The 121,896-nt window shown below is 41.5% G+C and overlaps 6 protein-coding genes across 12 annotated transcripts in view; 4 read left to right on the top strand and 2 right to left on the bottom strand.

Moving 5' to 3' along the window:
- Positions 1-982: 982 nt before the first annotated feature.
- slc25a22a (solute carrier family 25 member 22a) lies at positions 983-14,321 on the top strand. The gene is made up of 11 exons (XM_079346064.1): positions 983-1,271; positions 6,307-6,513; positions 6,598-6,723; positions 6,860-6,915; positions 7,696-7,786; positions 8,388-8,442; positions 9,115-9,175; positions 9,567-9,711; positions 9,794-9,948; positions 10,037-10,112; positions 10,376-14,321. Exons 2-11 carry the CDS (start codon positions 6,494-6,496, stop codon positions 10,527-10,529), a joined length of 939 nt encoding a protein of 312 aa, XP_079202190.1. The 5' UTR covers positions 983-1,271; positions 6,307-6,493; the 3' UTR covers positions 10,530-14,321.
- Positions 14,322-17,595: 3,274 nt separating this feature from the next.
- On the top strand, positions 17,596-88,469 carry syt7a (synaptotagmin VIIa). Of its 5 annotated transcripts, XM_079346453.1 has the most exons (13): positions 17,596-17,904; positions 51,426-51,529; positions 60,747-60,826; positions 62,215-62,349; positions 65,764-65,931; positions 68,032-68,442; positions 72,243-72,374; positions 81,449-81,551; positions 83,365-83,632; positions 85,328-85,497; positions 85,842-85,956; positions 86,553-86,752; positions 87,554-88,469. In XM_079346453.1, exons 1-13 carry the CDS (start codon positions 17,871-17,873, stop codon positions 87,656-87,658), a joined length of 2,025 nt encoding a protein of 674 aa, XP_079202579.1. In that variant the 5' UTR covers positions 17,596-17,870; the 3' UTR covers positions 87,659-88,469. The 5 variants fall into 5 exon arrangements, with proteins under 5 accessions (XP_079202579.1, XP_079202580.1, XP_079202581.1 ...); XM_079346454.1 differs by lacking the exon at positions 62,215-62,349 and having other exon boundaries at positions 17,605-17,904; XM_079346455.1 differs by lacking the exon at positions 65,764-65,931 and having other exon boundaries at positions 17,605-17,904.
- A 12,955-nt stretch (positions 88,470-101,424) lies between these two features.
- Positions 101,425-104,986, top strand: saxo4 (stabilizer of axonemal microtubules 4). 2 transcript variants are annotated; one of them, XR_013779313.1, is made up of 11 exons: positions 101,425-101,512; positions 101,758-101,926; positions 102,040-102,163; positions 103,033-103,335; positions 103,443-103,528; positions 103,961-104,026; positions 104,137-104,226; positions 104,310-104,375; positions 104,476-104,570; positions 104,660-104,764; positions 104,850-104,986. XR_013779313.1 is itself a non-coding variant. In XM_079346832.1 (8 exons), exons 2-8 carry the CDS (start codon positions 103,526-103,528, stop codon positions 104,866-104,868), a joined length of 444 nt encoding a protein of 147 aa, XP_079202958.1. In that variant the 5' UTR covers positions 103,234-103,335; positions 103,443-103,525; the 3' UTR covers positions 104,869-104,986. The 2 variants fall into 2 exon arrangements, 1 of the variants encoding a protein (XP_079202958.1); XM_079346832.1 differs by lacking the exons at positions 101,425-101,512; positions 101,758-101,926; positions 102,040-102,163 and having other exon boundaries at positions 103,234-103,335.
- Positions 104,987-107,346: 2,360 nt separating this feature from the next.
- lrrc10b (leucine rich repeat containing 10B) lies at positions 107,347-111,112 on the bottom strand. Its single transcript, XM_079346551.1, has one exon. It carries the CDS (start codon positions 110,239-110,241, stop codon positions 109,078-109,080), a length of 1,164 nt encoding a protein of 387 aa, XP_079202677.1. The 5' UTR covers positions 110,242-111,112; the 3' UTR covers positions 107,347-109,077.
- A 3,698-nt stretch (positions 111,113-114,810) lies between these two features.
- On the top strand, positions 114,811-120,674 carry fads2 (fatty acid desaturase 2). The gene is made up of 13 exons (XM_079346681.1): positions 114,811-115,046; positions 115,628-115,868; positions 117,101-117,211; positions 117,513-117,710; positions 117,787-117,888; positions 117,963-118,088; positions 118,176-118,236; positions 118,317-118,393; positions 118,475-118,572; positions 119,231-119,327; positions 119,423-119,502; positions 119,884-120,009; positions 120,206-120,674. Exons 2-13 carry the CDS (start codon positions 115,668-115,670, stop codon positions 120,255-120,257), a joined length of 1,329 nt encoding a protein of 442 aa, XP_079202807.1. The 5' UTR covers positions 114,811-115,046; positions 115,628-115,667; the 3' UTR covers positions 120,258-120,674.
- Positions 120,675-120,821: 147 nt separating this feature from the next.
- Positions 120,822-121,896, bottom strand: part of eps8l2 (EPS8 signaling adaptor L2) — a 19,643-nt gene continuing 18,568 nt past the window's right edge. For both annotated transcript variants that reach the window (XM_079346678.1, XM_079346679.1), the window contains one exon: positions 120,822-121,556. In XM_079346678.1, coding sequence (XP_079202804.1) covers positions 121,479-121,556 — 78 coding nt within the window. In that variant the 3' untranslated portion in view covers positions 120,822-121,478. The remainder of the gene's footprint in view (positions 121,557-121,896) is intronic.

Raw genomic sequence — 121,896 nt, 5'->3', positions numbered from 1 at the left:
ACTTACAGTTGAGTAACCTGTTTGTTTACAGTGTGGCCCCATCACGGTTAACTCTGCGTTCTCAACAACTGTCCTCAGACACACAAAAAATGACTGCAGAAACAGGAGCATCTTTGTTCTAAAGAAGACTGTGCATAGAACCACCAACTAGTTCAAAATCTCATGGTGTGCAGGAATACACTCTGGAAGTTTGTTTTGATAAATGGATGAAACGTTCTATTTAATATGAACATGTTTTAAATCAACAATTTCAATACAAAGGCACATTTGTTTCAATGTTTGTAATGTTGAGCAGAACTGAAATGTTTGGATCATTTCTGTATCATTTCAGTGACTTTCCAGCAAAGATGTAAAATCTTTGCTTGTTCCATTATCAAAGGATTCTCTGCTTTTCTTTTTTTTTTAAGCCAGTAATTGAAGAAGCTAAAAGGATTTGAGCTGGTGTTTTAAAGAAGAATTTTCATACTTATTTGATAAATTAATAATAATCATGAAAACAATTGTAAAGCAGCTGTACTTTAAAATAATTATTTTAAGATTTTGTCTGAGTAAGTTGAGTTGGAACTTGTACTAATGTTTTGGGGTTGGATGATACTTCCACTCTTTCAGCTGCCCGGGCGAGTGTTAAGAGGCAGAGCAAACACAGGGAGCTGATGGACTGTTAGGACCTGCATCACTAAATGTACAAGAGGCCTTTTTCTTCATGGTTCATTTCACGTGTGCCTTTGGTCACCTAGAAACGTGTTCTCAGTCACATGCTACATCAGGGACATTTTATAAATTTTGACTTGTTCTAGTAAAACTGTGATGTAAAGAAATGTGTCAGCTGTTTTCACAGCCCTCTGCTCAGGGTCGTGTAGTGACTCACTCCAGATATTTCTAACAGAGCCTTTTTTTTTTTCTATTTATTGTTCAAGGTCATTGGGTTGAGATGATACGTCACGATGACGTTGTCCCCCATCCTTCATCCCTACACTACTGCAAATAAAAAAATAAATCTGTACTTCTTCTATATACCACTAGAGGACCCTTTAAAATCCCCTTCTGTATTTTCTCCCCCCTCTTCCTCCCCCCCCCCCCCTCCTCCCTCCTTCCCTGCCTGCTTCCACTCCCACCTTCTCTACCTCCCTCCTCCTCTGGACTCTCAAACGCTAGTAACACCGGTAGGTTAGCTGCTGTCGGTCTGTCAGTCAAAGATACACAGTGTAAAGACTTTGATTTTTACAGCACATCATCCACACCGGGAAAGATAAAGGAGACGACCACATGTGGTATGTAGATAAACGGGATGGAGCCACCGTCTTGCCATAGAAATTTGCGGATGTGTTATTCTGAAAAAATGCCTGTAATACCGTTATAATCTCACCTGTGCAGAACACGGGGGGCGACATACTATGCAGATTTTTTTTATATATAAAAAAATGAGGATGATCATAGAATATTTAAGGATGGTTAAGTATTTCGCAATGTGTGCAGCGGGTTTGTCGGCAGCAGATCATTTTTCCGTTATGTGGCAAACCTGCCGTAGCTTTTCTCAACATATGGCTGCTTTTAAATATGTCACGATTATGCACATTAAAGCTGCTAACATGTTGACAAAAACATCAATGAATCACGTATCAGAAAATGTTCTCACACAGTCGTTTTAACATGCCTGTTAATAATATGGCATGTCATATTTTTAACCCTTTAAATTCGACTATTCTTCTGTGCTCAGGCGTAACGGTCTTACAAACGGTTATTTTTTTACAAAGAATAATAACTAAAGTGTGATGGTTTGTATGGACTGGTTTTGGTTTTGGGCTGTTACCGGACAAGAAACCGTGTTTCCTTCTGAACTGTGATACGAGGTGATGCGCCCCCTGTCGTTTCCTCTGTGTAGTGCGGGTGTAGTTACACTCGTGGGATGCTGACAGTGGAGAGTAAAAACCCAGTTAAACTGAACCCACCTCCTCTTCTCATTGGTAGAGAGAGCGCTCAACTCTGACGAGCTTTATAATCATTAACATAGTGTAACTTCTTAGTACTGGGTGAAGGGAAGGCAAGATGGAGTCTCTTAATAATCCTTATTAATGATTAATATTGTCCATACTACACTCAAAGCATGCCCTATTTGTAGCCTACACAGCGTACATCATAGCATACTTTTTTACCGTGTCATCTCTTTGCATATCCCACTACAAGGGAACAATTTGCAGCTGAGCAAGTTTTCAAGTGTTCGTGCGAACTTACAGAAAGTTTCCAGAGTATTGGTAAGGTAAGGTTGTACAAAGGTCAGACGGTGACATAAAGCTTTCCTGCAGCCTTGAAATAATTGATGAGGGCAGCCATTCTTGGGTGTAGGGTGACTTTGCTGGCACTGCTTTTCTTCTTTAGCTTTGCTGAAGAAAACATACCGATCATTAAGTGGAAAAAAAGACACAATTTAATGAACATACGGGGCTACAGCCATATAACATTCATAACGTGTGCTGAAATCCCAGAGGCTTGGACGAGCAAATGTCACGGATATGTGTGCACTGAATTATAATGATGTACAGCCGTGCTGGTGGGAAGATGATGTGATGCTTTGTGAAAGTTAAACTCCATCTGGCCCTTCATGGCTCGACTATAATCTGTAAACTGTAACCAGATGCTCAAATGCTGTATTTGGCTTTTTTTTGCTTCAAGCAGGGGTTTATTTATTTTTTTCTATCAAGGATGTTGGAAAGCTGAGAGGGAGAAAAAAAAAACAAAGAGATGCAAGAAATACCCCAGGTGACTTTAGAAACTAGGGCACTATCAATACCTGTAGTGTCTGAGGGATCAAACACTACACCGCCTCTCTGCACTGAAAGCACATTTTGGCTGCCTGTTCGTTGAACTCGGCTTGTTATTTCTGATCTACAGCAGGTGATAAATGCAACAATGCACGACTGTGCAGGCATTAATGGCTGTAATGTGAACTCAGTGTGCAGGACCTGTGGTGTAAATGCATCGCTGTGTCCTGATGGTAGCTCTCTGGCCACGGGTTGTAAATGGAGATGGTGAACAAGCTTTCATAAGTAGGCATTAGGTTTATAATCCTGAAGCTGTGGGGAAGAGGAAATAGTAATCAGATTTATCTGTGACACCAAAAAAAAAAAAAAAAAAAAAAAATCATCCCTTGTTTCCGCAGTGCTCTAGATGTCCTAAAATAGAACGCATCTCATAAAACCGACATTTGCGAAAAAAGCAGGATAACCCCACCAGATCTGCTGCCAGTGCAGAGAACTATTGAGAAACCCGACCCTTTTAGAAGATTGATCACACAAACAAATGTGAAGCTCAACGTCAACGGTTTTACTCTCGCTCGTGCTGGCTTTGCTCTACATGTATACGTATTTTCCAACATGTCTCTGTGATCTTGCAGCTCAGAGGAGTACTCGGCGTGTGATAGAGATTTGCAGGAAACACACATGCGCCTGAAACGGTGGTCAGTGCAGGCCCTCTCTCATTGGCTAAAGAGCTTTGCAGTGAATATAACCAGTTCATGTGAGACAGATGGACTGGTTTATACAGCGTGTTCCAAACTAATGAGAAATGGCCCGTGTGATTTCTCATTACTGTCTTCTTCTTTTTTTCTCTACGGCCACAGTCACATGAGCGGAGTGCTGACTACAACAGTGCTTTGTCTCTACTTTAGCCACACACTTCCTCCTGTCAATCACCAAACTCCCTGTCATTTAGCTAGCGAGACCTTTAACCTGTTTACCACAACAAGAGAGGTATAGTTGGGGTGGATGAACTATTTTCTCCTCTGGGTGATTTGAATGAAGGAATATAGTTTGCATGTTTTGCATAGGAAATACATTAAAATCTTTTCAGATTTTCAGGTTCTGCAGGGTTGTATTTGTGTTTAAACATATGAATTTCTGCGCCCCAGTCACGACTGTATGAAATTACTATGGTTGTACCGCCTTGGGTTTCCATTCACATCAGCCCATAGCTGCGAGCACGTGCAGGTAAAAACTGTTCATCATGTTTGGAAATCTCTAAAATGTTTCTTCGGGAAGCTTGGATTGTGATGTCACAACTTCCAGCAGGACATTTTTTTTTGTGTCTCAGCTTTCAGAATCCAACACAACTTATCAGGGTCCTTGTCAGTAAAGCAGCGTTTATTGCCTCTTTCTTCAAGGTTAAATGATGAGCAAGGGTCAGAAACAGCGCGGTTATCTGTCTGATAAAGCAGTTAAAGGCTCCGCCTTGCCGCCAAGTTTCACAATCGCGCTGTCTTTTGTTTACTAATCAGTGCTTATCTCGGTGCAAACTGGAAAAATGACCTTTGTGTGAGTCTGCACAAGAGATGTTTCACCTTCTCACTCACTTTGAAGCTCTTCTCCTCCACCTGTTTCCCACTTTAATAGCTTTTTGTTTCATCGTATTCTTCTTGTGCTGTGAGAATAAAACAGGACCGTCTTGGAGATTCGGCTGACGAGTGGTGCTGCCACTGTGCAGTGGACACTGCAGACACTGAATCACTTGATTCAACAGACTCTCTTTTGTCATGTCAAGACAGCAGACAGCCAGGGCGTGTCTGTGGGTCAAATAAAAGTCCTGGTGCAGATGTAGATGTGCGCTGTTGATGAACTGAAGTGAACTGCCCATGCTGGGAGCTCTGGTGGTGAAGGAGTGAAATGGCAGTTTTAGAGGGGAATGCATTCAAGCCATTCATTTCCTCCTCACACAGAACATACCGTTTTCTAAATAGTGAATGTAATCAGAGAAAGTCAGTGACAGTGAATAGGAAACAAGACGCATGCAGGAAAGTGAGGTTGGTTTGTTCTCACTGCTGTGGGGTGAGAAAATGTTCAGGATCAGTTTGAGGGAGACAAATGATGGAGGAGGGCTGTGAAGTCGGCCGTGTGAAGCTCCAGGGAAGAGAGAGAACAGTCCAGGCAACACGGACCAGAGAGGTCCTTTCCTCCTCCTCCTCCTCCTCCTCTTCCTCCCTCCACCTCTGGAGCAGCCAGCGTGGGCTTCAAGTCTCCATCCAAACCAAACACGCCGCACAGCAGCTGTAGTCATCAGAAACCTGAACATCCCCGCTCACACTGCACGATCTCTTTGAACGTGAATGTTGGGAGATGAGTTGTACGAGTGTTGTAAAAAAAAACAAAAAAAAAAACCTTCAAGTCAGCAGAGATCTGAGACGGAAAAGCTGTGTTTTGAGAGTCGTGACTCGTGACTGAGGGAGATGATGAGGGGTGGGGGCGGGGGTGGGGAGGGGAGCGCTGCTGTGTGGAGTAGAGAGGAGGAGGCGGGTTGCACACGCAGAAGCAGGGCTGTGATTGGTGGATGGAAGGGGTGGAGATAGTGCAAGGGGAAATGGAAATTGTCTTTTCATATTGAGGACATTATGGACCAGAAATAGGAAGCATCTTGGCCCCATCCGGCGTATTTATTCTATTGACACCAGAAATGACTGGCAAGCCTGCAGATGACGAATCTTACCCTGCATGTTAAACAGTATATGATTCCAGTTACACAATGAAAGCGCTTCTGAATAAACCATGAGTGTTCAAGGACACACGACGCACAGATGTGTAGTGGATTAGTTTGAACACAGCGATGGCATCGACTCTGTGTGAAAGATGCTGCACAGTGGTTTGTGTTTTTAGGACTTTCCATTTCCCAATACTTGGCAGAACTCAAAGCATGTTGTTATTCAGTCATACTAGGCTGCTGTTGACCTGCCACCACACCTGCATCTTAGGGTTTGGTTTGAACACACCTCGGCTCACCAAATGTTTAAGGAGAGGCAGAAATGTTCTTTTTCTTTCAGCCCTACAGTCCCCTGATCCTCACTGGGGAGGCTTACTTAATCGTTCTGCAAAAACCTTCAGTAAATACCAACAGCTATTTCCTACCAACGGTTAAATACCAGACGAGTTCTGTAGGACTTTAAGACTGTAGAATTTCATTTATTATTGTCGAAGGTGGGAGGGGGGGGGGTGTTAGTCGTACTTCCACATGCATTTTCAAATGAAAGAACTCTCTGTTCAGGTTAGCAGAGTCACTGAGTGGACAGCCCATCCCCGCTCCCTGACAGCTCTGTGTCACTTCTCATGTCTCCAACAAGTCTGACACGGCAGCCCTCTCAAATCTCTCTCATCGCTTTATTTAGGAGGATCACGCTTCAATGTTCGGATGAATTCTACAGTAGCTGTTTTTTCTTTGTTGCATTAATATGAAGCTCTCCTTTTTTTTTTTTTTTTTTTTTTTTTTTTGGTAACATATTTCTGGTAAGTTTGTAATCTGATCGTGTCCTTTTGTGTTCCTTTACAGTTATCCCCTCACTGAAACTAAAAGCCACTGCACAGAAAAGAGAGCCAACGAAGAATAATCAGACTACAGTAATCCCACTGTGAGAGCAACACACGCCATTGTTCCAAAACGACGGGAGCCAAGGACGACCACCGAGTGATTAGCTTACAGACGTATTGACTCTTTGACCAGCCAGGGCTTAACATAAATGGCTGACAAGCAAATCAGGTAAAGGTTTGATGAGGCGGCACTCGTCACCTGTTGCCCTCTCACATGGCACATCTTGGTTTGAATCATTTCTCTTTCTCACAGTTTGCCTGCCAAATTGATCAATGGGGGGATCGCTGGCCTGATTGGAGTGACCTGTGTGTTTCCCATTGACCTGGCCAAGACTCGCTTGCAGAACCAGCAAAATGGAGCTCGCCTTTACACCAGCATGTATGACACTCATGTATTTCACGGTTACATTTGAAATGTCTCATAATCATTGTTTTCTACTTTAATCTTAATAAGACTTCTGGAGTTTTTAATCCGATTGTTTGATAGCACAAACTTGGCTGTGTTTGCGTTACAGGTCAGATTGCCTTATTAAGACCATCCGATCAGAAGGGTATTTTGGGATGTACAGAGGTGAGTTCTGAACCTTTACTCGAGTCATTTCAATACTTTGTTAGCTCACAGAAGCTCATTTTGACTTTGTTTGTAAGACTCAGTATCAGCTTCATAGTCCTGGTATATAACATCTTTACACTGGAGTGTTGTGTCTCAAATAGATTATAGATTAAAGCAATTTTTTTTTTTTTTACTGAAAGATTTAAATTTAGCTTTAGATTTCAGAACAAATCTGAATGATTCAAAGAAAGTTAAATGTTCAGAATCCTGAAGAACCCCTCGTTCGACCCCTCACAAGCTCCCTCAGGCAGAGGCTAACATTTCCTACAGGAGTTGGATTTAAATCTTTTTATATATGTTATAAGAAACCTTTATGAACACATGTGTCAAGAAATTTATTGGTAAGGAATGTATTCCCAGATTTGCCAAATACCTGAAAAAAAATTCCCTCACTATAAAGGAAGTTTGATAAATAAATCAGGCTGGTCCCACTGTTAGAAAAAGGATGTTTGAAGTTTTTTCATTTTAAATCTGATTTATTTTTTATGTGGGTGATGTTTAACAACATCAGCTTAAGAAAGATCACACTAGAATGATATTCTTACTGCATCACAAACTATAACAATACAGATATCGATTTAAACGCCCCATGCCGTCATGCGTATTGTATCACCAGCGTCTTGCCCTTATATACCCCGAGCACAGATATCCAAAACTGAGCTTCCACAGCCTCATTGTCTGTGCTTCTTCTCTATTTCTTCTTCGCCTCTCTCTTTCCCGTCCTTTTGTCCCTTTCAGGAGCGGCAGTGAACTTAACACTCGTCACACCAGAGAAAGCCATCAAGTTGGCCGCTAATGACTTCTTCAGGCAGCACCTCTCAAAGGATGGGTGAGCCATGGAACTGCTGATAAAGTGCATGTTGTTGTCACACACACACACACACACACTCGCCTCATTCACACCGTGATTAACTGTCGTGTTTACTAACATGTAACCTGACACATTAGCTCGCTGTGTTTTCACCGAGCCTGTTGTTGATCCTCCACCGTTGTGTCGCCCCCCTCTCAACCACAGAGTGTTTCAACTGTCTGCTTTAAAAATATGGCGCTTGCTTGTGTACCGATCAGCTTCTGTCCTGCATGAAATCACGTGACCAGCTACTTAAAGCCATCACCCATTATTGTCCCACATGTGCACTGCTTGCACACATAAACCCAAAAGTTTCTAGGGCATTTCTCTCCATCACTATGGTGACTCACACGCATGCTGATGAATGATTGACTTCTCTTGCCTGGCCACTCACTTTGTGAATTATTAATCTGCCCTTGTGCCTGGCAATGTTGATATGGAAGACACAGATTAGCATCACCAGTCCAGGTGGTGACAACTCCTTTTTTTGATAGTTGAGATAAAATGATCCCTCTCTCTCACGCTGTCAGCCTTACTTCATGCATCATCTGATCTTTCTGTTATGTCTTTATTGTTTCAGAAAGCTCACTCTGGTCAAAGAGATGCTGGCCGGATGCGGGGCGGGAACATGTCAGGTGAGTGAGTGAGATGCTGTTTTAATTGCATCCTCCTGTTCTCCGTCTGGAGCTGCTAACGTTAGCGCTGCCTGTGTCTGCTCACGCACCGCCCGCCACTGTCTCCAGCTGGAATAAACCACAGCCAGATATGCACGAGAGGTTGCAGCAGAAAAAAAACGTGCACATTATCCCCGCAGAAGATCCCTTTTAACTTGTGATCAAATGTTCAATACCAGGAGTGATTTTTCATGAACGTAATATTGTCCTTTTAGCAGGACATAGTTACACTGGCAACTTGATTTGATAAGACGCTGTGATATGAGCTGCAGTGTGAGCCATAGGGAAAGACCTTTTGTCAATAGGGGCAAAGGCTTCAAGGCTGAGGAACGTGATTAGATTAAGTGTAGCAGACCTTGGATTAAGATTGTGGCTGAGAACACAGCCATCTCACCCTTAATCCTGTTAACTTGTTACTACAGCGTGGATCACTGAGGCAAACAAGAGGTGACGGATAGCTTATGGATGCTAGTAGATTTACAGTGGACACACGTTTTGCCTGCCATGCTCAGTGTTAATCAGTCCTTAACTCTTAAATTGCATTCACATGGGAAATACTCCGATGCTTTTGTGCACAGTGTGGATTTGTTGTCCTCGCGCCTGAAACATTTGATTTGTTTTGTTTTGTCGTAGGTTATCGTCACAACTCCTATGGAGATGTTGAAAATCCAGCTCCAAGATGCTGGACGCATTGGTAAGAGAGAAAATTAAATCCAGATGGTGTTTAAACAAAGAGTGAAGCTTGAGAGGGGAATGTAAGAGCTACACTGGAGTGAGAGTGGCCTCTTGTGGTCATACCAGAGATTACATCTTTATTTTTTCTGGACTAGAATTCAAAATATGTGTGGCTTTGTGTTATAATTGTTAGTTTTATATGAAAGGGTTTCGCTCTGTTTTTGGGATATTTTTATTTCTTTGTTGGACAGGACAGCTGAAGAGGGACAGGGAAAGTTGGGAGGAGAGAATGGGGGATGACGTGCAGCAAAAGGTCGAGCTCTGATTTGAAACTACGTGTGCTGCGACGAGGACTATAGCCTGCCTATAGCTTTTAGCATTCTTCATGTTTTCTTTGTAATGCTCCACAGCGGCTCAGAGGAAGCTGATGCCAGAGACGGTGGCACCAGGTACAGTGGAGACCAAGTCCCCAACAGCCATGCAGATAACCAGAGAATTACTGAAGGAGAAAGGCATTGCTGGGCTCTATAAAGGCCTTGGAGCCACATTGCTCAGGTAAAATTGATGTTGTCACAAAGGTGAGAGTTTTCCCAACCATCTGTAAAGAATCAAACACAACTTTCTCTTTTCCTCGTAGGGATGTTCCATTCTCCATCATCTATTTCCCTCTCTTTGCCAACCTGAATAACCTGGGCAAAAGAGGCTCTGAAGGGCCTGCTCCTTTCTATGTGTCGTTCTTATCCGGCTGCGTTGCTGGAAGCACAGCGGCCGTTGCTGTCAACCCTGTCGATGGTAAGCAGTGGGACTTTGAACATTGTAAAGTCCATGTTTGAAACCGTTAGTCTTTGTTTAATAACCACATGAGCTCTGTGTGTTTCAGTGATAAAGACTAGACTGCAGTCTCTGAACCGAGGAAGCACAGAAGACACGTATAGTGGAGTGACTGACTGTATCAGGTGACCTCATTATGTCTTTACTGCTGCAGCATGTGTGATACTGCATGTGCAGTTAAGTCCGAATGAAAGGATCTGTCTTGTTGTGTGTCATGGCTCCACACATTTTACAAGAAAAAATTAGTTTAATAACTCACTTAAAAATACAATGATATATTTTGATCCTATGAAGTGAAAAACACTAATGACAACAAGAGCACCATATTTAACTAGTGCTTGTTGCATCCTTCACCTTTTACAATGAGATCTTTTTTTATGGTTTACAGGAAAATCTTGCGTAATGAGGGTCCATCAGCCTTCCTGAAGGGAGCCTACTGTCGAGCCTTGGTCATTGCACCTCTGTTTGGCATCGCTCAGGTTATCTACTTCCTGGGTGTCGGTGAATTTATCCTCAGCTTCTTGCCTAAAAAAGACAAATAAAAGGCACCTCCTCTCTGCCTTTCCCTCCCATATCGCATCACAAACAACTGCGTGAAGATTCATCTCATTTTGAAAAAAGTGGACGGGTCGAAGCACGACTCAATCAGTACATTTCATTTTAAATTTGTTATGTTGAATGTTGAAATAGTTTAGGAACGAGCCTTCTTTTTTTTTTTTTTTTTTGCCAAGCTGCCTATGGTGGCACAACAACTTCCAGTAGGCACGCTTAGCTAGCACTCTGGAAATGAAGCCACAAATATCAAGTGAAGTCTTAAAGAAATACTGCTTTACGATTGCAACTTTTTTTTCTTTGTTTTTGTGCAATTTTTGAAATATGATTGTGAGATTGATGAAGAACATGAACTGCCCTTGGTTGCTGCAGTTCTGCAAGCCCTACAGTACCCAGTTACCCAACATTAGCCTCTGGAAGACCATAGTTAGCTGGCTCAACAACATGCACATTCTTTACTTAGAAAGATCATAAGACACAGTAGAAGGGGTGTAATTAAATAGTATTTAAAGAATCTCCCCAAATGTCTTAAAACATAGTATTGGATTATATTGGAGAAAACTATATGCCTGTGTTTCAGACAAAGACCCCAGGAATGTGTTGATTTGCTTCCAGCACTTTTCCTCTGATCTTTCCTGTGAAACCACATCCCTTCCTGTAAGTGGATGTAATGAACTTCGATTGCCTTGGCTTTTAAAGTAGATCAGGTTCCATCTGATATTTTACACTACCACAATGGTTTGGTTGTTCTGCCTGGTATCAGTTATCCCATGTTTCTAGTGAACAAACAGAGCACCACTTTGGGGCATTATGCAACAGGAAAACTAAATGTATGCATTGTTTTCCTTGACACAGAATCCTACAAACGCTGCTTGGCCCCCTGCTTGTGAAGGGGTCATTAAACGATCGTCATTATAAGTTGTACATGGGGCCACACTCCCAATCAGGGATGTCACAGCAGTGGTTTGGACTTTTCATTGTGTGTTAATTATTGACGAATGAGGGAACGCCCTGATATGACATCACTGATTGGTTTGTGGTCAGGTGTGCAGGGCATTTTAACATTTTAGTGCAAACATAGAGAGCAGTGTGGCAGCAGTTTTCTGCCCTGTGTGAATTATTGTTTGTCCAGGTGAAAGCATTAGCTGTGAACACTAAATGGCTTGAAATGATTTTCAGTTTATCACAAGGTATTTAGTGATTTGGCTGACAAATCCTATGACTACAGTCCACCATTGTGGCAACACCTAACTGGAGTAGATGATAACCCTTGGAGCCAGACATCATTATAATTGTTTACAGATGATCACGCCCACTTTCAAATTCTATTTTGAACTTGAAGTCAGTGGCAAGACCCCAAAGAGGTAATGAAAAAGACCTTTTTCTTTATCAGAAATGAAACCAATGTGGTTTCAGTATTTTATGAGTTTTACCAAACATCTCAAACTGTTTGCTTTAGAAGGTTTTGTTTGCTTTAAGCCGCTGTGGAGAGCAGCTCCCTGTCGTATCTTGTTTGTGCATCACAACACTGAAGCCCTGCCATTGGTTTATCTCGCCGGAGATCAAGGTGACTTTGATGTGTATTGTCCAATCACATTCCTTCTTTGCTCCCACTGTCCAAGCAGCTCTTCATTTGTACTGTTGCACTGTAGATAGGCAATGCAACTTTTTAATGTGTTATCATTTGTGGGAGTGAGATCTATTTATCAATATTCCTTCCCATAGACAATATAGTACTATATATTTGTATGTGTTGTTTTTTTCTGTTAAAAGTGTCCACCTTATCTATATTGTACATATGCAGATCTAATGTTTCTGTTGTAGGATTTATTGTTTGTTTTGTACATGATGGCTTATTTGCACACCTACCTCTCCAGCTCCCCCTTCAACCCATGTTGTGAAATTATGTTAAGGTGATGAAGACATATCAATAGAATGAACCTGTTTTAATGCAGCAAGCATCATTTCAACTTGATGCAGCATATCAATGGGTTTTTTTTATGTATGCAAAGGGGAACAGTATAGTAGATCTAGATTCTTCTCCCCTGGGCTATGGGTCAAAATTCAGTATGTATGCTACAGTTTTATCCACCAGGACCATATAAGGTGTCATAGAATGATACTAACATGAAGCTGGTTGGAAGTTGATGACCTGTGGCTCCACTTAATGGTCTCTGGAAATGAAATAAACCCTGGAGAAGGCTAATAGGGACCTGCTGACATCGGCCTGTAACTCATTTTGAATGGTGCTTCTTTCATGAGGTAGCTGCAATATGAAGGCGGCGGCACTAACGACCAAGGCTGTGCCGACAGAATTGCATGCTAGTGAATCTCTCAGCGTTATCAAAGTCTTAACTGAAAGCCATAGGTCAGGGAGGAACATCAGAGCTGCCAGACGTCCACTGGCCCCCCCCCCCCCAGCCATGTAAGCGGATGACAGCCGAGCCACAGGAAAAACGGCACACAAAAAAAACCTGCCAGCTTCTGTGTGCTCGTCTAGATAAATCACTGTTTTTGGGGTTTTTTTGGACATTCTGATTTCCTGTTCATCTCATCAACAATGTTATTGTGATCAGTATGCCAATTTTTTGTGTCAACGAGATTATTGACTTGATTTTGATCCAGCCCCACCCTCACTCCTCCCTTGTTGTTTTCAGATGTTGTTGTCTTTTTCTTTCTGTTGAATCTTGAAAATTTTGTGGAAGTCATTATGTCTTACTCAGCTGTGAATTTCATTGACCTTGTGCATTTGGTTACGTATGTGTGTGTGTGTGTGTGTGTGTGTGTGTGTGTGTGTGTGCGTGCGTGTCTGACTGTGTAGTGCTGTAGTTGATGTGTAGTTGTTAGTGTGACACTGCGGTATTTTTCCCCCTTTGATTGTCAGACCAATGCTCTCCCCCCTCTCTCCTTCTACCTGCCACCTCCTCTCCCCTTACAACCGGGGAGTGTGGGTGAACGGAGAGGAGCTTTGAAACACCAAATCTAGGACCAAGAGTGTATACAATCAAGAAAGCACAAAGGATTATTTGGCACAAGAGGCACACTTTGAATATACTTGCAGTCCTGGAAAGACAGTGGATTTGGGTCAGATTTATTTCAGTGGAGATGTTGATTGAGATTTTAAGTTCATCTGTCTGTTAAACTTGATTCATAGGGCTGAGACGACAAGATGAGGGTGTCCCCTATGTTACCCACGAAATGTATATCGCCTACATATTCTAACTGAATCAGATATGAGAATGTAACTTAGATATTATGAGATTTTATTATAGTTATAGTGAAGAGTTTATTACATTTTAATCTAAAGATTTCTGCTTTACTCCTAAACCGGAAAAAAAAAAAGAGACACAAACCAGCTCACTAATATGCAATAAGTAGAAGTCACACACAGACACACACACACAGACACACACACACACACACACACACACACAGGATAGATAAAGAAGAAAACACATCACGTCACAACCTGTCAGTCACTCAATGTGTGACGCAGCCGGGGACCCTGGAAGCCTTCAGGGGTCTGAGTTCTCCTCACGGCCTCTGTTGTTCCTCCAAGAGGAACTGTGCATTACATGAAAGCACTTTAACAACGAGCACCCACACCCCACTGTCCATCGAAGAAGTCTCTCTCTGCGACAAAGAGGGTGTTTAGGAATATGTGTGGTGATTGACACAGTTGTCACAGAAATGATTTACAATGAAATGGAAAAAAAAAAGAAAAAAAAAGAAATGTGTTTCCTGTCACAATTTTGCTGTTCAATAAACTGACTGTCCTCAAATCTCCTGTTGTGGTCTCTTCTGAAGGTTACTCTTTTTTTCCCTTTTTTTTTTTTAAACACTCGTGCTTTCAAACGCCAACAATCAAGCTGTGTTTAAAAATCCTTTTTAGCACTGCTGTGAAAAACCAAACAGCAGGGTGATGCTTTGAAGAGTGTGAGGATGACATTGTAGCTCCTCGGGGGGCGCAGAGGAGCAGCTGAGACTGTCGAGTTGTGACCATTTGCTCGCCTCGTGGAGCCACCAGGTGTCAGTGTGGGGTTGCAGGAGAGCCGCAGTCCCTGTCTGTTGTGGAAGTGGGAATATTTTGCTGCTACATACTACAGGTGTACACTAAGCTTGGGCGGTGTGACAGTGAATCACGCGCTCCGATCTCACTCTGCCCTGCTATCTTATTCGAAGTGAAGCTACTTCATATCTCTTGCAGCCTGTGCACGGGTTGTTTGAGTCAGCTGTGATCTGTGTGGCTTCACTCGATAAACAAGGTGTTCAGATGTAGCACAATAACAACATGGAAATGTGCTTTCTTGTGGATTTCACTGACTGGTCCGGGTTTATAAATTCCCTTGTGATACCTCCACATTTCAGCTGAACTGATGTTATGACAGGGTTTTATTCATTATTAATCCCCTGCTGTTTGCCATGTATTCACCATTATAGCATTACTTTCCAGGCACTATTTTGCAGCTCCCTGCAGTATAATTTCATCATCGCGCCTTCCTGTAAATCTGCACACACACACACACACACAAAATGACACACTGCTTGCTTCTGACATGTTTGTGTGTTGCAGGTCTTCTTTCAGCCAGAGTCAGGTTTCTTATTGAATTTTTGCGCCTCTTTGAGCGACTCCTTTCATCAGACTATCTACTCCTGTGTTTACACACACAGGAGATTAGCCAAAGGCTCAGTTTACCACAATGACAAGACTTTGAAATACAGAAATGAGCAGCCACCACTGTTCTTCTGCTCCTTCAAATCCCTTTCATGTGTCATGACTTAAGCTGCCACCGTGAACTATTATTAGTCTCTCACGCTTTATAGCCAGAAGAGGAGGTGGAAAAGGTGCAGGGAGAGGTAGTCTAAGTTGAGCGTAAAGGAAAAAGAAGGATCCAGGGGAAAGAGGGGGCAAAGAAGAGGTGGAGACAGTAAAGGACCATGGATAGAAGGAGCAGAGAGCCAGGGGAAGAAGAAGATGGTGTTGATGCGTATATAGGTCACTAAATCAATGGGAATCAGGTTTTTGAAGGGGAGAGAAGGGGGTATTTATAGATAGCAGTGGAGACAGATGCATCAGTGACAGGCACAATGATGCTGGGGGCATAGGACAAAGGGGGGGGGATCTGCAGAAAGTCAGTGGTTAAATGGGTCTGCTGAGAATACTCTAACAAATAGCAAAAGATTCTCAATAAATAGCGTGCGCTGCAAAACAAAATATAATCAAATGGAAATCACTGCAGGATCCTCTGAGCAAATGACCTTCTCAGCGCTATTGACAAAACAGGCAAACTGTTAAATGCGATATTGCAAATTCTCACAGCATTTGCATCCACAGTACAGCTCTGCTCATTTCCTATTGAAGTGTAATCTTTGATATCAGAGAGCCACATGATTGAATGGAATATTAGCTTTCTATTTTGCAGGCTTGTAAGGAAAAACCTGCATATTTATAACCAAGAGCCGTTGAAAGGCTGCGATAGTACAATAAAAACATTACTGCCTGCACTGTGAAGATTTCACTTCTGAGTCCACTGGTTGATTCACTGTGAGGATTTTCATTTAAATATCAAACTGTAATCACATGACTTCTATTTAAATCGTGCCATTTTAACCAACCACACCATAACTCTGCTACTGTAAGACAAAGTACTGATGCTGACTGTACTGCAGTTTTAATGACTGTCATGCTTTATCCCATTGATTGTTAAAATGTCCCATCCCTCAGTCTGCCCACGTCGTGTGACAAGAAGTTCCAGCACGAAATGGAAAAAATTTCTCTGAGAACAAAAAGAGAAAATAATTGAAGAAAGTGTTTTAAATTGCCTTCTGAGAGGATTTTTTTTTTCTAGGACTAAGTCAAGGTCATGGACAAATTGTTCCATCAACATTTACTTACAGGGACTGCCTACGTGCGGTGTAAGTTAGCCTGAAAACTCAGGGTTATCTTCATCCCATTTATGCATCTAATCTGGAGACTATTTGCACAGCAGTCACATCACCTTGCATCAAACACTAACCGAGGACGCACACAATTACTCCTTAAGAGCTTTTAATCTCTGCCCTGTACCTGGTAATGCGCTCCATAAACTTGCACAGGACAGTGTGCTGAATACAAGACCATCTAACCCCCATTTGTAGAAGGGCTACGGATGTGCGGCAGGTGTGGTATGGTTGAAGTCACAGGTCCAGATGGGTTCTTCTTTTCCTGGCCTTACATCAGTGTTTACTGACACAAAGGCAGAGTTTTCATGATTCTGCTGCTCTAATAAATCATGTGTCATTGTGCTGGAAGGTAGCTGAACACATGCAAGCAAGAACTTTGTTTTCATTTACATAGAGATGTCCGTTTTCGACAGTCAAAAAACAAAACCTTTATGTTACAACAACACAAACCCTCTTGGAGATGTCGGGTTTGGCTTTGTTTCTTGATCAATGACTTGAAATGATTCACATGAAGCTAAAATAATTCTTATTTTGAAGACATAATTCTAAATATATGATCATCTCATAAACCCCCCCATCCTTTTCTTAGCACAAAATAGAGGACAATTACAAAACACCTACCCATTAACTAGTCCTATATATTAAAGACTTTTAAGGGTATTTTGCTGATTCAATTGTTTCATTGTGGGTGGTTAATCTTTTCACCATTATCATTGGACCTTTGGGGAAATAGGATAAATAAGTAATAACATAAATTATTAAGATGTAGGCCATTGTATATTAATAAAGCATAACATTTGTAAAGGGCAACCATTAAAATGTTTAATGGATTAATGACTTGATAAGGCGACCCAGTGAAAAGGTAAATGGTGGACTAAGTTTACTCCACCTCTTTCCTCCACTAATGAACCTGTGGTACTGGGTTCGGTCTCAATCCCCAAGGTGGGCTATTAGTACACTCAGCATTACATTTACTCCGCAGCTGAGCAAACAGGCGGTAAGGAGGACTTCTTGTCACAGCGGCGAAAGTCACTTTTTCCCATCATTGTCCTCTGAGCCGCACAGTGAACCAGTGGTTATTACAGAGAGAGAGAGAGAGAGAGAGAGAGAGAGAGAGAGAGAGAGAGAGAGAGAGAGAGAGAGAGAGAGAGAGAGAGAGAGAGAGAGAGAGAGAGAGAGAGAGAGAGAGAGAGAGAGAGAGAGAGAGAGAGAGAGAGAGTCTCTATCCGCTTGGAGGAGAGGAGAGGCTGTTGAGGAGCAGCAAAACAATAAACAGCCACTACTACGAAGCCCATCAGCGGAGTTCACGATACACGCCAGCCTGAGGAAGTACCCACACAATAATTGAGACAACGCCGTCGCGTTCGCCTCGGAGTGAAGTAACAGCCATGTATCTGAACAGGGAAGAGGACAATAGCAAAGGTAAGATCCTGTCAAGAGATGACACTCTTTGCGGAGATCATCCTGACAGTTTCAAGGTGTTTCATTACTGACCCGCTAATTCTCTCCTCATGTCTGTCTGACATGAAACAAGGTGGGGATGTGCTGTTACATCTCCATTTTAAACGTATGTTTTTGAATTCTTTAGTAAAAAAAGTGTGGGCTGTCATTATGTAATATCAGTGCAGTTGATTGCCTCCTAGGAGGATGCTTATCATTAGCCCAATCCTGCTTTTATTTAAGTGCACCGTGAAACGTGAATTGTTAACCTGTTGTCTGACAGAGCAATTTAACAAACGCGTAATTTTATTTATTTTTTTTGTTGCCAGTTTTGCCTTTCCTCGTGTTGGCGCTTCTTCTGGACATCTGCTACTTAAGGGCAACAAAACACAAGGTCAAAGCCTTTCGCTGCAATGAAACTCAAGTGTATATAGGTTGTTACCTTGATCGACAGCTTCTGAGATCCTGTAGAAATATTAAGGGGATATGGGCTGCAGCGTATTGTTTAACGGGGGGGGGAGATAAGCGTGCAGCAGCGGAGGGGTAAAGAGGGTACAAAGGAGGCATATTTGAGTAATCTCTCCCACGTGTTTTTGAGGCGTGATTTCTTCTCTCGTCGGGCGCACAGAAACACTCCCGACTCATGTCCCCTGCTGTTGCCACGAAGCAGAAATGACTCTCTGGGGCTAAGAGTTATGCTAATTACCACACAAATCTTCAGGTTATACGAGAATAACACCTGCTGCTACCGAGGAGTGAGGGGAGGATGGAGGGAGCGAGGGAGGGAGGGAGGGAGGGAGGGATGGAGGGAGTAGCTATAAGAGCAAAAGGCAGAGTGGGAGGAGCATTTTTTTGTTCATTTCCCTGTGATGTGAGATAATGTGATCTCACCACACAGGCAACAACACGATACTGTAAGGGGGATGTGTGTGTGTGAACAGCAGCAGCAGCAGTTGCAGCAGCTATGCAGAGGACACACAGGAGTGTCCCCTTTCATGTGTTGTGTGTCAGATTTCTTTTTTTTTTTAATCATGAATGGTCTAACATCTAGCCTGTTGAAAAAAGGTGCAACAATTAATCAATCAAAAGTCATGTGCGGAGAAGTTCCTTAAAAGGGCTTGACAATAAACGGCTGTGAGGTCACTTTAAACTGACCTCCACAGGAGTCTAAAGAGGAAAATTCAGGTAGCCTAAAAAAACTATCATTTTACCTCTAGGGACATGCTTCTCTCTCTCTCTCTCTCTCTCTCACACACACACACACACACACACACACACACACACACACATGCACAGGGGAAGCAGAAACTGTGGACATGCATTAATGGAGAAATGTCAGAGTGCAGAGGGTTCGGTGCCCTGCTCAAGACGTATTTTGGTCAGTATCGGGACTTGAACCGGCGACCCTCCGGTTCCCAACCCAAGTACCTACACACTGCCGCTCCACTTTTGTGTGCGTTAAAGTAAATTCTCCTGAGAATTTATCCTCATTGTGGCCACATGATGGCATGACCTTGTTGGTTAGCGTGGTAAACATATAGCCACTTTTAGCAGTTGTTAGCCGGAGTCAGGGGGGTTACTGCGCCACCATTGAACTCCATTTGTCACCTTTAAACTAAAGAACACAAAACTAATTGAAGCTTATGTAAATACACAAAGTTATGACCACAAGCAACTCAAAAAAACCCTTTACCATCAATATGAACTGCCTAATATGTAAAGTGTAGAAATGCTAGCATGCCAGCACACAAAACTAAGCTGGGTTGTCATGGCAAACATCAGCACGGCATTGTCATTGTGAGTAGGGATGTAAAGATTAATTGTGAGGCAATTTGAAATCAATTCAAAGCTGTCAAGGTTCGAATCGGTACTCATGAGCATCAGCAGCTGAAGAGCAGAGGTGGTTATCATGGCGAAGCATTTTTGCTTCCCAAGACAGAAAAGTAATGCGTTAAAAAGATAACCGATGGAACAAAAATTGTATATGCAAATATATAGCAACAAGACAAAGAACTTCACAAAAAGCACAACCAACATGGTGCAGCATTTAATCAACAGCACAAAGAGCAGCTCCATCACCTCCAGATTCTCTTCAAATAAATCGTGACAGAATCGTATCGTGAACTCATGATCGTGAATCCTATCATATGGTGAGTTGAGTGAATCGTTTCATCCCTAATTGTGAGCGTTCAGTAAACTGGCATTCAGTGAGCACCTTTGTGCCTTAATACAGTCTCTCAAAGCTGCTGTCTTTAGCTTTTTACTTTTGAAGGTCAAAGAGGGAAGCAAAGGGGATCATTTGGAGGATAACAGACATAATGGGTTGTACAACGTGATCAAAGAGGTCATGCTGGTTAGCTCATGGGAGGAAATTGTGAGTCTTAGCATGAGGCACTAAAGTAATAGATATCGATAAGTCAGTGAATAGATTTGCCTAAAAACCTGTTTTTTAGATAAGTGTTTATTAGGCCTAGGCTAAAATTAAAGGCTGTGTCCAGGGATTCATTGACTGCAAGGAAAGTTAAGTTATGAGTTGGTCGACCACTAATGAGTCGGGGCTACTCTTTTAAGTAAAGAGGTCAATACTTGATCGACACCCCTTTAATTGATTTATGTGAGCGGGTGTTCCTTTCTGGCAGGTGTTTCCCTCGCCGCACTGCTGTGGTCTTTAAATTCACACGGTGTCTCAAGGTGGAGTGGCAGGGAGCAGGAGAAAACGTCTACCAGGGCTGTATTGATTATAGCCCGAAAGGATTATAGGGGGGTGAGGACAAACAGGTTGATCACATATGAGCCTGACAATCACACAAACTGCAGGCAAACAGTCAAAAACACATCTGGAGAAAGACTGGATGTTAACTAAGATCAATACCGAACTTAAGAGTGAAGTAAAGCGTAAAAAGGCATCAAGGCTGTATAGGTGATAAATGGCTGCTTGTCACTGTCTCTTGAGTCTGATGGTTAAATGGTTTGTTATACTAGCTGGATCACATTCAAGCTATCATGAGCTTAAAGCTTAACTTTAACTACAAATCTTTTCTGTATGTGTATGTGACGGGTATTTCGAGACTTTACTGTGCTGGAGGCTTAATACTTGAGGGTCCAGTTGGGGATTTACAGTGTAATATTCATAATTATGCTAACTGACAAAGTCATATCTTAGTTAATTACGTTCTTGGTTGCAAAATTACAACTCTGTGCAAACCCAGTGGATTGTGTTTGCGTGTGACTTTGCACATGATGATAGTGTGTTTTTTCTCCTTTTTTGAACCATCACCCGCAAGTGTGAAAAATCTGTCAGGCAGGCGGCATCGTCACCTCATGCACAAGACCGTCCCTACTTGTGAAATGTCTGTGCTACACGGAGCGGAGAGAATTGTTTCTATATTCCCACTTAAGCAGGAATTTTCAGCTGAGACCAGAAACTGAAACACGTCGCAGTTTTCAGCTTGTCAGAAAGCAGACGAGCAGTAAATGAAGAGCTTTACAGTCTGCTATGTTGCAGATTGTTTAGATGAAATGATCGAAATAGATCTGTTGGACAGGAGATGATGCATTTTATTGATCCATTGTACTGATGTAGGATGATTCAGGAGGCGCAGGTCAGGTTTTGGGAGGCATGTCCTGATAGAGGACCTGTAGTTTACTGTCTTCATGCATTATGCATGTAATTACCCTTCTCCTTATGACTGAAACAAGTGGATCATCATCAATACAGCTTTATGGCCTCTCCAGGTGGAGCAATGTCACCTTAGGATTATTTCATATAGTCAATTCAGTCTAATGCAGGACAGCAGCCAGTACAGTAATAATAATGTCTCCCAAAATGATGAAGAAATCATTGCAGACCTACAATTGTTTGCTCAGCTGCATAAAGAATTACCCTTCTGTGAGACGTTCTATCTCCCTCCTTTTTGTGGCGCTAAGTCAAGAGATGAAGTTTGTGCATCTGGGACAAATTGCCCTATATCTATTTGATGTGTGATCCTGTGCTCTATCTCACATCCCGCACTATCTAGCACTTCTATATGATGTATAGTAATCCTGTCATGTTCAGTATTGATTAAGGACGATGCTGGCCTTGGATTTGGGCTGCAGTTCAATTCTCCGGCCAGGGCTACAAATCTAAGTGACTAAAGTTTGGCAGGCTGAAGCTGCACTTAAAGGGCTCTTCAGGTAGAGTTTATATTTTTAGGCATCTCTGCTGATGAATGTGCGACCTACAAAGGTTTAATGCAATTTAAGGAGGAGGAGGAGGGATAACATGTCCAGAAGTATACCACTTTTCAAGCCGACTAATCTCGTTTTGGACCCTTAAAGGAGAATTACCTTATCCATGCTATGTGCAGCTCTGGAGAAGGCAACAATGGTCTCTCAGTTTGGACCTGACTAAATGCACTTTTCAAACTCTATACAACTATAACATGTTTAAAGATTGATGTTCTCTTCAGATGCATTGTAAAAATGCTGGTATTTTTAGCTACAACTGTTAGCATGCTGTCAAGCTGTACTAGTGATGACAAAGTTCCTAAAGCTGACTTAACATTAGGGAAGTGGAGTACTGTGAGCATGCTGACAATTGTGTAGCCATACAACCTATTGCATTGCTCTAGTTGACACTCCAATTGTCAGTCTGGCAACTCAGGCGGTTCAGTCTGCTGAGTGTGCTGCATGGTAGCCACCTGCAATGTATGAAAAAGGTTGAGGAAATAAACACTGGGGCCACTGCTCACATCATATTATAAATTGTGTAATGTTTAACAGCGGATGTAAGATGTCAGCGCCCAAAATTTGACAACAGACTTCCTATACTCCAAGGCAGGTGCAGCGAGTAGGTCACCTTCCCTCATCATTTCAAGTGGAACTGTCCATGTAATGTCAGAGGTTGAGAGTAAAGCGTCAAATTAAATCAAGAAAGTAAGAGAGGAGTTGGGATCTTAAATATGAATGAAACAGATAAAGGAGTGGAAAAGTTAAAAGGTGGATTGGATAACGTCAGAGAGAAAAGAAAAGAAAAATCTCAGAAAAGGGGAAAACTATTGGGATCAAATTTAATTCCTGATCCAACCCTGAAGTATTTTCTTGAAGAAATTAAACAGCTGGAGCTGCAGCTGGACTTCCTGGGTCCCTCTTCACACTGATATTGTTTCTACCTTTCACAACAAGGGAAATAGCTTCACATATGCTCTACTATAAGTTGTGTTTCATGCATTTTTGGTTACCATATATTATGCCCTAAGGTTTCGACATTTCATAGTATACTACCTTGGTGGTGTATGACCATCCTTGGTATGCAATAAAAGATTTAGCCCTTGGCACACTTAAATGAAAAATGGAGGAAATGTACACAGTGTGAGATGTAGGTGTCAGAAGAAAACATTGTGCACTCCTAACCTATTTGTTATTATTGCCCTGTAGAATTGCCGTTGCAGTCGTATATTGTCCATGCCTCTTACAGAATAGTGAATTAAAAAGTAGCTGGATGCTTGGAGAAAAGCTGGGACTTGGTGAACAACTGAATTCCACAAGTCCATATTACTTTGATCAAACTTAAAGATAACTGGAGATATTCATTCATGATGCTCTTTATTTTCTCTCCTAATGTTGTTTAAAGCATAAAGCTGCCGCAGGCTGTTCTGTTGTCCTGTCAGCGCTCTGTTTTTATATCAGATGTGAAGTAAATGGAAATGTCATACTCGAGCCTGAATTTAAGGCGCTGGATTCAGTCTGTGAGCATCAGATTGGTGAACACAATAACAGACAGAAGACCTTTGGGAAATGCGAGGTACGTAAACTAGCAGAGGAATAATGTAATTGTATGGAGCGCTTAATCAGCTTGTTTGACATTTAATAGATCCCTCAATCACTTAAGCTTCGGTTTATTTAGCTCTGAATGGATAGTCAAATGGTTAACAGCTCCTATTTATTATACAGATGAATGTTGTGCGCAAAGTCTTTGGGAAAATGTGAAGGATCATTGAAGTCAGAGGAACAGGCTACAATGCTACAATGTGCTGCTTTTGTGGGAACACCTGCAATGAGATGTGGATCATCCATCCTGGGAAGACAGGAAGCTTCATCAGCTGATTGAAGCAAAGTCAAATCTCACTATGCAATATGCAAAAAAATGAAATATAATTTGCAAAAAAAAACAAAGTAAAAAAAAACAAAAACGGTCTTATTGCAGCCTGGTTGAAATACCACGCTTGCCAGCTCAATTATTTAAAGATTATTGTTTATTTAATCTTATGTTTAATAAAACACACCATTTTTGTTTTCATTTAGATAAGATCTATATAAGACATGTTGATATATTCCCATAGAGCCAGAGTTATTTTTACAGTGGACTCTCTCAGCTGGCTGCATTGGCAGAGGAGGGGGAGCTCTTTCACTTCTTCTCTCTCTGCCATCTTCTGTCCCTTTCTCCTCTGTGTTTTAGGCAAGAGAAGAAAATCAGCTGGTTCACATCAGCTGGCTGTGGGAAGAATGATAGAAAGCAAGAAGTAAGGAGGCAGACAATAGAGTGGAGGCGAGCGTGTAAAGATGGAGGGAGCAAGAGAGATAGAGACAGGAGGAGAAGCATAGAACAGGCCCTAGAGTGCTAGCCAGTCAAGGTCATACAGAGGAGAGGAGGCCCTGAATGTATTTGTCTCTGTGTGTGTGTGTGCGCTCGTGTGTGTGTTTAAAAAGGGAAAACATACAGTAGTAAAGTATGAAGAGTTTTGACAGAAGAATGATTTAGTCTAGGAAGGGGGATTTTCTGGTGAAGAGATGAAGAGAGGAAGCTGCAGAGGGATACCAGAGATGAAAAGACCTTGTAATGTGGCTTCAAAGCACCTTTTTATACTCTGTATTATCTAAGGCAGTGCATTTATGACAGGAATGGCTTAATAGAATTGCAGCCAAACTGTTATCATGTTTGTTTCAGAAGCAGTGATATAGCCTACCGTAGGCTATATGATGATTGTGATAGTGATCAGGATTTTATGACTGTTCTGTATTTGCAGCGAGCAGGGTCTATAAGATATATTCAATTTACTTAATATGATACACCGCTGATAATGGCCGCTTACCTGTGCTGCTCCTAACGCAGTTTTATTTTTAAAGCAAATCACAGGTAGTCTGAGCTCATTGGGCTTAACATTGTGGGTTAAAACGTTATAATAGTGTGATACAAAAGAGAAGGTGAAAGACCTTACTCAGTGTTGTATTATCTAGATCCAACACAGTCAGACAGTCAACACGAGGAGTTCTCATGATAGTCTTCATAAAGAAAGGACACATTTCACATTAAAACGTAGTTCATCATAGAAATGAATGTGCCCTTTATTAAAATCAATACAACATGAAAACTAATGTGTCCAAGGTTAAAGCAAAGATGTTGATTTAAATTAAGCCTGGGGGGTTCTGGGGGTCCTCCCAATGGACATCTTGAGCATCATGCTGTGATTCTTAAAAATCTTGTATATTTTTGTACAACCAAAATATATCTTTTATCCTTCTATTTTTTGTAAAAAGGCAAATCATTCAATGTAAGTAATAGCTATGTGTTACTTCCTGGATAGCTGTGTAGCAGATTAAAAGTGTTCTCGTTCTGATGGAGTCTGATGATAAACATTTAAGACACAAAAGAGAAGTTTACCTCTACACCTAAGCCTAATTCTTACCTTTAAAGAATTATTAAATTGGCCACATTTAGACACAATTCACTTTCAATATTAATACTGCGGTTGAAATATACATTTTAAAATGTCAAGCTAATTCTGTATAATGTTGACCCTGACAGTGTAATTATAAAGTTTGTCTCCCTTTATGCCTGACTGTGAAGTGATGTTCGTGACAATAATGAATTTTAACTTGATTTTATCTCTTTCCTCTAATGGTACTTCTGTGGTACAATTCGTCAGCATGTTGAAGCTTTTAATACATGCCTCCACATTGTAACCAAGACGTGACAGTGCTGAACATTAAATAAATAATATTTACACGTCTTACGCTTTGACGGTGGCAGAAAAAGCGAGACAGCGAACGTACGCGCGTGGACAGCATGTGCAGACAGCTACGAAACGAGAATGGGTCATTTAATCCCAAAGCCTTGTGTTACACTGTTTGATGAAGGTTATGAAGTCTGCTGCAGCTGTCTCTAAGAAAGACCCCTCCATGGGCTAAACACACATTCAGAGATTCTCTAAGTGTTTATCAGTTTAGGACAGAATCATTGATCGGGACAATTCATTTGTCGTCAGATATTTGTGCATGGCAGTGCAGTGACAAAACAATGCAAAGGCTCTTCTTTAAAGCTTCCAAGTCCTTTTCTCCTGTCGCACTTCTTTCTTTTGTGTTTTCTGGAGCACTGGATTGGTTACGACACAGTGTCACCACCAAATCTGAGTACAGTCGTAATTGCATTTAGAAATGACACATTCACCAGGGGCCTCGTGTGTAAAAGACGGCGCGGAAAGGAAAATTGGAAAGGAATAGCGCACAGAAATGTCCACATGTATAAAACTGTGCGTACTCCTGTTCCTGTGCAGCTCTCCTTTATGTATCAAAATAAACTGTGAAATTGAATTGTGAATTAGACGCTAGATCCAAGACCAGCGTCTCCAAAGCAACTGACCAGGCGCTCCCGGAGGTGCATGGGTTTGCTTTGCCCTGGGGCCTCGTTGCTTTAACTTACTGTGTTGTTTTATATTCTGTGTATCACACCCAAACAGCGCTGTATAGCTGCTGCTATTGGCTCATTCTTAGGTGCAGGGCCAGTTTCTGGTTCATCCATCTGTAGCTCTGAGGCACAGACAGGCACATCACGAGGGTTTGCCACATATAGTGAAGCACGCTCGCACGAGCCTGGCTTCCTTTGCGTCAGTGATACGTGTGCATCGGCAACAGCACAGACCCTGATTTGAATCTCCATGGCTCATAAATAGAAATCACTTTCCAGTTTACTTGTGATTTTGGTTTTGGCACAGAGTTGTAGGTATGTCATGTGTTAGTTTGGATGTGTTTTTCTTCCCTTTTCTGATATCAAACGTTGTCGAGATTAAAGCTCAAACTAGTGAGAATTCTGTTTGTATTTATTCCACTTCATATACATACTCCAGGTAGTTTTCTCCAAATAGACTTTTTAAGATTTTGGTTGAAATTGCCTTCAGGTCCTGACATTAATGATTCATGTGCTCTGAAAAAGAAACAACAAATAATCTATTATCTGTAGCAGCTGTAAACATGTGAAAACTTCGACCAATGTCGGCCCTCAACCAGGTTTCATTAAACCAATCAATAAACCAATAAACCAAGTTTGCGGCAGTGTCAGACGCAGCTCACATGTGGCCCCATGTGTTGTACTTGCAAAACTGTGTTCTGCCTGGAAACACCTGTCAGACTTGACGAGGGCTGGTGGTGGTACCAATTAAGGCCGAGGCGCCCCCCAACACCCCCCAAGTTTAGAATGCGTTAAAAAACCCTGATCTGCTGAAACATATAGATTCTGTAATCATACTTCCCTGGCGCGGCTGCTGTGTGTGTGTGTGTGTGTGTATGAAATGTTTTCATGTATGGTGTTGCGTAACAATCTCCTCCCGTTGTGTCGATCCATGTTCTCTTGGCAGCCTTACTCTCTCTGTTTGTTCTTTTTCCCTCACCACTTGATGCCCTCTGCTGTCATTGCAGCTCCAGCTTACACTGAAAACCATGATGTGTTCTGTAAAGAGTGTGTCTTTGAAAGATTACACGCAACAACTCTACAGGGACATCCTTTTACCTCCTCCGGAGAACTCACTATAGTTTAGATTAGTTGTTGTGAATAAGGGAGACCATTGCATAATGGGCCCACTTTGCTTGTCATTTTCGGATGAAGTGTTTTAGAAGTGAGATTATTGTTTGCTGAGAACATTCTTTACTCTGTTTCAGGGGTGGCCAACCAGCCAGAGACTAAGAGCCACATTGTTTAGTGTGTTACTTTGAAGAGCCACATCATACACAAAGGCACACAAGAACATCCTCCTGTCCCTTCCCCTTTCTTGTTTCGCTCTCTGCCTTTCTCTGTCCCTCCCGCACCCTCGTCCTCCTCCACCTTCCTCTCTATTTCTATCACACACAGATTTTAAATCTAAAAATTAACAATAGCCCTTGACACTCAGACACATGCAAACTTTGATATGAACTGAGGAACCACATGCGACTGGGCAAAGAGCCTCGGGTTGGCCGCCCCTGCTCTATTTGCTTAGCAGAATACAGGTGGTCTCTTGGAAATGTGATCACTGCTGTCTACTCAAACATTTAGACCCAGTATGCATCTGGCACCCTGGAGAGATTACGCGTGAGCTGTTGCCATAGTGTCATTGAGCACCAACGAGCTGATGTAAAAGATCTGAGGTGGCTCGGGTGCTTTGTGACATTATCTCTGCAGAGCAATGGTGTGTGGACCTGTGATAACGTATGATGACTTTGTTTGTAGGAGGTCACGAGTTCACCCTGTGGGTGGCCCCCTGAGGTCACTGCACTCTCTCACTGTCAGCCTTTGAGACGGACTCTGTCTCGATGGATTCACACTCCATTGATGTCATTTCATTCTCGTTTTAAGAGAAAAAAGATGTCCTTTTCCGCTCAGTCATCCTTAAACGCAATCAGCACAGCTAATCCTCACATTAAACCTCCAGTGGTCACACAATCGCATTCTGTTAAAGACTTCCAATGAATTCTTGTCAAATTATCCTGTTGACAGACATCATTACCATTCTGAAAGAGTCATTAATCTTACCACTTGATGATTTTACACATATGAAGAGTAAACGCCTCTGTAATAATGGGTTCAAAGCCTTCTGCCAGCTCTGTGCTGTAATTTCACTCATCTCAAATGCACCCTGTGGAGCTGACCTGCACTATGTGCTTCTCTACAAACGGCCATGTTGTACCGGACAGCCGACTGAAAAGACACCTTAATTGAGGAGAGGAAGAAGTGTAAGAAAAAAAAAAAGTCCCTTGCTGCAATCAAATCAGTGATGATGCTGCTTTATTGTGTGTTTTAATCTCAATCCATCCTCAGGAGTGTCCTGAGCCTCAGCTTGAATAAAAAGGTGACGACCCAGTCCAGATCCTCCTCACAGAAATACATCTGGATGGGTAATCTGCACACTTAAAACTCCCCTTTACGTTTTAGTAGATTGGGATTATAGTGGACAATATTGTAATTGTGATAAAGTAGAAGGTATTATGAGTGTACTTTTTTATCCCTCTGTTTGAGAGACAGGACAGGGGACTGAGTCAAAAGTCGGGGTGCCTGATGGAGAGATTTGGGGGGTGACTCCGGGGAATCGAGACACCAGCCAGATTTTGAACCTGGGCAGCTCACTTTGCGGACAGCAGCCTCTCTATATGTGGCGCACAAACTAACCACTTGTTCACCAGTGCCCCTTTATGATTCTACTTGGCAAGTTATGCAAAGCACTTCTTTCTAAATCTAAAATATGTCCAGACAGCACATGTTGCGCTTTTTTTTTCTTTGTGCCATTTCATTCTGTGTGCATACACACGTCTCACACAAAAATACACACACTCACACACACACACACACACATAAACGGTCGAGCTATAGTTGCTCTCTCCTTGGGAGGTTGAGCAGCAGCAGTATGTCTCGTGCCCAGCTAGTCTTTGGAAGAGTACATCGGGCGTAGGTCAGGAATCAGCTCATCTGCTGCTCTGACTCTTGGCTATGGGTGGACCCTAGTTTGAGTCTCGGCCGACATAATGGATTGCTAATACTACCCAGCATGCCTTATGGTGTTCCTGGCCCATCTGGGATATGGGCACACTTGACTGACAGTGTGGCTACCTCATGGGCCTTGTGCTTAGGAGCTATGCTTTATATAGCGTGATACTGTTGACCCATTCAACATATTCAGTGTTATTTGTATGAACACACAAACAAATCTAAATGTGATTTGACAGTATTCTCAACTTCTTGAATTTTAATCTTGAAGATTTGGACGTGAAGCCAGGCCACTGACTCCTCCCTGTTCTAGTTTATGCTATGCTAAGCTAAATGGTTGCATATTCAGCGTACAGACGTACAAGTTGAATTGCTCCTCTCATCTAATCTCCTCAGGAAAGCAAATTAGATTTCTCCCCCCAAAAAGATTTCTGTAACTGCAGAAAGAGCTCCAGTATGTGGTTAATGAGGAAAGAAAACAGAAAACAAAAACAAAGAATTAAAGTAAGGAACATGGCCCTCAAGCAAAGCTAACACATGAGCTAAGTCTGACGAAAATTCCCCAGAGTTGAAAGTTTGTAGGTTATAAATAAGATGAAAGAAGTGCAGGTATTGATTCGGACAATGTGAATATTTATTTTGTGGATGTATCATGCTGTTTGCTTGAGTACAGCCTGTTCCACAAGTTGGCGTGTGTGCATGAAAATTCGTCTCCTTGTTTGTGTGTTTAGCTCCACTGTCTCTTGGTATTTAGCAAAAAAAGTGTGCGATTTCTGAGTGAGCCACCCTGTATCTGGCAAGGTAGTCAGACTAACAGATTGGGCTGTACGAGTGCCATCTCCTCAGCTTGGCTGCCTGAGCATCTCTCCCTGCTTCCTGCCTCCTCTTTCCTTCCTTCCTCCTTCCTTCGTCTCATCTCCCTGTTTTCCTGCTTCAGTTGGGACCAGCGGGGCAAGGGAAAATATTTCCTTCATTTGCCTTATCTAGCTGGCGGTAAAGGTGGGCCCTCTCCCTGGATTAGGTCCACTCAGTGTTCCATAACTGTGGCTACAATACGGATCAGCTGTCCAGGTCTGTTTCACCCTGTGCTCGGGACTAGGAGATAGTCTTTGACTGTGTGTGTCCTTGCATAACTCTCCTCTGTTAGAGCTGTTCTAACAACATGGCTGCATCTAAACTAGGCAGGAAATACACACAACTGAGAAGGGGCTATAGGTAGGTCATGAAGAGGATTCAATTGTGTGCAATAATATATGTGACCGTTTGAGTGGAGAGTTCTAAGAAGCTGTTTCACATTTGTACATTTACTTCTAGAATTACGCCAGCCATAATAGAAAGATGTTCAGCAACAGCCGTCACTCTCTCCTCATTCTGTAAGAGTTGAAAACGAAGACATTTCATTGGACACGTTTGCAGTTATTGTTTTTCACATCTGTACCCAGCCATTTGGGAAAATGAGGCACTTTGAAACCTTTTTTTTTTTGCGCCTTTGGCACCTCACCAGAGCTCCTCGTGGAAAAACAGAATGGAGGGAGGAGGATGAGCAGGAGGAGGAGCAGGCAGAACAGGGAGTAATGAGCCTAGACATGGGGGGATAGATGATGTGGGAAAACCTGACACAGAGAAAAAGAAACACACACAGTCCCACATCTCTAAGCCCAAAATGGATTCACATGAGGGGACTGACAGATTAAGGGGGGGGCTGGAGATTCACCAGTTGAATATTTGGCTCAAGAAAAAGCAATCCCATCCCTGGTAAACTGAGTACCTGTCATACACACAAAAAGATCAAATAACTGATACAACAGCTGGGAGAGTCTTGTTATTGTTCGCTCTCCTCCCACTCCATCTCCTTAAAAGTGATCTGGATTAGTGTTTTTTTTTTTTTTGTGGCTACTCAATCGATTCCCCTTCAGTCATCTAACTTTTGCAGCTTATTGTTCTGTGTTTGCCTTGGCAGCGGTGTGAATTGATGCAGCTGGAGGAGCACGATGAATTGGATGCAAGGCAATTGTGCATGCACGGGAGTGAGCTGAGAGAGCTCAGCCGCAGACTCAGTAGAGCTGAGACACAGCAGATTGGGCCGAGCTCGTCCAAGCAGTACGTTTCTGATTGGTCTGGTCTACAAAGCTGAAATGTGCCTTTTGTGCCACTTGGTCTACAAATCTGAGACATGCCGTGGAAATATCCATCGCTCTCTTTCTCTTTCATGCAAATGAACGTCTCTGCTTTTCAATTTCCACGGATAATTTTGCATTGAGGCATCTTTCATTGATGAACACCAAACCAACCAGAGCCCCTTCTTTGTGACTATGGCTCCCAGGTTTGGGACACTCCTCTGATTCTTCAGTAAGCATGAAATGAGAAGAGTGATAGGCTCCAACAGGCTTGACTTTGGGTGATGTTTCAATATGTGGTCACTCACTCTTGTGAGTGTATTTGCCCAAAGAGTTGGCGCACGCTCTAATGCCCTCAGACACAAATTTGAACAAGTAAACAGAGGAAATCTTGACTCTGCAGTCCCCGTGCTGCATTGCATGTGCTCAGGATATTTGGGTACAGGCAGGATCCTGCCACACAGCCCGGAAAAACAAACATGCAGGTCAAACAGAGAGCTCCCAGAATGCACTGTGATTCAGCTGTGCTCACTCGCCACCAAAATAAGCATGTTGATTTCATAATCAGAACAAGACAGCTGCATGCCAAAAACCAATATATAGTAATTGTCATGCTATCATGCTCTCTCTACAGTGCATTATGCCCCTGGTGATATCCCTGCCTAAGTGGAGATGCTCATGAGCTGCTATATGAGCATGATTGTGCTAAATGATGTTGTCTTATGTGTGATTATCCTCTTGATAAGGACAGAATTGTTGCCCACCGATGACGGTCAGGAAAATCTCTACAAGATGATGGAAGTCTTCAGTTGCTAATTGAGCTATCATAAAAGGATAATGCATGCACAGGATGTCATAGTGTCTGCCTCTCACACCATCTTTCCCTGGGGTGTATCTGCTCCTCCCTTGCCTCAGAGTCCATTGCCCTCTAAAACACACGGCTTAATTACAGAGCAACAGAGGGGAGGAGGTGAGGACAAAGACGGAGCAAGAGCCAGAAATGAAGAGGAGGAGGCTTAAACCGAGCGGCTAGAGGAGGTAAAATGGATGCATGAGGATGGCTGATGCCAGACAAAACAAAAAAAAACAAAAAAAAAACACATCATAATTAGGATTGTTTAAGTAGTAGCTTTCCTTTAAAATTATAGTCACTATTTGATGATAGCTGCGACTCTGAGATCCCCGAGCGAACAGGCTCTGACTCTGAGGCAAACTCAATGACTGCACATCAGACATGGCTGAGGATTGACAGGCATGTGGCTCCCAGCTTCGGCCGACAATCTCCGTGCTTCTGAAAGCGCCTGACAAACCTCATTAAGGGCCGTTCATCCAGGCCCTTTTGACATGAGACATACCATGAAAGGGTCATGTATAACACATGAATGGCCCAAGGTTATAAAACAGCGATTGTACAAGTGCTAAACATAGTTGCATGTGTGATACACGTTTGGTATTTACTGTTATTCCTTATGTTGTGTTACTTATGCCGTCTCTGTGGATGAAAATGACGGCTCTCGCTGAATGACAGTGTGAATTTCTGTGCAGGCTTTACATAGATTTCAGGTCCGGTCCAAATCCCAGAGCCACATCCTCCTTTACCGCTCTGAAATATTTATATAATGTAATAGGCTATTTGCCTTTAATATTTAATTCTTTGTCACATTTGCATCTCATAAACAGTCAGTAAACATAGTCAGTATTGCTTGAGACGGCGTTCCTTGTAGGACTTGAGGAGAATAAAAAAACAGCGGAGCAGTTGAGGGTGTGTTCGGAATATGTAGAGTGATCCAAAGAATCGCTTCAGGAAGTTCACTGAAAATGCTTATTTTGCCCTTTGTGTTCTTCCATTTTCTTCCTCCTTTACTTTTGAGCACTGCACCGCTGTGTTCGGGCTCCCTCTGTTTATGAGCCACTGTTTGCAGCAGCGCTTTGTGTAATGTGCTCCAGACGGAACTGACAGGCTGTATGTGGACCATAAAATACCTCCTGTTAGAGTTCTACTCAGAGATCCCAAGCTCAGGTGCATGGAGTGTGTAAGTAGAAAAAAAAAAACTGTGGAGGAAATGCAAGAAGGGAGGAAAGCTGAAGCCACACACACAGCGACAGTTTTTCACTTATCAGAATATTCAACATCGCTGAAATGATGGGATTTCTCTCCATGCTTGTAGTTTTGTAAATCACTAAAGCATGCGGTAGATGCTTGTATGTGTGCAATATCTGTGTAGCTAAGAGTCCCTCAATCTTTGATGTGCAGAGAGCACTGACATACCAGATTGTTTGATGCTCTGCTTTTCAGAGAAACCTTCTGCATGTTTTAATATGTCTGAGTGGTTATGTTGGAGTCGACGTCCATCTTTATAGTGCTGACCTGAGGTCATCGCTGCGTGCAGTGAGGAGGAAGGAAACTCGGCTGCATGCAGCTGCTACACTGCTTTGAGGGCACTGCTGTTATCTTTTATGATCAGACTTCTCTTACTGACTTGTTTACCTGTTGAATGCAACTTTGAAATGTGCTTCAGCACTACAGACATGCGTTTGGTCACATCGAACCACTGGCATTGTTTTCATCTGTTCAAGTCCACTTTTCTTTGCCAAGCTGATCGACGGTCGGCTGACATTTCAGCATGCAACGTAATTAGAAAAAAACACTCAAGGCAAAATGTCTGTTGTAAAGTTGTTATGTTAAATATGCACAATGTTATGTTGACTTCTTCCAAATCATACGGGCTGACTGCAGATGCGAGTTACAGATTCCAACGTTCGTAATAATGCAACAGTGTGTATCGATGTAACAATTAAAAAGCCAATGCTTTAATATGAATGATGCATAGTGAAAACATAAATCCATGATGTTATGATGAAAAACTCAATGTATTGATTGACCTATCAGTGTTTCCCCTCGGTCGGAGTGTACTCTTTTGCATATAGGGGAAACACTGCCTATATATAGTAATGAATCATAATGTAAATCACATCAGCAGGGAACATAAAATCTCTTTTTTTTTTTCTCTCTCTCTCTCTTCTATTTTCAAGAAAAGAAGTACTTCAACTTACAGAACTCGCCGCCCTTAAAAGGCTCGGAGGATGCTCTCCCTGAGACAATCCTGAAAAGAGTGAAATGTATCACAATGTATAAGTTTCCTAACAAACCAATATGTTGAAAATGACTGTTTCTGCCCCACCTGTAGTACTAATAGTCGACGGCTCCTGTATAAAGCCTGGAATAAGAGCGTTACCTTGTCAGCCTGTCATATCAGCAAATGTTCATTTGGGAGGGATACTTTGTTTCCAAACCTTGATTCAGCTGTCGATGTAATTATACGTCCCTAAATGTAATGACAGCAACAACCTGATGAGGGCGGCTTTTTTGTTGTTTTGCATTGGATACTCGGCGGTGTGTTAACAGACTGGTAATACAGATAAAAAGGAGCAGAGATCAGGGAAGCTGTTATGATCACTGTTCTCCCTATTTCACTCTAATCGGAGTAATGTGCATAGACTAAAGACTGCACGCATGATTGTGTTTTGTGACCCTCCTCACTGAGGTCAGTTAGTGTTTAGAACCAAAATGCATCATGGGTGATGTGATCTATCTCGAAACACAGGTGAAATTCCTCCCACTCGGCTTTCAGGATCTCTCGAGAATGAAGCGCTCAAACAGCATCAGTGATGGCCAGTGATGCATGTGGCTGCATATTAAATGTAGTGTGAAAGCAAGCGCCTTTCTCGATTGCTGCATGCAAGGGGCTGCGGGGGTCAGCTCCAACTTTGTACAACATGCACACAGCAGGACAAGTTGTTTGTTTGTGGCCAACAACAGGGACAGTGTTTTGAAGTTGACTCCTAAGAGGGAGGAACCGAACAGCCTCTCTCGTCTTTGGCTGTGTGACTGAGCACCAGTGCGCTTTTTCTGTTCAGCAGTGGTTGCAGATTCCCACAAAGAAAATCAAATGTGAGCCAGGAAGCAATAATGTCACTTTACGCCACGTTCTGATGCCAAGTTTGATTTGCAGCTTAAGCTCGACTCAGAGTTGACAGAGTTGGTCTAAGCAGGCCATAAAACACATGGAGAAGGGATCGTCCTCTGACTGGATTATGGGCCACCAGCCACAAGAATAAGGCCAACCAGGATTTGTCAGAAGCATTGCCAGCTGGGAAAGGTGTTGGAGATTTGTCATATGAAAAACAATAAAAATAAAATAAAAATCTGTTATTATCAAATCATAGCCTACTCTGCAATAATGAGAGTCAGGAATCAATCAGTCAATCTTTATTTTTAGTGCAAATTCATAACAAATGTCATCTCGAGACACTTTACAAAAAGAACAAAGTGCAAAGATTCACATTTGTTTTAGGGGTAGAACTTGCGGTGAGTAATGAGTGCACTGTGTCTCGTCTATTTTGGCTTCACAGTAGAAAGCAGGCTAACGAGAAACGTTGTGCATCTGTAGCTCTGCATGCCCATGCTCACTCTGTCTTCCTCCAGCCAGGCCTTGTGCATGCGCTCCTCTCTCCCCCTCCCCATCGTCAGCCTGCCAGCCCTCAACTAGCACAGCCTTGAGGTAGGGCATGCTGGCAGTCCTCTGCGTCTGATTTTTATTTTTTTTTTCTAAACGTGCTCTGGACTAATCCTATTTTGGGTTCTGCCTTCTGAGTGAAGGTTTGCACAATCTCTGCGGGCAAGATGAAGGAAGGAGTGACACTGCAGACCCCTCCCCTGACATATTATTACATCATCTGTTTATGAGAACTCAACCGTTCAACCATACATCACCCAGGAATGCTCTGGATATGGCACTTGTCATTTCACCAGTCGTTAGACACAAGGGCACGTGAGTCCTATAGGAGCAGCACAAATCTTTGCGTTGAACTGTATGTTCAGTTTTTCCCCTTCCTCGTCTTCCACAAATTCTTCCTTGTCTCAGGTCTCATTCCCCATGACTGTCAGCCCACACAGGAATCCTCCAGAATAGCCTGGTGAATCACCCCACATCCACAGGCTAACATGGCACACGCAGCTCGGACGTAACACAAATATGCATGGACACACACACACACACACACACACACACACACACACACACACACACACACACAGTTCTCCCCCAAACCTGACATTTCTTGCATCAATAAGTGTTTCCAAACAGTACAGTTTGAGCCACTTTACACACACTCACTAGATAACTGTCAGGGTTTGTGTGAAAAGCCACTTCATCCTTGTGAATAGCCTCCGATATTTTAATAGAAGTGATACATTTAGTAAGAAAAAGTCGCCCAAATAGTCGAATGTTTGACATCATTTCAAGGAGAATTTTGGACAGCAAATCTTACTGTGGAAATCTCATTTAAAAGCATTATTCCATTTGGCTATACGGGGGTGCTCAATATGTCTATTTTTACATAGATTTGCCTGTTTTGTCCAAATGAATCAAAACTCATAGAAGGGATGTCATTTTTTAATTAAAATTCCAACATACATTTGAAACTTGGGGAGACAGAGACATTATAACCGTAGTGAGCCGTTTGATTTCAAAATGCAGTCTATTAGCGCATCCTGTCGTCAGCAGTAGTTTGCTGTTTGATCCAGCAGAGGGTGCTCACAGCGTAACTTGACCTTTTAATGCACTCTTGACCTTAGCAAACACAGAAAGTAATGTTGTGGCAAAAGCATCAAAAGCAAAGGGGGCAATTCAGCAAATGCAAACATACTTGAGGGAGACTCCTCTCTGCAGACAGCAGTTGAGACACAGACATTACAAACTCGCAACTCTCCAAGATGGCTTTCAAATTTGTGCGTGTACCACAAACCTCTGTGCACTTTAAATGTGTTCTTGTCAGCGGGTTATATTGTTACGAAAAAAAAAGGAAAAACAAGGAATATGTTTGAATGTTGCCGTGTCATGTTCTAAATTAATTCAAAGTTTATCTCTTTAAAAAAGGGACAGCACCAACCTATAGCCTTTCTTGTTATATATATCAACTTTCAAAGCAATTGGATTTCATCTTACACTATATTACCAGGACACAGCAGGACTTATTGTGTTGGAATATTGTGATCAGGAGAATACAGTCAGTAAATCTTTGGGGCTGTCGGATATATGTAGATTGTGGTTGCTGTGTCCTTTGGATCTTGTAAGGGTTTACACAGTCAGAATCATAGCTATCTAGCAATGGGTGGCAGGAGTTACACAGATTTGTGCATAATTGTAAAGATGACAAACCACTGACTTCTCACGTGTGTTGGATTTTTAACAGGTTAAGGTAGACTATCTCATTTCAAGGGGCCTTTGGAGCAGCAGCATCTTGGCTGGCCTTTCAGTCGTTTTAGTTTTTTCCTGGTCATTTCAGTTTTCTTGTTTGATATTCTAGTTGTTTCTGGGTGCAGCATAGATAAGTGTATCAAAGTTGTGTCCCTTGATAGTCTGGTTTCTTTTTTTACTTTAAGCTATGAACCTTCTGTATATAAATTTGTATGTGCAATACAGTTATAAATACATGATGCCTCATAAAGCAACCAATGCCACCACCCAAAATGTCAACATTACCTATATCAAGTGCTTCAAACACGCAAAAGCTAACTGACGGACAAGCTAGCAGCATGGTTCTGGTCTGTTCTGCTAGCATGGTTGAAGAATGCTCTCTGTGCTTTTCCCAACCCGAACCAAACCAAACAGAGCCAAACAGAGCTGACTTGTTTGTTTCTTTCGAAAGTAGTCCAATGCAGCCAAATGTTTAATAGGATACTGATCTAACAGATCCTCTATTTGAAGACGGTTCCTGGACAGCTTTTGTGTTCTCAAGAGCTCTTCAATTGGCCTAAAGGTCAGGATGCATACAAATCACACAATGCAGTGTTTGTCCTTTTAGTAATTTAACAGACCTCATCGAGGCTCGGGGCGGAGAGGCTGCCTCAACAGCATTAGTTATTCTTCGCCTACTCCATCTGGCCTATTACACATGACGAGAGTTATAGCTCTCTCACAGAGACTTAATAAATCAACGAAGGAACAGGTTAGTGCCGCCTCTTTGTTTTTTCATTCCAATCACTATAAATAATGCTCATAATGTCTGTTAGATTGTTTGTGACAACTTAGCGCGCATATAATCACTGAATCTAGTGCTCTGGGCTCCCATGAGCATTCAGGGTAAAATGAGAGACAAGCTTTCCACACTTAGTCATATATTTATAGTAGAAATACTGTGTTGCTCATTATCGCACTGCCCAGACAGCATTTAAAGTGATTCTCAACTCATAGCTTAAATCTGTTCTCTTTCTTACTCTCGAGCCAGAACTCACATCCCCTCTATTATTTTCCACCATCAGCTCCGCCTGCAATAGTTAGCCAAATGACACCCTTGTCATGATGTTAGGGTGATAATGTCAAGTAGGTGTGAGAGCTGTGCGTGTGTGTCACTCTGCTTAATGGCAGCAGCGAAGCCTGCCATTTATTTTCTGCTGGCCTGCCAGCCAGATGGAATACCTTTCCGTATTGGTTGACGTGACAAACAGTGACATGGCGCACAGTACTGCAGGTAATATGGCCACTCCTGCACTCAGAGGTCACACTCACTGCAGCAGCAGCCGGGCCATGTGAGTGTCACACTCATATCTCCACAACAGTTACTGTTAGTGTGTTTGTGAGTAAGAATTAAGACGAGCTGTTACTGCATGGAGCTGCGCTGAAATGTCCTCAGGTGTTGTGTGATCGTGTTAATGTAGAGGGAAAATTACAGGCAGCTCCCAGCTGAAATGAATGCCAAGAGAATTGGTAGTTGTGGAAAACTTTATTTCCCAAGAGCCTTTGAGTGTATCCTGCTGCAAGCGAGCGTCTGCATGGCATCGTCAATATGTCTCAGTCTGCTGGGTACTACCCAGCTGTAAATTCTTGACAGTTATACAAGCAAACACATCAATACGCAGTCAGACAACAAAGAGTAAAGCTGTAGGGCCGTCTAAGATGACCGTGTGCTTATCAGGAGCAGATGATTGTTTGAACAGAACCAGCTGCCTGCAGAAAGTAAAACTTCTGTCTGTTGAACGGGCTGCATATTTAATCTGATCATTCATTATCAAATGTGCTTTTTGGAACAAACCCATTTTAAAGTCAGAGGGAGAAGATACATTCAAACCTATAGTAGATGTTATAGGTTGTAATTCATTACTTTAATTTGTCCTTCCTTTGACATTGGGTGATGCTGATGAGAGTTATTTTCTGTGGTGTCTTTCCAGCTGGAGTCTAAAAGCAGAGGGGTATTTAAATGTCCTCCTGACACTGAGCCAATGCAGTGATGTCCCTTAGGCTCCTGCTCAGTCCACTGTACTGAAGAGGACAGGTTCACTTCAGCCATGGTGAATTTCTAATGTTAATAACAAACCTCAGAAAAGGAAAGGTCACTTAGGGAAAAGGGTGGTCACTAAAGGGGAGAGCAGCAGCCACTGCACAGATGAAATTCACACTGGAGTTACTGTTCTTGTTTTTGCACTTCTATGACAGTGTAAATTATAGCGTAGAAGCCTGTTGTTCATACTAAAACAACAGTGGACCCATCATTTTCTTCCAGAGTAACGTCATTTAGCTGCTGCACACTTGTACATCCTCTTCTCAACCTCCTGACATCAGTTGTCAGAAGGTTGTGGTCGCAGGCGGAGCAGATTATCAGTCATCACACCAGCAGAGGGTACAAGTTAGTCAGTGTGAGGATTTGACTTACGGGAGAGGCTGCCACTTGCAGAAAGACAGAAATAGAAATATACAGTCGGAGAGACGGACACACACACTGCATCAGGCCATATGAGGTCGGACTTTTACTAGTTTTTTTTATGGAGTCTAAAAGGTTGATGACTTTGGCAATGTTTTGGTCGAATGAGAGCGCTGACCTCTGGCTAGAGGCTTTGGTTTGACATGTCCTCTGTTTTTACTGTGTGGTCTGTCAGAACAGGTCATAACATGCTCTTCACAAACCATCTTTAACCAAATGACAGCAGAGACAACTCCAGCTATAGTCACGAATCCAAAAAGAATAATTTAGGACACATTTGAGTGTATGCTGTGTGTGTGTGTGTGTGTGTGTGTTTGTGTGTGTGTGTGTGTGTGTGTGTAGGTGTGTGTGTGTGTGTGCGTGTGTGTGTTTTGGTCATTTATCATGTAAACATCTCAAGCTCACAGCTCATTGTGTAAATGTCGTTGATGAAATGCTGATTGCAGATTTGCTGAGCTAATTCTTCTTCACTGTCATTTACTGTACCTGTCATTTAGCTGTCATTCAATTAAAGTTGCACTTGCCCTGCCAATACTTTAATTAAACCCTCGTAATTGTTTTCCCATTTCTCAAGGAGTGGAAAATTTAGGCTAATATTTTTTAAGTGATGAGGCGCACTGAAAATTGGTAATGGATATTAAAGTGCACACATAAACACAAACACACATGCAATGGATGTATATAACTCTGGCCTCTAGCCTAAGGCAAATACAATTGACTCTGACTCGGATTAGATTTTAAAATACCACCCACATAATACATCTGGAGCATCTGAGACCTCTTTGTCTTGGTTGATGTCACCAGCAGTGAGCTGATGATGTGGGCAGAGGGGGACTGCAGGCCTGTATGCATATGCACAAGCTTCACAAATTGCTTCTCAATAGCATTACAGTTTAGTCTCTCTTCTCCAACTCCCACTCTGCTTTTTCCTGGACTATTCTCTCTCCATTTTCTTAGTTTCTTAACATCCCTAAAGTACATGCGCTCCCACTCATGTCACTGTCAATAAGCTGTGTCAAGTTGGAGGAATGAATTTGTGTATTAAAGTGCGTTTGCAATTTTGAGCACATCTAATTGTGCCTTTTTAATTCGAAAGGAAATAACTAAAACATGACTTTGTACGGTAGAGTAGAGAGCAGGAGAAAGTGACAGAGCGTTTACATTAAGAGAATGTAGGATGGAAGAGGAGCCAAAAATGTTTGGCACACCATGCAAGACTATTACTGTTTTGGCCTCGATAAAGATATCTAATCATTCCATCAATGGAAATCGGACGTGTGATTCATGCAGTCCTTTCTTTATTACCCCTCCTGAAGGCAATGGTTGTCAAGTCACGGCAAAGAAACGAACCAGGCAGCTTTTCATTACATGTTAAACTAATGTGCATGGGACTGTATTCTGTAAGCAGTTCCTTTTATTTCAAGTGTGTGGGGGCTGGAAACTGCCAGCACTGACTTTGTATTTCCAGAGCAGGACGCCGCTCTTTAGCTAGTTTCAACTCACAACTTGTAATGTATAAACTTGAACTTCACACTGAGATTATTTGCATCTTATAATGTGAGAGCCAACACTTTGCATTAGCATGTGCAGTAACATGAGCCACCTTTAATCTTGTTTAATACTGATGCAATAACAAATTCAGATGGTCCATTTCATTGGCCGCCATCTTTGTTGACAAAAAATACCTCAGTAGTGCTTTAACAAACCCATAGATAGAGGTATTTAATTGGGTCACCCCCAAGTCTGGCTTGATGGACTTCTGTGTGTTTGAACCACGCGGCAACCTCCAGTGTTGAAAAATGACATCAATGCAGAAGTTCCTCGAATGTCTGCTTGAGGCTGAGTCCTAGAGACTCCATTCAAAAATGCAGGTTTTTTTACAACCTGGTATAAAAAACCTCATTTCATTCTGAGTAGTATTTAGATTTTTTGAAGGAAACGAGCACAATTAAGGTGCGAAGCTGCCCCGATTGACTGGCAGGAGGCTCAAACCCGTCGTCAGCTCCGGCTTTTACCTGTTATTAGGTTGACTGAAAGTTAGGTTGAGCCAACAGATGCTCTCCCAAAGTCCCCTTCAGTGACATATGGATGACATCATGGTCTGGAAGCATCTACCAGAGCCAGTGTTTGGTCATCAATTCACCACAACAGGAAATGTTATTATTATTTATGGGTTTTAGTGACAGGTACACATGAGTAACAATGGAAAAAATCAACACTAACAGAGGGCAGTATGACAATTCAGCGAGGTGCTGTTTTATTGCAAAACCTAACCCCCCTACAACAAATAAAATAGGCTATATAAAGGCAGTTTAATGGCTCTGAACCTGGAATAATGTTAGTCACGCCTGACTTACTTTACAGCTCACAAGCTCATTACGGAGACGGACACTAGTCTACCTCCAGAGTATCAACAGCCACAATGTGGACTTAAGTCAATAAAGTCAAGGGCATCAGTGGGGCGGGGGAGTAATAGGTCGTTTGTAACTGTGATGGGAAGCCAAAACATCCTAAAGCTCTGGGTCCACTTCACAAAAGAAGCTTGTTCAACTTCATCCCGTTTGTGGAATATATTATAGTCACTTGTCCCAGTGTGACTCTCAGGACGAGGGAGGGAAGGAAGGAAGTGTTGATAGGGTGTGAGGAGGGGGGGGGGGTCTTAATTCATGAAAGGAACAAACTGATCATTTTTCTGAATCATTTCTGACCAGACACGATTAAAATAACGTAGATAGGCAAATGTATTTAAAAGTGATTTGATGATAAATGTGTAGTTAATTTTTTACCCATGTTTGATGCAAGCAGGGATGCTTAACATTTTCTAAACAAGTCAGTGAAGTTTGTAAAGATTGTCCTTGGTAAGAATTTGGAGTCCTTCCCATTAGTTAGATATGAAAGTCATCCATTACAGTCTGAAGAGTTTGAGATGGGGACAAAATTACTGAACAGACACTGCATACTGTATAAAGTCCTACTGAACAAAATAATGAGGATTAGATATTAGCCTAATGGTATCTTTGCCACTCATTCAATCAGTATTAAGGAAAAAGAGGATATTACTTTACCCCCCACTGAGAAAAAACCTTGACAACTATTCAGATTTATGGACAATAGGAGAGGGAGATAGGAGGACAATACAGTTATTATAATTTTATAATAGATTTTTTATTGGTTATTTTTCTACTTGTATCCTCTACGAAAAAGACAATGTGAAAGATCGAACATGCTCAACCAGGTGCAGCTGTAATTCAAACAGTTCAAGTTCTGTGTTCCTCTTTATGTTAGCTAAAGTGGGGAAAAAAAAAATCAGGAACCACCGATTTAATATTTTGCTGAAGTATTTTTCAGGCCCTTAAGAAGTATATCATCTTAATCATCTTACTGTGAGCTTGCTCCTGCTTCATTAACATTAACATCTTACAGAGCTTAAGAAGACACTTTCTTCAAGCTTTACAAAGTAATGAAGGTCAGGTTTACGTTTTGTTGGCTATCAAAAAAAAAAAAAAAAAAAAAAAAAGTCCACACCAAATCCTAACTGAGGTTTTTTAAGTGCTCATAAATAAACATTTAACAAATTAGTGTTTGCCAAAGTCGTGCCGTAATATTTCATGTTTATATGTTTTTGTAGGAATATAAGTGGAATTAGATTTTTGAGCTTGACTTTGTTGCCTTGTAACTGTATCCAAACATGATCACAGTCTCAGCTCACTCACACCCAGGGTGTCCAGATCATGCTCCAGATCATGTCGGGTTTTATGGGCAATTGGCCCATTCAGTGTCAGATGTGCTAATAAGATGGTGCCATCACCAGTGACACCAGGCATGTGTCACATGATGCATCGCTGGTCCAGCTCCAGCCCGGCTCGTCCCTGGGCTGAGATGAACCTTCTCCCACATGTGAGAGCAGACAGAGTGTGGGAGGCAGTCCTTTTCCACTGTGACAGCAGAGCAGTGCTGCGGCTGAGCCACAGGGAGCATCCAGGGACAGAGAGCAGACTCACAGAGACACTCACTCTGTCCACAGGTGCTCCCTCTGTCCACCTGTCAAAAGCTCACTGGTCCATCAACACATCCCAGTGATATGCAGCATGCAAGTTCACTGTCCAACTGTGGTCTGAGACTTGGTTCAAAGTCCGGATCACAGCACTGAAGCACCTCTGTCCCAACAGAAAGCAGGCAGTTTGATGGATGCTGTCGTGAAAAGAAACTGATTGTAACTTACTTTTTTTTTTTTAAACTATTTTTGGGACTCCTGGAGACATGCCGATACAACCAATGATTGTTTGAAATAATAGCATTGAACCTCATTCATACTTACACAAAACTCCTGAAGTTCTTAAAGTAGGCAGCATGTTGAACGCCACATTTTTTCAATCAGACTTTATCCAGAGATCCCCTTTGCCAGCCCCTTTGTATTTTTATGCATGAAGTCCGAGTGAGCTGAAGTAAGAACACAGTACAGTATTATCAGGAGTACTGACTCTTAAGCGAGTGGGAGGGGCTTGTGACGTTTATACCTTACGATGTATGCACATGACCTGTACGATCTCCGTGCACACAAATAAACAGCAGCATTATGGTTTCTGCTCGCCACTATCTTCTCCTACTCTCTTTAGTTGGTATTGTGATTTGGACAAACTACAGCATTGATATAAAGGTAGATATTGGTATGACAGTGTCGTATAGCAGTTTTGCCGAAGAACGATCTGCTCTTCCCCCTGTTCAACAGTGATAGTCTCCCGCTCTAAGGCGACTGTGTGAACGACCAAATCAGAAGGAATTCAGGGATAGTCTGCCTGAAATATTCAGGAGTGCATACAGTATGTTACAACAGCTTTGGATAGGAGACAAACTAGATGTTGGACAACAAAAACCAGGTTTGAAAATTATTTAAAAGGCTAGTCTAGAAGCTTTTAGACATCTTCAGAGCTGCCATTTACTATGTTTTTTTTGAAATGCAAAATAAAGGAAATAGCAGTGCCCACTTGGTACAATGGTTGGCTCATTCAGATAGCTGTGGGAGGCGTTTACAATGATGTCTGCGTGAAGACGACAACGTCAGTCATCTGTCGCACATCTTACTTGAAATGACGCTCTGTTGAGACTTTCCAGACTGTCTGGCTCTGCAACAACAACCGAAAAGAGCTGAAGCATGCCATAACAACAGGCCATCCTTTTTAGCGTGGCACAGCCTCCTCTGAGCTCACTGTGTGAAATGTCACTCCATCAGTCTATTAGGCAATGACTTTATTTACCTGGAACCGTTGTAATTACCGTAAATTCCGTACTATTGAGCGCACCTGGATATAAGCCGCACCGGCTAAAAATAAGTAAATAAATGTATTTGTACATATATAAGCCGCACTTGATTATAAGCCGCAGGTGTCCACGCTATAACAAGAGCTATTTACACAGACGTAGGCTACCGGTAACATCCGCAAATACTGTAGCGTCCGTACGGACGTTAAAGGACGACGAGAGCGTTCAAATAATAACTTTTAATAACCCGATCACTGTCGGCCGTGACCACGCCGTTTACAGCAGAGAGCAACACATAACTTGCCGTAACAATCCAACTCTCTCCCCCAGCGTTCTCTCATACAGCCACTCAACACGTTCTCGCTGGTGCATTCACTGACTCTCCACATAATCGGAATTATGAACACATTATCAACTACAGACTTTACAACATGAACCGTTACAATACGAAGCCTAGCCGACGGTGTCTGTAACACGGCTGATGAAAAAGATGACCGTAATATATTTCACAAGAAAAAGTCCATCCATTCACTGCCTCAGAATGACTTCATTACTCACTTCCTCAGTCTCTGTTGTCGCTGTCAGTGTCATCTTAACGTGCAGCAGCTCTGTTAGCTTCTTTGACAGCCAGCTCGATCGCCTTTAACTTGAAAGCTACATCATATGTATTTCTCCGTGTGTTTTCCATGATGAGGGTGCGTGCATGAAGCGCAAAATGACTGATATTAAGATCCGACGTGACGAAGTCAAATGTTTTTGCGGCAGAAGCTCATTGTCCCCCATAAAAAATCCATGCATTAGCCGCACCGGAGTAGAAGCCGCAGTGCTCGAAGTGTGAGAAAAAAGTAGCGGCTTATAGTCCGGAATTTACGGTATTCATTTTATCCACATCTCCCTCGTTGAATCAATTTCACGCTCTTCCCACACACACACACACACACACACACACACACACACACACACACACACACACACACTATTTTGTGGACTGAGCACAGGGGAAATGGTGAGTTTGAACACAGTGTAATGCTCGTGCTGTTCACAACCAAACATTTCTTTGTCTTGTGAAAATAATTAATGCCTTAAATTGCAGTGTGTAACTGAGCCAGACGCCACATCGATGCACTTTTGCATTACTCAGAATTATTATTTACCTGGAGCTAATGTGCTGCAGTTGCACTTCGATTGTGCTTCAGAGGGGACTGACTGTAAAGACATCTGAGTGACATCTGAGGATTACTCCAGCAGCAGCTCAGTGGCCATGGAGAGGGCAGAACCCAGACTCCGGCACAAGGAGGGGGCACTTTGAAGTGGCGATTAGGCTCTGAGCTTTGCACCCTGAGCTTCTGAGGCTCTGCCCTCCTCTCCACCTCAGTCGGAGCATAAAGATGCGGTGTGGCAGCTCTGCTGACTGGACACTGCTCCAGTTCCGCCTGTCCAATTAACAATTTCTTCCACCCCTGAGGACTGGTCCCTTTCTGCTTGGCTTAGCTCACTGCATGTGGGCCAGATCACCTACATGTACCGTGCCGCTTTGGGAAACCACAGTTATGCCTCTAAAGCAAGTTTTGCTTCTGCCTCTCCCTTAAATATACATATTAAACCCCCTGAAGTGGACTAAGTATTTGTTTTCCTCTTCACTAGAGGGGTTTACTGCAAGCTCATTTACACCATCAGCATCACCACTCACCCCACGACACAGCGCCGTTTATTTTCTTTTTTTATGTGCACATAAAAGAAGATAGCCACAGAAATGAGAAACAAACAAGCGACTTTCAAGTTCAAGAGTCCTCTGACTTCTTAAGGCTTATGATCAGAGGTTTCAAACGCTTGTTCAGCTGTTTTTGTCTCTTTTAGGATGTGATTCATCATCCTGGATACGAGTTAAACATATAAGAAATAAGTAGCTCTCCTCACAAGAAATTCTCTCCTTATTCCCTTTTTTTAAAAACACAGTTTTATGTTTGACCCAACAAATGTGTCACCTGCTGGAGTATTTCAAAGTGGAGGTTTTGTTCAAGGAGAAAGATCAAGTGAATTTCCTGAGCGCTGTGATGGCTGTTTTGTAGTGCAGGCTTCTCTTACTCTAATGATGCCTCAGCCGTAGTGCTGAGGATTTGCACATCTCCCTAATTCCTTAACACAGAGTATTTCTTTTTATTCCTCTGCGCTGCCTGTTCACAGAGCAAAAAAACAACAACTTTTATTCCATAAAGTGGGAAGCAGAATACAACCGTCCATTACCGAGAGCAGTCACAGAGCCTCTTTGGATGCAGCTTTTTATTTGGAGGCTTTTTACTCCCTTAGCTCTCATGACTGACACGGATCATAAACTATACTAACCACCTTCCCCACCCCTCGACCTTCACAGAGAACACAGGACTTAAAGCCCGACATCAACCGCTGGCTCTCACAGATCCACCCGACTCCCCTTCAAACACCAGTATATCCATCACTGAGCCACTTAGCACTGAGGCTAACATGCAGGCCTTTAGTGGGAGACCTGTGTCTTTATTTAAGATCCAGTGCTGATTCTGTGGTATATAATGGGCTCAACATTATTGACCTCTCTATGACGATACAGTTGGAGAGTATGGTCAGAGTGTCTAGTTCTAAACGTCTATGAATAGAAATGTTCATCATTCAGGAGCTGGCCATGTGCGCTGACCCGCTCATGCCTAACCAGGGCATGAACGAGACGCCATTCGACCATTTACAGTCTTGTTGACTGTAAATCAGATGACATTCAGAACATGATCCATCAAATTGGAGTGTGTACTTGTTGTTTTTGTTAAGATACAGACCCGTAATGTTTTCAATGTTTACTTAATATTTTAGCTTGCATGAAAATCAATCTTATAATTCTTTATTCCAAAAATTAACAAAAGGATAAAAAAAACCATTTCTAATTCGTCCCTGCAAGAATTACCTAAAAGATCATGTCCAAGATACCCAGCAGGGCTTTTCTACTATCAGCTCAATGGAATGATCCATTCATAAATGGACCCTGTTTCTTTGCATGGTTTTATTGCATGAACATTTTACAATCAGGACCTTGTGCTCCGAGCGAAATTATTCTCCAATGATTAACATTTTGACTAATGGATAAGTCCAAAGGTAAGAAAACGATCAATTTGAGCACTCCAACACAGCCAACCACTGTCATAAAACATATTGCATGTTGCCTACTGTCCACATGCCTGTGCTGAATGTGTTTGGATATTGCTCCGGTTATATGCTAGTTTAACCTGGAACAGCCTACATATGAGATGCCATCCATTCACCGTGCTGGTTTACATGCATGCAGCGGAGCAGGGAGAGCAGGCCCATTGACCGGAGCTCCAGTCTGGCTATTGCCAAGTGGCTGCTTATAGCTTCGACACAACATTTGACCAGCATTGTGGGCCTACATGAAACATCAAAGTATAAAGACCTAGTTTAATAATGGTGCCCTCTAGTGAGGGTGGAGTCATCAACATTCCTGAGTGCTTGCTGTTCCACTGATCAACAAGTGGCAGGAGAAAAACAAATTATGCATTACCACACATGTGCGCAAAAGAACTGCTTAGAAATCACCAATAGTGTCGTGGTATCACATAAAGGGACATGAGCACTCTTACTACAAGTAAGATTTGAACAAAAAATGTGATTTTACTCACTTCAGAAAATGAAGTAAATTCATCAGCGTGAATGAAAAATTGAAGCAAATCTGTAAAGATGTAATCCTACACTATATGGCTCCTATAGAGAGGATTAAGGTGCCTTTAGGCGGTGAGTGTATTCTGAATTTTTTGGCTTCTTCTGATCCTACCAGCCTGTACATGACAGGCTGCTGCTAACCACCTGCTGTAATCTCATCATGCTGCTGAACAGAGCGAGGATTTTACTCCAAAAAGAGGAAAAGTTGAAATAACGAGTTAATCTTCGTGACATGTTTTATGAACAGTGTCGGTTAAGCCCAGATGAGTTAGCCATGTAGCATGGTGTCTCTAATACGGTTTCATGATTCTGTCTTTTCTCTGCAGATGAAGAGGCATTTTATTCAGGATCGTCAGATACAGAAAAATCAACTCATGTCACATTTCTACCACCTCGTCACAATTTCTGGATTTGTCAAACAGGATGTCACAGGATGTTGTGTTAACAATGAAAACGTCAAGGTCGCTCAGAGAGAGTGCAATTGTCCTTTCCTCTACAACAGCCAACTGATATTCCATCAGAATCATTTCGGAGTAAGGTTTTGCTCAGAGCAGAAGCAGCTCAAGTTTTACCAGGAGTGTTATAATGTTCTTTAGAATAATCCGCATTTTCATTGTATTTGTATCTCTGAGTCTTAACCGTCCTTACATCCAACAAACAATCCTCTGGTTCGTTTGCCATTTCCAAACAAATTGCAAATGCACAACGAGACTACATGTGCGCTCTGCCCGTTAAGTTCCTGTCCATGGTCTTTGCTAATCTGTATGCGCTCTCTGTTTCCTGAGTGCGGGTGGCCTCAGGTGTCACGTTGACTTCAAAACAGCGCTTGTGGCTGAGGGAAAGATCGTAGAATACAATGCTGGTTCCCCTCTTTTATATTTTGCATATGAAACAACTTTACCTTCCACTGTTTCTCCCCCTTTTTTGTTCCCAGAGGATAAGCTGAGGTGGAGTATAAAGCAGAGGGGTGACGGAGGAGGGGGATGAAAAGATCACTTGTGACAAGCTAGAGGAAGGAAAGGAGACAGCTAGTGCAGAAATGACAAACCCAGTTATTGAAAGGAAATCATCGGTGTTTGTCACTCCGAGTGAAAAAGCATCTCGATGCTCGTTTATCACTCTATATTTGGTAATTGTGGAGGGGGGAGGGAACAATAACTTACATACACAATACATCAGCATCTTCCCTGTTGTCTAAATGGAGAAACTCAATGAGGCTTTAGCTTTTCAGTTAAGGACAATATGTTTGTTGAAATGTACGAAAATAGAACTGAAGCGCTCATGAGTTCAAGTTGGTATGCTGTCACTTGTATTACCTGCATGTAAAATAAATATAAGCAGGCAACACAAACACAAAAAGCCAGTGAGTCACATGCGAGCAGCTATAGATGATGTTTTTTTTATTTTTTTATGACTTGCTTTCAGAGCCACCTCTCTCACAAGGCTTCTACTGATACCCATTAATCATGAGCTCTCTTGTATTGTCAGCCAGGCCTCCCCTCAGCCCTCCCCTTCTATCTCCCCTCCTCCTCGCTTCACTTTCAGCCTGTCAGTTAACAAGCTGTGACACCATGACAGTGATGTGTGTGCAGCTGACTGATGGCTGGCTGCAGCCCTTATTGGAGAGGTATTGAAATGCTCCGACATGCAGGGGGCAGTGATGGGATTGTATTTCTAATCTCAGTATGACAGTATGTAGAAAAAGCCTCTCTGCTTAGGTATTCAATTAGACAAGGTGGGAGATGATGCCGGCCTCTGTTTTGGGTTGCCCTTTTTGACATAATGATTTACTATGGTGTACAGTGCCTCTGTTGCAACCATTCCATGTCTATATTTTACAAAAGACAAAGAAAATGTTCCGATGTATAATACAAAATAACAAAAACATTTTTCTCTTCTACCCTGTGTGTGTGTGTGTGTGTGTGTGTGTGTGTGTGTGTGTGCGTGTGTGCGTGTAGGCTCCGTGTCCCTCAGCGTGTTCCTGGTCTCCCTCGCAGTGACAGTGTGTGCTGTTTGGCTGGTGGCTCTTTGTGGCGTCTGTGGTTGGTGTCAACGCAAGCTGGTGAGTTAGCACACACATGCACTTACACACAATCATTCAAGCTTCACTAACACGTATTCTTTAGCTCGCAGACACATTTTTTGCCTTCTTAGTATGCTTTAATAATCAGAGGGCCTTAATAAACATTGTCTGCAATGAGTTTGCATAAATAATATACAATTAAGTGCATTTCAGGAGAGGAGGCACATTATTATTATATATAACATTATTAATGATAATGAAAATCTCTACAAAGATGATGTGCATTGTTAAACTGAGAGTTTCTATGACAATACTGTTGTTAATAAAAACACATGAGTGGTAGACGAGCTATTCAGATGTTTTTCTTACTAAAAATCCAATACAGTGTAATAATATGTCAGCTTTAGTACAAATCCTAGTTTTAAATAAATAAATATCTGAATAAAGTGTTAGTATAAGCAATACCAAATATGAGAAACATGTATTATTGTAATAACACCTGATGCATGATTATTCTACTTTTTTGTTATATGATTAGATTGTATGAACTCTCCACAGTTGGACAGTGGTGAGCTGGCTGAGTTAGAGTTCAGAGTTTTCTCATTATTAACAGTTATGCACAGATCAAGGCTCCTTCGGTGGGTCAGAAGACACGTTTTGAGAGCTGAGGAATGATTAACAAGGTTCGAGGGAAGAAAAAGTTTGCAGTCCAATTTGCAAAAAAAACCCGATGAACTAATCTGTATTTTTTGTGGTATGGCATGGTTCGACATCTCTTCACCTCAAACTGTAACTTAAACCATTTTGCCCTTTTTCAGGCTGCCTTAAAAACATCCTCTCAAAACTTTGCATTGTTTGCTTTAAAAAAAAAAAAGTATACACTATGTTACTGCAGAGAGGCAGCCAACAGTGTCACATCTGTGCCTGTGTGTTGACAAACTAAAGATTTATATTCCTAGACCTCTAACATTTGTAAACTGTGCTTACACAGCACAGCGCCGGTCCAGCAGAAACAGAGCCCAGATCAAGCACACTGACCTCTAATAGAGGGCATGTCATTGTGATTATGTGGTATGAAATGTGATTGATTAAAGGGAGGCAGCCAGTCATTAGGCAGACAGAGCCCTACAGCCGAGTGCCACTTCACTTGACTCTTATTTTTTAATCTGCATGCCTTCAAAGATAATTAATTCTGATTCAACCTGTATCTTGTAAAACCCAGGAACACAGGTCACCTACTTTCGGTTTAATGTTGGTCAGAAATTGTACATGATTCAGCTCAACATCCCTTTGCTGTTAAACGTATTGGTCCTTAGATAGCAGGATTTGGCATTGCAGCCCACCACATGTCCTTTGTGAAGCATGCTTAAATCACCAGTAAGCTGACTTACTTCGATGATAACATATATGAACCAGCGGGATCAATGTTCTATGCTAAAAATGGGGCAGATGTAAACCCCTGCCTTTCTATTGTTTGCTTGGCTGGAACACTGTGTTACATTTGATATTCAGCCTTAAATTAAATGGTGCAGTGAATGACTCCAAGTTTCTGGCTGGGAATGGGGGTAGTTCTGCTGCCAGCCTCATAGAAAGTGGTCCTCTCTGGAGCTACTCTGTAAGTGGATCTTATTTCAATTTTTGACAGAGCCGCACAGCATCCCCAGAGCAGGGTCAAGATGGGATGACAATCTGGCCATTGGCCTTATGACCCTGTGAAAACAGCAATCAACCACATCCTCATACAAAACATGATGTGTGTGTGTTATTTTTCTTCTTGTTTGTTTGGATAGATTTATTTTACATACAGTATATACTACATGTACTGCATGTATAAATGGCTTGAACATTTCCTTTTCACCGTACATTGGTAACCTCTGTATTTTTGGGTGGTGGAGATGTGTAACCAAAGACCAGATAAATAATCAACTTGGCTACAATGACATCCCCCATTTGTTTTCCAAATCTCCAAAGGCTGTGAGTCGGGCAAACTGTAGAAATGAAAGGCTGCATAAACATGGACGAAGTCTCTGTGATGTCACCCTTTGGTTACCAAAGGGGACTTTAGAAGTCCCTCGATGATGGATGGTCAGCCTGGTAAAGGCTGTATCTAAGCAGTATCTGTTTGGGATTCAGAAACCCTCTGCACACTCCTGTGAGCCCTGAGCTGTTTGATCCGTGACATAGTTTTGAGTGTAGATGAGATTGAACCTGACCAGATTCATAGCCTGATACAATCCCTTTGGGGCTTCACTTTTTTGTTGTTGATTTTTTTTTCCGGGTGTCAGGAGTTCATGCTCATTAGGGGGAATGATTTTCATTATGTTTTTCATTATGAAAGGAAAGAGCTATCTGAAAATCTAATTTCAACAACATGGTCATGATATTTTGTATCACTCACTTTAAATGACATGCAAATGACAGCCTGGTAAAGGTAAAGAGGCGGGCCTTAAGTCTCCGAACAAAGAGGATCAGCCACACCATTTATTATGAATAACACATATCCTGCATTTAATATAAAAAGATTTCAAAAACATTCAATCCCATATATTATGTAAGGAAAACACCCAAACAAATTTTTCATTTTAATATGTGGTGTGTCTGTGGTTTATAGGTCTTTTGATACCAACCTCAAGTGGACACTCAAGGAACTGCAGTTCTGCATTTTTTAACAGCTGAGGTTGCAGCTTTGTACGAACCACGTGTTTTTCGACCAGCTTATTCCTACGACCACTGGCCACTTAGCAGGGACATTCAGACAATTTCAAATGAATGAATAAAAACCTTGAATGTGCTAACAAGCCAGTTATGTTCACGTGTCACACTGAAATCTGCTTATTTCTACCAACATGACAATACAGTAATACTAATAACCATTAATACTTGGCATTAAAATAAATTAGCTGGGTTGACACCAAGCATACAGTGTGCAGCATCCAGCTGCCACTCAGAGTGGGTGCGTATCTAAATATGCATATCTTAAAGCCTTCATTTACTTAAATGACCGAGTTATGAAAACATTCCTCCCCTATACAGTTTTCTGTTTACTTTTCTTGCAAAGCGCTTTAATGTTATCTCTGGTTGGGATCGACTCTGTTAAGGAACCAGCCTCATGTGGCTAAATAGGGAACTGCAGCTTTTTAAACTCATCTAGCTGTATTTGTCAGCGCTGAGTTTGCCAATGGGTGTAATACAAAGACACAATAAGATGTTAATAACAAGGCTCCTGTAATCTTTGGATCACTTCTGGATCACGCACTGGTGTGAGACCAATTACCACACAGCGGCTTAAAGCACAAAATAAAGTAAGACTCAGATAACTGTTATTCATCCCTATCTTGATAAACATGTTATTATTATATTACTGCATTCTAACAAAGCATAAATATAGCTAATCTTGTTAAAAAAAAATCCTTTTCTGTCATCCTTAAGGTGTGCTTTTTCTCTGCATGACTAACAACCATGAAGGCGCAGCAGTGCTTCAATCTGTTATTCTATAAAAAGTCCTCCCTCTCTCCCCTTGATCTCTTTATCTCTGTAATCTTCCACAGAGACCGTCCCTGAACACATGATTAAAACGTACATACAGCATCATTTGCATGAACACATTAACTTTTAAATGAGATTCCTTATTACAGATGCATACTGTATCTACTGTCAAATCACACCGTCGGATTTACCACACAACGGCTAAATGCTACTCCTACATGAGGGGACCTCGAGCCAATCTGCATCCAAACTTTCATTGGTGATATTTCAGAGTGTACTCTTTGACAGTGTCAGCTTTCATAAGAACAAATGTTTGCCTCAAGCTTCACGTGTCAGTTGCGAGCGGGCCCATGCCAGTTTTAGTCATGATTCATAGGTTAATAGACAAGACATTTTGGGTGAGTGTTGCTTTCGGTGTTTTAGCTTCGGCAACCAGTGTGATGGGTTTTTATTTTAAAAGTCCTCATGTGCAGTCATCCTGAAGCCTCCCTCCTGCCTGGCTTTCTGTTATCTAAGCCCACTGGAAGAACTGCAAGGGAATGCTCTCATCTCCTTCTGCTGCCTGCTCAGTCTGTTAGCTTATTGCTGTTTATAGATGCATCAGCAAGACATTTATAGAATATGTGCTCAGCCTATTTGATTTCTATAGGCGACTTCACACTTTTTAATGAGGTTCCAGCTATTTTTCTTCTTACTATTTTATTTGCAGTCCTTTGCCATTTGTCTTGCACCAAAACACCAGGCCAAATTGAAAACTGATTCTGAATCTTTTTGATTTGGTTTGATTTTTGATTTTTTTTTTTACGATTTCGTAATGAGAAACAAAGGTGATAAGAACATTAAAAATGTGTTTTTTAAGCTGCTGCATAATGCAGTTGATGATTGTCAACGTGGGCTCCTGCTGCAGGTGCTTGCTGGGAATTTTCCGGATATCAGAGCTCACATCTGTGTAGGGAAGCAGTATCTGTTTGGAATTCAGAAACTCTCTGCACACTCCTGTGAGCCCTGAGCTGTTTGATCCGTGACATAGTTGTGAGCGTAGATGAGATTGGACCTGACCAGATTCATAGCCTGATTCAATCCCTGTGAGGCTTCACTTTTTTGTTGTTGATTTTTTTTTACCAGGTGTTAGAAGTTCATGCTCATTAGGGGGATGATTTTCATTTTATGCAAATGAGAGAAAAGAGGAATTTGAAAATTTAAAGATATCATTTCAAAGAATTGTCATTATATTGTTTCTCAAATTTGACCATGACCATGTGTTTGTTTGTTTTTTTATTTAAATGAGATGTGTCCCTTTACAAAATTAATTAATTATTAATTGTATCTCTCATTGAGCACTACAGAAGAGCCAGGTATTTAAAATAAAACGTTTTGACAGATGAAGAATCATTGATCATTTTGCAGCGGACGATCGTTTTAATAGTGCACTCCTCTCTAATTATGGTGTGATGTGGATAATATTGAGCGAGCATGTAGACTCTTGCTGCCTGCTAATTCAGTGCAAACAAACACAGCTGGGTGTTGGAAGGCAGCGCACTGCCAACTGAGACAGAGAGAGTGGTAGTTTCTCTCTCTCTGTCTCGTCTTGTGTCTGTAGTCTCCACGAAAAACCCTCAGCATCACCCTGGGCAGTCCAACTGCAAGTCTTTTCTCACTCATCTGCAAATCCAGAGCCAAAAAAAATAAAGGGGAAAAAAACTGGACTCCATATATACACTGTTCACTGCACATACGTGCACTGAAAGTGACAGCATCAGCAGGTTGACACTTAAAGCTGTTGTTATCATTTGGGGAATTAGTCAAGCATTTAATAGTGCTGTGGCGGTGAAGACATTTTCTCCACAGTGATCCAGGGGGGCTCGGTATTATCGCAGCCACTTTTTTTTTTTTTATCAAGCACATTTCTTTTTGAATCGGGGGTCAGAAACTAGCCTGCTGTCAATCATTTCCGGTGCGCAAGATTATTTTGATTGTGAATTGCACTTATTTGAACATTTTTCAAGAACAACTTTGTGACAATAAGTGACGGACACAAACACTCCGGCCACCGAACAGCGTGCAAGCAGCCCCTGGTGTTGAAGCAGCAAGTGAGTACCAGAATCACCTCCTCTTAAGCTTTTTGACCACAAAAAAAGCACGAGACAGTTTGTTTTTTAAAACCTGTACAGTTTGATTTGGCTACAGAATACAAAACACGACGAGTGAAAGAGGGAGAGTGAGTGAGAGCACATGCACTGAGCAAGTTGAGCCCGTTTTCAAGTAAGTAAGTCATGGGCGTAACTGCTGCTGCCTTGACGGTGTGAAATTTGTAGACCTCAATGTTCAAAAACACAACAGGCAAGCTGAAGCCTCCATTCCAAACCTGAAGGCAATTAAGGGCGCAGTATTTTCACATAAATGGGCTTGTATCCCTTTACACTTCATTTTGCCTTTTTATTATAGCATCACAGACACTGCAGTGTGCTGAATGTTTGTGTCTTGCCTTGTCACGGCATTTGTAACGAATAAAAAAGTCAAATAAGTCAATGTCACAATCAAAATCATCTCGCGGGAACAATATTGTCTGTGAGGTGAGGGCTCAAATTAGATGTGTTTCCTCATTTTGCAGGGATCTCTTTGGCACAGATTAAAACACTGCATCATCTAAATGAGCTGGTCCTTCTTTTTTTATTTGGCTGAAAGTCAAATGAGGCTGGCAGCGGGGAATCATGGGAGTGATTATCTCTGCTACCCCTCAATGATGTATCCAAGTTTAATTACATGACATGTCAATCATTATTTAGATGACTGATGAAAATAAGTGGATATCATATGCACTGCATTTCTCCCAATATATAGCAATGCATTTTTTGCTCTTTGATTTCAGGTTTTTGATTGCCCTATCTATGTTGAGGATCTGTTAATAGGTTCCAATTATGGGAATTTAGATTCCGTTGCCTTCTTGACAGTGCACCTGCCAATACATTATACTAGACTGAAATCATTATGGTTCATTACCCATGCTGTGTTGGGTTTAATGGTTAAAAAGTGTGTTTTTGGACAACTTGAATCATTTTGAATATCTCTTATAATTGGTTCATCATATCCGTTGGAGCTATTTTGAACTCCCGGCTCAGAGCCAGACAGCTCTCAATGCTAATTGTGTGAAACCTTTTGTCCTTTCACAAAAAGACGGCTGGTTTGAATTAGACATGAGTATTTTCAAGGGGTCTTTGAGAACAGAGTGAGGAGGGGGGGATAGCTCACTTTTCCATTGGTTTGGTTGAGCTAATTTTCTTTATTGTTTCTGTCTTATGGTCTTCAAGCTGCTAAGCTTTGTAATGTTCATCACTAAGGATCCCTGTAGCCTCCTAAACTCCCTGGGAAATAAAAGAAGAGTGTGTGTTCTCCAGTCTTGTGAATGAGCTAAAGGAAAGGTGTCGAGGCGAGGGTTTTGAGGCTGTTTGTCTTTGTGAGCTTGAAAAAAAAAAGGACCGTGGGACTCGAAGCCCACTGCACTGAGTGTGAGAGCCCTTCCCTTGTTTTCACATCCAATCCACTCAGGACTATCTGTCACTCATTGTTTCTCTCCGTTCCCTTTTCACACCTGTCTCTTCCTGGTATCTTTTTGTCTCACATGCCGTCCTGCTCTGTCCTTGTTTACTCTCTTGCTAGCTGCCTCCTTTTTCTTTTGCCTTCTAAATTTGATTTCTATTTTAAGCTCTCCCTCCTCTTTCCGTACTGGACTTTCACTCCTCCTCTGTGTCTCCCCACCGTCCTGAAATGTTCAGGAATGCATTGAATGATATATGAGTTTCCTCTGATAGCTTGTCCTCACCTGACTGAAATCCAGACTGTTTTGCCTTCACATAAATTACTACACAAGAAGACAACGTTTTTTTGTTATGTTCTCGATGATTATTTTTGTATGTGGAAGACTCTACCTCTTGGGCAGGTGTTTTTTTTTTTTCTGCTGCAATGGTAGACTGTTTGTATATTTGTGCATTTAAAATGGTGCTGAAAACAATGAGAGGGGATTTTGTGTACAGCAATGAAAAAGGCGATAAAAGACCTGAAATAGGGTGTAAAGAGTCTTTAATGAAGACTGGCAACATATTCTGACATGTTGTGATGTTTTCAATTCATATACTCATCATTCCCCATGTCTGTGTCAGTTGATAAAATAAAAAAGAGACAGCTTACGGAGGAGTCAGTTTTTAAATCACGAGCACGCTTCTTGTTTGCAGCTGTTTAACGATTGGTTCCTGTCACATCTCTGTTTATTCATTCGTTGACCTTCCTGTTTCAGGTTAGTGCTGATTATACAACGGACTAGCGGCTTTGTTTTCAGCATGTGTGATTGATATCATTTTTGTTCAGAAGGGCCATTGTGCACTTTATCACTTTTGCTCAGCAAAGCTTTTGTCAACTCTCCAACAATACCGAGGGCCACAACATCCAAGATGCGGGCTGTCGCTTGAAATGAGATCTGTGTTATCTGGAACTTATAGAGACGGCATCAGCTGGTTCTGGAGCTCTGTATATATATAGGCTGTTGCACAATTTGCATTTTTATACATCTCTGCATATTCCCAGTAATGCATGCCTCATAGAGATCCAAGTCAATCCACACTTTAACCTGTAACCTCTGGCTGATTACCTCTCTGTGTTTTTTTATGCTCAGTGCTAGGCTGAATGAGTTTGTGTTTGTAATGACAGGTGGGATATGAGTCGTAGTAAGGTTGAATATGCTTACTCGTTGGATAGGACTGATCAGAGGTGTTTGCAGGGCCCTTTATAACAACCTTCTGCTTTTATTGGTGCTGCTAATTGATCATGTGTCAATCTTTGAGTGCCAAAACCTGCCCTGTAACCTGTATGCTACATTAATCTGAGACTCAAATTCAACCTGAGGCCCAAGGCTTTATTTTTAGTTCATCTTTCAAGAGACAAATTGATACATACAGCGATGGCTTTTCAAAAGTAAAGAAGCACAGCTTAACGAGAACATATGTTGTGTGGTGCCCTTACACATCTGTTTAGAAGAAGCTGTGATCAACTAGCATTGTATTGTCAATCATTGCTGATTATTTGCTAAATTTTATTTCAGACTGTTCTAAGTGATGTTAAGTTTTCCTTCTTGGTGGCTGTTCTGTTTTTAACATTTGGAAAAGTAATTGGTCTGTTTTACTTCCCTGTATTTCCTGGAATGGAGACTCGATGTGTATCAGCGGATCACTTGCGTTGTATTTTTTGGGGCGTGAGACAGCTTTAGACTCATCTCTTCCCTTTTCCCCCTTTAGCAAAGTGTCAATAGAGATTACCTGCATTGTGCATGTGTGAAACACCTTTAACTGTAACGAGTTTTTCCAGTAGAGCGCACCCAGCGGACCTCACTTTCTGGAGCCTTTAAATTGCCCTTATTTCCATGGTTACAGCAGGTTATGCTCTCACTGTTTAAAAGCAGGCTAGTGCAGGACTTTCAAGAAGGCTTCTCCGCAGCGCCAAGCGGATTACTTCAAAGAAGCAATTGCCATGTAAATATCAGGGTAGTGCGAATGATAATCATAGTCAGAAACAGCTCTCCACAGCAGATTTGATTTGACTTTGATGAGTGTAATCAGGAGACCATCAGGCAAAGGACTGGTGGCATAGTGTTCCTGAGATAATAGGAGAGGCATTTACACTTCAAATTAGTAAAGCAAAAACACAGCTTCAAAGGACAAATCTGAGCTAACCTTTTGTGTCTGTGCTTCCTCTGTCATCCCCTCCCTCTGCTTGGCTCAAGGGGAAGAGGAATAAGCCAGGAGTGGAAACGGCAGACACTCCAGACTCGGCACGTGGGCGAGGGGAGAAGAAAGCCATCAAGTAAGTGCCTTGTAACTGGTTTGTGAAAAAATACTCTGGTGATAATCAACTACATTTGGTTCAGCTTTGAATCCCTCGATATACACCCCTCAAACTATGTAGCAATTGAAGCCTGCCATTTTTATCTTAAATGGCCCAATCGCCACTAGAGCATGTTAGATGAGACATTAAGCTAAAGGTTAGCGATTTAATCATCATAGATTAAATCTACATTATCTTACCTGTGAAGCTTTTGGCTGGACCAGTCTGCTCCTGCAATTATCTTACGGGGTTGGAAGATAAGTCTCCTTAAGTGCAGCCCTGAAGCCACGCCTTTGCTTGATTAAAATGCTACGCAAGGGGGACCAAGTGGGGCATGAGCTCTTTGCAATGGCGGAGTTTAAATATTTGGCAGTATTTTGATCTAACATCTCTTACAGGGCTCTGACTCAGATTAAGGTATTCTCTCTTCATGATGAAACAGGGCTGTAGGTCAGTACCGGAAAATGTCAGCTTTGTAATGCTAAGTACAAGACGACTCCACAAAATGCCTCCGTTAACCAGCTCATCACTGCTTCTCTTCTATAGCCTGCTGTCGTTTCAACTGCATTTAAATGTCTGTGTTGCCTTTTAATCTCTTGTAACGACAGTTTTAACAACTGAAGATGGAGTATGTGAATGTTTTGCTCTGATTCGAGGTTCTTGGCCTCCTAATTTTTGCATTTTCTTTCTCACTGGCTCCAGCTGATTGATGTGTTGTGTTGGTCATTCCAGCTTCAAACTCTTTCTCTTTGTGCGTTGCCTTTCTTTACTCCGCTCTGTCCCTTTGCTACAGCTCTGAGCGCTGCTGTGTGACTTGTATGACATTAGTGATTCAACTCACCTTTTCTTCCTCTCCTTTGAATGTGTGCAATTTATCTCTCTGCCTTGTGTCTCACGTGTTCATGCTCGCGTCGAGGATGGGGGCCAGACTTCTGAATGTTTACTAAAATGTGTGTTGTCGGTGGTGCCGTGCAAGATGATCAGAACGTAATCACATGTTGTTTGTATTCATCAGATTATGACTCCCTCTTCTCTTGCTGCCTATCTCTTTTTGACACCTCTGTGTCTCTGCTTCAGTACAGCACGCTGCTTTATGAAATGATTTTGTGAATGCTTTTCTCCTCCAGGCTGCCCCCCCCCCCCCCCCCCCTCCCTTTTTATTTTTTAATCGGACCACTATGTTGATGTTTTTTTCAACTTCTGGTCAGAAATTAGGAATTATTCTGCAGCTGTATGGGCGACCCTCTTCCTCAACACAAGCCCTTCCATCATCTCCAAAAGCAGCAGGTGCCTGATGCAAATGGTTGGTTGGTGCCAAGGCTGTCCATGGTTGTGTTGCTCTGACCTGTCTCTCTCTTTGGCCGCAGTGATCTAGACAGAGACTTTTGGAATAACAATGACAGCAGCACAGTGCAGCAGAGGTGGAGCTCCTATCCACCCAAGGAGTTCGTACTAAACATTTCTCCCTATGCCCCATATGGAGATCCTCGCCTCACACTCAAGTGAGTCTTGGTCCAAGGTTGGTAAGAGCCTTCCACCAGAGCAGGGCTGTAACGAGGCAGGGGCTGTGCCACCTTACTACTAATCCTCTTACCCCCCCTTACTTTACTTGCATTCCTTACCGCTCCCTTTCTCACACCTTCTCCCTTTTTTTTTTTAGCTTTACAGTCACCAAGACTTGCCCCTCATCAAATTGAACCATTTAACGACAATTTTATAATGTTGCAATAATGTTATTAAATCCAGCTGGCTTTATAATCTCTATTATCTTTCTTTCCTGAGGACAAAATTCTATTCCTGAGTAACCGAGGATATACATAGAAACAATACAAAAAGCCAGTTCTACAAATGTCAGTGTTTCAATTTACATAAACTTCACATTTCTAGACATGTTATTGCTTTTTAATGTTAGTTCCATCAACAATGATATAACGACATCCATATAAACCCACCCAATGTTAACATGCTGGAGGGCAAAAAATTTCTACTAATGATTAGTCATAATCTGTGAATGTAGGAAAATGTCATACACATACATTACAGCATCCCTACGACAGCCATCCGACCATTACTGCAGCAGCATCCAGGCAAGCCTGATAGCATCCCCAGGCTAATTCCTGCTGCAGCTCCTCGCACCCTGTCACCTTTTAATGAACACAGAGGCTTGCCCTAGGACGCCCCCCAACTCCCTACAGCCCTGCCCGCTCCCACTAACTCCTGACTTTTAACCTCTCACCTCTCTCCCATGGGGTGTAACCATGGAGACGGACAACCCTCTTAGCTTTTCTCTCCTTTAAGACATGTACTTTAACCCACCTTCTCTATAATCTGTGTGTCTCCCTGTCTCGCTGTTGTCAACTAAAATGTGTTGTTGTTGTCGTTGTGGAGGGTTGACCGTTAACCAGGTTGCAGTGTGGTGCCAGTGTTCACCTGTGGTTTACATCCATCTGTGGCTTCTCTCTGACCCTCATCAACCTATTATCTAATGTGTGCTGCAGTAACACTGGAGCACTTGAACTGGGGCTGCTGTCATATTGGGAGATAAGGTAACAGTGTTTTTACCGGATGCAATAAAAGTGATATTTTTCACTCACTAAGCCCTTGAATCCAATAAAGCCCTCGCAAGGTCATACCTATCTCCCTCTGGGCACCTCGAGGACTCGAAGCTTCGACGCCCTGCTGCCAGGCATACGTCTGATAAACTCTCTAATAACTGGTCATCTTTAATAGACCTAGCTGTTGAGGACTGTGTTGAATTGCCTGGAGAAAGGAGGCAGTAGTGTGCTTAAGAGTGCAGTGGATAAATGGATTGCTGTCTAAAACCTACCTGAAGGGAACGGCTGCTGATCTCAAAGAGTCAAGTTTAAATCCTAGTGCTCGTGTTTTCACAAGTTAGTTTTTATTAAAAAAAAAAGAAAAGAAAGAAAAAATCTCAAGGTTGTTGTTTGTCTGTAAAGCTGTTTTCATCAAGTCCAGCCTTCACAAGTTTCTCTCAAATCCAGTGGTATGAAAATGATGTTATTTCACCTGCACTGATGAAAAAATATATTTTTTTTATCAGTGGTGTGTGGGCGATGAAAAACGAATTGATGAATTTAAAGGAAAAACAGTTTCAACAATTTTTACCTTTAGCGAGAAAATAAGGACGGCCTCTTGACGCCTACCAAATCATCCGTGGCTGAAGCCAAAGGGCAGCTTAAAAATGATTTCCTGTTTTAGTTTCTCTCGAGATCAGCAGCCTTCAATCTCTGGAGTGACATTCACCCTAATCCATCAAACATGTTACCTTAGCTGCTAGATCAATGTCCATCTTTGAGGACTTGCAGAGATTCTTGGCGATTTGATTTTCATGATTGAACTTGAATGTTGACCGAAGTTGGAAAAAAACGTTTTGTTGGCTTAACATAACATTCGAGATGTAGCTATCAGGCTTGGTTGGTAATAACTTCAATATATTTGGCTGTAGCTAATCAATCTCATAGCTTGGAGATACAAACAGTCAAAGGAATATATAGCTGTATTTCTTTGTAAATTAATTCTTCCTTCAGTCAAAAAATGATTGATGACTTAAAGGGATATTCCTGTAAATACTCATCGTGATTTATGGGCCAAGTTATTTAAGGGATCCTCCTTTTAATAAAGATTAGGGATGTTCACCTTGTGTCTGACTCAATATATGAGGCCCATGTCTACCGTGTTGACTGTTGTTCCAGCTGTGTCATTCTGGCTGCTGCAGTGATTGATTACTTATCCACGTGCTCTGTCAGGTCAATTGGTCCGAACTAAATGTGAAAGGTGACCTTCAAAGGGACATGATACAAACTCAAAGCACCATCCTCCTCCTCCTTGTGTCTCACACGTACACACCAGGTGACAACCTCCTCTGTGCCTTTTTTCTAGTTTGTGTCACCTGGAGCAAGAGCAACATGCATATTAATGAAATGTAGTCATGGCACCAGAGGGCACTACAGTGCTTTATTTCTGATCAAAACTGCTTACAGTGCAGACATGACATTTTAGAAGTGAAGCCCGGTTTGAGATGTAATATCACTTGAGTGACATCACTCATTATTTCTGAACTCATTTGGAGGTCGATAGGATTGGATTAGATTGTCGTTAAGTTTCCTCCTCCGGTGGAGTGCAGGTGTTTTACCACATCCTGTTTACTCTTCTTGACACTAAGTAGGGATCAAATGACGAGTACATCTTTGAAAACTATAATAATACAGATTAAGATCTAAAAATACAGTCTAATGCCTTACAGGAATACACTGGTATTTAACCAAATATCACGTTGTACAGCTTTCCAAATGAGTATCTTTATTTGCCCATGAGGCTGCACTAAGTTGCTAGCATTAAATTGTCCTGAATAGCAGCACATTTCAAGCCTCAAATGCCCAAATGAATGGGAGATTGAGAACTGGAAAAAAACAAAACATATCCACACTCTGTTGCCGCTAGTGAATGCTGGCAGCTGTAGTATTGGTCCTCCGGGCCCAAAGGAGTGACCATTTGCTGGTTTTCCGCCCTCCACAGGCTCCCTCTTTAGTCCTCTCTCTCCCCTCCTCCTCCTCTTTTTCTTCTTCTCCTACCTGCTCTCCTCACCTCCATGCCTCCTCCACCACACTGGATCCTAGACCTTTTTCATCTGCCTGCCTCTCACTTGGCCTGGAAAACTATTCCTGCCCCCTCAAAACACTCTACTGATCTGTCTTACCTTCTTAGCCATGCGGTTGCTCAATGTATTTTCCTTTGTGGGTATCAGTTTGAGTGTGTGCGTGCGTGTGGGTGGGTGTGCGTTTGTGTCCGACTTTCTCACACTCTTTGGTATTTTTCTCCTCTACCTGTCGTTATTCTCCTCTCCTCTGTACTCTCTGTCTGGCGTGGGACCTCCGCACCCTGTCTCTGTCTCTCAGTGGGGCAGTGTCAGGGGGTCAGAAGGGGGCAGCAACTGGGCATGGGGATGATGGGGGGGGTCCTTATCGCAGTGACAGCGTGAAGAGCATGGTAGCAGAGGGAGTGAAGGCCGGAAAGTGGCAGACCGTCCAGGGCCACATGCACTCCGGAGGACTGCGACCCAGCGAGTGAGTTACGAAACCGGGCAAAACAAACAAACAAAAAAAAGCAAACATACAGTATCAGTTCAGCAGAACAAGCATGAAATCACAATTGCTATTTCTGTGAGTTGCTACCTCCTAGCAGCTATGATTAGATGAATGAACCTTTTTATGGCCAAGTTCAGTGGGAAGGTGCAGTTCAGGTTTCAAGGTCAGCGTGTTGGCACAGATCAAAGCGTGAGCAACAGGGAGATCTTTCGTCATCCTGAGAAGATAACATAAGCTACTTGCACTGTATCACACTGACTCAAACCCCAGCTGCTGCTGTATAACTCTGCAGGAGAGTATGATTTATTTATGCGAGCAAGTGCCCTGCCTGCCAGTGCACTTTCTAAAACGCAACACAAAAACAGTCACACACTGCCTGAAATAGTGCCTCATATCGTGCCAAGCAGCCTTTTTAATTAAAACTTCGTCTGAAATGTAAACTGCATGTCGCTCACTGATTTTGTGTTTCCCGCTGCCATGATGTTTGACATGATTTAAGGTCTATATTCAACGTCTTGTAAATGAGACAGTTGACTCTTAGTTCTTGGTGATTTTTTTTACACCTCTCTCCAGCACCTCGTATCTGTGATTTCTTCCTCCACAACACATTTACGCTCATCACTACCTCACTCCTCATTCCTTCTCTCCTTCCCTCATCTTTCTTTTTTGCCCCCTGTCTATAATTGGATTCTATTTCCAGGCTGCTCTAAGTGTCTGTGTCTCTAGTGTTGTGTCTCGCACCCCATTTTCTGTCACCCTCTGCTGTTCTCGCGTCCTCTCTCTTTCCATCTTTGTGTCGCCATGCTTCTTCTTTTGTACCCACAAACCGTTTCCTTTCTGCAAAACCTTCCGTTTACCTTTTTTATCCTTTTATTCGTGACTGTTAAATATCGTGGCTTGCACACTTAAAGCCTCATGCAAAATTGTGTTCGGTAAAGTATGGCAGGGGGAGTAAAAAGTCACCTAGCACTCTCATGACCTAATTCTGGTAGTCTGGGTTACACAGTGATCTCAGAGAGAGGAGGATATATTTAGTTAGTAGAACAAAAAGAATATTAAAAAGGTTACAGTCGATCCATCACAACAAAGGCAAAGATATATGTGTACATAACTTTTCAAAAACATGCTACATACTCTGTTGACTACTTAAACACTTTGAGGAAAGTAAAAGCATGTATCAAGGGGAGGAGTAGAAACTGAGTGACAGAGGGAGGGAGTTGTACTGTCGGACTTGGTTGGCTGTCGGGATGTCTCTAGAGGTGCAGCATGTATTTAAAGACGAAAAAGACTAAGAGAGACAGGAAGACAAGCTATCAGGCATGAAAAAGTAGAATGACGAGAAGGGGAAATGGGGATCTCTCATCACACCAAAAAAACCTCATCGAGAAGGCCCGGAGGCAGCAAAACCACCGCGCGCACACCACGACGGGGTCAAGTGGCACAGAACGGCACCTTGCCCTTGCGGACCTTTCACATCCGAATTCCACCTGCGCGACGCCCTTCCACACGCAAACCGCACACTCAGACGCGTAAGGTGCATACAAACCTAGCGCAGGCACGCAGGCGGGGCTCACAGTCGGCACACTTGTGCTGGACTCAGGCTTATCAGCAGCACACAGCACACAACGATCACTCAGGCTGCACCTTCTACTGCTATTTCTGCTACTGCTGTTACTGCTGCTGCCTCACAGTGCTCTCCTTCTCTCTCCTCCTCCTCCTGTCTCCACCTCTAAACTCTCCTACCCCTGCCTCCCTCTCTTCAAATACCAATCTTCCTCCTTCCTCCTCCCCCTCCCGTTCATTAACTCCCTGTTTGGATGAACTTTCCTGTATCTTTCCTGACATCAACCTGACTTCCTTTGTTGTGTCCCCCTACTGCCCTGTGCCACCATGTCTCCTGTCTGACCTCATCACCTCTGAAAAACTCACCTCCTCTTGCCATGGCTCCCCTCCTTCTCCTTCTTCGTCCCCGTCCTCCTATGCATCATCCGACTCCTTCCTCCCTCCTCAACATCCTGTGCTCTGCCGGCCCTGGCCTTCTCTACGCTCTCTCTCCTCCCTGCTCCTCTGCCCTCCCAGCTTTGGGGACACAGTCTTGTCTTATGCGTCCACTTTGGATCACATCCCCACCCGGCCCCGGACGCTGCTGCGCCAGCAGAGCCTTCAGCAGCCGCTCATCCACCCACCGGGCCCAGGCCTCGGCCATCCGCCCACCACATCCCAAAGCTTGGGACAATTACACACTGCACCCGGACAGCCTGGGGGTGGTGGTGGGGGTGCAGGGACAGGAGAGGGCGGTGGCAACGGTGGTGAGGGTGGGTGTGCAGGTACAAGAGGTGGTCCTCGGGGGGCGCGGGGCAACCCAGCCGGAGTAGGGGCCTCTCGAAATAGGGGAGGTGGAGCAGGAGGGCACCCAAATGCCAATCCTGGAAGCTGGGATTACATGATGGACCAGGTGAAGAATCGAGGCCTGGACGTCAAATCCTTCCTGTGAGTCTCTCCTAACTCCTCATTCATATCTTTTTGTCGTGTCCCACGCTAATGCTTCTGTCTCTACTGTATATCTGATATCTATGTCATGCTGTGCTAGAGTCACATTATACATGTACTTGAAGTACAGCAGTGCTTTAGCTTAAATGCACAACCCTGAATGTCTTAGAGAATGGTTTATTTAGAATGTATCTATGTGTAAGTACAAACAAATCTGCTTTTATCTTTATCTTCGTGAAACTCGGTTCTTTGCCTTTGTTGTTTACTTAGCATTTGATATCCAGGGAAGGATATTACTTCAGCCTGTAATTTCAAATATTTACTGTGTGTGTGTGTGTGTGTGTGTGTGTGTGTGTGTGTGTGTGTGTAGTTTTTATGTTTAAGGAAGGCTATAGGAAATAGTGTATTTAGAGTATGTGCCTGTTGAATTTGCAGTTAACAAGCCAATTTAGTCCATGTATAGTAATAGTTTAGCATGTAAATGCAGGAGGATGAAGATGAATACAGATGAGGAGGCCAGAGGTCAGCTTATTTAAAAACTGATTATGGATGTTACGAAGCATGGAGTTATTCATGTAAACAAGATGTTGACTTTTAGCTCTGAGTCTTGCGGGATTGCTGGAGATGGATCAACATCTCATCTTGGTGATTTTGTAGCTATTCATTTTGTTTATTAGATATTATTGTTGGAGATGCATGACATTATATTTTTAATTGTCTCTTTGAAAATCAGCTGAGCTCAGTGTTTAAGGACTTTATAGAGGCTAAGCAATTAAAGCTTTTAACATTTGTGCTGCCTCAGTGATTAGCTGAAGAAATCAAATCTCAAAACTTCTATTTTAGAAACCTGCGGTGGTTCAGAATAAACGACGTCACATGCATGAAAAATGGCAAGGAGCTTGCAGCATATTGTGAGCTACTATGTACCCCATTCTGTGATGAATTGTTCAATGTTTACACTGTTTGCTCTGCTAAGCAGCAACATCTGTTTGGATGGCATTCAGTCTGTCTGCTGCAATTGTCCTTACAGGATGCAGTGCTAGTTTATAATATTCATGAGACAGTGTCATAAAAAGTCACAATGTATTTTCCATTCACACTATCCCACTCAATTAGTTGATGTTATTTTGGAGCCATGCTTTGGCCAACACAGAAATGTTTACTATTCTGCCCATGAGACACAACATTACAGCCTTATCTGTATTTCACCATGTGCAACAAAAAAACTGTAGCTGCTCCTCCAGTGTCAGCTTATATGCTGATTGCAAATCTGTGTCTGCTGGATGTGCTGCTAGCTAGCTGAAGTGTGGCACCATCCGTACATCACATGGTCTCCATGGATCAGTTAAAGAAGAAGGGCTAAGTAGCCGTGTGTAGATTTGTGCTTACCCTACTGTACTGACTTTATGTCAACAGCACCATTACTTCGACAAGATATTGTTACTTTAGGGCAGGAGTCGAGTGAAGGTCAATGACAATGTAGAAGAGAGAGTGGTGATGTGGGTAACGTGTTTAATGTCCCTTTGCACTGAGCCTGTTTAAGAGGAGCTTATCAAGACTCCTTTTTCTTTTCTTTTCTTTTTTTTTACGCTTTAAAGCTTTGCTGGCCGTCTGAGTTTGACAGTTGAACTAATGCCACAGGCTAACTGAGCAGTAGCCGTGCAACACATGCCATCATCAAGGTCATTGAGAATGTGACCCATAGAGTCAAGCACAGCACATCCTTGTCAATGTGAGATGAAGGTAATTGTTGTATTTCGCTCTCAGTAACACTTATGATGGATAACACTGCAGTCCAGTAATAGACATGACCCAGTGTTTAAGCTAGTTCATTTCAGTGTTGGCCAGTTTCCCTATCTAGATGAGTCATTGCTCAGTGAAAGTGTTGATGTGATTGACACAGATATCTAGCCTTTGGAGCTGTTTCACTAAATGGTACTCTTGGGTAGATTGGTCTTTATGCTTTTTGGCTTAAACCCAGTTATTTATCCCAATGTCAGTGTCCGTCCCCTTACCCGCCTTTGCATCCTTAATGTTCTCTTCATTGATTGGAGTGTTTTTCCAATATACTTAAGTGTAAATGCCCATACTTACAAGAGGATGGAAGAAGAGGAATCCAATAACTGTTGTACTTACAGTATCAGTACATGACCGTACTATTAGGCCTTTATCATATAATCCAGTGGCTCCCAGCTGCAGTTAACAGGTAGTATAAAAAAAAGTTATAAAGCAGCTGAATTGATGAAAAAAAGATTAACTTTTAGCAAGTGAGGAAAGGTTGAATTGGTTTTCTCAAAAGAGTTCAATAAAGCAGCTCACAAAACCTTTCAGCTCCCACCCCCTATAATAAGGGTGCCAGAGACTGGGGACCCCTACTGTCCCTGGAGGGGGTTAAGGCATAACGTAGCACACTGCCATTTACTAGCACTAATAAACCAATCCAAATACGAGCAACACCAAAGAATACAACAGCCTGTTCTTCTACAAAAGCCAGAAGAACATTTTATTCAGTAGTTTATTGTAAGAAAAGCTCAAAGTTATTTTTAACTAATTAAAGATGGATAACAGTAAAAATGACCCGCACAGGGTTAACAAACAGTTATAGCAAGCTAATGAATTGTATAATAAATAGTTGAAAATAACAATATGGATGAACTTAAATTGAAGGATGGGTTGATGGAATCAGTCTAAAGGAGTTACTGGTGTAGGTCAGACATAAAATCTCATGAGTTATGTATTGACATATAAGAAGGAGATTATTAAACAAGACTTCATGGTGCTGCCAGAAAAGCTTTTGACAGCTGACAGCCGACTGTAAAAGAGATGAAATTGTGAAGTATAGGGTGATATCTTTTCACAGCTTGGCAGCACCATCTTTTCTTCGCGGAGGTATTCTCTGAGGTATTGTAATGCAGTCAGAGGCTTAAGCTATGGAAGCGTGGATGCTGGTGACAGAAGGAGGGAAGGAGGCAGTGATGAGGAGGCAGGGAATTAAGAGTAGGGGATAAGGATGTGGCGGCGAGGAGGGGGGCGGGATTGGAGGGCAGAATTGAGAAGATGAAACGAGAAGAGTGCAACATGGAGAGTGCAAGAGCGGTGACCCAGAAACGGTGACACACAGCGAGCACCTCAAGACACTGTGTCACTCAAATAGAAACAATTAGTCCAGATCTTCTTAATGAGGCTTAATTAAATCTTAACTCTTGAAGAGGACGACGGCCATGTTCGGTGGGAAAGGTGAGTCAGGAGGGAGAGCAGGAGGGGCAGGTTAAAAAATTGGATACAGAAAGTAGAATCCTCGGTGTGTGTTTGTTGGAGGCATGCGCCCATACACACCCGTTTATTTCTTATAAATAAATGTGGAAGCTCAAGCTGCTGAATATCACATCCATTAGCTAATCATCAGCAGTTCCTTATTATATGTTGACATTCTGTATTATGATGTAAACACAGCCTGCAGCTGTTTTCAGCACTTCATTAAATTCATTACATTCTTATTAATTTGGCCTTTAAGGTTAAGGTATCGTATTAATATCCTTCCCTGGACAAAGTGCTTACTGCTGGGATGTTATTTGCTGTTGCAGATTTATGACTATTTTCTCTGTTTACTGCTTCCTCTGGTCTTATTGTCCCGCCACCTCTCTTCTCTCCTATCCTCATACGACCTGAAATGACCTCTTCTTTCTTATCTCCCCTCTGCACCACACCTTTTTTTTTTTTTAAGTGTGATCTCCCAATCCTTTTGCATCTGTTCTCTTCTCTTTATATCACTTATTGTATTCTTTCTCACGGCGAGCCAGTGAGGGGAAGATGGTGGTCCTGGCTTTGGCCATAGGTGTGGCCGAGCAAGATGACTTTGCCAATATCCCTGACCTGCAGGAAACAGCGCAGGCAGCCCCACCAGCCAATCAGGAGCCCCCTCCTGAGAAGAGGTACCAGATAATGTGTGAGAGTGCTCGTTGTATGTGAGAGAATGGAGTGCAAATGAAAGGACGAGGAGGATGTGATATCAAAGAAAAACAAGAGATGATCTCAGAATCTAGGTGGAGGACAGGAGCTTTGTTTTCTAGTGTTTCTGGTTGAGTCACTGCACTTAAGTGCATTGTGCCACAGCCCTTTATCTGAAATAGAAGCAGAGCTCAATGCTCACTTGCCAAAATGAAAATGGGAGCCTTCTACGAAAGTAAACGTTGTAAGCTTTTGAGTAACAACAAACTGTTCAATAATGTCCTCGAATCACAAAACGCAGGCTCTTCTCATGCCAGTGGTCTTCTTTTCCTGACCGTAATCATTATCTCCCCTAATGCTATGACATTCTCCTCCACCATTATTCATCTCTGTTTGTTTGTCTCTTTGCCTTACAGAGCCTTACAGTTGGTAATTGTTGTATTTCCTTTGTGTTTTCCATGCTTTTATTATCTCAGCCCTTTCTGCTCATGTGTTCTTTTTTTCCCCCCTGCTCATTAGCTCCCTTCAATCACCCTCTGCTGCTCTGAGAGTCCCGTCTCTGTAGCTCCACCGAGGGCCCAGAGAGCCTCCTCATTATTCCACAACATGCTAGTCACTTACATAAACATGCTGCTAAAAATAAACCTTTTCCTTGCCAGGCACCTTACACACTGGAAGCCAAAATATATCCTCTCATTTATAAGGATGCAGCGCTCGTATCTCCCTATCTCCCAAAATAATTAGTTTAGCATTCTGTTCAGGAAATGGACCATTGTTATTATTTCGGTGAAACAGTTTAAGACTAACAAACGAGTACACTGGCTGTGTCCTGTGAAACAAACGGCTCTCACCACTGTGCTTGTGATGTTCATAGGCAGCCGCGGATTGTCGGCGTGATTATTTTTCGGCAGCTTGTAACAGCACAGAGTGAAGATCCGACAGTCGGTCCAGCCGTAGGTAGAACTCAACACACTCGATTGCCTAAGCAGTCCAATTAGTTTGATTTAACCTCACTTTGAGTCTGTGACAAATTACAGACAATTTGGAGATACGTAATATGACACACACAAAGAAACAGGCTAGCAGGGAACGGTGAACAGATTCTGATTTACTCGTCACAGCAATTATGCCTCATTCACCAGTGTTAAATCAATTTGACACCTGCTTTCAAACGAGGGCTCTGTTACAATACAGATGGTAACTGTTTTCTTATCTCGACTGCACTATTCCAGTGTGAAGCTGCAAGTGCTGGATTGAGTCAAGGATCTTATTTAGCCCTCGCATGACAGAAATTGTGTCCCTTTACTTTTATATATCGCCTTTGTACATACAAACATGAGCTTTCAGAGCTGTGCTTACCTTAAGACCAATAAAAAGGAATGGTCTCTTGGTTTGTCTGCTTCATCGTAGTCTTTTGCCCCCGAGCATCATGTGGCATTTTCCCGAGCCTGAACAGCTCTGCATGGGTTACAAACAAGCATGAAAGTATGCTTTGAGAAAGGATGTCGCTTTTGTGAACATCAAAACTATCTCCATTGTTCAGGGTTAGTGTGAAACCGGTAGAGCCACTGGGTAGTGCAATTTTCTGTGTAATTTGCCGTTGCACATTACATCTGGCTTTTTCAGCCTTTGTGTTCACCTGGAAACCTCCTTAAATGGGTTGTGAAATCCACTAATAGACTAAACAACGAGCAGGAACCACGGGGGCGCTTAGTCCAGCACGTTGCCTGCAGGACTCGCCTCGATTAGCTGTGATTGAGTGCACTGTGGAATATTCTAGATTAACCTGAGGTTCATGTCTTTTCTGTCAGCTTACAATCTGTGAACAATAGACGTAGGAAAATCATTTGAATATACTGACCACTTTGATGTCTCTGGCCTTTCTTGGGCTTTTCTCCTGGGCTTTAAGCTAATTCTGCTTGAGCCACCCATTCTTTTGTTTGTTTCAAGGACTGATGTTCAGTATAATATATGGTTTTGCTGCCCTTTAATGGGAAGCTAATTTAAAGAGGCTCATATCAAGTCCACGGCATATTAGAAATGCAAGTTATAAGCTTGCTGGGAGTATATCATTCCCTGTGATGTTAGTGCTGACTTCACAGATGTCTGACAGTGATTTAATCAATCATACTGTTGGCATATTGCTCAGTCTAAACGGGGCTCACAAACCAGAGACAAAGCTTGGCTCCCATCCGTCTCAACGCAACCATATCATCGCAGTCTGTGCATTTACATCCAACACATCGTTCATGTGCCCATCACTCACTTCCATACCTGCATGACTCATGTCATACCGCTTTAATTTATTATACTGGACAGCTATTTTCTAGTTAATATCTCAGCCAGACAAAACGATTGAAGTTAACGAGAATAGCTTATGTGACTCTCAGGAATGAACAACAACATTAAAGTGATCTTTAGATAAATATCAAAGAGCTGCCGTGCACAGCTGATTTGGCAAATATTCGCAAAACAACCAGTGGAGTAATGTAACTGATTCTACTTAAATTGTCTCTGTTAATCTTGGATCTTTGTTCCTCCTTAAATGTGTCTGACAGCTATACTTTGAAGTCAATGTACAGACCAAGATTTTAAAACCATGCTTTGGTAGATAAATGTAATATAAGGCATTTCTAAGGTGTTCCCTGTTATAGCTGTGACCAGTTTAGTCTTCTAATCACTTAAAAATGTCTGTGATTTATTAACTTTTCAGCCAAAGAGACATGTCTCTTTAAGTTTCTCTAATGGCTTCATTCAACAAAAAAAAGTCACTAATAAAGAAGAGACTATGTTATTTCAAATTTGTGCAGCAGAACATTTTGTCCCATCAAATATATTATAAAGCCACCATTTGTCTTTAACCCTCGGTTTTGGATCTGTTGAAATAAACTACCATTCACCAACATAAAGTAACTCTACCCTGATTAGTTCAAACAGTAAACACAAAGGACTCAGAATTAACAGTTTACTGTAACATCTCAGTATGTTTCTCTGCCAGTTTAACTTCCAGCTATGAGGAACTCATATTCTCGGAGCATTAACAAGAGGACAGAACTTCATTCACAATTAGCCAAATCTTCTAAGTAAGAACATGTATGTAAAGTGCTCAACAAATACCACAGAGGGGCTTTTTATTTTGCCTTCATCGGTGTCTTTATGCCTAATGGTTGCTTGGCCATAGTTGAGGGCAAGCCACACTAGTGCACTGTTTTCCCCACTGGCCATGAGAATTTTATTGTAGTGCTTGATATTCGTTACGCTCTATCGCCGACCTTGTGAGTGCAATGGATGAACGTGTTGTGAGCAGCCATTTGTTTATGAAGTGAAGCAGGAGCTGAGTGACGCTTTGGACTGCACCAGAGTCCGTTGTCTAGATACATACTTTTATAACCAAGGCTACACATCTCCGGGGGAAAGGGAGGGAGTTGAGGCTAAGCAATCAAAGAGCAGAAAAGCTCAAATCGGATAACACAATTGAGTCGTTTGATTCTTGGGCCACGTGTACTGAGATGTTTATATCTCACGCATCCATAAGTAGTGGATCTTAAAAAGCTTAATAAGGCTGTAATAGTCTTTTTTTAATGCCTCATTGGGCTTCACTCAAACAATTCTGTTGCGAGTCAGTGAACCTATACTGTAGGTTCTCCTCGAGTGCTGCTACGAAGAGAAGCCACAATCCCCGAGAGTGTCGGATCTAGATCTCACACTGAGCAGCAGGCTTGGGGCCCAATGAGGAGGCACGTTCAAATCAGTGGAGGCGGGATTTGTCTGTGTGCTACATTAACATTCAATCCACTTGCCTGTGGTCTTTCAATTATTCATCCATGCATGTTACATCATTTTATGTAAGGCAGCAGAGTTATTTCTAGTTCCAGAATACATGTTGCAGATATCGATAAATATAGATGTATATTCTTTGCCTCTAAGACGAAGTGCATCATGGCTCTCTTACTTTCTGTTATTTGCCAAGTGGGCATTATGTGTGTCTTCATAATTTATTAGCTTATTACTGTGATTAAATTGACATAAAAGATGAACAGCGTATGGCGAGTATGACCTTTTACCTAAATGAATACAAATGTTTGTTTATTTAATGTCATGACCGTGTTTTTCATGCTCTAACCACATTAGCGGGAGTGGGAGGAGTTCAATCTTAATGTGGTGGAGGATGTGAGCAGAGGCCATTTACTGTACACAGTCAGTCATTTGGGCTAATGTAATGTGAGGTCATTCTGAGGTCAAGTAATTGTGGTTTAGGATCTGTTTCAAGTTTTGTTTTCTCTGATATATAAAAAAATGCTGTTATGTATAATTGTTCCCTATGCGCTAGTGTTTGTACACAAACATCTAAATTGATTATTCTATGCTTTGCTAGTCTGACACAGTGCTCCTCCTGTGACAGCAGCTTTACAGGCCTGACTAATCTGCTGAGTCTTCAGGGGGACTCTGGATCAGGCTGTCCCTGAGGCTTCAGATCCCTGTGGCCACCATTCTCCTCCAAGCATCACATGTTGAGATGCATTCAGTTAAGAGAGAGGAAAGCAGATAGAGGCACTAAGGCAGACGGTAAAAAAAATAAAAAAAAATTTAAAAAAAGGAGTCACAAAGAGAGCAGGAGGAGGGGAGCGCTTTCAAACAACCGTCCATCTATCTATCCATATGTCACAGAAGGATGAAAATTCAGGGTACAATCCATCTTTCCTCCCTGAGAGTCGTAGGAGAGAGCACTTATGGTACTCTGCACAGCCATGCGTTATGCAGTGCTGCAGGCAGCACTCTAGACAGCACATACATGCTGGCAACATGCTCACCTCTTACATACAGATGGATGGATGAGGGTACGTTAGAGGAGTGTTTTGGAGCATTAACCTGGGCCTCCTGTGTCCTGCTTCAGAACAGGTGGCCCATCTGCACCAGCCTCGACTCGGCAGAGGAAGTCGTTGAATGCAAAACATTTTGTAGACTCATGTCAGGAGTGTTAATGGCCTTTTCACATTTGTATGGCTGAAAATCTCTAGAATCAAAGGATAGCAGATAAAGTTGCGCTTAGAGTCATGGATGGTTAATTCAGAGAGCATACGGGAGGTAATAGATAGGATAAGCTTATCTTTGGTTTTAAAAGGAATCAAGTTTGCAACGCTGCGCTGTGTTGTAATCAAAAGGCCACTGGCTGGTCATCCAAGTAAACAACGGCGTGTTAAAGCACATCTTATAAAGATCCACATTTGGTACAGGTTCAATTGTCTTGTGGTTTTCTGGTTTCCATTTAGAGTTCAGTAAAAAAAAAAAAAAGGCAGAAACACAGAAGGCAGCATTTAGCACCTCCCTTGTTGCCTCTTCCTGAAATGAGATTTCAGTAAACGATGCTATTTTAGACTCATTTCCAGTTCCAACTCGCAGGAAGCAATTAGTTAACAGTGAAAGCATCCATATTTATACGTCGCAGCAGTGTTTTTGGTGGTAGTTTGAGAAGTGAAGCAGCAGGGACGACTGGCTGACTCAAGTGTGAATGATCATGTGTTTCATGTGGATGGTGAGTTATGTAAGCAGTGTCTTGCTTCACTGCTGTGGACTGTGTGTGATGCTGGGAAATATGCTGTGGCCCCTGACAAATGATGGATATTGTGGGCGGCTATGATATTGAGCATAGACATTGAAATACATTACTTCATGGTCTCAGGCGAACGTGTTAGCTTTAGTGTGACATGTTTGCAGAGGGGTGGGGATGAAAATGAAAAAAAAGAGGGGAGGAGCTGGGTTGGGCTTTCTTTCTCGCGTCTCTCTCCAGCCTAGAAGTGGAGTGTCTTTCCCCCCCTATCCCTCTCTTCAAGCTGCTGGCCCACGGTCAGGTAACAAAAACAGGATAGTATCACAGGACGGTGAAACCCTAAGTGGCCCCGCCTGCCTCCATATGTGTGTTCATGTGAATGTGTCTGCGAGGCTCTCACCCGTACCTGTCATATATCCTAAACCTTTTTTTTTTTTTTGTTCTCAGTGTGTTTGCCTGTTTTCTGCACCCCTTTTCAACGCAGCCATCCCCTTACCCGACTCCCGACAATCCCTTGTCAAACACACCTAAAACCCTGATATGTATGGTCTGTGTTTCTAGAGCCGTTGCTATGCCAACAGCCCACTTTCTGTGCCTTAGCTGTGGGAGAGTCTGATCTGAACTAGAGTTCACTCTGCCCCCCACTGGATACTGTAGACAACTGCAGGTTGAAAACCCCAATAGAAAAGCATCAGATGTAACATTTCTTTCTGCAACAATTTATAATGCGTTTTTGAAAATTATACATACTGAAGCTTTTTTCAACTGTTTAATGTGGAGGAATAATCTTATTTTCTGCAGCCCCAGCCGCTTGGTTTAAACAGCCTGGAGGCGGCGCTGAAGCAGAGGACCGTCCCAGGTGCTTTCGAGCAGGACTGGTAGAAAAGGCCTTTCCCCTGGCTTTGGTAGCTCTCACCTGAGAATGCACTGAACCCCTGAATGAAGCATGAAGAGAATGAATAATTGAAGCCTACACTCCCCCATCAATAGTTGGGAGGTGGAGGAGGAGGGAGGTGCCTCGCTTTACTTCAAACCCTAAGTCTCTCTCCTTGCTTTAGAGCACTTTTGAGCAGATCCTCAGATCTCGGTTTAGTGTTTTACCAAGCCCTTTTCCTCTCCTCTCAGACTCGTTGCCTGCAGTTTAGTGAAATAAATAAATTAACATGCCCCTGAAAATGCAATTACCTCCCTTGGCAACTAATACAACTAACACCAATTGATGAATATTCCTTTCCTCTTCCGTGAAAGTGGTTAACATCCCTCCTTCCCCCCGTCTCGCTCTGGTTCCTTTGCTGGTTGAAGTGATTGTCTGTTTGCTTGTCTTGTTTGCTTGCTTTTTCTGTCTGTCTATTTGTCAGAATATCCCCCACTCCCCCTACCCCCTAGTTCTGTCCTTGTCTTCTGCAAAAATGTACACATTATTGCATTCAGCATCAATTCTCATCCGGATTTGCAATCCACAAAACGACCAATGAAACAAACATTCTCTCAGTGAAAAGCTTAGCAGAGAATGCTGGCCAGACAGACAGACTTTCTATGGGCTCCTTGTTTCCTGCCTGTCCAAGGCATTGCCTTCACTCACTGAGTGACCACTACTTGCATATACTGCATATGCACATGTAGCCAATGCCAGTTTGTGCTTTGGCGCTTGTGACCCTGTTCCACACTTTTAGAGTGTTGCTTAAAGGTTGGAAAATCAGGTTAGATTAAAAGTTATACCTCTATAATTTGTACTCCATTTCTACCAACACCCTCTTTTGTAACACTCTAAATGTGCTCTTCTTATGTTCTTCTACTGTATTTGTCCTTTTTATTGTTTTCAATGAAATTATGTTTTTGTATGGTATATCTTCGCTCTTTATTTATACTTTGTCTATTGTTTATTTGAGCTCTCCACGTAAAGACATGGTTCTTGCTCTCCTTTTTCCTGGTAATTTGTATTTATTGTCTTTTTCTTTCTTCTCTGTGCTCTTTTTCTCCCTTCAGCATGTTTGCTCCTTTGTCTCCTGTTAGAAATATTGTGTGTGCATAGCTCTTTTGTTTTTTATTTTTCTCATATTCTTTGATACTTATCAGACTGACCAAACTAAGCCTTTCTTGTGTTCCCAGGCTTTCCTTCCTTCATTCCCTATCTTCTCTTGCAGCTCTGTTTTTTTCTCTCTAATGTGCTGGTGTTTGTAACAATCTCACTTTCTGTTTGGTTTTGGGTTTTGTTTTTTCCGTAACCTCACTGTTCATGCTATTAATACTTGTTATCTCTTCTTATACAGATAAATATTTTTCAGCTTGCTTTTCTATTTCTTACATTCCTTGTTGAGCCTTTTATCTTATCTCCAGTCTTTATGATTTCTGTCCAGTGTGTGTGTTTTTGTATGTATGTGTGTGTCCAACTCGAGCATCCCGTGTCTGCTCATTTCTTTTCTCTGTGTTCCTGTTTGTGTTTTTCTCCTCTACGTAATGTTTGTTGATTGCCTAACAGTGTTTCTGTGGTCAGCTGCTCCATGTGCCTTGACCAGTCATCTATGGAGTGATTTGTGTCCAATGTCTCACATTAAACTTGCCAAGTCTTTCACATTTTGCTCTTTCCTGTTCTACTTATTCTCAAACTTTCTTTTTTTTTCATTGAATGGTTTTTTTTCCGTCTTCTTTTGCTGTGTTTCTTTTTTCTTTACTCTTTTGACTCTTCTTCTTCTCATGATGTATGAACATAGAGGTTTTTTCCTCCCAAGATGTTGTCTTACTTTGACCTTATCCTCATAACAAAATTAACATCTATTAACATTTATACCTAAGAACCAGCTCTGCCATGGGAGACCCTTTTTTTATTTTTTTATTTCATTTTGTGTTGTTGATACAGTTACTTAACTGAGAGATTAAAAACACACAAACACAACATCTGCTTTGTTAAACATCTGGTCCTCTACATGTTGCTATATATGTCTGTCTATAATGTATATACTGATGTTATGTTGCTATACGTGTCATTATACATGTGTGTCTCGTTTACTGTATGTCTTTAGAGGGATTCTGAGTTAATCATGAAGAGAATACATTAGTTTCTATGACTTTTAAATTCGATGTTCTATTTGTATCTTTTTTTGGAAAATGTGTCTTAATTTGGTTGAGATAACTTTCTTGTTTGAGATTTGGATCTTTGCCACCCTTGACAAATGAATAGTCATCCCAGGTTCCAAGTTTCATCAAACACAACTCACCACATCAAAAGTCCTCAGTTCTAGCGCCTGCCATTAATCTGTGGAATTTCTGGCAGATTTCATTTGGCTTCGCTCATGATAGTTAGAGAAACCACAATCCTGTTTGAAGGGATATCTATCCGAGACAAACTTGGACTCGATTGGTTGTTTCAGATAGGCAGCTTCAAGTGCAAACCAGGTGGAGGTTGGACTCTCTGAGAGCTCAGACATTCTCTATTTCAGGAGACGATTTACCTCTTCAGCACATGTCTGTGCCATTTATTTCCTCCAGCTCAAACGGTTTTGTTTGTTACAGGGGCAACAAGCCAGCTAACAGCCCCAAGGGCCAGCCTCCTGATGCTGACGGCCATTCCTCAGTGACTGACTTGGCCAACTCTCTCACTGGAGACATGGTGATGGTAAGAATCTCCCTACACTCACACATACACTCTCCTGTTACCTATTTAACCCTCTCCACCATTTGCTCCCGTTCAAATTAGATTTAAATGACTTTCATCCTAAGTCCTGTAATGTGAACGTATCCTGATAAAAGGTTTTAAAGCCGGTCTCTCAATTCCTGATTCCCCTACCACAATCTCTATGGCAGCTCAAAGGCAACTAATTCCTACCAAAGATTCACATTCAAAGATTCAAAGTTTTTAAAACTCAGACAAGCTGGCTGTAGATCTTTGCAGATTTTATTGAAACTGCATATTTGTTCTGTGCTATATCTGTCTGCAGATGAGTAAGCCTGCCCTGCCAACCCCCACAGTACAGGTCGACAGAAACAGTGCTGCACTTTGGATTTTTTACAAACAATAATAAGAGTTAACACAAGTATCAGCTGTGGCTACCTTTTTAGAGTCCACACTTTAAGACTAAATGGCTGGAGCTGGCACAAGCAGTACTCAAACAGAAATGCAGATGTTCATTTGACTGACTGACCAAGTCAAAAGAAGTACTGACATGGTAATGTAAGTGTTTTTAATGACTGCTGGTTGAAATGCTCATTGATTTCATGTATTGGTCTAAATAAGAGACATACTATGTTATTACCTGAGGAAGTTTATACACAGTACACGTTGTTTTTGAACATGTTACACACAAATGCACAAAGAGGACCCTGTGCAATAACAGAGAGATGTCACGATGAGGGGCTGCACACCAAAGAGCTCCCAAGCTATTTTGGGGTTGGGAACATTGCTCGAGGGCAGGGGAAGTGAGCTGGCACCTCCAGTCCAGTTCACTACAGACTGAGCTCCTGCCACTCCAATCACTTTTAAACCACTTTCTCCATGGGAAAATATTCTGTCACCACGTATGACTAGCACTGCAGACTGCATAGTCATCCTCAAATACTAGAGCCAAGCTGCCTTGATTCTGTACATGGTAATAAAAAGAGTCATAATAGAAAGAAAGAAAAAAAACACAGGCAGTTCCCACAGTGACAATCAAGGGAGACGAACCATCCAAGGTGACTCATACTGTTTGATAAACGAGACTTGGAATATTTCACAACTGCTGTGCGTGTCTCTTCTAAAACCCATATTGACAAAGCGGAGCGAGTGAGTGTCTCTAAAGCACTGAAATAACAATGTTAGGTGAGGGAGTGTTTGCATGGAGGATTTTTGCAAAAACCAGCCTTGATGCTTCACTACAATCCATGCAATAGTTCTTGAAAGAATAATAAAGTACAGAGACAGAAGAGGAGAGAGCCATGTGAGGAAAAAGAAACAAGCATAAATGCAGCTGTAAGCACACAACCAACCTTGAGCTGTGCTTACATCCTCTCCTTTGCCTACATGTGCATCTCTCTCTTACACTGTATTCCTCTCTGGCTCTATCCTTTTCACTTTCCTCTGCCTTCTATCAGATAGTGGCCTTTTAATGCACTGTGGTGATAAAGCAGTTGTAGAGGCTGTGAGAGAGAAAGCTGCTCTATCTTCAATCTGAGCACCTCCTGCCTCTTAAGAACATTAAAACGGAAATAAACTCTAAGTGTTCTTAATGTCAGACCAATCTCTCCCTTTAAGCAGCTGCTTCATTCTCTGTGATAGAAATGCTGCTCTAAAGTCTCCTCCCCTCACAGCTTCTCTCTGTCACGATCTGTGTGCATATGATGGGGAAAGGGTGTGCCCTTGAACTCAACTTTTTCTTGGAATTGGCTACTCTCTCATGTGTTTATAAATACTAATACTAATATACTAAATACTAATATTTGTGGCCCCACAGCTGTCTCCAGGTTCGGAGGATGACGACGGGGAGGGGCCTATCAGTGAGAAGCTTGGCCGGATCCAGTTCAGCATAGGCTACAGCTTCCAGAACACGACCCTCACCGTAAAGCTTCTCAGGGGCCAGGAGCTCCCGGCCAAGGACTTCTCCGGCACCTCTGACCCGTTCGTCAAAATCTACCTGCTGCCTGACAAGAAGCACAAACTTGAGACCAAGGTCAAGAGGAAGAACCTCAACCCCCACTGGAATGAAACCTTCCTGTTTGAGGGTCTGTTTGATTTTCTATCAGAAACTTGTTTTTCTTGCAGCGACTGTGAGTTCGAATCCAACCTCGGCTTCTTTCCTGACTGTCATCCCCTTCACATCTCCTCCCAACATTTCCTATCTGTCTTCAGCTGTTCTATTTTATAAAAGCAAAAAAAAAAGTATTCAAAATACTAGATTTGTCATTATTATTAATCAAGAGTCAAACAATAAAAACTCTGACAAACTGCTATATTATAATGTTATAATGGTAGGATCGCATTTGATTGGCCCCAGGAACACAAAACACAAATTTGCAACTCGGGATGTTGAACTAGTCTTCAGGTAAGAAAAAAAAGATGTATTTTGTGCAGTCATTGACATGATGATGCTGTTTCTCCAGACTGATCCGGATGAAAGAGCCTATGGGTAATCAAAGTCAGATCTTGTGGTGGGTGGCTGCGTTACACATCGACTTAACATTTATAAGCGTTGTAGGTCTAGACTGTGACATCAAATTGTTTAGACAACCAAATGGGCATCCCTATTTCCACCAAACGTTATCAAAACAGTGAGAATACAATAGACTAAAACAGAAACACATATAGGGAAACTTGCAAAATCTATAAGAGACTAATAACTTTACTTTCATATGAGACCACATCGCTCACTTCAAGAAGCTGATTGAGAGAAAACTTTTTACGTAGACTTTAGATTAGCTGTTTATTATGTTTCAAGTAATGTAAAAACAATTAGGGATGTTTTTTTTGTCACTCTGTGTTGGATGAAAACACCAATTCTACTTTTATAATTATATGTTAAATATAATCCTACAGCCAGGAGCTGCTTTGCTTACCAACCAGGAACCAGCAGCAAACCCTGCACTGTCCAAGGGAAGCACTGTGCCCACCAGCGTTCTCAAACTGACTAATTAACTCATTATATATTTATTTAATCTGTACAAACAAAGAATAAAATGTGCAGCCAGGCTAGCTTTTTTCCTCTCCTCAAAGTGATTTTGTTCATTTTGACTTCGCTATCTATTTGTTTACACTCTTAATAATTATGATTCTTGGACAGATAAAAGACAAGTACATCTTGACTAACTATCACAGGAGAGCTTCACATGTTTTTCTAAATATCACCTTTACCTTAAATTTCAACAGTTGCATGAATTTTTTCCATTGAGTATTCCTGACTCAACGACTCAGGGTCGATTCATGAGTTGTGTGAAAATGTAGAAATCCGAGACAAGGTGTGAAATTTAGACATATTTTTGCATTGGTAAAATGTCTGCCATTTCAAAATGAGGCGCTGCATGAAAGAGATAATATTCTCCAGCTCTTTAAAATACAGCTGTTCACTGAAGTGTGGCCTCAGCACTTACTTTAAGATCTGAATTTGTTTCATAAAAACCGTTGGGCTTGAAAAACTCGCTTTTGTAAAGAAACACATCATGTTTAAAATCTTTCAAATTAGGATAATAACCAGTGGGCTTAAAAAATAGTACAGAAAAGAATGAAATAGGGAGCACTGCCTAATGACTGCAGTCATTAGAGAGAGAACTGGCTGGGCCTGCTGTTTCCTAAATGCACTTAGGCCTCTGCCAAATTGATCCCTGTTAGCATGGTGCAGAATAAACTGCCCTCTCTGTTCTGTGAAGAACATGTTTTTTCACAGTCTCTAACTCTTCCCTCCCTGCTTGTCTGTCTGTGTTCAGGCTTCCCGTATGAGAAGGTGAGAGAGCGCACTCTCTACCTTCAGGTGTTGGACTACGACCGCTTCAGCAGGAATGACCCCATTGGAGAGGTGTCAATCCCTCTTAACAAGGTGGAATTGGGCCAGATAAAGACCTTCTGGAAGGAGCTCAAGCCCTGCAGTGATGGAAGTGTAAGAGAGGGAGGGATGGCCATCTGCCCAAATGATGACCAACCCAATGTTTTCATTCACGTTTATACCGTTTAATTCAAACAAGTGGCATGTTGACTTCTATTTAAAATGTGAGCTTGATTGACATCAAATTAGGACGCGCATCGGACTCAAGCGAGCCAGCCAGGTCACTGCACCGTCTGTGTTTGGCACAAGGAGTTAGAGCAGAGAGAGCAGTGTTGTAAGATTACACAATGAGTTAGTCAGTAATCTGGAGTTTGTTATTCCCTGATGAAATGTGATTTTAGTCTGGGTGATTCACACTCTATTGTGTGTTTGTGTGTGCTCATGTGTGTGTTCCTCAGGGGAGAAGAGGAGACCTGCTGCTGTCTCTCTGCTATAATCCTACTGCCAACACCATCACTGTGAACATCATTAAAGCGCGTAACCTCAAAGCCATGGACATCGGGGGCACCTCAGGTAAAGAATATTCCTTGTTTGTTTAGTCTTTTCTCTTTCTGATCCTTGTTCATCAGTCTGCTGACATTGAAAGCTCTCTGGCTTCACAAACAGCTCCCGTCCACATGTTGGCAAACTTACTGACCCATAGCTTTGGCAGCAAGGTGACATTACCTCCAGCAACTCCACCTTTCCCTTTCTCTCCTTCCTCCTGTATATCTATGAGGATCTTCAGCCTGTCGGCCATATCTGTATCAGCTCAGTCTGTCACCGGTTTGTAGAGTATCAGGTCCCACTGTGAGACGCTTCCTGTGGATTATTTTTGTAAAATTACTCCTTTTCTGCAGTAGTATTAGCAGTGTCTGTTAGCATTACTGAATATGCTAATGCTCCAGAATTGGTGGTACAAATCCCAGGCCCTATTTCCATAAATACTTCCTCATTTGTATGTTTCCTAGCTCAGGGGATGAGTTGACCTTGAGCTCAAACTAGGTATTTGCTTCCCTGCTGCCTTCCCTGACTTTGACAATTAAGAGGGTAATTGGGAACCTGACCCACTGTGGGCATCTTGATCCTGGCTCTCATGTAAACTGCTGTTCTTTGCGCCCACATTGCAGATCCATATGTAAAGGTGTGGCTGATGCACAAGGACAAGCGTGTAGAGAAGAAGAAGACAGTAACAATGAAGCGCTGTCTGAACCCCATTTTCAACGAGTCTTTCCCCTTCGACGTGCCCGCCCATGTGCTGAGGGAGACCACCATCATCATCACTGTCATGGACAAGGACAGGCTCAGCCGCAACGACGTCATCGGAAAGGTAAAGCTTGTCATTCTCTTTGTGCTCATCATATGAGCCTCTTCAGCTTCCTTTTTACATAAATGTGATTGAATATGTTGGTCTCAAGCTGCGACTTAGTAAACAAGCAGTCGCCACTCAGGTCGATCAGCTTGATGATGCAACTCTTCCTGTGTCGGTGTAAGCAGTAAAACCACAGTGAGAAGTTAGCTTAGCTTAGCATAAACACTAGCCCCTTTACATCCAGTTCAAGGCAGATACTACGCCCTTGTACAGTCATCTTTTATTTAGTGTGGCAGAGTTATATACAGTTGCACTAGCATTGCACTAAAAGGAATGAAGGCTGAGATTTGTAATGGCACCTACAAGGATCTACTGAATGCTGGTTCGAGCAGCTCAAAGTCCACCTAATTAACACATTTTTCCTTGTTTGTTAAACTGCTCAATATCAGAGGTGTGTAAGAGACAGTTTTCCGTTTATTGAAAGGTAATGTGCTGGACTATTTCTTGACTTGGAGCAGTTTCCAGGCAACCATGCTCGAGGGAGTTACTGCTCCCAGCCAAGAAATACGCTTCATTGATTAAGGCTTCAATAGCAAAATATGTTTTAAAATCCATTCGTTATGCAGCATGTGAGAGAACTCTTTCATTTGATTACCTTTCAACTTGTTCCCCTGCTCCCTCTTATGTACCACGTCAAATATTGCTCGGACATTTTGACCGTTTCAGGAAAAAAAAGGTGGTTTCTTTCCTGAAAAGAGCTGTGAAATAACTATCTGATTGATCTTTTCTTACTTTTCCTCTTCCCCCCCCTCCTCTCAGATCTACCTATCGTGGAAGAGTGGGCCAGGAGAGGTGAAGCACTGGAAAGACATGCTCGCTCGACCGCGTACTAACGTGGCCCAGTGGCACGCTCTCAAGGCCTGATCGCACTGCCCAGCTTCCTCCATGGCCCCTTCCCCATCTCCTACTCCCCCTCCTCCCTTGCCTCCTCCTCCAACTCCCGTCCTTATGCACAAGACTGACTTGCTGCCAGGCTGCGAAACACGGGTACAATTAGCCATCTGCTCTCTTAAACCTTTAAACTCTTGTGTTTTTCTTTCAAGATATTCTGTTTCCTCCTCTTCATACAAATGTGTCTTAATTTCTGCGTCCCACCACTTTGCCAATGGTCCCCCTGTTTCTGACTGTCTGTGTGTCTGTCTTTCCTCATGCACTTTGCCTGTGGAGGTCTGATTTTCAGTTTCTTTGTCGGCCCCTTGATTCTGAACTGCACTGCAGCCCCTTACCCATTTACGGTGCCAGTCCCATGGGATCACAGAGAATCTTAAGTAGTGGTCTAATCTCGTATATTCTTATTGTATGACTATTCCAGGTACACAATACTATACAGTATGTACTATATGTACATATACATATGAATATATTAGGCATAGAGATTGGCAGAAGTCCCCCTATACAAAAAGAGTCGTATACAGTATGTTATTCATAGCTTGTCTGCTGGTTCCTTCCTCTCTGTCTCCTCATTTATCGTCTCCTCGTCATGTATGATATCCTTCTCAAATTTCTGTTCTCCCTTCTTTGACTCAAAAGTGGTTTAATGTTCAGGCTGAAGTTGTCGAAAGCAATCAATACCTGGTGTGTGAAACCAGCTGAACTCAAGATGGAGTTGTTGATACTGTCGTCTCTTCTCTCTCTCCTCTTTTTTCTTCACTAGACCCTTCTTTATCTCCCCCCCCCTCTTATTGTTCCCTCTTTCTCTTCTTCTGGCCCAATATTAGTGGATTCCCTCTCGCTCTCTCTCTCTGGACTCTTTTTCTCTCCCCCCCTCCCCTTGTTGTCTGTGTGCTGTGGGTGCTGTGCTGTAGCTCCAACAAAAATAGAGATTAAAAAAAAGATAAAATTAACATCTAACTGAACTTTCCAAAGCTGGGAAAGCTGGGAACACTACAAACTTGTGAAAAGGATCGCTCCTGATTTTTCCAGACATAAAGCCCTGACACGGAGAGAGAAAAAAGAAGATGAAAAAAAAAAAAGAGGAACACGACAAACAAATCCCCTCTGATCGATGATGTCATTTTTCACAGCATCACCAACTGAGGAAACCAATTTAAAGTCTTCTTCCAATGTTAAGATATAAAAAAAACAGAAGCAAATGGCCAAGTGTGTGATGTTTGTGCACATGCACACTTCTGTATGTTTATCGATGCTTCAGATCCTTTGTTCTGCCCTGTGCTCTTGTTTTGTGCTGATAAGGATCAATCGTCTCCAGTTTGGACTGTATGATGTGCTGCATAAATGTGCGCCTGTGTGTGTGTGTGTGTGTGTTTGTGTTTTTGCGTGCATGTGTTCCAGGGGCAACGAAATCCAGACTAGGCAGAAATCCTCTTCTATTTTCTCTTTCTCATCTTGTGCTCTTCTTGCTCTTCTTACTGCCATTGTTTCCCCATTCTCCTTTACTGCCCTGCCTTCTGAACGAGGGCACGGGGAAGTTCTCTCTGCACTTTTTTAAAATGTAATAACAATAATAACGCTGATGATATTTTTGATGACGATTGCAGTTCTGGAGGAAATTAAGGGAGGAGAGTCTGAAAGGGTGAGCAGCAGTTGGGGCGAGGTGACATTCACTCTGATTTCAGGGTTTGGAGATGACGTGGAGGGCACAGAGGACGGGTGTTGGGCTCTCATCCTCCTCTTTTTGTGCCTCTGTTTGTCCTCGATGTACCCGTGTACGTTTCCGTGTGAGAGTATGTGAGTGTGTTCCAGCTACCAGACTCCCTGTGGCAGGCTGTTAGTGTCTGAAATGTCAGGCGAGGATTGAGAGATCAGGCTTGTGTGATCGTCACAGAGGCTGGACATCACAACAATGCTGCTGCACAATGTGTCGATCAACAGGAAGCGCCTGGATCATGAGTCTGTGATGCTTAACAGTAAGAAATTGAAAGAAAAAAAAAAAAAGATCAGGTTTTTCCTAAAGCGATGAATGGCCGTACAGTACGTTTCTGATGCTGGGTGTGATATTAGACGATGTTTTGATCTGCCACGATGAGATACGGTAGAAGCATATGAGACGTCTCTACACTGAGAGCTTAAGAGCGCCTGAATGTTCTGCTAGCTGTCTGCTTGTCAGCTCAGCTCCAATATTTCTGTAACGTAAATAAAACATAAAGTCATAAAGCAGCAACATGAAAACCATCAGCCATTAAGAGCTTCTCACACTCTCTCACTCTCTGTGTTCTTTATTAATGTTGCTGTCAGTCTATCTGGGTGTTTTACTTTCATAAAGTCCTGTGAAGCTTAATCCTGTCAGCTATTCAGGAATTATTTTAGTGTGGAAGCTTCTAATTGAGCATCTAACCTTGAAGCATTATTATAATTTGAATAGCTTAGCAGGCAAATATAATCACTTATTTGTAGTTCAGTTGAAGCATCCTGCCTCTGTTACTGCAGCATTTTTTGTTTATGTTCAACTGAAAATACTTAAATGTTACATACTGGAGTTTTGATTTTTGAGGGCCAGATCACCACAAGACCGATTATGTAAAGGGAGTCTAATCTGCAGCAGGTTAGTCCTCGTCTGGCGTCGGTGTGAGCCAGTCTGGTGAGCACACTGTGTTCTGGGTAGTGGGCTTCTTCGTGTGTGGAATCGGTGCTGGCTCCTGTGATGCACTGATCCGGTCCAGCACCCTTCAGAACAATTGGCCAGCCGTAAAACGGGGCCCACTGTTTTGACAGCCACTGCCTGCGGTGTCACAGCACATTACACTCACATTAGGTGGTCTAAAAGGAGCAATATCTGCTTCCTTGGACCGGGACAGCTCACTGTTTGCAGAGGTAATGCTCGCTAATAATAATACACAACATGGACACTCTCATTAGTAACCATGAGGATGATGGATGAGGATAAAGGCCGTCAGTCAGAGTGAGGAAAATAATTGGTAGGCGATGGTTCCTGAAGCTCTGAAAACAAATCGTGGTTTGAATACGCAGGTGTGCAGATGATGAGTCAACAAAATACCTCAGCCAGTTCCTTTCACCAAGATAACGTGTTGCACAGGCAGTGATAAACTGCTGTGCTACAGGAGTTTACAAAGCTTAGTCATCAGTGACCCTGTAAACTGGAGGATATGGTTTTATTTTTAGTAACGTGGTGCACAGTGTGATGGAGCTGATCCTCTAAGGTAAACTGGAGGCTGCAGGGCTACAGGGTTTGGCTTTTAAAATGAACAACACTGAGTGCTTACACAGACTGCTTCATAAATTCAAATGTAGCGCTTTGATTGGACAGGAGGCATTCTATGAGTGCTGTTTTAGAGTACAACGGCACTGGGACTCTTAAGCTACTGTATCACTTATTACCATTACGGCTAACAGTTTAGATGATTAAGCTGGCAAGAAACAGCTGGCTCCTACTTCAATGGTTGCTAATAATAATTAATAATTAGCAAAATACAAAGTTTCTCTGCTGTCGTTACAGTATGTTGAGTCATTGAAACACTTGGAAAGAAAACAGAATTCCCGGCAACAGTCCAGTCTGAGTCAATTTGCAGAACAAGCTGTGTTGGAGGAGCAAAATAAATACAAAAATAAAGACAACATAAAGATCTGTTGGTAATCACTTCTGTATAAACTGCATAAAGAACTGCCCAGTCCAGGATCATACTGCAGCTGGGCTGATATTCAGTACATCTGCACTCACCCTGCTGTATTACTCCTAAATAAAACGCAAACATGAATATTAAGTATCGATATTAAAAAAATAAATGTGAATATTTAAGTATCTTGCAGTTAGCAAGTGACACTGATGACTGCAATTATATCACATTCTGAAGCAGCCGTAGCATTAATAATGTATGATACGACAGTGGAGACAGGATGTGGATTCATTGAGTTCAAGCAACTAATTCTATACACTTAAGGAAACACAGTAAAACTAAATTCATCACAAAGAATTCAGAAAGTGGCAAACAACCAGCAGTCCATAATCTTCTGTCCTCTTACTGCCAGACTGCAGCAACATTAAAGTGGATGGAGAGCTCAGTGCCAAACAGTACAAAGCAGAAAGCAATTTCCAAATCCCACTTTTATTAGACTGTCACCCCTCTCACACCTCCTAACGTACTGCGTGTTGTTGGCACCAGCTCTCTCAGCGGTGACCTTCAACTATCCTGTGCTCATGAATGCAGTCAGCCAATGCTGCAGATGTTCCCAGTCAACACTTTCATTTCAGACTAACTCGGTGTACTGTCTTTTCTCATGATTAGCTTCAGCTCTGTCTTTCATTAGTTTCTCATTGTCTGATGAAGCCAACTGGTTCCTGCAGGTGTGGATGATTTCTGTTCAATTAAAAAGAGTTCCCAAAAGACGACGGACACAGCCAACACTGCCCCGCGTCGTTGCCACTGAATTAAAGCCTTTAAAAATGGACTGTGGAGTTATATAAATAATACCTTTTACCAAATTAGTTTTATTTTCCTCTAGCTCATGTTGAACCTTTTAAGGACAGCAACTTTCTATTTGCTTTCTATGGTGTTTTATCAAACACTGTGCATTGCATTGTGGGGTTGTTTTCATTGGACAGGTACATTACATAAACACTAGGGTTTTAAAAATGTATTATAACACTGCTCTATGTGATACCTCCACAAATTGTTATTCAATTTTCACTTTAGAATGCAAGCCCTGTGATTGGTCCACTGGGTATTGCATGGTGTGGTAGGAGTGAGCTCACTGCAAAAAGAGTAAACAGCCTCATTTGAATGCATCTCAGTGGGACCTAAAATGACTTCCTGTGAATGACTTCATAGTAAATGCAGAGTATTTCAGGAAGACATGGTTATAAATAAACCTGTTTTACATGAGCATACATGCACTAACAGTTTCTTGTCACTGTCATTTAAATGGAAACGAAGGAACATGAACCGTATTAAAGAACAGCTAGCATGGTCAATAATGATGTCATCAGTTTATCCTGTTAAGTAAAGTTATCGCATCAGTCAACATTTTTTTCTTGTCCCCTCATCACATTTAAACTAATTTGTTCAACATTTTGGTTTTTAGTTCAATTATCTGCAAAACAGCTTCAGCTGCATGGTAACATGTGCAACTTAGAAAAACGTTAGCATGCTTCAAGGCTGAAACCCACCTGAAACCTGGAATTTAATCTTCTCTCAGATGTTTATTCAATTGTGTATCTTGCCAAATGTATCATTGTCACCAGCAGACTTCCACTGTCGGTTTTGGGTTGAAGGGGTCACACCTGTTTGCCGGAGGATTAGGAAGATATCCTTTGGAGCCTGATGGTATTGTTTGTCCTTGTCATACTCTCAGCCCCTTCCTTATTCTGCAGTGATAGTTTGCCTTGATGGATAGGTGTTATTTAATGACTCACTCTGTTGGAAAGGTGCCTGCTTTGCTGTAGTTTGTGCAATATTAAATCAAGGCTACACAGTGCTTTAGGTGTGTGTGTCTTTGGATTAAAATCAGGCCGTAGTAATCTCATCCTGGAGGGACTGCAGCTGCGGTTTTATTCTTGCTGAATCACATTATGACGGCTGGGTCAGCACAGGAGTCGCCTCGCTCACCTTCCTCTTTTGTCCAGTCAGTGGTTGTGTGAGTCTCGCCCTGCACAGACGGACCTCCCCTCCCCCAATTCACCCTTTCAATTGTTTTAAGCATCCGGTGAAAACAACCTGATGTGACTCCTCCCAATCAGGGTTAAAGTAAGCATTATTTGAATGGTAACAAAATGGTTATGAAAAACAATAATGAGTAATAATATCTTTTCTCTTTCTTTTCACATTTGACTGTTAGTCAGTGTGTATGTATGTGTGTGCTTGGTGTTCTTGTGTTGGGTTTATTTATTTCCAAAAATGTGATAAGAAAATCCTTCTGTTTTTGAAAAACTTTATGTAAATATTGTTGGTGAAAATTAACATATGTTGTACGCCAAGTTTTCATTTGTCACTTGAAATGATGAAGAAAACAATGATATTCATGAATAACGGTGGTGATGTTGATGATGCTGAAGCTGATTATACCTGCCCTTCTTGAATAAGGGCTTTTGATGTCCGCTGTATTTTTGTTGGAGGTGCTGTGAGGTTGCGGCAAGAGAAACAAAGGAAAGGAGTGATACCCAACACATCCCGGGCCCACTGTAGCAACACTGCCACATCCATTTTTAACCCCCTTTACACCAAATAGTAATAATAGACTGAGAGATATGTGACAACAATTGTAGCCTGTGTTCTTTATGTCACACAATATCTTTATATTTGAACTACAAACATGAACAACGAAGCTCCTCCAGCTCTTTGAGAGGACTGCTCTCCCTGTGGAGTCAGTCTGCCCTGGTCGCTTGGCATCACATCTCACCCTGTCTGCTCATAGGCACAGGGATTTACTGTAATGCCATTGTGTTAGACAGGATTGGCCCTGTACTGACACTGATGATGCCTTCCTCATTGAATTTGGAGTCATTATTGCTCAGCTGGAGGCCACACATGGGGACGGGCATGTATTGGGGGAGAGACAGTGGAAGGATGTCCAGCCTCCTTCTGACCCCTTAAAGACGTTGTGGTTCAGCCTTTTTTGGCGTTGGGGGAGGGGGAGGGTTAGATTTATGATTAAGCACAAGTGACTGCCATGAACTCAACAAATAATACGCCTGTCATCTGCTTAGTCAGATATTTGTAAGAACTCTCAAACTCCGAGCAAGAAAAATCCAGGATTAATGCAAGAGCCAGACCATGAATGGTTATTTCACAGACAACGAGGAAATCAGGGTTTTTAATCGTTTTTAAAGCAGCGAGGAAGTTTATGATTAATCTTTCCAAATGTCCATAATATGCCCTGTGCCTTGTCAGCAGGCATCCGTTTAGCCAACTGCCACATCCAAAAACAACAAAATGCACAGTGCTGTAGTCCAGTTTTTCCCTCTGCATGTGTCTGTACACCCACTCTTCCATTTTCAATATGCCGTATGTTTCCGTCTGGGAGTGTGCACAGCGCAGCGATGGAGCTATTCAGTTTCACTCAGTTTTACTTTTAGAACTGTCTCCAACACAGACGTCGAAACGGCACAGCAGATACTCCCAGCAGTTGTCTGCAGAAAGGGACACAGGATACAGTCCTGTCTTATTTGTAATACCATCCTTCAGACGGCTTCTCAAGATGAAAAATATAAACACACACACACACACCCTCCATCTGTCGTTTATCGATGCACTGAAAATAAATATTCCTTCATTTTTTTCCCCCCCTTAAGCCAGGTCCTTCAGAGTATTTTTCTCTCCTCGCTGGTTGTAAATAGACTTTGAGATTCAGTAAGAGCAGCCTCGAACTCCTGCCATAATGTGGGCATCTTGAATCAGGTAGGTAATAAGCAATACATGTAATTGATCTGACGCCATACAGAGAAATGTTACTCACTGAGTCTGATTGTGACTCTGATTTGCGTTGGGGGATGTGGAGGGTAACACTCCTGTTTCTTCACCTCCTTTCTCCACTTGCCATGGCTCACCTCTTCAACAAAGACTGCTCTAACTTAAGACACACAATTGTGATGTGTACAATCTAATTTAATGTATTTATTTATGTATTTTTGCCAACTTTGTATAGTGTATAAATATCTATAAATATATGAAAAATGACAGTACTGTATAGATTTTAGCTGCCTGGTAAGGTTAATAGTATATACTTGGTAGACTAAAAGAAAAAGCGTAGAGCTGTTCAAAAGCCAGTCATTGAGAAAATGCTTTCTGTCAAACCTGGTGCCACTGGCTTTTTTTTATAATCTAGGTTTCGTTTCTGGTTTTACTTTTTTTTTTTAAATTCTTGCCAGTGGGAACCAAAAGTGTGTGTTGTTCTTTTTTCGTCCGTTCGTTTGTTTAATTGGTTGGTTTGTTGTTTTTTAGTTTATTTTTTGCCTTGACAAGACACAGCGAGGTTCTGGCAGCCAGGAGAGTGCAGTGGAACGCAGACCGGGACCCTGTGCAGTAGTGTGTATGTGCGTGCGTGTATGTTAGGTGTGTGTCCGTCCATAGTAGTGCTAGTGCTCTCTGTGCAGTGCCTCCCTTCTCCCTTCTCTCTCTCTCTCTCTGATGTAGTTTTGTCATGTGATGCAGAGTGTGTTAAGGTGCAGGATGACTGTTTGCTGAAGCCGGCAGATGCCCTCTCTCCCTCTCTTTCTCTCTCTCTGTCTGTCTGTCTGTCTGTCTCCTCTGCTTCTTCATTACAACTCTTCATTTTAATCCACCATGTATAGATTTCCACTTCGTCTTGCGCGATCGTTCATTTACTCCCCCATTCGGCTGGTAATGTGTACACCAGCAGGGTCTAATTTTCCAGTAATCCATGCTTTCTCATCTATCTGTGATTTTTTTGTCTATTAGCCGCTCTCATCCGTCACTTTAGAGCCCCCTTATTTTGTCTTGCAAACCTCTAAGGATTGGAGTAGGATTTAGCACACAAAAAAAGAAGATCCTTGCAGTTCATGCCTGGTCATATCTTTATATTTTTACTTTAATGTGTGTCTTTTCCTTCTGTCTCTGAGGAGAAGGGCAGCTGCCGGCTCAGCGCGCAGAAACACAAAGCAGCCATATTCAGATGTCATGCACAGAACTGTGACTCAAATATCTGTTGTGGGGGCATCATTGCCGCCATGTTTGTAGCAAGAGCAGGAAAATAGCCTTAAAGATTGGACAGACTACATGTAAAAGAAGTGGGATATGTGCATTTTGTAGTGGACTATGATTGCCTTCCCTTTTCCCACACCAGATTTATTACTCAGTATTCTGATGTGTTGCTTGGTTGCTCTGTACATATCTGTGTAGTACTTCTGTTGATGTCCCTGTATTAGTATAGTAATGGGTTCTTACTGGGCAACCTTACAGAAGTCTGCTCCCTCCTGTCTCATCACATTTCCTCAAAAACTTTAGACATTCCATCTGAATCTCAACTTGAGAAGCATTTTAAAGATGATTCGGTTTTCATGTAGCCTGGGAGAAAAAGGACTGAGCCACAGACATTTCCACTGGAGCCATGATAATAACCAGGTCGACTTGTCTGTGTTCATGTCTAACTAACAGATTCAGTGATCGTCACATGTGCCTCTCTGCTCCGCTAAACCCCGCCTCCATATGCCTACATCACCTGGCTCTGAGAGGTCAGCGGGTCACCGACTGGTTTAGGGAGCCTTCGACCTGCAGTAGGTGATGGTGGGTGAGGAGGTGGGAGAGCCCTTTGAGGTGGCAGAGAGGCAGCATGGTCTCATCCTGGGTCAGGAGGGGAGGGAGCATGGGTGTCTCAAGGTCAAACCCAGTAGCACTTCGGTTTTGCGTTCCATGTTTTTTGAAGCCTCTCCTGTTTTTTGGCCAAGCGGACTGTGATCTTACTGGTTGATTTTCTTGTTCTCCTCCACCCATCAGTGTTATAGAGTATGTTGGGTGGGTGGAGCCATGGAGCTGAGCTCTGATTTTGTTCCATATTAAAGAATCATTTTTACAACACCTTTGTCCAGAGATTCAATGTTCTTCTGTGCTTTAGTTAACATGACTTCTGACATGCAGACACCCAAACATCACACAAAAATACAATTCTTCAGAATTGGACTTCAAATTAAGGGAAGCTGCTAAAGCTGAAACAAATGGTGTTTTGAACTGAACATCAATAGCCAATGTATGAAAAGGAAACATGGCTCTACAGGGATCGACCCTCTGACTTCAGTGATCCTCTGGCTTTTCCTCTGGCATATTTATAAAGTTCAATTGTTTTCATTATGAGCGTAATAACTTCTATGGGATTTGTTGGCATAACATTTCTGCAGATTAAACAGACAGAATTCAAATTATAAATATTCAATCCCCTTTTGATTTCCCTCAATCAATCAATATGTTTTAATTTTTTTAGTGCCAAATCACAACAAGTTGTGTCATTGCATTAAGCATGTGGAGCAGGTCGAGACTGCACGTTGTCATTTTATTTACCCATAATATAAACCTAAAACCCCCCGTGGAGTGAGATAGAGAGACAGACAGGAAAAAGGAGAGACACACACAGACAGCAATAACATTAACAATATAATTCATTATAACCAAATACACTGACATTCCTGTGTTGAGTGCTAACTGTGTCAGCATCCCATAATGCTAAACTGAGATAATAAACGTGTTTAAAATGATATACCTAATGATATAAGCATGAATATGCTGGTGGGATTTTACAATGATTTCTTTGCTTTTGTTAGTGAAATGAAAATGTAGTTTAAAAGAGAAAAACAGTTTAATAGAGCTTTAGAAGTGTTTGTATCTGTCTGACATTTACAATATATCTATTATAAATAATTTAAAAAAAGAAGATAGAAATGTTGTTGTAAAACTCTTTTACAGAATTCTTGTAAACAATTGCCCACAAAGGCAACAGCCTGTGAATTCTTCACTTAAATTAGGTGGTACTGCCAGGTTCACACGTCCTTCCACACACAATTGGTCTGATCATTTATTTTGTGCACAGCAGTGTTGTCAGGTTGCTCAAGAAATAAGGACCCTCTTCAAACTGTTGCCAAAAGGTGGAGGTGAACAAAATTTGGTGATGCAAGCTTAACATTCATGATCATTCAAAGAAAGGACCGTCACCTCAGCCTACCGAGAATGGAAAAGCATCACAACATTATTGCGGTGTGTGTATATGTTAGACAAACATACAGTGTAACAATATCAAAATGTAGTCGATAGACACTGTAATGATGCTATTTTGGTTTGGCGTGTTCCACAATTAACTGATAAAGATTCATTTTCTATGGTTGTTTTTGCCTTTGACAGCAATTAAAAATGTATATTGGAGCATGGCTTTGAGCAAGACATTAGTCAGCATGAAGGTAAACGAATCTCAGAGCTACATGCTACACTTCTTTCATTCCTGTTTCAAGGAGGATGACAGATTTACTCATTAATTGGCTCCTGCATTGTTCTTACAGTCTGCTTCTCTTTTGACACTCTGTGTGTCGGTTCAACAGCTGTGTATGTGAGATAGAGAGTGTGTGTTTTTTCAGGTTTAATCTGACAGACACGAACAGTAAGTGATTAAACATTCAAAGCATTTTCTTGCAACAACAATATGATGGTGAAAAGATTGTTTTTCTTTAATTGAATACGTTCCTCGCCCAGTTACAGAATAGCCTGTTTCGTACACGTCAGGAACAGAATCTGTTATGACTTTGAATGTCTTACTTTACACTTGACTCCCCCTCTTTCTCATCACAACCTCCAAAGCATTACAGTGCACTCGCGAAGGTTGACTGTAATATGAAATGTAAAAGGATGACAATGCAATTTACTCCAAACCCTCCGTGCTAGATTTGCCTATTAAGTAGAGAAGTCAAAAAAGAAGCAGGGGGGAGATAAAGCTAAGAACAGTGAAGCAGAAAGGGAGCACCACTGAGACCTGACACACACAAAGACCAGTCCTAGAGCTGTCTCTTTATGTCTGTCTTAATATTAATTTCATGCTATTCTCCTGCAGACATGTAATCATGATATTGAACTGACAGAGAAACCAGGAGCTGCAGAGAATCAGGAGCAGGTCTGGACAGGAAACAAAAAAAAGGCCCTGCAGAGGGGGTTCTATAGTTTAGTCCCTCCTTGAACTACAACAGACGGCTGCAGGCGAGCCGAGCACATCAACTCGACGGGAGACCCTTGCTTGCATCACCTTAGTCTATTTTTAGAACCACTGCACCCACCTTTTTCTCCTCGTTTAAGCTCCCTCTGTAGTCTTAGTGTCATCTCAAGTGCAAACTGTTGCAGAAGATGTTTTTTTTATTCTTCTATTCACAGAATTATTGGCAGTTTGATAAGGAATCTGAGCTTGGCTACAGCACTGCACATTTTATAAATGGATTAATCAGATTGCAGTATTGCAGAGGTGAACAATCACGTGGAGGGCTGAGAGTCTGCAGGCGAGTATAGCAGGTGCTTTCTACTGATCAGTTTCTCCTCTGTGACTCTTGAGGAAAAGTTGTTCTAATAAGAGAAATCCTCTGGTGCAATCTTTGAGTGGAATTAAAATAGACGCCTGGTCTGTCCCTTCTGTATGAATCCATCTGAAACTGGAATTAGAAATGTCAATAATGTGCACGTTGTGCTTAAGAGAAAAGAAGTGGGAAATGAGACTGTCACTTTCAATGATGCAGGCGTGTCCCTGTTTTTTATTTCAGAGAAGATAATGAACAGTCACAGGCTCGGCACAACAGCATGTCAAGCAGGAAAGACTGTAGAACGGCAATGTAAGCAACAGCTTGGTAAAGCTAGGCTCCACCGACTGCCAACGCTGGACAGATGGAGGGAAGAAGAGGAGCAGGGAGAGATGTGACAGAGGTGAAGATGCAGTGTGAGTCCAAGGATATGTGATGAAAAGATAAGCAATGGGAAGTGAGAATTAAAGGATAAAAAGATAGTCTTGGAAAATCTCCAGTTAGTCCTTCTTTGTGCTTAAACAGTGAAGGAAATCACACTGTGTTCGCAGTCTTCACACTGTGTTTGAAGAGCATGTGGATGTCTAAAAAGAAGTCGAAGAATAGGAATCACAATTCTACTTGAAACAAAATAAATCTGAATTTGGTTGTATAAGCTATTGTGTTTGTCTGGGAAAAAGACATGCCCAGGCTGTCCTGAATACTCAAGGAAGGAAGGTGAAATTGAGGTGATTATGTAGATGTATGGGTGTAGATGTATCGATGGGGATAAATGGTGTAAAGACGCTTTCCTAACAGCGTTGGAAGATATGTCCCTGTCTCTGATGGACGTTTTTATCATGATGTGATGCAAATTTCCAGCTATCCATCATTTTTACATAAGCTTATACATTGGCTCAGGTCTAGACTGAAGTCGGAGTCACTGTGGAATCACACTGCCATCCAGTGGACACATTGAGTACCTGCATGTTGTGTGCAAGGACCGGACAGCTTAAATGTTTTACTAAGAATTTAAAATCTCCTTGCAAAGAAGTTCACCTTATAAAGGCATAAACTCAAGTTTAGTAATTAGTATTCATACATCAAAAATCAGAAATGTTCGTCAAAAGGTTAAACAAACTTCAAAGTATACTTCACCCTTTATGTTTATGATTCATAAATATATCACAGTATACTGTCGGTCAAAGCAGGAGTACGATCTTTTTAAAAGGATTATGAAGAAGTTCAGTACAGCTTTAAAACTTCTCGTATAGCTCTCATAACTTGATGAACAGTTATACTATCACATGTGAATACAAATGTCTTTCTAAATGCATTTTGTATTGTATTTGGGCTACAAAAAGACAAATTGGCTTTTAGAACTCAAATAAACTGACACTTTGATTGCACATTAGGTTGATCTTTTTTGTTTATACAGAAAGATGCATCCATTAACGACCTCTGAATCCCAACCACTGAGGAGAACATGCGAGAATCAACAGACAACTTTAAAAATGAAACGTTGAGTTCTGACCAAGGGTTCAAACATCCTCCCTCTATCACAAAGGAAGCCCTGAGCTTCACACAATTTAACAGAAAAACCTATACTGACCAAAACAGGAAGGGACACCATATTGATACATACCATAATCACTATATCCAGTAATATACACACAAGTGTTAATCAACCAAAGGTTAAAAAAAAGAAAAAGAAAAACACATTTAAAACAAATGAGGTCATTTGACATGCTGTCTCCTAGCAACAGAGATTTGTTTACCTACAAACGAACAAGACAGCAAGACAGACATGAACTAATAACCTAGAGCTGCAGGTAAGACGCTTTTCACGCGCTTTCAAATGTATATATGTTGTAAATACAAATATATCTATCTACTGCAGTGCTGTCACATCTCTTCTCCTCAGTCAGTCTTTGATAAGGGAGCACTTATTTTCAACAAACTGTGATCACTTTTTCTAAAGGAGTTTTGAGTTCTGTTGGATGTCATCAATCCTATAATCTAAGAAGTAACACCACTTTTGCTGCTTTTATCTGGGTGTTACAACTCTGTGCACAAGCCCGAGGATTTTTCTATCAGTCACTGCTGTCAGAAGTGGTTTCCATTACAGCAGTCTCAGATGGATGAACAGGGAAGGATTGTCATGCCGACTGTCGCAGCGGCAGGCAGCAGAGGACAACTAACCAGTGACAACAGCACCTCTTACAGGGAGTGTTATGGTTACAAAGGTGAGAATGCATCATCGTGCTTCTTCACAGTCTCAGCATCAAAATAGATAACTATTTTAACTTAAAAATAATGATTCAGGTTGTTGTGGCTTATTTTCTAACAACTGTCTTAGAGGCCAACATGGAGAACTTCACTTCTCACATCGGACATATCAGCAGATCAGGTTTCACAGCAAACAACAGACCTGCCATTTATTACAGGCCCAGTATGGACCTCATTGACAACCCTCACATGGGGTAAGTGTCATAATCATGCTCTATATGCGCTGATATATCTTTTCTTATACATTTTTTGTACTTTGTACTCGGCCTAAAACAATCCGCACAAGTGGTTTGAAACACACTGCTCAGTGCGATTTAGTCAGGTGTAAAAAAAGTAGTTTTCTTTAGGGCTTTTGAGTTTAATAAAATATATATATATATATATATATATATATATATATATATATATATATATATACAGTTTGAGATTGCAATAGTATATACTGTATATATACGATTGCAATCTTAAACTGGTTGAAATTTTGAAATGCAAAATAAAGGTCTTCGTTCATTACTCCATTTCAGTATATTGTTTCCCATGAAATGAACTTGACGGTAGAACTACTTTTGATAAGGAAAGGAAATCAAACGTATAACTTTGGGTTAGGGCCCATGCATGGGCTGAGTGTTTTGTGAAACAGAAAGGGCATTCATTTTGAAAAAGCCACTGCAGACTGTTATGGAAATTTTTACTCGATGTGTACTATATGCGTTGTACAAAGGTCTCACATAATCTGTCATAGAAAATGTATCTGAAATGTCTTAGAATACTACATGCACAGCCTATCAGGTGTTTTGTTTCCCATCATTTCTCACCCTTTAACTTATTTCTCACTGTACATGTGGGAATAGTCACCCAGGCTCTTTCTCCATCTCCTTCTCAGCCTTGGGAGATGGTAAATAGTCACGTAGGGTAATAGGGCACGATACCTTTAGAGTCTCTAAATCCAGCATATTTGTGACGCAAATAGAGCATTAAGATACTCGGCATGACATATTGTCTTTGGTGTTTGGATTTTTTAAAAACCATTGAGCTGATACATTTGCTACGTTCTTGTCGACAGATTCATGCTGTCTGATAACTTCATGTCTCAGACCAAACAACACTACCAGCCTCCCGTGCAGCCTGCTTGTTATGGTTCTTTGCCAAACCTGCTTAACAAACCTACAGAGAGCGGCTTCCATCAACTGAAATGTCTTCCCAAAATGTCCATCTTGGAGGAGAAGGCATGACAGAATAATGCAAAAAATATATCAGCACATTCAACATAATGAGAAGCATCAAACAAGTCACTTTCAAATAATCTGCTTTCTCTGTTTCTTTTAGAAAGATTATCAAAGGACATATACACCATTCACTCCAAAAGGTAATACAACGTTTAAAACAGAACAAACAAATACCTTTGTCTTTTGACTTTGCATTTTATCATATGAGAAAAAAAAAAGTGTTTGTGATGTTGTATCTCTCCACCAGATTCCCAGAAGCATGTGACTGTTGGTCCTAAATCAGAAAGTGGTTTCACCAGGGAAACAGATCGACAACCCAGAAAAATCACAATGGCAAGTATTGCAAGAAGTCATTCTTGTACTGTTCAAACACATAAGCAATATGGGCTTAATATAATTTCAAATATTTTAAAAATAAATACACATATTAGAACCTTTAAAGTGATACAGACAACATGGTGTTCTTCCTTTGATACTTTTTTTTCTATTTTTTTGGCTAACTATATAAAAAGGAGGCATTCAGTTGCATACGTCACAGCCTCCTTATTAAATTAAATTTAACACAATTACAGTCTTTTTTTCTGATCTGGCTACAAACACTGGTACACTGGTAATTCAGTGTGCCTCTTTACAATTATTTATTGAAACCAGGACCAAATGGAACATCATTGCTCGTCTTTTCCCATCTGTAATAATTCTGAAGCGACAAATGTTATTCCTATCCCTGTGTTATGTCTTCTGACATGTTTTTGTCTTGATGTTCAGGTTGAACCTCACCAAAGTCACAGCTCTGTGATGAAAAGTGACTTCATCACTCCGTCGTTTCTGCAGGTTGACCCAGAGTTTTATTTGAAGTTCTTACCTTTTATAGCAAACAGGTTTTACACGATTAACATAAACATAAAGCCTAAGGTTATATTTTTCCTGTGTTTATTCATGAGGACAATGAGGCCAAACCAGGCCTGTGCGGCCGCTCTTGTCAAGAATCAGGATTCACTCGAGGGGCCATCCCTCCCTTGGCATGTGACCCAGTGAGTACTGACCTCCTCAGTCAGATAAATAATATTTCAAACATAATTCTTTAACTCTTGCATCCTTTTTCCTCCTCTTCTAGACCTCCATTCTGTCATTATTCAAGACTAAAAGTGAAGCACCAACTAAGAAGATCATTGGAAAAAAGGTGATGTACTTGACCTTTGTTTTTATTACTACCTCAGTGTTTGCAAAACCCTATTGAGTACTGTTAAGTTTAGTTTTTACTCTGTTGTTGTCTTTTCCAGGAGTCAACAGGATGTCTTTCAAATGCTTCAAACAATCAGGCCTTTCCTAAAACACCTTTCGATTGTTCACAATTTACCACTCATTATGAAAGCATGTAAGTGTTTTACTCTTTTAGATATATCCATCTGTGATACCAGCACCTGATAAGATTAAAATTGTTTAAAAAAACCCCATTATTTCCAGGTTCTGTCATCCTGCCGTTTATGAAAAGTTCAAATCTGGCAATGCTCAAGCAGGTATATTAGGAACAAAAATGGACAGTAACTACAATCGTCGAGACATGGACAGGTACATAAACAAGACACATGCGTGAAGTCTTATTGTGCATACTGTACGTTTGCTTTGACTTACCCAAGTCTTCTGTATTTCACAGGTTCATCATTAAGGGCTAGACACTCTCAGAAATGTGATGGCATCTACAGTATATAACCACTAATCACAAAGTTTTGTTGTGACACATTTTAATATAAAGAGCAGTCATTTGCTCAAATGATGCTGTGGGAGTCGGAACTTTTGCAGTATTTATTTTCTTATAATCAAATCCTGAAATCCTCACTCCCCCGCTGGTTTTGTTTAAAAAAATAATCCTGTCAAAAAACGTGTAATTTTCCTCTCTATGTGAAGTCCCCTTTGTGTGAGATGAAAGCTGCCTGTCAGACAGTTGTGTACAGTGAGTCATGTGAAAGTCAAAGAGGGAGGGGAGGAGATTATACTTTGTCTTTGACCGCCCCACTGTCTCTGACCTACAGAGAATGAGAGGAGTGTAAACTAATGAGCAGAATAATAACACTAAGACTGAGTACCGCACTGATTCTCAGTGCCGTCTGTGGTGTGTCAGACTGTTTGCCAGCCACAGAAATGAAAAATGCAGCGGAGAGCAGAGCGAGGAGGCAGGTTGAATTTCAAAAAGCATAGCATATTTCATGTCTATATTTAATCCCCCTATCCCCCTACTGTTAGCCAACTCAGACAATATGTTGATTTTAAATTATCAACATAAATCAAAAAAACACAAGACTGCTGGGTAAAAACAAAAGATTCATAAAATCACATGAGAGCTCAAAGGACAGATAATAAATCATGTTTAAATGTGCGCATAGATGTCTCTTTGGGCTGGACATTATTATATGTCATATGCTCTACTAATATTAATGTTGATGGTCTGTGGGTTTACTTTACTGGATGGTACTCTTCAAAGGTGTCTTTTTGCAAAAAAAAAAAAAAAAGTTTATTCCTTAATGCACATACTGTAAGCGTATGTATGTAGCCTCCTGGAATCATAAGAAGAGCCAATACACAAGTGCCATCCATCTGCATTCTTTCTAATGGCCAGCAGGGGGTGATTATGTTGCTTGCAAAAAGAAGGTTTGTATGCCACCAGATTAAAACAATTACCCTTGTTCTCAGTGGATTTTTGTTCCCATCATTGTTTTCCAGTGGAAGTTGCAAGTCGCCTTCAATAAAGTACCAATAGTCATGTTGTAATCTATGGTCCCATCTATGGTTTGGAATAAAAATAACAACCACGACTGACTAGAGATACATAAACAGTAGGCTCTGCAAAGTTCAGATGGTAGGTTGTGTTTATTTAGCTGCTTGCCACTGTATCTTTCTTAGAAAAGACAGCAAAATAACATGATAGGGGGTGGCAGAACTGTAGTCTGTTGGAAGTTAGGTTGAGAACCAGAGGGTCTCTGGTTTAGGCTAAATCCTGAAATGGACTGATGTATGGAATTAGCCACTGGTTGCTGGAGAGGTGCCAGTTCTTTTCCCATGCACTGCCCAGGTGGCCTTGAGCAAAGGGCCTGACCCCAAACTTCTTGGGCGCGCTTTTGTGTACAGCCCCTCACTCTGACTTTTGAGTGCATATAAAGGCCATCAGTACTTAGAAAGCCTACTTATTAATTAACTGGGAATAATTAAGGTCTGAAATTCATCAATTAAATTCATCAAACAAAGTGATTAATTGCATGCTACCTACATCCTTCAGGGGCACTGTGGACAAGCCTATGCAGTGTCTCCCTGTATCACATTGATGGAAAAGAATGACACTGCTGCATATTCGAAAGTCTCAATTTTCTCTAAAAAAAAGAGCCTTCTCAGACAGCTCAGCTGAACTGTAACATCAACATTATGACATCAAACATGATACTTTATAACCTTTAATTTTAGTTGTTTTCATTTGTTTTTGAATCCGTTTTTGATTCCTTTTGTCAATGGTTAAGTTAATTCCCTCGATCTACCAAAAGGTCCTTATTTCAAAATAAAGGCAGGGTTGAATTTAAAAAGCAAGTAAAGTACTATCATCTTTAGATAATACAATAATTCAAAATAAAAGTCTAACATGGTTATTCTATTATGCAAAAAAGGAAATGTCAAACATGCAATTAAAAAATTGAAAAATTAACTATTAAAATTTTGCAATTAATACATTTTTATAATTTCACAGCCCTAGTGCATATCCATTCTGGTCTATGTGAGTGTGTTAAATAAGAGTACATGTAATTCCCCCTTGGGGTTTAATAAAGGATGTCGTCTTCTTCCTTTAAACTCCAGCTATATTACTCAGTATGTACAAGGACTTTGTCTAAGGATTGTGGTTTGGGTTTCATATCAGACAGACGTGCTTTATTTTAATCTATCAAAAGGAGGGGGATTAGGCTGAGCTCCTCCACAAAAAAAATAGAAAGCATCTTGCATGTTATCAGTGTCATTATGAGAATGTCAAATTACCAGGATTAGCCACAGCTTTGTATATGTTTATAGTTGATAAAAAAAATAATGAAAAGAAAAGGTATCATTTGCTTTTTGGCAAACTGCTTGGACCAGTTGTATATCCATCAGTTAAGATGCTGAGAAAATAAAAACTAGATATACTATAAATATGAAAGCCTGAAATAGATAAGTTGATTTTATACTACCAGGTAATATGGCTATTTTTTCTTGATATAACAAATAATCACCATTTGATTTTAAATAATGCTAATAAAAAATACTCATTGCATCTGCTCTAGACACGACACTATTACCCTCACACACGTAAGGTTTTATAGGCAGCTAACCACAGGGATTGCATTTAACTTTTAGATGTTTTAAAAAAAAAAACAACAACAGCCTTATTCTGCTCTGTTTGCACAGCACAGACGCTGCAGTCGTAATATGCCGACATATGAGAACGAGCATCAATATTTCAGCACTGGAATAAATATTTCAGTCTTTGAATGTGATGTGAGAAAACGGTACGTGGAGGGAACGAGGATTAGATTACATACAAGCCCCTCATGAATAATTAGTGTAGAGATGAGAGGAGAACAAGGGCCAACCTGCTTAATTTTGGAGACAGTTGTAGGAAAGGTGCTGTCACAGACTAAAGGAGTATACATGGGCCATAATGAATCTGAGTCTCTGATCTACAGGTGGCTTCAGGTTTTTATTTTAATAGAAAAAAATGCTTTATTGAATATATTTCATATTTGGAGGCTATGTGTGGACAAACCTTTTATGGTGAGGCACCCCAGCTATTCATTCCTCCCAATAATCCTGCTTGTCTCCTTCTCTTTCTTGGCACAGACGCCTGCAGAACTGCTTACACAACACAGACAAGGGCTGGGGGCTTGTGTTTGGCATGTCATAAATATTTCGTAAATCTAAATCCAATACACACATTTACATGCACATGCAGGCTTGGCTTATAAAAATAGAAATGAGTCGAGGTGCACTGGCGGGCACATAAAACAGACACTGGCTCTGATGAGTGGAAATACTACTGTGCTTCAACACAAGCTGCTCCTCTTACTGAATAGAAATAAAGACATTTTCCAGTAAATGACTGACACCAGCTTCATGAGCTGAGTATTTATTTATTGTTGGAAGACATAGTCCCTTGTGTACGAGAGTCAAAAACAGCCTCACTTGCAGTTCATTTTTTCAACCAGTTATCTCAAGATAAATAAAACTTTTTTTTATTATCATTATCCACTAATTTACAATTTATATCCTGAAAACAAAAGGCTTATTCCGGACATAATGCAGTATTTAAGAGTAGATAATGATTTTCAGGACTATGGGAGACTTTTGTATCACCTCAAAAACATCCAGACTGCGTTGCACTGATTTAAAATTCAGGTTTCAAATTTGTTCTCCTTGATCCTACATTTTATGGCTTATATTAGTCCTATGATTGTAAAGATGCCAAGTATGCATCTTTTTCGCTTATGAAATAAAAATAACAGCTGGTTAATTTTCCAAGGAAATTTAAACACCGTAAGGATAAAACAAGGATGGCAGCCCTTGACTTCTATATCAGCACACACTCAGAAACACTCGTTTAAAAGAGCCAAACACATTGCTCACACACAAACACTCCACCTGAGTCCTGCTCTGATGTGCTTATTTTCAGTTGATTGAGATATTAAACTCGCTGTCATTTAAGGTGTCATTAATCTACATTTCACAGTGTACAATAAATTGAGAATTAGCAGCACAGCTAAGAGGGTCCCACAATCGACTTTAACTAAACTTTGTGTGGATTTAGTATCATCCACCTCCCCCTGCCTGCAGAGTGTCTCAGTCTAGTTGCAATTGAAGCTTTTTACATCCCTTCATCTTGTCTCTTCCTGTTCGTATTCATAGTCCATCTGAGCCCTCTCATACTCCAGCTCCTCACCTTCGTATTCAAGCCCCTCACCCTCACATATGAACTCCTCTGTCTCATACTCAACCCCCTCCTCATCATATTCAAGTTCAACGCCATCGTACTCAGTGAACATCTCCTCCTCGTCCCCCTTTGTTCCGCCATTTTTAGCATCTGCGTCTTCTGAATTGAACGCAGCTTCGTTCGCTGCTTGTTTTGAACTGCTGTTCTTGAGAATGCCATGAATCACTGGCTCTTCTCCTGCCAAAGCCAACTCTTCGGCCTCCAGCTCCGCTGCCTTTCTTAGCCTGTCCTTCTTGGCTTCACGTGCCTCCAAGAACTCAGCAGCACCTTCCCCGACCACGAGCACCTCTTCGCCCACTTTAGGTGGTTCGTCGACAGGGTTGTGGTCGTAGGAGAAGAGGCGGAGAGCTTTTAATCGCTTCAGGCTGGGAAACTCTGATATTTTGTTGCGGTCTAAATCCAGTATCTCCAAACCTTCCATGCGCAGCAGGACTTTGGGAAAGGTAACAAAGCGGTTCCCGTACAGCCATAATCCCCTCAAAGCTGCCATACGCCAGAGGTCAGGCGGCAGTGTCTTCAGCCGGTTGTCCCCTATTTGCAGAGACTTAAGGTTGGGCAGGTCGTAGAGCTCCCGGGGAAACATCTGAAAGTAGTTGCTCTCCACCCACAGACAGCGCAGACTCTGTAGGTTCTTCAGCTCAGTTGGGAGACTCATGAGACGGTTGCTGCCCAAGTACAGGCGAGTGAGGTTAGTTAGCTGGCAGACGGCCAGAGGGACGTCCTCCATCTTGTTAAAGTCGAGGGCAAGGATCCGCAGACCCTTTAGCTTAGAGATGTTTTCAGGTAGAACGCGCAGACTGTTTCCACAAACATACAGCTTCTCCAGATGCATCAGTCCACAAACACGCGAAGGTAGACGCTTAAACTTACGATAGCTCAAATCCAGCACGGGATCTCCACTCTCAAACAACTCCTCCACTCCCAGTGGAAGCTCGTCCTCCACTTCCTCCTTCCTCTTCTTCCTCTCTGTAATTTCTGCTTCCTCACCATCCTTTCCCCCCTCCTCTCCTTCCTCTTCTTCATCTTGCTTGCTGGAGGAGTTGCCCATGCTGTGGCCAGCAGCCGCTGAGTTCTCAGTGCATCAGGACAGAGTCATCTGATGAGGTAGTATCTGTGACAAGTTAAGTCTCAGCCTTGGAGCTGACGCTGGAGTTGGGCTGATCCCTCTGGTGGGGCAAAGCATCATTGTACAAGCCAATCAAAACTCTGGCAGCCATGTCAAAGCTTTTTTTGTCAGGTGTCTGTTCACCCCTTCATTTACTGCTCCATCAGAAAACTCCAGCAGAAAGTAAGCAACTGTGGAGCAAAAGTCATAACAGTAGTAGGTATAATAGAAATAGTAGCAGTAGTAGACTAATAGTGCTGCTGGTAGCTGAGCTCAACAAAGTAGCTGCAGCTGAATATTGAACTGAAATGGAATTCCTGCAGTCCTTACCCTCTCCTTAAACTTCCTCGAGGCTCGAGAGGTCGCGCGCAGCTTCGAGGCCACCTGCTCACGTGATTCGGCAAAGGATAAAATGAACCACTTTTCTAAAGACTAAATAGTCAGTTAGCTGCCCCTCTGTCAGCCTGTGACGGGGGGATTTCCACAGTGAGTGCGCAGCTCGGTGACCCTGCCGGCGGCAAAGAAAGCAGTTAATGGAATTCAGTCTGTTAGTTAACGCACACGCTCCCCATTACAGGCCGAGGGCTCCCGGAGTTATAATCCGCGCGTGCAGGAGGAGAAAAGGAGTGCACATTTGAGGAAATTGCAGCGACGTCTGATGGGTGAGTCTGCTCCTGATGTGCCTCCATCAATGACAGGGTTTACATTGAACTGCTGCCTCCCTCCCTTCCCAGAAACCGGAGCAGAGGGCATTCACATCACATGGTCAGCGCGCGCGCGTGTGTGCGTCTCTCTGTGTGTGTGTGTGTGTGTGTGTGTGTGTGTGTGTGTAAGAAGACAAAAATTAACACGAGTTTTAAACCAAGTGCTCATCATTAAGCCTTCCTAGCTGTTTAGTTGTTATTACATTTTCAATGCCCTTTAAACGCCTACAATTGAACATCCATACGCACGTCTGTTTCCCATGTGCTAGATGTGATTGTCCTACATGTATCAGTTACGATAATCATAACTATAAGTAGGATTTTTTTTTATAATCACTGTCAGGTTAGCATCCAAAGTGACTTTGAACCAATAATAGTACAATAAGGACGTTTTAAACCTTCAACATTTTGTTTTGAAATCATCAGTTTAAGATCCTGTGAGAAGATCAGGAAAATGTACCCTCAACTAGCTTGTGAGATGTGTTAGATGGCATGGATGTTGACAATGTGCCTTAAAAATTAAGGCATTCATTACGTTTTATATTTGAAGTCAATATTAATGGTCATACAGGAAGATTGGACACTTTTCTATTGCACTCTGAATATTTGTTCCATCTGTGTAAATAACCACACATAGTACACTGTAAACCAGCAAAAGAGCAGTACTCACCACACAGCCTGGACGCTCCAAAGATGGTCCCCTGTGCTGCTTTGTATCACACAGAAAAGCAGATTGGCTTCAGCAGGTTTTTATAGAGCCGTCAACCCACTCTCTGTGGGTGACATTCTGCTTTGACACAGAACAGACACAAGAACCTGTAAAGCCTTTATAGCTGCCTACAACTACACCACATCGTCAAGACAAATGTGGGAATTATTGTTTAGGTGGACAACAGATTTTAATTCAGTAGAGGGTTAGACACTCTCTTCATTATACTGAGAACAAGAGCAGAACAAACTATGTTCTTTTTTTTTTTTTAGTATTGTACTTCATTGATTCACATTTATTATTTATGCTAGAGTAATTGTGTTTTTAAATTTCAAGCAGGAATACATTTGTTTTTACTTTAAGATATTAAATTGATTTTATATGGAGATTTCTCAGACATAATGCTTGATCAGTTTATTTTATTAAATACCTAATTTCACGCCTTTTGCTCTTACCCCTTTCAAAACAACACTGCTACCACAATACAAACATCACTTCAAAGTTATCCAATATACTGTATATATTATTTAAATAATGACATAATACTGAAACAGGTCATTCTGATTCCTAATGAGTGCTATTAACATACAACTGTGCATCGCTTTCTACATAACAAAGGAGGATATTAAATTATTGCTGTTGTCAATATACATTTAGTTTTAATAAGTTTTTGTTTTCCTCTGGTTTGTTTGGTGTAGTTTTTATTTTGAGAAAATGCTTAGTTTTAGTTTAGTTTTTTAACAGTGTGTGTTTTTTTGTCTCTGTATTGTAAACAGTTCAGACAAGTATACAACTACACTGTAGCATATTGTATGAGTAAAGGGAAACTACTGTAACTTAAGAGCAAGCTGGTCCAAAAGAGTTACATCACAGTAAGTTTTGATTTTAGTAAAGCCACAGTTTTATTTTTTTTCGTTATAAGTTTTTATTAATGATAATAACTTTGCACTATAAGAAACACCATGTAGTTACTTATCTTAAAGTAAAGTAATACATAAATCACTTTACATGGTAATGCAGTTTATTCTTACAATGAAACTATATGTAGGCTACAGCTGGACCTTTTTAGTTAAGCCATAAGTTTGTTATGAACTCTGCATATTGTTTAAAACTAAACCTTAATCTGAAAAAATATAACTATTTGAATCAACAGAGCAGATCAAATTATATCACCTGTATTATTATAGCCCTCGACACAGCTTGTTCAAAAGTGCTTTACACACACCAACCAGACAAAAAGACGGAAACAAACATTGTAGAAGAGAAGAGGAATATCAAGAGTGAGGCAAAGTTAATAAAGCTTTATGATTACAATCGCACTTATTCTTAATAATTATAATAATACAACTAGAATAATTATTATACAATTAGAATCAAACAAATAGAACGATTTATGGAGATTGCTCTGGACTTTATGGAATACTGTATTATATCAGTTGTGTAACTGGCAGCCTGTTGGTTGTGATACTAAAGAAAGGCCTTAAAAAGCTGCAAGGGTCAGATGTACAGTGTGTGTGTCATCCTGATGAGCAGTGGCAGAAGAAGCAGACAAACAGAGAGACAGGCCGAGCGCTGCTTGAGGATAATCCCGTCTGATATGCCAAAGACCGAAGAGCTGATTTGCAAATTTCTGTTCCGCATTGGAACGACCCTGAAATGACACAATGGACTGCAAGCGGCCAACAGACAGGCAGAGAGCTCGGACGCTGACAGGATGTGACTGCTGAGGTGGATGTGTTGAATGCAGATGGAGAATTCCATGACCCAGTAAGCGTGGGAAACATATGGAAATACAGACAAAAAAATTAAATCTATCAAATGCGGACATTGAAGGTCATTTTGTGTGTATCAAGAGCATGCGATGACTAATGAAACATTTCATTTGGTTTGTATAACATCCTTGTTTGCATTTCTGGGTGCAACCCAAGACTCTCATAATATCTGCTGCCTCCCCGAGGTTAAATAAGGACAAGTAAAGTAGCTTATTTGATTTAAGGAACACATCTGCACCATCTGCTGGTTGAGGAGAGAACTGCAATACATAAAAAAAAGAATGTACCTATGTTTATTATGTTTTTCTGTCCGAATAAAAATAACATATGAACATTCTAGGGTCCTAATCTCCATGTTAAAATATAAGAAAAACAGTTGTTTCAATGTTATTGAGAGTGAGGGGAGAAAGTGAGACTGCAGCAGTGATCTGATGATGTTATGACTGCTGACTGTGCAGACACATGTTGATTTTCGATACACAGAACATTATCAGTTACTAACACACTTCTAAAGGCATTAAAAAACAGGCATATACTAAATTGGGCAACATTATATATTGCAGTGACACATTAGAGAATCAATATTTGCCTGAGATCATCTGAACATGAAGCAGTTTAAAATGTTCAAACCATAGCATGAAAAAAATATATAAACATTTAATTTGACTTTAAAGCACTTATTAACTGTCTCGTTTCAGCATTTAGCTACACATCTCTTCATAATTAACATTTTTTAACGTTATCTTAACTGGGGAAAACCTAATAAAACATAGAATACTTACCGTACCCACATTGCTGAATGTTGGCCTGCTTCTGCATGAAAATATTCTTTTTGTTGATTTTAATTATAGGCTACTACAAGCCAATACTGTGCTCCTTACATCAGTACATTTATTAGACGTTTGTTTGATGCTTTTCAAATTGAAATGTTACAGCTTAGCCTATATTATAGTCATCGATCATGTTATTCACTTTCATGGATTTACTATTAGGCTACCTCTATTGAGGTGATGAACACGAACGCATCATAATCTATATATAATAAAATATAGCTTTTCATTCTGAATAGGACAATTGCTCATTTAAAAAAAATAATATCCTGACATGTTTCTGACACGTCTCCCACTTTGACGACTTTGAATTCTCTTACACTGTAGTTAGCCAATTCCTGTTTTAACTTGGGTAAAGAACTGAACTGCTGAACAAACTTCTCCCACCAAATTGTATTCCTGTAAATGAGGGTGTATACTTTTTTTTCCATGTGTGCACACAGACGCCTCAGTGACACTGAGATGAGCTGTTTACTGAGCCTATTGCACAGCAGTCTGTGCTCCAGGATTTACTGTGCGCCGATTGGCCCGCAAACCCTCGAATGATCCGCTCGGAATTCGCACTGAATGAGTGGGTGAACGAGTCCGTGGATTTTTTTGGGGGGGAAGTCTGAGGATAAAATGTGGGATGTTTGGTGTTTAAAATGGATGTGAACGGAACGGGAATAATTAAAGTGAATCCGTGTGTGAATGTGACTGAATACCGGGGATCAGAAGCCCAAATCTGAGCTTTGTAAGTCTGATATATTTTTCATTTTCATGTTGGGGGCTGCCACCCGCTGTCTGCCATTGTAGTTTATTGAAAATGTATCGATTAATAAGCGCTAAACGTAAACCGATGGGCTGATAGTAGTGTAACAGTTCTGATCGTCATCTTTTAAGCGCGTTTTCGTCAAATCAGCGACTAATAGGCTGTATGCCCTGCTGTTTTTTTTAAAGAGCGGTTTTAGACACACCTAAGACTATATGCATTTTTTTCTGAATGTAGCCTAACCATCTGATAATGTAAATGTTGCATTTACTTTCAAGCATATTGTTCGTGACAAAACGATGCAAATAAGTCACATGGGAAAATCCGCCCTGCTCTATCAGCAGCCTCCTGGTTGTCGGATTTCATCATTAATTATTTGTAAAGATGTTGCCCTGCGCTTTGTCTTCCTCATCAGTCAGCCTGGTGCTTACAGTAAATAGAGCAACAGGTTAAAAAGCTCCTGTAAACGCCCCTTCTGCACAGTTTGTCAGAGGGCTTCATGACACACTGACCAGTCTTACATCCAGGTGTCAGACTCTGTCTGTCTGGGTTTCACTGCGAAGGTGGAGGATCCAGGCCACAGACAGTATAGGCCTACTGAGGATGGGAGGTGGAGGCCAGCTGACGGAGGTAGGAGAGGGACGAGCTGCAGGTGTGTACACCTGGGAGGAGGTGCAGAGTCACTGCAGCAGGAATGACCAGTGGCTGGTTATAGATAGAAAGGTGTACAACATCTCACAGTGGGCCAAAAGACACCCAGGAGGCTACAGGGTCATCAGCCACTACGCTGGAGAGGATGCCACGGTAACTAGATGTCTTTGTTTGTGTAAGCAAAGTAAACATTTGTCTGAGAGCTGTAGCCCAATGTAAATTAGAAATGTAAGATTCAACAGTTTAAAATATGGGTAGAAATAAGATTTGCTTCAAGCCAGTGTTTCACCTTTGTTGTAGAGTATTTTAAATTTGGGATTTATTTAAAAACAATCCTGCACATTGCCCATGATCCAACAGCTGTTCACAATATTTGCCATTGGGATGTCTGGGCAAATTTCATTAAAGATAAATTTGACATCTAAACTTGTTCGATGATGTCTTTAAGGTTTTACAGTCTGAATGCAGTTCAGACTAAAGTCCCCCAGAGGCAGATAATATGTGCTTTAGGGGCAGGGCCCTTGATGATACAACACAGCGCAGGATACATGTGACATGGTCCACAATAACATTATAGTTAAACTTCTTTTCACCTCTGTACTACGTTACTCCATTGTCTTTTCTTTATCTTACCGTCAACAAACAATTGTGAGGGAGATCTATGTAGATCACTTTATTTCTTCATTGGAATATCAGTTTTTGAAGATGAAGGATTTCATGACTGTATTACAAGACAGGACAGTACTAAAAATATGTATCGATACATTGTTCCAACCCTAACAACAAAATAATATGTATTTGCCCTCACAGTGGCCATAATGTATGATGGAACTTGTTCACTGTTTCACTCAATTAAAAGGTTTTATACAGTGTCGAGGAAATGATCAAGATTTGACGTATCAATAAGACTCCTTAGACTCAGACGGCTCACGTTGATGAAAGTTTATACATCAGATGAATACTGCAGGAGAGATGATTCAACATCACACTTGTGCTTCAGTGTCATTCTCAAACATAGCTGCCAGACACTTCCAAAGGCTCGCCATATATTCAAAAAGAGATTATCCTTAACAAGGTCGGGTCACATTGACCCAGCTAGAATGATCTGTGATGTCTGGAGTTTGGAGGGAACAACATGTTCTCCCAAACATCCTTGCAGAGACTCTCCAAGCTGTGGTTTGTCTCTAGACAAAGCTGAACTGTGTCCAGTCTGCCTGACATCAACAACAGTGAATTGACATTTCACATTAACTAAGTAATTACACAAATTCTATCACAAACGACTTGACTTTTATTCTTTTCTGTTGGTACTCTCTCTTATCTGGTCCCTATACATCCTCCTGCTTACTGCCTACCTGACAGGATCTCTCCTCTTTATGCTCCAGGAGGCGTTTACTGCTTTTCATCCTGATGTAAAGTTTGTGCAGAAGTTTCTGAAACCGCTGCAGATCGGAGTGCTGGCAGCGTCAGAGCCAAGTCAGGACCGGGACAAAAATGTGAGTTTCTTGTCAGAGTGTTTGCACCGTGGAAATCGACCTCACATTATTCATGTGGCAGCTTCAGTGACACGTAGAGAAACACCCGAGGAACAGGAGTTGATCTGGGATGTTCACAGGTCTGTTTTTTTATTCATGAGTCTGACAGAGTTCGATCATGGACACTCATGTTTCATTGGCCGTTAAATAAGAGAAACTGCCTGTTCTTTTCTTTACTACAGCAAGTAAACGATCAGTGAGAATGTGTTTTTAATGTCACATGTACATGGCTTACCCTTTATAATTCTTTTTCTCTCCTCAGGTGGGAATCATACAGGATTTCCACAATTTACGAATGCAGGCGGAGAAAGAGGGCTTGTTCCAGGCTCAGCCTCTGTTCTTCTGTCTCCACCTGGGTCACATACTGCTGCTGGAAGCCCTCGCCTGGTTCATCATCTGGCTCTGGGGAACCAGCTGGACACTGACCCTCCTGTGTTCCATCTTGCAGGCAACTGCTCAGGTAATTTAAAGGAATTATGAGTTGATCTTTGCAGCAAACATACTTCATACATCAAACTTTCTCTTTTCTTTTCCAGTCGCAGGCCGGATGGCTGCAGCACGATTTTGGCCACCTGTCCGTCTTCAAGAAGTCTAGATGGAACCACATGTTGCAAAAGTTTGTCATTGGACATGTAAAGGTAACCTGTGATCTTGATTGTTTATAATTCTTTCCTTATAAGTACTCAAAGACTTTGGCTGGCTTTCTTTTTAGGGGGCGTCTGCAAACTGGTGGAACCACCGGCATTTCCAACATCACGCTAAACCCAACATCTTCAGTAAGGACCCGGATGTCAACATGCTACACGTCTTTGTGATTGGAGCTACTCAGCCAGTGGAGGCAAGTAGCACAAAGCCCACCAAACATCCAGTACAATCACGTGTTAGATTTATCACTGTGCTTACTCTGTATCGCCCTCTATTACAGTACGGCATTAAGAAGATCAAATACATGCCCTATCATTACCAACATCAATACTTCCTCCTGGGTATGTTTCTTGGATTGATATTAAAACAATTAAATGAAATGAATGAGTATGAATAGCTGTTTTTTCTCTCTCTCTTTTAGTTGGCCCACCGTTTCTTATTCCTGTCTACTTTCACATTCAGATCATACGGACGATGATTTCCCGCCATGACTGGGTGGTAAGAAGCTGCTCTTGCTTGTGAATTTTTTAACAAAAACAGAAAACTAGTGATCTAATGGACTCTTTTGTCTTTGTGAAGGATCTGGCTTGGTCCATGTCTTTTTATCTTCGCTACATGTGCTGTTACATTCCTCTGTACGGCCTGTTCGGCTCTTTGGCGCTCATCAGCTTTGTCAGGTAAACAAGAAATGATATAAAATCATTAACTGTTTTTGGAAAGATGAATCCAAAGAGAGATGTAAAATATTTTCAAAGACTCATTTGTGATGCCTGCACTACTTTTTTGGCACGGGTAAAAGTGGCAAGTCTTATGCCTTAACTTCCAGTCAAATCTTGCCTTAGTTGATTTTAAATACATTTAAATATTCTGTAATCTTTTCTTTTTACCTATGTGAAATTTCTTGGGTTTGTCATATTGTGTCTTACAATTGAGATTTTCTTTTAACTAAAACACACTGCTGCTGCTGCTATTTATAGTAGCTCTTTGTAGCCTGAATGGCATACCTCCACAGTGGATAAACAAAGGTAGCATTATAGTATACAGCTATCAAACTACACACATACACCTCTTGTATAAAATATAGTTCAACACATGCACTGAAAGCAGCATCGAACCATTTTAAAGATCATCATTCACTGACATTCAAACTTACAATAAGGAGCGAGGTGAACAGTGAGGGCACTGTTCAGAAAATGGCCATCTCAAAGTTGTTCAAAAATATTGGTCAATAAAAATATTGCTTTATTATTGGTCAATTAAAGAAGGAGTGACACTTCATCCTGATACAGCTTGTTCACACATGACTGGGTCACCGGTGTGTTTGATAAACTGCAGGTTTTTGGAGAGTCACTGGTTTGTGTGGGTGACTCAGATGAATCACCTGCCGATGGACATCGACCATGAGAAGCACCGTGACTGGCTGACCATGCAGGTAACTCATCTAAATACTGTCTTTAAAAACCACCTGCAGGGGCTGCTGTAGATGTGTCTGTCTGTTTACTCTGTTGTCTCCTCCTCCAATTTTAGTTACAGGCCACCTGCAATATTGAGAAGTCTCTCTTCAATGACTGGTTTAGTGGACACCTCAACTTCCAAATCGAACACCAGTAAGATCATTATTGAATGTCAGGATGGAGGGTTCAGGAGAAGCCATTTTGAAATAGATGCAACATTCCTGTAGGGTCGTTTCAACTCTTTTAAATTCACTAAAAATATTTATAAATAAGAAAGCAATGCAGGGTTTTTTTTATACATTTATGAATTACACATCTGCTGTATTTTATGTGAAAAGGAATTATAAAGAAACATGCAGCATATTATAACTTGAAAAGACTTCTTGCTGAGAGTGACATTGTTGAACTCTAATAGGGCATTTCACATTCATCTGGTTGAACACAGCTCTTTACAATACACAGTAAATAGCATGTGGTAACATGTTGTTAGTTGATTTTTTTCTGATTGATTTTTTTCCCTTTGTTTCACTGAAGTTTGTTTCCCACAATGCCGCGGCACAACTACCACAGGGTGGCTCCGCGTGTCCACGCTCTGTGTGAGAAACACAGGATCCCTTACCAGGTGAAAACAATGTGGCAGGGCCTCGCTGATGTTATCCGGTAAGTTCTATGATAATGATATTAGTGTGTTTTATTTCAGTCAGGTCAAACTAAAATGAACTCATGCTGTTTGTGTGGTTCGGCTGCAGCAGGGTTTTTTTTTTAGATTACCTGAACAAAGGCTTAGCGTGCAAATATTACAGTTTGAATATGAAAACAGACAAAACAGTTGTTGATTATTATTTTTTTCTGACAGGTCACTGAAACACTCAGGAGACCTCTGGCTGGATGCTTATCTCCACAAATGACCAGTTGTGATTTCCTACACTGCACCTTAGAGGAGCTTTTTTTCCCTCCTCTTCAGCATCATACACTGATTGTATCCGTTTGGTTTTATAAAGTAATGTAATGATGAGTGTGAAAATCATAATTTCTTATTGTAAGAGTACAAGTCAGTCTTTTCAGAATCTGTGCAGTGTTTTTAGCACTCTCAGGATTTCTCTCATCACCTTACAGTGTCTTCAACAACCGTTTGTATCGTGTTATAAATACATTTGTAAAAAGGCTGTTAGGAGTGACGCTTTGATTTTTCTTTATTTCAAATGAAATTCACTTTAAAGAATACAAGATGACAATTACACTTCATTTGATTTGCATTTGTAAACTTAAGTTGCTGCTCTTGTTTTGATCTTACAGAGTACATTAAAGGAATTCTACTGATTGTATTATTTTGCCACCTCTGGACAAATAAATCCACCGACAAACACAAGAAAAATATACACACGAAACTGATATTAAAGATTGACCCGGTTTTGTTTAAATTGTATTCTTTTTAATGTGTGCCCCGTGATATTGACAACCCCTCACAAATATTTGTCAAAATGTTCTTTTAATTATGCGTATATGAACAACACATGCGTAATATTACTCTGGTGAGTGCAGTTTACGCATACCACATCATGCTGCGTAAGAACATATTACTGATAGTACTTCATGTAGGATTATGACATTGTTTATGTGCTGCAAGCTCGCCCCAAATTCTGAATATAAACAACTAATTCTGTCGAATCACCATAGAGTGTACTCTGTTTTGTATTTTAACTGTACACAGTAATATGAACATTATTGGCTATATATCAGAAAATGTGTCAAAAATTCTGGCACATATTTAAATCGAAAAGAAAAGATCTACCAATCATTCAGTAGATAGCTGCAATATTGACAATAAGCATAACCATAGACTCTTCTTGTACATTTTCGTACATCCATTGCATCCACATATTCACACACACCAATACTGTACATTATGCATATGAACATCATTTCATACAGCATACTTTCATGAGGCTAAGACAACAAAAGCAACTATAATTACATCATAAAACACTTTTACATACACATTGGTTGATACAAAATAAATATACAACTACAAATGTATACAACATTTCAGCGGTCACAATTAACCATTGACTGATTAAAGAAGCTTCTGCAGTTAGAGCTGAGCAAGAACAAGGGTTTGTCACGATCCGTCAGTCTGTGCCACCAGAGCTGATCCTCTCCTGCCTCCGCTTCATGATCTCCTGCAGCTCAGAGTCTCCACTGGACTTCTGTATGGGGGAAAAAGGGACATTCACTTTCTTTTTAAACACAATTCAGATTTTCTCTAGTTAAATACTGTTTGAGGATCCACATATGACAAAGAAGATTCAAAAGGATTGGAAAGTAATGGTGACCCTGAGCTGCCATTTACAGCTGGACCTTTTATAAAGTGCACTAAAAAAACCAAAAGCACCTATAAAAAAAGATCTTTTGATGGAAATATATACAATGAACTGAATAAAAACCGTGAATACATTTTAAACAATACAGTAATCTGCATAGACCTCATAAAAGACCGAAGCATGTTACATACTAACAGATCAGAACATTATCCAGTAAAGGACGGTG

The sequence above is a fragment of the Symphodus melops genome (assembly GCF_947650265.1).
Source record: "Symphodus melops genome assembly, chromosome: 6".
Lineage (NCBI taxonomy): Eukaryota > Metazoa > Chordata > Actinopteri > Labriformes > Labridae > Symphodus > Symphodus melops.
Note: the sequence above shows the minus strand (reverse complement) of the source record. Positions and strands in the feature narration are given on the sequence as shown.

Bases quoted from the DNA above. Each gene is read 5' to 3' on its own strand.
- slc25a22a (XM_079346064.1), top strand. From the start codon at position 6,494: ATGGCTGACAAGCAAATCAG. The intron at 6,724-6,859 runs GTATGACACTCA...TTTGCGTTACAG, and splicing joins GCTCGCCTTTACACCAGCAT to GTCAGATTGCCTTATTAAGA. The intron at 10,113-10,375 runs GTGACCTCATTA...TATGGTTTACAG, and splicing joins GGAGTGACTGACTGTATCAG to GAAAATCTTGCGTAATGAGG.
- syt7a (XM_079346452.1), top strand. From the start codon at position 67,301: ATGGGGATCTCTCATCACACCAAAAAAACCTCATCGAGAAGGCCCGGA. The intron at 81,552-83,364 runs GTAAGAATCTCC...GTGGCCCCACAG, and splicing joins TCACTGGAGACATGGTGATG to CTGTCTCCAGGTTCGGAGGA. The intron at 83,633-85,327 runs GTCTGTTTGATT...GTCTGTGTTCAG, and splicing joins TGAAACCTTCCTGTTTGAGG to GCTTCCCGTATGAGAAGGTG.
- saxo4 (XM_079346832.1), top strand. The intron at 104,376-104,475 runs GTGATGTACTTG...TGTCTTTTCCAG, and splicing joins AGAAGATCATTGGAAAAAAG to GAGTCAACAGGATGTCTTTC. The intron at 104,571-104,659 runs GTAAGTGTTTTA...CATTATTTCCAG, and splicing joins ACCACTCATTATGAAAGCAT to GTTCTGTCATCCTGCCGTTT.
- lrrc10b (XM_079346551.1), bottom strand. From the start codon at position 110,241: ATGGGCAACTCCTCCAGCAAGCAAGATGAAGAAGAGGAAGGAGAGGAG.
- fads2 (XM_079346681.1), top strand. From the start codon at position 115,668: ATGGGAGGTGGAGGCCAGCTGACGGAGGTAGGAGAGGGACGAGCTGCA. The intron at 117,889-117,962 runs GTAACCTGTGAT...CTTTCTTTTTAG, and splicing joins TTGTCATTGGACATGTAAAG to GGGGCGTCTGCAAACTGGTG. The intron at 119,328-119,422 runs GTAACTCATCTA...CTCCAATTTTAG, and splicing joins GTGACTGGCTGACCATGCAG to TTACAGGCCACCTGCAATAT.